The 122,027-nt window shown below is 47.1% G+C and overlaps 1 protein-coding gene across 1 annotated transcript; it reads right to left on the reverse strand.

Moving 5' to 3' along the window:
- Window positions 1-661: 661 nt before the first annotated feature.
- elovl5 (ELOVL fatty acid elongase 5) lies at window positions 662-108,789 on the reverse strand. The gene is made up of 8 exons (XM_078398920.1): window positions 108,655-108,789; window positions 57,456-57,522; window positions 22,263-22,450; window positions 20,230-20,307; window positions 13,811-13,982; window positions 8,865-8,989; window positions 4,729-4,863; window positions 662-3,480 (listed from the first exon to the last, which is right to left on the reverse strand). Exons 2-8 carry the CDS (start codon window positions 57,511-57,513, stop codon window positions 3,355-3,357), a joined length of 882 nt encoding a protein of 293 aa, XP_078255046.1. The 5' UTR covers window positions 57,514-57,522; window positions 108,655-108,789; the 3' UTR covers window positions 662-3,354.
- Window positions 108,790-122,027: the final 13,238 nt, after the last annotated feature.

A 122,027-nucleotide genomic window follows, 5' to 3' on the forward strand; every position in this document is an offset into this window, starting at 1 on the left:
CACAGCTGGATATTTGACTGGAAAGATCTGTCTAGTTTAGTCTAAACTAAAGACTGCATTTGAAAATCCCTGCACTCAGATCTTTCTGATCAAATATCCAGCTGTGATCAGATCCCTACTCCGGACCGGAATAGTCGGTCTACATTCATGTTCATATTCTAGATACAGTGCGGAAACAGGCCCTTTGGCCCACCGCACATTAACATTATCCTTTCCACACTAGGGACAATTTACCAAGCCAATTAACGGCTTTGGAGTGTGGGAGGAAACCGAAGATCTCGGAGAAATCCCACGCAGGTTACGGGGAGAACGTACAAACTCCGTACAGACAGCACCCGTAGTCGGGATCGAACCCAGGTCTCCGGCGCTGTATTCACTGTCAGGCAGCAACTCTACCGCTGTGCCACCGTGCCACCGTGCCACCCCTCGTTACCCCTTGACCATGAATGTCCATGTCTTTCCCGCAGAATCAAGTCATTGGAGGGGAAAAAAATCGGCTTCATTCACGTGCTGTTACTTCAACAGAAATTCTAACTCCTCTATACACACTAAATGCTGGAGTAACTCAGCGGGTCAAGCAGCATCTCTGGAGAGAAGGAATGGGTGATGTTTGGGGTCGGTTCTGAGGAAGGGTCTCGACCCGAAACGTCACCCATTCCTTCTCTCCAGAGATGCTGCCTGATCCGCTGAGTTACTCCAGCATTTTGTGTGCATTTTCACCTACAGATTGTGCCGACCACCACCAATACACCCACTTGAAGAAACCAGGAGTTCTTTTCTAAACTGCTGGGGAGAACATTGCATCAAATACAACACCATTTTATTGATAAAGTAAGAATAATGTGGCGTATTTTCACAGTACCTGTTAATGTGATCTTGAAGCAGCTTGAGATTAGCTATCTAAGGACATGCACTTTAAATACAGTGGCGAGAATCCAGGTCGACACCTTGCTGATGAATGCCGATTAAGAACTACACGTGGTGACTATTTCTGTGTACGGCGATCAACCGCCCTGCTGCAAGGTATTGGACCCTGCAATATTTTAGTTTTAAGGCATATGTGTAACTGCACGAACTACTCAATGAAAACACCGCTGCCGACCTCACAGAAGACTGTGCCACCTTCTCGCAATTTTGAAAAACAAGCCAAGCTGAAGGAAGGCCTGTGTGTTTTGTGCGTGTGCGACCTTCACACAGCAAATGTCACCAGTCCCTATTCACCAGTCCCTGTCTCCAAGCAGGTAACTCATTCATGAAATGGTTACCACCTACCCTTTCTTGGTTCCATTGTGCACTATAGGTAACCTACAGCCAACCCACGGCCAGCTCTTGTTTGGAGATCATTACCCGTCTTTAATTTACTTTTAGTTTAGAGGTACAGCGCGGAAACAGGCCCTTCGGCCCACCGAGTCCGTGCCGACCAGCGATCCCCACACACTAACACTATCCTGCACACTAGGGACAATTTACAATTTGACCGAAGCCAATTAACCTACAGACCCGCACGTCTTTGGAGTGAGGGAGGAAACCGGAGCACCCGGAGAAACCCTACGCAGTCACAGAGAGAACGTACAAACTCTGTACAGACAACACCCGTAGTCAGGATCGAACCGGGTCTCTGGCGCTGTCAGGCAGAAACTCTACCGCTGCACCACCATGCCGCCCGTCAATGGTATTAAGTTGCAGGTTAGTGAGCCATTGGAGCGTCTCAGATGCAGCGTGGATCGGGTATCTCTGTGGTGCAGAAAGCTCTTCATCTCTTTGCCGCTTTATGCTTGGGTTCAACTCCTGCACTGGAGCACATGGCAGCTAATAACATCAACCCCCGCACTAATGGGTGATATGGGCCACACTCCCTGCGGCTCGGCTCGGCTCTCTCACTCACATTGTTGAGGTACATACACAAAACTGCCCACAACAGCACCCACGCACGCACCAGTTATCAGCACTACAGAAGTCATGGGTTCATCACAGTGTGTACTCTTTGCATAACCAAGGGTACATCTAGCCACCACATTCACCCAAGACAGATAACCGAGTGTAACAGTTGAGTGAGTTAATCTCGTATTCTTTCTACCTCCCGCTGACCAAAAACCAACCACTTCAAAATGGGTGAACAATTAACTTAAAAGATCTCTTTAAAACAAAAAAAAACAGATTGCCGGGAATGTGAAATGGAAACAGCTGTCAAAGTCACCAAGCAAGGTCCACCTGTGATGGAAACAGGCCTCCCCCTTTGGTATGCTCATTGTGTTTCCACCTTTTACTGTTCACACCAATGACGGTGGCGTCCACCGTTTGGTGGAGACGGCCATGAAGCCGCAGCCTGGAGTCCGAGCTAACTGTGCAAAGCACCTCGACGCCTCAAACAGCAATCGCAGGTATTCCTGAGAAGAGGAGGTGGAGTTCTGGGCAAAGGCAAAAGTAGGTAAGGTGAAGAGGTGGTGTGGAACTAGTGCACAGGTAAAGGCGGCGAGAAAGATTCACGTGCACTTAATGGAGAACTATGGGGTTAAAGCAGAGATGAAGATTTACACAAAGAGTCAATGGGGAATTTTTATCAATGGGTTAAAGCGGAAATGAAGATTTACTCGAAGAGTTAATATGAAACCATGTCCACTGGTGAAAGAGAAATGAAGATTTACGTGATAACTCGACCAATCGACTCAGTCAAAGTGGACGCAATCGGTTAAAAAAAAAAGGGTGGGCATCCGAGCAAGTTTTGATTGTTTGGTGATCACTTGCATCATTGGGGGGATTGACTGTATAAACGCACCTAACACGCACTCAATCATTTCTGTGCCAACACATCCAAATCCCACTTTATTAAAACCGCCACATCTATTTACTGACGATGGGGTGTGGCATTCGTTAAATGGTTATAATCGAATAATTGTGTTGCATTGGTACTGTAGATCGAGCGAAGGCATATGGAATAACACCCTGTGCCAACTTACATTTAAATATGGTTTAAGATTAAGGTAAACACAAGACAATTCCTAACACACAAATAAGCAGTAAGGCAACAAGAGTATTGTAAACTAAAATCACGTTTTACCCGATTCACACTGGGATCGATTGCTCTAGTTCAGGAAGTAATCTACCACTTTTAAAATTATATAGAGCTGTTATGGATTTTTTTTCTCTATCTTTCTAAGACTTTTTGGACAAGGGGGTTTCTCTAAACTTATGTTCCCTATTAATCACAACAATATTCAGTTCCAAGTCCCTAGCCGCTACAGCTATGCAACGCAGGAGTGGATTTAGTTAACACATTGGTAACTTTTGAAATTGCCTTAGAACGTCACAAAAATCTTAAGAGTGCCACGGAAGCGGAGTGCGGGCCCTGGGGCCTTAATGAGTTTTCTTTGCTGGGTGGTGCTCCTTCAGTGGAGACGTGCCGTTTGCGTGCCCGTTCACGGCCAGCGCCGAGCCGTTTAGAAAGTCTTTGCTTTTGGACGCGTTCTTTTTCTTGTAGGTCTGGAAACGTGGAGACACAAAGAAAATGGGAGAAGGAATGAGGAGGACACGAGGAAGTGCGGGTGCCCGGATCTCGAGTGAAACACAAAGTGCCGGAGTAACTCAGAGGAAAGGGTCAGACAGCATTCGGTGCTCCTGATGTTGCCACCTTTACCACGGCTGCGATTGTAAAATGGCAACTCCTGCAGACAGACAGTGCGCTGTTCTGTACGTGCCGTAGTGACCAGGGGGGTTGTGCTCAGAAGTGATAGGAGTAGAATTAGGCCATTCGGCCCATCAAGTCTACTCCGCCATTCAATCATGGCTGATCTATCTCTCCCTCCTAACCCCATTCTCCTGCCTTCTCCCCATAACCTCTGGCACCCGTACTAATCAAGAATCTATCTATTCTGCCTTAAAAAATATCCACTGACTCGGCCTCCACAGCCTTCGGTGGCAAAGAATTCCACAGATTCACCACCCTCTGACAATGTAGGGTGATGGTCTTGTTGAAAGGCCTATTTCTACGCTGTATCGTTAATACCTAAAATCTAAAGCGCTTTTCACTGTACTTGATACATGTGACAATAATAAACTTATCTAAACTAATGACATGATAAAAACTTGAAAAGGTTGTGGAATAATTTCCCCTCAAATGTTATCGGGATGCATCATAACTCCATCCAAGTCCGCAAGAAATTGCAGAGGGTTGTGGACGCAACCCAGACCATCACACAAACCGACTTCCCTTCCATTGACTCCATTTATACCTCACGCTGCCTTGGCAAGGCCAGCAGCATAATCAAGGACGAGTCGCACCCTGGCCAATCCCTCTTCTCCCCTCTCCCATCAGGTAAAAGGTATAGGTGTGAAGACACACACATCCAGATTCAGGGACAGTTTCTTCCCAGCTGTTATCGAGCAACTTAATCATCCTACCACAACCAGAGAGCAGTGCTGAACAACTATCTATCTACCTCTTTGATGATCCTCAGACTATCCTTGATCGGACTTTGCTGGCTTTACCTTGCACTAAACGTTATTCCCTTATCATGTATCTGCACACTGTAAATGGATCGATTGTAACCATGTATTGTCTTTCCACTGACTGGTTAGCACACAACAAAAGCTCTTCACTGAACGCGTGACAAAATGCTGTGATTATGTTTCGAAATGTACACCAATGAAAGAATTTCCAGATTGAAATAAGCGAGACTATGAAGACACACGTAGGAATAATCTCAGCAATCACCCGATACGAGCACTTACTTGAATGTAGAAGTTTGTAAAGAGGATGATCAGAGATATCATGTAGCCAATCTGGAAATAGAGCCAGCCACTTGGAAATCCACAGGGCCAGATAACACCAAAACTAGTCTGAACTATCGTCAGAACAAACTGTAGCTGAAAACAACGGAAAACACAGAAATTGAATCTGATCCTCAAACTGAAGGCAAAGTAAACATATGGGATACAGAGCACCAACCTTGTACCAGTTAAACAGAAACATTAAAAAAAAACATACACAAGGAACTGCAGATGCTGGAATAGATACAAAAAGGTGGGAAGTAGTGTAGTCCAGGTAGCTATGGGAGTCAGTGGGTTTATAATAGATGGTGTATAATATCATATAATAGATGTTATATAATATAATAGATGTTGTATAATATAATATAATAGATGTTATATAATATAATATAATAAATGTTATATAATATAATAGATGTTATATAGTATAATAGAAGTTATATAATATAATATAATAGACGTTATATAATAGATGTTGCATCTCCCACTGACTCCCATAGCTATCTAGACTACGTCCTATAAAGATTCTATCCCCTACTCCCAATTCCTCCAACTTCACACTTCTTTTCCTTTTGCCTGATGAGGGAGGGGAGAAGAGGAAGTGAGGTGAGGTGTTCCATACCAGGTCATCGGAGATGTCCTCATTCTTTAGGGAATGAGGACATCTCCAATGTTCCCCTCTTCCATTATAGACGAGGCCCTTACTAGGGTCTCCTCAATATCCCACAGCTCTGCCCTTGCTCCCCCTCCCCCCATTTGTAACAGGGACACAGTCCCCCTTGTTCTCACCTTCCACCCCATCAGCCGTCAGCATACAGCACATAATCCTCCGACATTTTCGCCACCTCCAAAGGAATCTCACTACGAGCCACATCTTCCCATCTCCAACCCTTTCCGCCTTCCGCAGAGACCGTGCCCTCCACAACATTCCTGGACAACTCGTCACTTCCCACCCAAGCCACCCCCATCCCAGGTACCTTCCCCCTTGACTCCGTCCAAGGACCCCAACAGTCTTTTCAGGTGAGGCAGAGGTTCACTTGCATCTCCTCTAACCTCGTCTACTGTATCAGCTGTTCCAGGTATGGACTCCTGTATATCAGCGAGACCAAGCACAGGCTCGGCGATCGTTTCACTGAACACCTCTACTCAGTCCACCTAAACCTGCCTGATCTGCCGGTTGCTCAACACTTTAACCCCCCCTCCCATTCCCACACCGACCTTTCTGTCCTGAGCCTCCTCCATTGTCAGAGTGAGGCCCAGTGCAAATTGGAGGAACAGCACGTCATATTTCGCTTGGGCAGCTTACACCCCAGCGGTATGAACATTAATTTCTCTAACTTGAAGTAGGCCTTGCTTTCCCTCTCTCTCCATCTCCTCCCATTCCCAGTTCTCCGACCAGTCTTACTGTCTCCGACTACATTTTATCTCTGTTGGCTTTGTTGTTACCTTCTCCCAACTAACAATGATCTATTCTACATTTTCATTGTTCTCCATTCCATTTGTCCTGTTTTCACACCTTACACTTCCTTATCTATACACTTCCTTATCCATGTACCGCCCACTCCCCTGACATCAGTCTGAAGAAGGGTCTTGACCCGAAACGTCACCCATTCCTTCTCTCCAGAGATGCTGCCTGTCCCGTTGAGTTACGTCAGAATTTTGTGTTTATCTAAGAAGACTATGGTTTAGGTTCTGGTTTATTATTGTCAAGTGTACCAAGGGCAAGTGAAAAGCTTTGTTTTGCATGCTATCCAATCAGATCAGATACCACTATACATAAATTCAATCAATCCAAACTCAAGTGTCATAGGGAAAGATAAAGAGTACAGTATATACTTTAGTTTAGTTTAGAGACACAGCACAGAAACAGGCCCTTTGGCCCACCGATCAATGATCCCCGTACACCAATACTATCCTACACACACTAGGGACAATTTTATTTCTTACCGAAGTCAATTAACCTACAAACCTGTCCATCTTTGGGAGTGTGGGAGGAAACTGGAGCACTTGGAGAAAACCCACGTGGTCATGGGGAGAATGTACAAACTCCGTACAGGCAGCACCCATGGTCAGGATCGAACGCGGGTCTCTGGCGCTTTTAGGCAGCAACTCTAGCGCTGCGCTACCGTGCCGCCATTTATAGTTATATAGTTATATCATGCAACCTTAGTGCAAAATGCGTAGCTAAAGTTGGAAGCTAAGCAGGAAGTTTTTATGGAGCTGCAGACGACACCGCCATAACGTTGCCAGCTCATTTACACGTGTAAATAATTCCACCAGACATTTCCGGCAGTGAGCAATTAGTGAGGAAATAATGCTTGTCAATGCTATTGACAATTGTTTTCTCAGTTTCACACACCAACTGGCAAACCACAGTTTAATCTATTTGTGATGATCTAAATTAAGCCTGTTTTCCAGCTCCAGAAAGTAAAGTGCCCCTTCATCGCAGGTCTACATCTGCAATGATTCCCTATTAGAGAACGCAGATGAGATCTTACGCCTTGATGGAGCAAACAGTGCAGAGGTCTTCAAAGATAGCCCCGTATACCAACACTATACTACACACACTAGGGACAATTTACAACCTTTACCGAAGCCAACTAACTTACAAATCCACGCATCTTTATGGTGTGGGAGGAAACCGGAGCACCCGGAGAAAACCCGCACGGTCACAGGGAGAACGTGCAAACACCATTACAGACAGCACCCGTAGTCAGGATCAAACCCGGGTCTCTGGCACTGTAAGGCATCAACTCTACCGCTGTGCCACCTTGCTGCCCTAATCTATCCCATTTCTGTCTCATCTGGCAAGTATAATTTGGTCACCATCTGGTCGCTGCAAAAATCATACACAACCTTATTAGTCACTGACTGGAAACCATAGTGTGTGACATAGAGAGGAAATCAGTCACAAGGGACAGGATAGAAAGCTATATTTAAATAAGCTGCACAAATCAAAAACGACAAACGTTTCGAATCGGTGTGAAATCACAACTTCAGCATGTCTGCTCGAGTGATGCTTACACAAGGCAGACTCACGCACGCGACAAAATGGAGCGATATTGGATATCTGATCTGTGCTTTGAGTCATGGGGTCATAAAGCACCGAAACAGGCCCTTCGGCTAGACTTGGCCATGCTGACCAAGATGTACTGACCAAGCTCTTCCCGTTTGCCCATGCCTGGCCCATATCCCTCTAAACATTTCCTACCCATGTTGCTGTCTGAAGAAGGGTCTCAACCCTAAAGGGTCTCGACCCTATTCCTTCTCTGCAGAGATGCTGCCTGACCCGCTGAGTTATTCCAGCCTTTTGTGTCTACTTTCCATGTACCTGACCAAGTGGCGTTTAAATGTTGTTATTGTGCCTGCCTTAACAACCTCGACTGGCAACGCGTTCCATATACCTATCTCTGTCTGAAAACATCGCCCCTCAGGTTCCTATTAATTCTTTCCCCTCTCACCATGAACATGTGCCCTGTGGTCCTTGATTAGACGTTCTAGGAGCAGAATTAGGCTATTTGGCCCATCAAACCTACTCCGCCATTCAATCATGGCTGATCCACCTTTCCCTCTCAATCCCATTCTCCTGCCTTCTCCCCATAACCTCTGATACCCATACTGGTCAAGAATCTGTCAATCTCCGCCCAATCCATTGACGGCCTCCACAGCCGTCTGTGGCAATGAATTCCACAGATTCTCCACCCACTGACTAAATAAATTCCTTCTCATCTCCTTCCTAAAGGTGTGTCCTTTTATTCTGGTCCTAGACTCTCCCACTAGTGGAAACACCCTCTCCACATCCACTTTATCCAGGCCTTTCACTATTCGGTAAGTTTCAATGAGGTCCCCCCCTCATTCTTCTAAACCCCAGCGAGTACAGGCCCAGTGCCGTCAAATGCTCATCATGTGTTAACCCACGCATTCCTGGGATCATTGATGTAAACCTCCTCTGGACCCTCTCCAGAGCCAGCACAGCCTTCCTCAGGTATGGTGCCCAAAACTGCTCCCAGTTGATTGTCCAACCTTGGGGACAAAGCCTCGGTGCATCCACCCTGTCTTCTGACGGAGGTATGATTCAAGTGTCAGGCTGCACTCACCAATTGTCCTTGCGTGATGTACTTCTTCCACCACAGATACGGGCGCATGGCCGGGATGGCGGAAAGACCGTAATAGGAGTACATCAGCACATGGATGAAACTGTTCAGGGTCGCCCCAAAGAAAGCTGCAAGTAAACAAAAGACTCAGTTCAACATGGCAGAGACCTAGATAGCAAAACACATAGATGCAAATTAAAGGCAAGAGTGTTTTATTGTCATATGTCCCAGATAGAACAATGAAGCACAACAGAACAGAATGTAAACATAGTATTCTGGAAACAGTATATACGAGAAAATAAATGAGAAAAAAACAAGAGAAAAAAGAGAAAACAAGAAAAAAAAATAAACGAGAAAAAAAGTAGTATATATATATATATATAGTGTAAGAAAATAACTGCAGATGCTGGTACAAATCAAAGGTATTTATTCACAAAATGCTGGAGTAACTCAGCAGGTCAGGCAGCATCTCAGGAGAGAAGGAATGGGTGACATTTCGGGTCGAGACCCTTCTACAGACTAATGTCAGGGGGGCGGGACAAAGGAAAGATGTAGGTGGAGACAGGAAGATAGAGGGAGAACTGGGAAGGGGGAGGGGAAGAGAGGGACAGAGGAACTATCTAAAGTTGGAGAAGTCGATGTTCATACCGCTGGGCTGCAAGCTGCCCAAGCGGAATATGAGGTGCTGTTCCTCCAATTTCCGGTGGGCCTCACTATGGCACTGGAGGAGGCCCATGACAGAAAGGTCAAACTGGGAATGGGAGGGGGAGTTGAAGTGCTCGGCCACCGGGAGATCAGTTTGGTTAATGCGGACCTAGCGCAGGTGTTCAGCGAACTTTTTGCAGGGGACCGGGTGGGAAGAAGTGTAGTCCAGATAGCTGTGCGAGTCGGTGGGTTTATAGTAAATGTCCGTCACTAGTCTGTCTCCTGTGAAGGAGATGGTGAGGTCCAGAAATGGGAGGGAGATGTCAGAGATAGTCCAGGTATATTTAAGGGCAGGATGGAAATTGGAGGTGAAGTGTATGAAGTCAGTGAGTTCTGCATGGGTGCAAGAGGTAGCACCAATGCAGTCGTCGAAATAGCGGAGGTAGAGTTCGGGGATGGGGCCAGTGTTCTGGAACAGGGATTGTTCGACGTACCCAACAAAGAGGCAGGCGTAGCTAGGGCCCATGCGAGCGCCCATAGCTACGCCTCTGGTTTGGAGGAAGTGGGAGGAGTCAAAGGAGACCATGTTAGAAAGGAGACCATGACCATGATAGAAAGGTCAGACTGGGAGTGGGAGGGGGAGTTGAAGACACATACATATAGACACATACATACACACGCACGCCCGTGCACACACATCTACAGAACAAACAATACCAGTGTAAAGACAAAAACAATGCCCCCAAGGCTAAGTAGTTCAGAGCTTATTTGGAGGGTGTAGTGTTTAATAGCCTGAGGGCTGTCTGGACACGAGGCACAATTTTACAACTTACCAAAGACAATCAACCTACAAACCTGCACGTAGTTAGAGTGTGGGACAAAACCGAAGCACCCAGAAAAAACCCACGCGGTCACAGGGAAAATGTTAAAAACACCATACAGACAGCACCCACAGTCAGGATCGAACTGGGTCTCTAGCACTGTGAGGCAGCAACTCTACTGCTGTGCCACTGTGCCGCCCCTTCACCTACAGAGTCCCATTGCGTCTCTCTTTAAATAGGTTAGCAATTGATAAACTGACACCATGATTAAAAACAGGTACACAGCTACATCGACATCTATTACTGAATATAAATGTTATAAGATTGTACAGAAAGCAATAGACAATAGACAATAGGTGCAGGAGGAGGCTGCATCATGAAACCTGAATGTAGAATGTACTTTGGGTTCTTGAAGGTTTGGTCTTGGCTGAATGACAGGGGCCAGTCTCCAATGGATTTACCGGCACTGGATAGAAAGTTGGTTCAACTTGGATCATCTATGTGGCAACTGCATGAACTAGCAACTGTCAATTTAGTATACTTTAAGTTTAGACAAACAGCGTGGAAACAGGCCCATTGGCTCACCACGTCCCCAATAACAAGCGATCCCTGAACATTAACACTATCCTACACACATTAGGAACAATTTACAATTATACCAAGCCAATTAACCTACAAACCTGTACGTCTTTGGATGGAACCTGGGTCTCTGGCCGTGTAAGGCAGCAACTCCACCGCTGCGCCACCGTACGCCCTATTGGTTAGCAAGTGATTGGTCACAAGTGTCAGAAAAAAATTATTTGGCCAACAAGCTGCCAAGGATCTGACTGCGTCCGTCACACGTTCAGGACAAGCTGCAAATATCTCTTGATTAACAGAGAGCAAAGGACGGCAACAAGAGAGTAAATTTGACCTTTCATCCCAGGGGGTGGTGCAGGGTAGAGTTGCGGCCTTACAGTGTCAGAGACCCAGATACGATCCTGACTACGGGTGCTGTCTGTACGGAGTTTGCATGTTTTCCCTGCGACCGCGTGGGTTTTCTCCGGCTGCTCCAGTTTCCTTCCACACACCAAATACGTACAGGTTTGTAGGTTAATTGGCTTTGGTAAAGATTGTAAATCGTCCCTAGTGTGTGTGTAGTCCAGTAAATTGGCCTCCATTGCCTTTTGTGACAGAGAATTCCACAGATTCACAACTCTTTGGGTGAAAAAAGTTTTTCTCCATCTCAGTCCTAAATGGCCTGCCCCTTATTCTTAAACTGTGACCCCTGGTTCTGGACTCCCCCACCATGGGAAACATTTTTCCAGCATATAGCCTGTCCATTAAGAATTTTATGTCTCTATAAGATCCCCTATCATCCTTCTAAATTCCAGTGAATACAAGTCCAGTCGAACTATTCTTTCATCACATGTCAGTCCCGCCATTTCGGGAATTAACCTGGTGAACCTAGTCAATAGACAATAGGTGCAGGAGTAGGCCATTCGGCCCTTCAAGCCAGCACCGCCATTCAATGTGATCATGGCTGATCATTCTCAATCAGTACCCCGTTCCTGCCTTCTCCCCATACCCCCTGACTCCGCTATCCTTAAGAGCTCTACCTAGCTCTCTCTTGAATGCATTCAGAGAATTGGTCTCCACTGCCTTCTGAGGCACAGAATTCCACAGATTCACAACTCTCTGACTGAAAAGGTTTTTCCTCATCTCCGTTCTAAATGGCCTACCCCTTATTCTTAAACTGTGGCCCCTGGTTCTGGACTCCCCCAACATTGGGAATATGTTTCCTGCCTCTAATGTGTCCAACCCCTTAATAATCTTATACGTTTCAATAAGATCCCCTCTCATCCTTCTAAAAGTCCCAGTCAATCCATTCTTTACTTTTTGTTTCCATCAAGCCCCCCCCCTCCATCAGCAACACCCTTGACCCGAGTGGCTTCCATTTGCAGGGCAGTGTTAACAACCACACTTATCTCCTGGTGCTTTACAATACAAGTGGATGTTTAGCCCAGAGGCAATTTCCCCGCAAGAATTCGATGGGGTGGGCATATAGGAGGGGTTTGTTGTACAAGCAAGAATCACCGAAGAACCTCTGAGACAAGAAAAGGCACAAAGTGCTGGAGTAACTCAGCAAGTCAGGCAACATCCCTGGAGAACATGGATACGTGGCCTTGGTGGGGTTTGGAAGGAGCTGCCGGAGGAGGTAGTTGAGGTAGGGACTATCGCGACATTTGAGAAACATTTAGATGGGTACATGGATAAGACAAGTTTAGAGGGATATGGGCCAAGCACATGCAGGTGGGACTAGTGTAGATGGGACATGTTGGTCGGCGTGGGCTTGTTAGGCTGAATGGTCTGTTTCCACATCGTATGACTCCATGACTCTAACATGGACGGGTGATGTTTTGGGTCGGGATCCTTTTTCGCTCTGGCTTGCTCTCTGCCTTTGGTTGGAAGAATAATACCGACCCGAAACGTCACCTATCCATGTTCTCCAGGGATGCTGTCTGACTCGCTGAGTTACTCCAGCCCTTTGTGTCTTTCCTTGAAAAAAACAGCATCTGCAGTTCCTTGTTTATACACTCTGGTGACTGGAAGCTTGCTTCACTAGACAGTTGGGCTATCTGTGATCGGACTTTACTGGACTTGATCTTGCACTAAACGTTATTCTCATTATTTCCTTTATCATGTGTCTGGACACTGTGGACAGCTCGATTGTAATTGTGTTCTGTCTCTTCGCTGACGGGATAGCATGCGTCAAAAGTATTTCGCTGTACCTCTGTACATGTGACAATAAACTCAACTCAAACTGCCTGTACAAGAGGAGGTGGGAGTACTTCCGCTGGGTTGCGGTGGATGAAACTGGGTCTGAACTTTGGAACGGGGGTATCTACAACATGGGGTGGGCTGGGGCTTTGGCATGAGGTATGGACATTTGCCAGGAGTTATGGTAACGTGGGTATTCAGTGGCGATCAATGGGAGCAGACAGATGGTGGTCGGTTTACCCATGTTAATAAGTTTAAGGAACAGAATTCGCCCATTCAGTTTAGTTTAGCTTAGAAAATGAGCGCGGAAACAGGCCCTTCGGCCCACCGAGACCGGGCCGACCAGCAATCATCCCATACACACTATCCATACACCATCCCATACGCATTATCCTACACACTAGGAACAATTTACAATCTTTACCGAAGCCACTTAACCTACAAACCTGTACTTCTTTGGAGTGTGGGAGGAAACCGGAGCACCCTGGGAAAACCCATGTGGTCACGGGGAGAACGTACAAACTGCGTACAGACAGCACCAGTAATCAGTTTCAGACCCTAGTCTCTGGTGCTGTAAGGCAGCAGCTCTACCGTTATGCCACCGTGTCACCCGGAGGTGCTACATTAAGACTAGAAAATCCCTTTACACGGGTTTAGTTGCCCTGTGAAAGATAAAATAAATAAAAGCAGCTAAAAAGAGAAAAAGATAATAATCTGTCTTACAGTGTCCACAGGGCACCCAGTTCATGACAAACCACCAGATGTTGAACATGGTGGCGTGGTGATAGACATGCAGAATTGTGATCTGATGGTAGTTCTTTCGTAAAATGAAGAAAAATGTGTCCATGAACTCTATGACTTTGGAGAAGTAGTACCACCATAGGATACGGATAATCTGTGGAGAAAGAGGGGAGAATGCTCAAATGTTGATCAGCATAAACACCCATCTCTTTATAGCCCACACAAGTTCAATAAGCACACCGATCCATCAGCTATCCGAGCGCAGAACATTTGCCGAGGAAGGATGCAAAACCTCACGGGACGCTTAGCTAATCTTGCCACCACCTGGTAAAGTCCATGCTCCTAGTCCATTGCAACCACAAAATATATTCTGCCACTCCGCCAAACTACTTGGCTCATTTTGACAGTCATTGACATCTTGAGTTGAGATCAACCATAAAATCTCTGCACTGAATGACAAAACAAACCCCATCAAAATAAGAAAAACATCCTCAAAATTAAACAGAAAGCATAATCAAGGACGAGTCTCACCCCGGTCACTCCCTCTTCTCCTCTCCCATCAGGCAATAGATCTTACAGAAGTATGAAAACGCACACCTCCAGATTCAGGGACAGTTTCTTCACAGCTGTTATCAGGCAACTGAACCATCTTGTCACCATCCCGTCCTGAGCTACTATCTACCTCATCTTTAATCAGACTTTACTGGACTTAATCTTGCACATAATGTAATCCCCTTTATCCTGTATCTGTACACTGTGGATGGATGGCTTGATTGTAATCATATTTTGTTTTTTCGCTGACTGGATAGCAGACCATAAAAAAGCTTTTCACTGTACCTCAGTTCATGTGACAATAATAAACAATAATAAATGAAACTAAGCAAAAAATGTATTTCTAACCATTCCAATTCAGACCTTTCATATTCTTATGCAAAAGCTACCCAGTAGATGTGAGGGCGGCACAGTGGCTCAACAGTGCTGCCTCAAAGCTCCGGAGACCCACGTCCGAACCTGGACTATGGGCGCTGTCAGTATGGAGTTTGTAACTTCCTGTGACCTGCGTGGGTTTTGTCCGGGTGCTCCGGTAAATTGGCTCTGGTAAAATTGAAAATTGTCCCTATTGTATAGGATAGTGGCAGTATATAGGGTGATCGCTCGTTGGCGAGCACTCGGTGGGCCGAAGAGCCTGTTTCCGCGCTGCATCTCTAAACTAAACTAAACTAAGGCATACAATATCATATCATATATATGCAGCGCGGAAACAGGCCCTTTCGGCCCACCAAGTCCGCGCCGCCCAGCGATCCCCGCACATTAACACTATCCTACACACACTAGGGACAATTTTTTACATTTACCCAGTCAAATTAACCTACATACCCGTACGTCTTTGGAGTGTGGGAGGAAACCGAAGATCTCGGAGAAAACCCACGCAGGTCACGGGGAGAACGTACAAACTCCTTACAGTGCAGCACCCGTAGTCAGGATCGAACCTGAGTCTCCGGCGCTGCATTCGCTGTAAAGCAGCAACTCTACCACTGCGCCATACTAAATCCTCCCAGGATTGTCTCGTTCACAGCACCGGTAGGACAGTATTTCCAATGGTAATATTATGGCCACTGACCATGTGTTAAGGTGAGAGGGGCAGAGTACATGTGCAGCGCAGGATTTTTACATCGAGAGTGGTAAGCCCCTGCTAGTTTACTTTAATTTCCTTTACTTTATTCTAACTTAGCTTAGTTTAATTTTAGTTTAGTTTAGTTTAGTTTAGTTTAGTTTAGTTTAGTTTAGTTCATTGGCTTCAGTAAGAATTGTAAACTGCCCCTAGTGTGTAGGATAATGCTAGTGCACGGGATGATCGCTGGTCAGTGCGGACTTAGTGGGCCGAAGGTCCTGTTTCCACACTGTATCTCTAAAGTCTAAAGCTAGGCTCCTCTTTGGCATCTTGACCTTTCTTAGCTTAAAACTTGATGCCAATATCAAAGAATGGTGGTACAAGTAAAAGCAACATTTAAGCAGCCTGTAGACTAGGTGCTGAGCACTGCATCGACATTTACATGCATCTATAACTTCTGACACCCGTACTAATCACGAATCTATCTTTTGCATTAAAAATATCCATTGATGGCCTCCACAGTCTTCTGTGGCAATGAATTTGCTAGGTTAGATAACTACAACCCTCTTCCCTTTATTACCCCCCCACCACCCCTGTAAACCCCCCCCCCCCTTCCTCTAGCTTCACAATTTGCAATTCTTCAATCTTTTTGTCTCGCCTGCGTCATCTGTATCCACCTATTACTTCCCAGGCTTTGTGAAGTGATGGATCATCTCATCACTTCACAAAGTGTCTGCATGGCGTTTGTATGTTCTCCCTGTAACCTGCACGAGTTTTCGCTGGAATTCCAGGCTCTCACAATTTTAAATGAAAATCATGATGACTTTTCAGTATGTTATTTTCACACACTGATACGCCTCTATGTGAAAGAGCAAATTTGGTCTCTACCCAGAATAACCTAATTCTCCAAATTGAATTATCTGTCTGTTCAGATTAGCGTTGGATTACCCTTTATTTTATTCACTGCATAAATGATATTCTGAATCAAAAGAGATCACCATTAAATATGCTTAATATTCTTAATGGACAGTTTTAGTAACATTAACCTGTTGAATTTAATTAGGTTAAGAAGTAAATCAAAGAAATGTGACAAATGCAGAATATAAGTTCCACCAAGCCCTTCCTTGATTTTGACTTCCAAATAAAGAGAGAAATATCTTTTAAACAGATCAAGTCCTAGACCAGAGTCAGCGTATCATGAGGCCATCTGGTGCCTGATGCACAGAATTCTATGTGATAACATCTAGTTTAGAGATACAGTGCGGAAACCGGCTCTCCGGCCCACCAACTCCACACCAACCAAAGATCAGTCTTATCCTACACCAGCGTCATAGAGTCATAGAGTGATACAGTGTGGAAACAGGCCCTTCGGCCCAACTTGCCCACACCGGCCAACAATGTCCCAGCTACACTAGTCCCACTTGCCCACACCGGCCAACAATGTCCCAGCTACACTAGTCCCACTTGCCCACACCGGCCAACAATGTCCCAGCTACACTAGTCCCACTTGCCCACACCGGCCAACAATGTCCCAGCTACACTAGTCCCACTTGCCCACACCGGCCAACAATGTCCCAGCTACACTAGTCCCACTTGCCCACACCGGCCAACAATGTCCCAGCTACACTAGTCCCACTTGCCCACACCGGCCAACAATGTCCCAGCTACACTAGTCCCACTTGCCCACACCGGCCAACAATGTCCCAGCTACACTAGTCCCACTTGCCCACACCGGCCAACAATGTCCCAGCTACACTAGTCCCACTTGCCCACACCGGCCAACAATGTCCCAGCTACACTAGTCCCACTTGCCCACACCGGCCAACAATGTCCCAGCTACACTAGTCCCACTTGCCCACACCGGCCAACAATGTCCCAGCTACACTAGTCCCACTTGCCCACACCGGCCAACAATGTCCCAGCTACACTAGTCCCACTTGCCCACACCGGCCAACAATGTCCCAGCTACACTAGTCCCACTTGCCCACACCGGCCAACAATGTCCCAGCTACACTAGTCCCACTTGCCCACACCGGCCAACAATGTCCCAGCTACACTAGTCCCACTTGCCTGCACTTGGTCCATATCCCTGTGCCTGTCTAACTGTTTCTTAAACAATGGGATAGTCCCAGCCTCAACTACCTCTTCTGGCAGCATGCTCCATACACCCACCACCCTTTGTGTGAAAGAGTTATTCCTCGGATTCCTGTTAAATCTTTTCCCCTTCACCTTGAACCTATGTCCTCTGGTTCTTGATTTCCCTACTCTGGGCAAGAGACTCTGTGCATCTACCCGATCTATTCCTCCCATGATTTTGTACACCTCTATAAGATCACCCCTCATCCTCCTGCGCTCCATGGAGTAGAGACCCAGCCTACTCAAACTCTCCCTATAGCTCACACCCTCTAGTCCTGGCAACATCCTCGTAAATCTTTTCTAAACCCTTTCAAGCTTGACAATATGTTTCCTATAACATGGTGCCTCGAACTGAACACAATATTCTCAATGCGGTCTCACCAACGTCTTATACAACTGCAACATTTCCACTGAGTGGCGCCAGTAATGGCTGCTTCGCCAATTGTCTCTCCCTTCCTTCTTTGTTGTTTTATAGTCTGTGTTAAATGTATGTTTTTAGTGTTCTTTAGCTTGTTTTATGTGTGGGGTGGGATTGGGGGAACTTTTTTAAAAATCTCTTACCTCGACGGAGATGCGATTTTTTCCCGTATCGTATCTCCGTCCGCACTGTGGCCTAACATCGTGGAGCTGGCGGCCTCTGCTGGAGACCGACTTCAGGAGCTCCAACCGTGGGAGCCTGCAGGAAAACATCATGGAGCTCGAGATCCCTTTGCCAGGGATCGACCTCGGAGCTCCAACCGCGGGTGCCTGCGGACTTTAACATCGTGGAGCTCGCGGTCCCTGGTGGGAGACTGACTTCAGGAGCTCCAAGCCACAGGAGCTTCGACTACCTCGACCGCCTCGACGCGAGGGCTTTGATCGCCCCGACATGAGGGCTTCGATCGCCCCGACGCGGGGGCTTCGATCACCCCAATGCGGGGGCTTTGATCGCCCCGACTGCAGATGGTTCGACTGCCCCGACCGCGGGAGAATAAAGGGGGAAGGAGATTAGACTTTATTGCCTTCCATCACAGTGAGGAATGTGGGAAATCCGCTGTGGTGGATGTTTATGTCAACTTTTATGTAGTTGTGTATCTTGTTGCTTTTTTTAGTATGGCTGTATGGTAATTGGTACACGTGACAATAAAAGACCTTTGAAACCTTTGAACATGACCTCCCAACTTCTATACTCAGTACTCTGACTGAAGTGCCAAAAGCCTTTTTGACCACTTTATTCACCTGTGACTCGACCTTCAAGGAACCATGCACCTGTACTCCTAGATCCCTCTGCTCTGCAACGCTACCCAGAGGCCTGCCATTTACTGTGTAGGTCCTGCCCCTGTTCGACGTCCCAAAATGCAACACCTCACACTTCTCTGTATAAAATTCCATCAACCATTCTTCAGCCCACCTGGCCAATCGATCCAGATCCTGCTGCAATCTTTCACAACTATCTTCACTATCTGCAAAACCACCCACTTTTGTATCATCAGCAAACTTGCTAATCTTGCCCTGTATGTTCTCATCCAGATCATTGATGCAGATGGCAAACAGTAACGGGCCCAGCACCGAACCCTGCGGCACACCACTAGTCACAGGCCTCCAGTCCATGCAACCTTCCACCATCACCCTCTGCTTCCTTCCATTCAGCTATCTCCCCTTGGAACCCATGCGATCTAACCTTCCAGAGCAGCCTACAACGCGGAACCTTGTCAAATGCCTGACTGAAATCCATGTACACAACATCTACAGCTCTGCCCTCATCAACCTTTTTGGTCACGTCTTCGAAAAAATCAATCATATTTGTGAGACACGACCTTCCACATACAAAACCATGCTGACTATCCCTAATCAGCCCTTGCCCATCCAAATGCCTGTATAACCTATCCCTCAGAAGACTCTCTAGTAATTTTCGAACTACAGATGTTAAGCTCACTGGCCTATAGTCCCCAGCATTTTCCCTGCAGCCCTTCTTGAATAGAGGCACAACATTTGCCGCCCTTCAGTCTTCCGGCACCTCTCCTGTATTTAAGGATAGTTCGTAAATTTCATCAGGGCTCCCGCAATTTCCTCTCTAGTTTCTCGCAATGTCCTCGATTTATCAGTTACAGGAACAGAATTAGGCCATTCAGCCCACCAAGTCTACTCCACCATTCAATCATGGCTGATCTATCTTTCCCTCTCAACCCCATTCTCCTGCCTGCTCCCATGACCCCTGACACCCTTACTAATCAGGAATCTGTCAATTTCTGCCTTAAAAATATCCATTGATTGCTTCCATAGGCTTCTGTGCCAATGAATTCCACAGATTCATTGACCCGGACAAAACCCACTTGGTCACAGGGAGAACGTACAAACTCCGCACAAACAGCACCCGTAGTGAGGATCGAACCCGGGCCTCTGGCGCTGTAAGGCAGCAACTCTACCGCTGCGTCACCGTGCCGCACGAGTTTGTCTAGTTATATTACTGTACAACAGCAGGGGAATAAACACAAATATGCTTGGCTTCTTCCTTACAAACAATATTCAGAGAAGTTGTTTAAGATCATAAAGAGTAATTAAAAAGAAGCACCAGAAATGGCAGCAATCTTCGTATCAGCCTGTGGACCTACTGTGATGAGGTCACCATTCCTGAGATCGATTCCACTCACACAGAGCACAGATGTAAGTTTACCTTAAGGTCAGCATCACCAGCATTATGGGTGTCCTGACAGAAAATACTGTACCCACCGTCCCAAACACCTCGCACCAGCTGAGGGGACAAACAGACAGAGTTTGTGGTCACTGAAAGTTTAGCTCAAAGAATAACAAAGCTTTTCTTTAGTGTTTACAGATGCAGGATCTTCGGCCCACCGAGACCACGATCACCCATTCACTCTAGTTCTCTGTTATCCCACTTTTGCATCCGCTCCCTACACACTGGGGGCAATTTACAGAGGACCGATTAATCTTACAAACTTGCATGTCTTTGGAGTGTGATAGGGCAATAGACAATAGGTGCAGAAACCAGAGCACCCAGAGGAAGCCAACAAGATCACAGGGAGAACATGCAAACTCCGAAACAGACAGCACCCGTAGTCAGGATCGAACCCGGATCTCTTGTCTGGTCTTGGTGATAATGCACCAACCGCCGCTGTTAGGCTATAAACGTGCAGACCCTCATGCATGCAGTTGCAGATTTAAAATTTAGTGTGTGCAAGCAACTGTATAAAAGATGGGCAATGTTGGATGGAGCCAATGAGTGGGTTTCTTTGTGGACTGCAGTAAGCCTGGATATTATACCGCGTCTTTAGAGGGTGTCCCATTTGAGTTCATGAAGCATTTCTGTGACACTACTGGTCTTTCTATAGTCACCGGTTACAAACCTGACAGCTCTTCTCTGGACCTTCTCAAGGTTGTTAATGTGGGTCGCATGGTAGGAATCCCAAATGGCACTACAGTATTCCAGTCTTGGACGTACTAGCGTTTTGTAACCAATGTCCTTTGTGGATTTTGTACAGTTCCAGAAATTTCGTCACAGGAGACCAAGGATTTTGTTTGAGCTTGAGATAGCTGGAAATGCTGGAAACACTTGTCAGTGCCCCAGGCAGCCTCCGTGGAAAGAGAAGTGGAATTAACATTTCAGGTCAAAGACCTTTGCCTATTTAATAATATTAACTCTGCTTCTCTTTCCCGACATGTGGTCTGAACAGCATCTTCTGTTTTTACTTCAGAATTTCAGCATCAGCATTTTTTTAAGTTTAGTAATTTGTATTGCTGTTTGTAAAATGACTAATATATCTAAATATGCAATAACAAATATGCAATAACATTCAATGCTCTTCAGAGTGACTCATTGCATAAGCTTCAAGACACTACCCTGAGGCATGACACGCACTGTATAAACACAAGGGTTTTTTTATACACGTGGGACCAACTTTCCCTGCACAGTGGTGCAGCAGTAGAGCTGCTGCCAGACAGCGCTTCGATCCTGACTACGGGTGCTGTATGAACGGAGTTTGTACGTTCTCCCCGTAACCTGCGAGGGTTTTCTCCGAGATCTTTAGTTTTCTCCCACACTCCAAAGAAGTACAGGTTTGTAGGTTAATTGGCTTGGTAAATGTAACATTGTCCCTAGTGGGTGTAGGATAGTGTCAATATGCGGGAATCGCTGGGCGGCGCGGACCCGGTGGGCCGAAGGGCCTGTTTTTGCACTGCATCTCTAAACTAAAATAAACGGAAAAAAATGTCTCTTGGTATTCCTCTCTAAACTAAGTTTCAATCATCTAGAAGCCACATAATGATGGCCAGGTGTAAATATTAAATAGGCAGCACAGTGACCCTGCATGTGGAGTTGCTGCCTCACAGCACCAGAGACTCCCATCCGATCCTGATCTCAGGTGCTGTCTGTGTGGAGTTCCAACATTCTCCCACCCTGTGACTGCAAGGGCTTTCTCTGGGTGTCCGGTTTCCTCCCACATCACAAAGACGCACGGGTTTGTAGATTAATTAGCCCTCTGTAAATTGCCCCGAGTGTGTAGGGAGTGGATTTGTGAACAGGCGATCAATGGTCGGCGTGGTCTCAGTGGGCCGAAGGGCCTGTTTCCACGATGTATCTCTAAACTTCAACTGCACTAAATCGTGACAAGAAACTTCTCGGCGATACATTCAGTGGGGAAAGAAATAGAATCAATCATCAACACGGTCCAAAACGTTCCAACTTCTTACCTCACAGAACATGTATAAAGACAGGAGAGTTAATCCGATGTTATAGAACACGAGGATTCCCCTGGAGGTTAAGGGTGGCTTGTTCTGCATGTACTTGGGTCCGACCCAAACCACAAAGAGGTACAGGAGGCTGAGTAGAAATGTAGGGGGGTAGGTATCGAGCAGAAAAAAGCCCTCAACTCTGGGATCTGCAACAAGAGAAAAACAAAAGTGAGAACAGCTCTTAACACTTAAAGCAGAGTTTTCTGTAAATTCATTTTGTACTATTCTGTCAATTCACTTTGAGAGATTTGGTTTGATGGTAGCACCTTATAGACAATATACAATAGACAATAGGTGCAGGAGAAGGCCATTCGGCCCTTCGAGCCAGCACCGCCATTCAATGTGATCATGGCTGATCATTCTCAATCAGTACCCCGTTCCTGCCTTCTCCCCATACCCCCTGACTCCGCTATCCTTAAGAGCTCTATCTAGCTCTCTCTTGAATGCATTCAGAGAATTGGCCTCCACTGCCTTCTGAGGCAGAGAATTCCACAGATTCACAACTCTCTGACTGAAAACGTTTTTCCTCATCTACGTTCTAAATGGCCTACCCCTTATTCTTAAACTGTGGCCCCTGGTTCTGGACTCCCCCAGCATTGGGAACATGTTTCCTGCCTCTAACGTGTCCAACCCCTTAATAATCTTATACGTTTTGATAAGATCCCCTCTCATCCTAAATTCCAGTGTATACAAGCCTAGTCGCTCCAGTCTTTCAACATATGACAGTCCCGCCATTCCGGGAATTAACCTAGTAAACCTACGCTGCACGCCCTCAATAGCAAGAATATCCTTCCTCAAATTTGGAGACCAAAACTGCACACAGTACTCCAGGTGCGGTCTCGCTAGGGCCCTGTACAACTGCAGAAGGACCTCTTAGCTCCAATACTCAACTCCTCTTGTTATGAAGGCCAACATTCCATTGGCTTTCTTCACTGCCTGCTGTACCTGCATGCTTCCTTTCAGTGACTGATGCACTAGGATACTTAAATCTCGTTGTACGTCCCCTTTTCCTAACCTGACACCATTCAGATAATAATCTGCCTTCCTATTCTTACCACCAAAGTGGATAACCTCACACTTATCCACATTAAACTGCATCTGCCATGCATCCGCCCACTCACACAACCTGTGCAAGTCACCCTGCAACCTTGCACTGAAAAAGCTATTTCAAGCCGTTAGGAATTGAATGCTGTTTGCTGCACATATTTCAAAATGTACAAAAACACAATGAATTCAACAGGCGCATTCTAGGCATAGAGTTCAAACTTTTAGTTGCCTTTGAAACATCGCACGATGCAGTATACAGGCCTGATGCATCCGGACATATGGAAATAAGTTGCAATGCATTCAAGAATTGTGAGACCATGCGGAAAATATACAAATCGAGTAAATAAAGGGTTCAAAATAAACGCTGATTGCATCAGAATACGGTACATAATGAACAAAAGCATCTTGAATGAAATAACATTTCTGAAATTGCTTTTTGCATTATGTTCTTGATGGACTTAAAAATTGTCATTATCTAAGCTACACACTGAATAAGCTTTAATTCCCCGGCATTACGCAAACAGTCATGGTTGAATGCACTTCAAAGCACAGCTAGGCAACAGGTTATTCATGGACTACACAGAGGGCTCAAGAGGAAGGTTTGGGTTTGAGGGGGAGGGGGAGGGGGAGAGGGAGAGGGAGAGGGGGAAGGGGAGGGGGAGAGGGGGAGGGGGAGGGGGAGAGGGGGAGGGGGAGGGGGAAGTAAGGGGAGAGGAGAGAGAGAAAGAAAAAAGAGAAAAGAGAGTGGAGAAAGAGAGAGAAAGAGGAGAGGGAGAGAGAGTGGGGGGTGAGAAAGACAGGGAGGGAGAGAGGGGTGAGAGAGAGGGGAGAGGAGGAGAGAGGGAAGGTGGGGAGAGGAGAAAAGGAGAGAGAAAGAAAGAGAGGGGGAAGAGAGATGGGAGAGGAGGGAGGTGGGGAGAGGAGAAAAGGAAAGAGAGAGGGGGGGAGAGAGAGGGGGAGAGGGGAGGGAAGAGAGAGAGAGAGAGAGGGGGGTTGAGGGGGGTATGGAGAGAGAGAGTGGGGGGGAGAAGGAGGGAGAGGGGGAGAGTGAGGACAGAGAGAAAGAGAGAGGGGGAGAGATAGAACTCAATTTCAAACAGACACGAAAGCCAAGAAATCTAAAGAGTGATCAAAGTGTTTCGGAGAAAAACTAATTCACCAAAAGATTTAAAAGTGAACCCCATACTTCAGGTAAAACCATCCACACTGGGCATATTCTGCCTTCTTTTAGTTACGAGGAACTTCTTGTAGGCCCCATTCCATATTTGTGATGAAAGGGGTAGTTTCAATTGTTATTAAGTTCATTGAGCTGCCACCACACAGCGCCAGTGACATTGGGTTCGATCCTGAGCGTGGGTGCTATCTGTGTGGAGTTTGTATGTTCTCCCTGTGACCGCTTGTGTTTCCTCCGGGTGCTCCGGTTTCCCCCCGGTGCTCTGGTTTCCTCCCACATCCCAAAGACATGCGGGTTTGGATGTTAATTGGCCCCCTTAAAGTTTCCCCGAGTGTGTAGGGATTGGATGAGAAAGTTGGATAGCATTGAACTAGTGTGAACAAGTGATGGATGGTTGGCATGGACTTGATGGGCCAAAGGGCCTGTTTCCATTTCCAATGATTCAAAGTACTCACCGAATACGGAAAACAACAGAATGGACACTCTCTTTGCATGGACAGCCTCAGACCAGTCCAAATCAGTGAAATTGGCCAGCAATTTGCATCTTTGACTGGGTGTTACAATGCTTAAATGATTGGGCTGTGATTGAGATTTTCACACTTTCTTTGCCTGGTAGCAAACTATCACACTAAGTTTGCCATAAAAAGTACCAAATGAAGCAGAATAAAGATAAGGAGGATGTAAAATGCAAAACAAAAATAAATTATTTGCAAGACTAACTGTCTCTTTTCAGCTTATCCTCCACCTCTTTGAATCCTTATTTGTGGCCAAGTTGACTACTACCCATATGTTTAGTTTAGTTCAGAGGTACAGCATGGAAACAGGCCCTTTGGCCCACGCCCACCATCAATCATCTGTTCACACTAGTTCTATGTGATCCCACTTTCACATCCACTCCCGACACACGTTAGTGACAACAGGGGGGCAATTATCCTCCAAACCCGCACGTCTTTGGGATGTGAGAGGAAACTGGAGCACCCAGAGGAAACACATGCATTCCCAGGAAGAGCGTGCAAACTCCACACAGACAGTTCCTGTTCTCCTACCTTTCCTCTTTATTTCATTTTATTTTATTACGCCATAATGTTCCATTTTTTTCACCAATTACAACAACAACAGAAGCAACACGGTGGCTCAACGGTAGAGTTGCTGCCTTACAGTGCTTGCAGCACCAGAGACCCGGCCGGGTTGGATCGTGACTACAGGCGCTGTCTGCACGAAGTTTGTATGTTCTCCCTGTAACCATGTGGGTTCTCCCCGAGATCTTCTGTTTCGTCCCACACTCCAAACACGTACAGGTTGTAGGTTAATTGGCTTGGTATAAGTGTGAGACCACTAGGTCCTGTTAACCAACTGGCCACAAAGGCCCGTTGCAGCTGTCGCCTCCATTCCGGTCAGCTCATGAAGAGTTGTCCCTCTCCCCGTACGGCCCTTGTTACCCGCAGCCGATCTCGAGGGCGTGGAAGGTAAGGAACCACTGTTTCTTCTTATCGACCCTCTGTCCAGCATCCACCACCGCCTCCTCCGTGGCTTCCCACCCCGGGCGGGTTCCCAGTTCCGCGGTGAGCGAGCCAGGCCTGCCATCGGAATACAGACGCGGCTCTCCGGGATGCTACACGCTAACCTCAGACTGCTCTTGCACACCATTAGTGCATAATTGTTTTGTTTCATATGTTTAAGAGGGCGGCACGGTGGCGCAGCGGTAGAGTTGCTGCCTTACAGCAAATGCAGCGCCGGAGACTCAGGTTCGATCCTGACTACGGGCGCCGTCTGTACGGAGTTTGTACGTTCTCCCCGTGACCTGCGTGGGTTTTCTCCGAGATCTTCGGTTTCCTCCCACACTCCAAAGACGTACAGGCAGGTTAATTGGCTGGGCAAAATGATAATAAATAAATTGTCCCTAGTGTATGTAGGATAGTGTTGATGTGCGGGGATCGCTGGGCGGCGCGGACCCGGTGGGCCGATGGGCCTGTTTCCGCGCTGTATCTCTAAATCTAAAACTCTAAACCTCCATATTCAGGGACAGTTTCCTCCCAGCTGTTATCAGACAACTGAACCATCCCACCAACACCCAGAGAGTGGTCCTGAGCAACTATCCATCTCATCAGAGACCCTCGGACTATCTTTAATCGGACTTTCTCTTGCACTAAACGTTATTCCCCTTATCATGTATCTGTTCACGGCAAAAGGCTCGATTGTAATCATGTATTGGCTTTCCCGCTGACTGGTTAGCATGCAACAAAAGCTTTTCACTTTACCTCGGTACACGTGACAATAAATTAATCTTAAGTTCATAAGTTCGTAGGTTGAAGAAGCAGATTTAGGCCATTCAGCCCATCAAGTCTACTCTACCATTCAATCATGGCTGATCTATCTTTCGTTCTCAACTACATTCTCCTGCCTTTTCCCTGTAATCCCTGACACCCGTACTAATCAAGTACCTGTCAATCTCTGCTCTAAAAATATCCATTATCTTGGCCTCCACAGCCGTCTGTGGCAATGAATTCCACAGATTCACCTCCCTCTGACTAAAGAAATTCCTCCTCATCTCCTTTCTAGAGGTACATCCTTTTTTATGCTATGGCCCCTGATCCTAGACTTTCCCAGTGGTGGAAATGTCCTCCCCACATTCACGCTATCCAGGCCTTTCACTTTTCGGTAAGTTTCATTGAGGTCCCCCCTCATCCTTCTAAGTTCCAGCGAGTACAGGCCCAGTGCCGTCAAATGCTCATCGTATGTTAACCCAATCAATCCTGGTAAACCTCCTCTGAACCCTCCCCAGAGACAGCACATTCTTCCTCAGATACGGTGCCCAAAACTGCTCACAGTACTCTAAATACGGTGTGACCAGTGCCTTATGGAGCCTCAGCATTACATCCCTGTTTTTATATTCGAGTCCTCTTGAAATAAATGCTGGTATTGCATTTGCCTTCTTTAGTACCGATTCGACTTTTGTGAATCTTGCAACAGCGCTCTCAAGTCCCCTCCTTAAACTAATCTAAACTTGCAGTTTGTGTATGTTGGCCTTAGCGTATGTTGCTTGCATTTGAATGCTCCACCTGTGCATGACCTGCTGCCTTGCAAGCTCACAGGCACTGGTGAAATCACCATGGAGACTGTGTTATCTTATCATACCAATGAGTGGAGGTTGAATTTAGGAAGTCTATTTATTTGTTCTTCAAGCTTTCTGTGTGCTGATGTCTGCAAACACATCCCTTGCGAAGGGCAATCAACATTACAGTTAACACTTTACAGTTTAGTTAATTGTCACGTGTACCGAGGTACAGTGAAAAGCGTGTCGCGTGCTAACCAGTCAGCGCAAAGACAATACATGATTAAAATCGAGCAACTTACAGTGTCTTCTTACCTGATAAGTTTAGTGAATAACGTTTAGTGCAAGGTAAAGCCAGGCATCTGCCAAAGAGCAGAAACAATGATACAGCTTCACCACTGATTTCCCAGCACCCTTGGTTCCAGAGCCTTTCTGGATTGCCCGTTTTGCCGGGCCAACAGAGGTCACTGTCTCCGAGAGGAGTCCAACGGTACAGGAAGGGTCCACCTGGGCTGCCAAGGAGCCGAGATACCGGCTGCAATGTCGGCCATGGAAGTCGGCTATGGGAAAGGTTCTGCTAGCTCCGGCCAGGCCGGAGTTCCAGAGCCCCGGCTGCAGGGGGCAAATTCGACCCGCAGATCAGCCGAGGAAGTCCCGATGAGATCGAGATCGGCTGCCTCACCCAGCCTAGGCGCCACATTTTCCGGGGGGGGGGGGGGGGGTGGGAAGGGGAAGGGGATGATAAACCACCCCCTCAAAGCACCAGGGCTCTTTCCCACTCAGAGGACTCGTTCAAAGGGGCTTGCAGGTGGTTACAGGAACCAGGAATTTATCCTCCTGAAGATTACAAGGACTGCTGAGACTATAGAGTGGATTAAGGATACTTACTCCTTCCAACACAAGGTAGTTATCCTGTCTGGATGGAGTCATTGAGTCGTACAGCATGGAAACAGGCCCATCGGCCCAACTTGCCCACACCGACCAACATGACCCATCTACACTAGTCCCAGCTGCCTGCACTTGGCCCATAATTCTCTCAACCTGTCCTATCCTTGTACCTGTCTAAATGTTTCTTACCTTTAGCAGTAGTCCCTGCCTCAACTGTCTCCTCCAGCAGCTCGTTCCATTAAATTTTTCCCCCATAACCTTAAACTTATGTCCTCTGGTTCTCGATTCCCCTACTCTGGGCAAGAGACTCTGTGCATTTACCCTATCTATTCCTTTCATGATTTTATAGACCACTATAAGACCACCCCTCATCCTCCTGCGCTCCAAGGAATAAAGTCCTAGCCTGCTCCACCTCTCCCTATTGCTCAGGCCCTCGAGTCCTGGCAACATCCTCTACTAAACTCAGCACTGTCTTTGTCCTTACTGTTGTCCAACAGCCAAGCAGCAATTCCAGAGGGATGTTGAGATCTACTGGACCTTTGAGATAGAGATGGACAAATACTTGAAAGATCAGGTTATTGAGGCCTGTAGTCAACTAGAGAAGTTGTGGTCTGGGGCAGATCAGCCATGATCATATAGAATGGTGGGTTAGGTTTGAGGGGCCGAGTGGCCCATTCCTTCTCCTATTGTCTTGTGTTCTTATGTGAACAACATGTCATTTTCAAAGTAGGAGGAAACCAGAACACCCAGAGGAAACGTACAGAGTTACAGGAAGATCAGTGCAAACTCCACATGGGCAACCCCCGAGGTCAGGATCAAACCTGTGGATCATGAGAGGAATAGGTCGGGTAGAGATCATGAGAGGAGTAGATCAGGTAGACGCACAGAGTCTCTTGCCCAGAGTTGGGGAATCGAGAACCAGAGGAAATAGGTTTAAGATGAGGGGGGATAAAATTATTAGGAATTTGAATTATAATTTTTTCGCACAGAGGGTATGAAACATGCTGCCAGAGGAGGTAGTTGAGGCGGGGACTATGTGGATGTTTAAGGAACATTTAGACGCTTATGTGGATAGGATAGGTTTAGAGAGATATCTCTCTAAACCTATCCTATCCATGTACGCAGTTAGGTGGGACTAATGTAGATGGGACATGTTGGTGGGTGTGGGCAAGTTGGGCCAAAGAGCCTGTTTCTACACAGAATTACTCTATAACTATGACTTTGTCCCGTGTTCCCCAGGTAGCGGATGCAGTGTTTCCATGCTCCAGTGCTCTGCCCCTTCACGTTCTGTGTAACACGGTGCTTTCCACATACCCGTGCATTCAAGAGTTGCACGCCAGAGTCGAGGTGTCACCGAACAGTCCACATCGCCTTGTTTTGCTTTGTCACGTTAGCTCAAACACTGTGAACGTGCAGAGTACAAGGGCCCACCCTACAATCACACACCCTGCTGTCACATAGAATAAGGCCTACTTTCTTCACATTGCATCTCACAGTTGCAACGTATTGGGGCGTCACCCATCAGAAATCTTTCTTGATTTCACAAAATTTTACTCAGAATGTTGTTCTTCAGGAACATATTTCTGTGATCTCCAGGTTCAGGAACAGTTTCTTCCCAACCATGATTAGACTGTTTACTTTAGAGATACAGCGTGGACGCAGACCCTTGGGCTCACCGAGTCCACGCCGACCAATGATCACCCCATACACTAACACTATCCTATAATCGAAGGACAATTTACAATCTTTACCAAAGCCAATTAACCTACAAACCTGTACGTTTTGGAGTCTGGGATGAAACCGGAGCACCCGGAGAAAACCCACATGGTCACAGGGAGAACGTATAAACTCCGTACAGATGGTACTCTGTACGGGCTGCACGGTGGCACAGCGGTTGAGTTGCTGCCATACAGCGCTTGTAGCGCCAGAGACCCGTGTTCAAACCCGACTACGGGCGCTGTCTGTACGGAGTTTGTACGTTCTCCCCTTGACTGCAAGGGTTTTCTCCGAGATTTTGGTTTCCTCCCACACTCGAAAGACGTACAGGTATGTAGGTTGGCTTGGTGTATGTGTAAATTGCCCCTAGTGTGTGTAGGATAGTGTTAATGTGCGTGGATCGCTGTTCGGTGCAGACTCGGTGGGCTGAAGGGCCTGTTTCCGCGCTGTATCTCTAAAACTAAAACGAAAGTATTCGTAGTCAGGAAAGAAAAGCCAGAAGCTTTTGACTCTCTCCTCAGTCATCGTGCAGGTGACAGTTTCATTAATCCTCACCTTTCCCCTCCTGAAGCTGAAAAATAAACTCCCTCGTGTTACTAACGTTAAGAGCAAGATTGTTCTGGCACCATTCAATTAGATAATCATTCTTCTCCATACCAGTTCTTTCAAAAGGATCTGACGAGTTGATCAGTGCTTGTGGAAACCTGAACTGAAATTCACTTTAACCAAATTGAAAGGTTCCCCGTCCTTTGGCAAAAAAACAATGCTAGAGGAACTAGCGAGAAACAAAGAGGAACTGGCTTAGGGGGGCCGCTGAGAACAAAGTGGGACCATTGGGAACTACATTGAACACTTTGTAACTTTGTCAGCGCCTTATACTTAATTTAGTTTAGTTTAGAGATCCAACACGGAAACAGGCCCTTTGGCCCACCGAAGCCGACCAGCAATCCCTGCACACTAACACTATCCTACACACACTAGGGATAATTTACAAATTTACCAAGCCAATTAACCTACAAACCTGTACGTCTTTGGAGTGTGGGAGGAAACTGGAGAAAACCAATGCAAACCAAACCAAACTGGAGAAAACGAGGAGAACGTACAAACTCTGTACAGACAGTACCCGTAGTCAGGATCGAACCCGGGTCTCTGGCGCTGTGAGGCAGCAACTCTACCGCTGCACCATGTGGCGACTCTTTGCTTACTTTGTGTAAAACAAATGTCACATGTGATAATAAAGTTTTGTTCATTCATTCATGGAGGTGAAGGAATGATTGACATTTCCCCCTTCCCTGTCCCATGCACCATAGAAGGAGAGGTAAGTTATTTATATCATGGGCGAGGTTGTTCTCAGTTTGTAGTGTAGCTTGGGTGCTCTCTGCTTCTCATCAATGCTTGGCCAAAGAGTCACATTCAGCTGTAGTAGACTCGTCAATCACACCCACGAATTTACACGCACTGTGGGCAGAACTCAATCCGTGCGCTTACAGGACCCGCGTAAACCTGTGGCCCTGGGTACATCAAGAAGGAAGACTTTATTCTTAAACCACTTGCCTTACTTGCAAATTGCCATAGGTTATTTTCAGCAACTTCCTGCAAAACCAGATTTTTCGTGGCATGGACCCCAGTTCATATGTGATCGGAGCAGAATTAGGCCATTCGGTTCATCGAGTCTACTCCGCCATTCAATTATGGCTGATCTATCTTTCCCTCTCAACCCCATTCTCCTGCCTTCCACCCATAACCCCTGACACCTGCACCAACTTCTGCCTTAAAAATATCCAATGATTTCCACGCTCCCTTCCCACCTCACGCTGTCTCGGCAACGCCAGCAGCATAATCAAGGATGAGTCTCGCTCGCCCCAGTCACTCCCTATTCTTCCCTCTCCCACCAGGCCAGAGGCATAGAAGTGTTAAAACACACACCACCAGATTCAGGAACAGTTTCTTCCCAGCTGTTTTCAGGGAACTGAAGTTCCACAAACAACGAGAGAGCGGTCCTGAGCTACAATCACCTCATTGGGGACACTCAGACTATCTTTAATCAGACTGTACTGGACTCTAACTTTAGCCCTTGTGAGGGACTTTAACAATTGCTAGAATATTCACAGCCGCTGCTTAACCCATGGAGTATTTCCAGCACTTTCCGTTTTCGTTTCAGATTCCCTGCACTTAGAATCTTATTTGCTTCATGTTAATCAAATGCCTTTTGGAGGTCTGTGTAAATAAGCACCTCAGAGGTAAACTTGCAAACTATTTTATTTGTACATCATGAGATAGAGTCAGAAACCGGTAAAGGGAAAGATTTAATAGAAACCTGAGGGGTGACTTTTTCACGCAAAAGTTGGTGGGTGTATGGAACAATCTGCTGAAGGAGGTAGTTGAGGCAGATACGATCGCAACGTTTAAGAAACCTTTACAAAGGCCTGGAAAGAAAGTATGTGGAGAGGATGTTTCCACTAGCGGGAGAGTCTAGGACTAGAGGCCATTGCCTCAGAATAATCTACCTTTAGAATGGAGATGAGGAGGAATTTCTTCAGTCAGAGGTTGGTGAATCTGTGGAATTCATGGCCATTGATGGCTGTGGAGGCCAAGTCAATGGATATTTTTAAGGTGGAGATTGACAGATTCTTGATTCGTACGGGTGTCTGATTAAAGATAGTTTGAGGGTCCCTAATACAGGTTATGGGGTGAAGGCAGGAGAATGGGGTTGAGAGGGAACGATAGATCAGCCATGATTGAATGGCAGAGTAGACGATGGGCTGAATGGCCTAATTCTGCTCCTAGAACTTATGAAACAAGTAAATGGAGAGGACAGGTTGAGAGGGATATGGCCCAAATGCAGCAGATGGGACTAGAGTACAGGGAGCATGATGGCCAGTGTGGGCATGTTGGGCCAAAGGGCCTGTTTCCACGCTGTAAGAATCCAGGACTCCATGACTCTATGCTTGAGCAATATTACAGCAGATAAATTATTTATTTCAAATTGGTCATGATGAAAGAATGGCAAGCTGGCTTTTAAAAGCATGCATTAGATGAAGAATCTTCACCAATGCCAATCATTGACTTTGTCAAAGCCTCACCAGTTCCCTCTGACGAAATGTACTAATTGATACACCACAGTCTTTGCCTAATTTCAACTAACTCCTGCATTCCCTTTCCCCCCTCCCCCTCTGTCTCCTCCACTCCCCCACCCTAGCTATCCCACCAGTTCCACTGTTTGCATTCCTGTATCTCTTTGTTATCATATTTTCCCCAGCTCACAATGGTCCAATATGGACTCCACCCTTCCCGAGGTCATCTGTTGCCGGCCCCGATTTATGCTAGCCTTCTCTATCATTCAACCTAAAGAAGGGTTCTGACCCGAAACATCACCTATTCCTTTTCCCCACAGATGCTGCCTGGTCCACTGAGTTACTCCAGCTTTTTGTATCTATCTTCAGCCTAGAGGCTGGGTTAGAGATAAAAACACCCACACACATTGTCGTCTGTGCAGATCATGCCTCTTCTTGAAGTATTTTCCATTGAGGTCCCGCTCAATGGGAAATTGCACCATGCACTACCTGACACAATTCACACCAATGCAGGCATCATTTTCCCTGCCGCATTTCATGCGTGAGGATTTCATCACTGTGAACAGCCTGCATTCTGATTCATAGTCATACAGTCTTACTGCGTGAAAACAGGCCCTTCGGCCCATCTTGCCTACACCAACCACCATGTCCCATCTACAATAGTCCCACCTGCCTGTGATTGGCCCATATACCTCTAAACCTATCCCATCCATGTACCTGTCTAAATGATTCATGAACGTTGCGACAGTACCAGCCTCAACTACCTCGTTCCAAACACCCACCACCCTTTGTGTAGAATAGTTAGCCCTCAGGTTCCCATGAAATCTCCCCCCCACCCCCCACCTTAAAACTATATCCTCTGGTTCTCAATTCCTCTGGACAAAAAGATTCAGAGAGAGAAACTGAAGATAAAGGTTGTGAGCAAAGACCTTTGCTACTTACCTCACAGAAAGATAGCAGCCACACTTTGATTAAAGAACTCCTGGTAGGACATTTCCGTTTGCCAAGTAGGTCTGGAATTGCCTGTCGTGTCGACATTCATCCCGAGGAACTGCATAACGCAAGGCCCAATGCTGTACAGACTGTCCCCAGGGGCTCACTCTAAGATAAACATCAACTACTACGAGAAGCAGAAACAAGGAATGGCAGATGCCAGTTTACACAAAACGACACCGTGTCGGTTGATGCTTCACACTTCATTGCTTCACTAAGATGTTGAGGTGATGAATGTCACGGGGAAACTATCTGAGTTTAGTTTAGAGATACGGCACGGATACAGGCCCTTCGGCCCAGCAAGTTTGCGCCGACCAGTGATCCCTGCACACTAACACTATCCTACACAATTTACAATTTTTACCGAAGCCAATTAACTTTTCTTCAAGAGTTGGAGAACTCCTGCAAAGTAGTGAGTAGTGTAGGAAGGAACTGCAGACGCTGGTTTAAACCGAAGACAGACACGAAAAGCTGGAGCATCTCAGCAGGACAGGCAGCATCTCTGGAGAAAATGAATAGGTGACATTACGGGCCAAGAACCTTCTTCAGACTGAGAGATAGAGGAGAGGGAAACGAGAGATATCCTTTTGCTAGAAGATTGGTTAAACGTCACTTTGTTCTGCCTGACACTTGTTGGTCTTCCAGGGTGAGGAGACACCCTCCAGCGAACAGCCGCCATGTGCAGGGATATGTATGGGACGGGAGATGAAATGAAGCTCGGTGAGGCCACCACAAGGGTTCAGTGGGGGAGGACCATGGTCTACGGTCCTTCCGCTACCAGACATCAAAGGTTTGGGGCCTGTGTAACAACCTCTCAAACACTTGATCACGGCATTGTTTAAGAAGGAAGCACGGTTCAATGGTTCGATGGTGCTTTATTGTCACATGTACGAAGTGCAAACGCACAATTACATTTATTTCCTCACAAACAGTCCAGTAGAGTATCACCATCCTGCCCCAGATTAGCAAGTGTACAGACATAGTCTACTGAGACCGCGGGAAGAGGCGCCACGTTTTAGCACCGGTCCACGTTCCAGTTGATATTAGCATTGTTTAGTTTGGTTTGGTTTAGCGATAGTGTGGAAACAAACCCTTCGGGCCACCGAGTCCGCACCAACCAGCGACCCCCGCACACTTACACTATGCTACCCACACTAGGGACAATTTACATGTACACCAAGCCAATTAACCTGCTAACCTGTACGTCTTTGGAGTGTGGGAGGAAAATAGAGATCCCAGAGAAAGCCCACGCAGGTCACAGGAAGAACGTACAAACTGTGTGCGTGAGATCATCCGTACCATCCGTACAAAGTAACTGGATATAGTGGATGTGGGGAGGATGTTTCCACCAGTAAGAGAGTCTAGCTAGGATCAGAGACCATAGCCTCAGAATAAAAGGACGTACGTTTAGAAAGAAGATGAGGAGGAATTTCTATAGTCAAGAGGCTGGTGAATCTGTGGAATTCATTACCGCAGATGACTGTGGATGCCGTCAATAGATATTTTTACGGTAGAGATTGACAGATTCTTGATTGGTGCGGGTGTCAAGGGTTATGGGGAGAAGGCAGGAGAATGGGGTTGAGAGGAAAAGATAGATTATCCATGTTTGAATGGCAGAGTAGACTCAATGGACCAAATGGCCTAATTCTGCTCTTATGACTTACGTAACAGTGCCCACCATCTGAAGAAGAGTCCAACACAAAAGGTCACTTGTCCACTCCCCCCACAGATGTTGTGTGACCCGCTGAGTTCTCCAGCACTTTGTGCTTTCCTCAAGATTCCAGCATCTGCAGTTCCTTGTGCTCCCCCTCCCTGATCTTGTTGTATCGGACTTTATGGTGGAGTTTGACAGCTTCTTGATCAGTACGGACGTCAAAGGTTACAGGGCGAAGGCAGGAGATTGGGGTTGAGAAGGGAAGATAGATCAGCACTGATTGAATGGCAGAGCAGACTTGCTGGGCCGAATGGCCTAATTCTGCACCGATGACTTATTTACTGTGTGCTCTTCTTATTTCTGCATAACTTACCTCAAGTTTACTCCAAGGATACAAATAGTCCCAATTCCCTTTCCTGTTGTTTTTTTTGCACTGAATAAACACAAGGTGCTGACTGCGAGGGATTGGAAGTCCGATGTTCCTACGTTCATGTTCTAGGAGCAGAATTCGGCCATTCCGCCCATCACGTCTATTCCGCTATTTTCAATCGTGGCTGATCTATCTTTCTCTCTCAACCTCATTCTCCTGCCTTCTCCCCATAACCCCTGACACCCGTACTAATCAAGAATCTGTCAATCTCTGCCTTAAAAATATCCATTGACTTGGCCTCCACAGCCATCTGTGCCAATGAATTCCACAGATTCACCTCCCTCTGACTAAAGAAGTTCCTCCTCATCTCCTTTCTAAAGGTACTTCCTTTTATTCTGAGGCTGTGACCTCTAGTCCTAGACTCTCCCACTACTGGAAACATCCTCTCTGCATCCACTCTATCCAGGCCTTTCACTATTCGGTAAGTTTCAATGAGGTTCCCCCTCATCCTTCTAACCTCCAGCGAGTACAGGCCCAGTGCTGTCAATCACTCATCATTCGTTAACCCAGTCATCCCTGGGATCATTCTTCTGGACCCTCTGCAACACCAGCACATCCTTCCTCAGATATGGAGCCCAACAGGGACAACATCCTAGGCACTGCACTTTGCAACTTTGTACTTGGCCTTGACCCACAAAGCCTTGCATTGTTTTCCAGGTACATAACAGACCACTAGCTGAGCACAAACAGATAGAGGTTGTTTATTTCCAGTGTATAGCACTTGCTGTTGACTGTACAGAGCACAGGGGAACCAAGGGCTCCTGGTAGAGCATGACAAGTCAAGTCAAGTCAAGTCAAGTTTATTTGTCACATACATATACAAGATGTGCAGTGAAATGAATGTGGCAACGCCTGCGGATTGTGCAAAAACTACAAAACAGAATAGAAAAAACAATTTTAACACAAAAAATAAATTAATACAGTAAATTAAATTAGTTCCTGGTGATATGAGAGTTAACAGTCCTGATGGCCCGTGGGAAGAAACTCCATCTCATCCTCTCTGTTTTCACAGCGTGACAGCGGAGGCGTTTGCCTGACCGTAGCAGCTGGAACAGTCCGTTGCTGGGGTAGTAGGGGTCCCCCATAATGTTGCTGGCTCTAGATCTGCACCTCCTGATGTATAGATCCTGCAGGGGGGCAACACCAAACGCCGCCAACACAACACAAAGGGCACAACACCAAACGCCACCAGCTACTAGCACAGTCATGTTAGCATCCAGAGACACTGTGGGCTTGGCTCAGTGTGCAGAAGACCGTCACCGGTATAACAAGGACACAGAGTGCTGGAGTAACTCAGCGGGTCAGGCAGCATCCCTGGAGAACATGGATCCGTGAAGTTTCGAATCAGGACCCTTCTTCAGACTGATTGTAATGGTGGGGGTGTGGGATGGGGGAGGCGGGGATAAAGCTGGAAGAAAGGAGGAAGGAGGCAGGACTGCAGAATCTTCTCAAGGTATGGCGGGTCAGAACCCTTCAGAATGGCATGAGTGGGTTAACATATATGATGAGCGTTTGTCAGCACTGGGCCTGCACTTGCTGGAGTTTAAAAGAATGAGCGGGGACACATACAGAATAGTGAAAGGCTTGGATAAAGTGGGTGTGGGGAGGATGTTTCCAATCGTGGGAGAGTCTAGCACTAGAGGTCATTGCCTCAGAATTAAAGGACATTCTTTTACGAAGATGAGGAGAAATTTCTTTAGTCTGAGAGTGGTGAATCTGTGGAATTCTTTGCCACGGTGGGCTGTGGAGGCCATCGATGGATATTTTTAAGGCCTAGATAGATAGATTTTTGATTAGTACAGGTGTCAGAAGTTAGGGGGAGAAGGCAGGAGAATGGGGTTAGGAGGGAGAGACAGACCAGCCATGATTGAACGACAGAGTAGACTTGATGGGCCGAATAGCCTAATTCTACTCCTATCACTTATGACCTTGTGACCTTATGCAGGAGGTGAGGCAGTCTGAAGAAGGGTCCTGACCCAATCCCTGACCCGTTGAGTTACACCAGCATCTTGTGTCTTTCCTTGTCTCAGACATTCTTCGGTGATTCCTGCTTGTACAATAACCCCCCCACCCCTACCCACCCCCTTTATTCTCCACAGCGAATGATAGGTGGATACAGGTGAGAGGGTGTGGGTGGGGGGTGGGGGGGGGGGGTAATAGGCAGATGGTTGGACAAAGGACAGAGATGAGAAGACCACCATCTGAAAGGACCTACACAGTGAATGGTGGGGCTCTGGGGAGTGTTGTAGACCAGAGGGACCTAGGGGTGTGGGTACATAGATCCTTGAAGGTGACGTCACAGGTAGATACGGTGGTCAAAAAGATATTTGGCACATTGGCTGTCATCAGTCAGAGCATTGGTTATAGAAGTTGGGAGGTTATGTCGTACATCTATAAGACGTTGGTGAGCCCCATTTAGAGTATTGAGTAAGAGGAAAGATGTTGTCAAGCTGGAAAGGGTACAGATCAGATTTTAAAGGATGTTGCCAGGATTCAAGGGTCTGAGCTATAGGGAGAGGTTGAGAAGGGTGGGACTCTATTCCTTGGAGTGCAGGAGGATATGGGGTTATCTTATAGAGGTGTATCAAATCATGAGAGGAATTAATCGGGTATACGCACAATCTCTTGCCCAAAGTAGGGAAATCGTGAATCAGAGGACATATGTTTAAGGTGAAGGGGTAAACATCTAATAGGAATCCGAGGGGTAACTTTTACACACAAAGGGTGGTGGGTATATGCAACAAACTGCCAGAGGGGGTACTTGAGGCAGGTACTATCGAAACGTTTAAGAAACATTTAGACATGTACATGGATAGGATAGGTTTAGAGGGATATGGGCCAAACGCAGGCAGGTGGGACTATAGGTGGGACATGTTGGTCGGTGTGGGCAAGTTGGGCCGAAGGACCTGTTCCCACACTGTATGACTCTATGACGAAAAGTGTGAAGGGGTCCAAATTGTGAAGCCAGAGGAAGGAATATAGGTGGAAGGGGGAGCAAGGGGGAGGAGAGAAAAGGGTGCGAGTCCAGGTGGGGGGGAGGGCAAAAGAGTGGGAATACAAAAGGGAGAAGGGAGGGGGTGATTAACCTCAGCAATGAGTCTGAATGAACAGAGATAATAAATAAGCAGCTTTAATTAAAGACTAACAGGGGCAAAGAGAAGTGTAGGAAGGAACTGCAGGTGCTGGTTTACACCGAAGATAGACACAAAATGCTGGAGTAACTCAGCGGGTCAGGCAGCATCTCTGGAGAGAAGGAATGGGTGACCTTTCGGGTCAAGACCCTTTTTCAGTCTGAAGAAGGGTCTTGACCCGAAAGGTCACCCATTACTCCAGCATTTTGTGTCTGTCTTAGGGGCAAAGAGAATTTAAATCTCATTCCATCTCCATTCTGGATTCTTGCAGAAATACCCATGGACGGGGGAGTACGAGACAGGGCAACCCTCCTGTAAACCAAAATGTAACACTAGAGCAATGTTCCCATAAACGGAGATATTGGTATAAAGGAGGCAGTGTTTATGTGACAGAGGATTATTGTTACGTTACCATTTTCCTTTCGAGAAACTATTTTCCAATAGGGAAAATTGCTCTTGAAACTCTTAAGACTACTGTTTTGCAAAACCCTGCACAATAAAATCTTTCATTTTCCCCCCAAAGTTCTTCCATTTTATTACAAGAAAGCCCTTGGTATAATGTGTTTTGTCAAGATTAAGACACAGATAACTTCGAGGTCATTTGTTCTTGTGGGATATATATATACTGTTCTTATTCAACTCTTAAATCTGTGTGTTCAGCCAATTTACACAGCTGTAACACTCTGGTAACTAAACACAAATGTTTCTTTCTTTACATTTGCTCTGCAGTTTATATCCCCTTTTCAGCTTGTTCAGCAAATGCCTTCCAAACGAAACATTTGTAAAGAAAAACATACCCAAAGAATAAGCATTTTACAGAAAATGCCTACTCAATGAAAATATAATATTACAGGATTGCATCAATCCGATAAAAATCACAGTATCAGCACATATGATACTAAAATATGAACCAAAATATCTGGGTTCATAAATCACATTGTTGATCCTGAGGGGGAATAGTTTTTAAAAAAAGCAAGACACTTGGACAGGAAAGGTTTAGAGGGATATGGATCAAATGCAGGCAAATGGGGCTGGCGTAGATGGGACATCTTGGTCGGTACGGACGAGTTGGGCCGAAGGGCCATTTTCTGCACTGTCTGACTCTATGACTTGCATGCACATACTTATGTATGGTGAGATTGCTAGACAAGATTTTTAAGATTTTACAGAAAGATTTTAAATTCTGAAGAAGGGTCCTGATCTGAAACATCACCTATCCATTTTCTCCAAAGAGACTGCCTGCTTGCTGAGTTACTCCAGCACTTTGTGTCTATCTTTGGTATTAACCAGCATCTGCGGTTCATTTTTATTACATACAGTCACAGAATCATAGAGTCTAGAAACAGGCCCTTCTGTCCAACTTGCCCACACCGGCCAACATGTCCCATCTACACTAGTCCCACCCGCCAGCATTTGGCCCACATGCCTCCAAACCTGTCCTATCCATGTACCTGTCTGTTTCTGGCAGCTTGTTCCATGCACCCACCACCCTTTGTGAGAAAAAGTTATCCTTCAAATTCCTATTAAATCTTTTTCCCTTCACCTTAAACTTATGTCCACTGGTCCTCGATTCCCCTTCTCTGGGCAAGAGACTCTGTGCATCTATCCGACCTATACCTCTCATGATTTTATACACCTCTATAAGACCACCTCTCATCCTCCTGCCTACTCAACCTCTCCAGATAGCTTAGACCCTCATGTCCTGGCAACGTCCTCATAAATATTCCCTGTACCCTTTCCAGCTTGACAATATCTTTCTTATAACATGGTGCCCAGAACAGAACACAACAGAACTCTAAATACAACCTCACCAACGTTTAATATAACTGCAACATGATCTCCCAATTTCTATACTCAATACTCTGACTGATAAAGGCCAATGTGCCAAAAGTCTTTTTGACCACCCTATCTACCTTCAAGTATGTACCTGCACTCCCCGACCTCCCATGTACAAAACCATGTTGACTGTCCCTAACCAGCCCTTGTCCATCTAAATGCCTGTATATCCGTATATCCTATCCCTCAGAAAACTCTCTAGTAACTCCCCAACTACAGATGATAAGCTCACTGGCCTATAGTTGCCAGCATTTTCCCTGCAGCCCTTCTTGACTAGAGGCACATCCTCCAGTCTTCCAGCACTTCTGCATTTAAAGACGACTCGTAAATTTCAACCAGGGCTCCCGCAATTTCCTCTCTGGTTTCCCACAATGTCCTCGAATATATCTGATCAGGCCCTGGAGATTTGTCTACCTTCATACACGATAGAACCTTCAGCACCTCCTCAACCGTAACACTGACTGCTCTCAAAACACTTCCATTGACTGTCCCAAGCTCACTGGCCTATAGTTCCCAGCGTTTTCCCTGCAGCCCTCGAATGAATGGTGCCAGAACAACAATCTTGCTCTTAACGTTAGTAACACATGGGAGTTGATTGTTGGCTTCAGGAGGGGAAAGGTGAGGATTTATGAAACTGACTTCACCTACGGGAAGACCGAAGAGAGAGTCAAAAGCTTCTGGCTTTTCGTTCTTGACTAAGTGTACTTTAGTTTTAGTGATACAGTGCGGAAATAGGCCCTTCAGCCCACCGTCCGTGCCGACCAGCAATCCCCGTACACTAACACTATCCTACACACATTAGTGACAATTTATATTCATACCAAGCCAATTAACCAACAAACCTGTATGTCTTTGGAGTGTGGGAGGAAACCGAAGATCTCAGAGAAAACCCACGCGGTCACGGGGAGAACGTATAAACTCCGTATAGACAGCACCAGTAGTCGGGATCGAACCCATGTCCCTGGCTGTAAGGCAGCAACTCTACCGCTGCGCCACCGCGCACCCAGGTAGGCACGGTGCAATGTCCAGAGTGTTTTTTTGTCATATGCCCCAGACAGAACAATGACATTATCACTTGCAGCAGCACAACAAAATATGTAAACATATGTGGGAGGTTGCGCACAATGTGATTGAACTGTCACACAGTCTCTGGTTCAATTCTTCCTATTTCAGATTACTCAAGCTAGACTGCAGTATCAATGATATTTTATTGTCACATGCACCTAGCTACAGTGAAACACTTTGTCTGCCATACAACCCGATAAAATCACACAGCAGACCACATCTTGGCAGTGCACAAGTGGCACCACGTTTTGGTGTTGACAAAGTTACAAAAGTTGACCAAACAGTCCTATCTACTGCCTGCCGCCCGCATCTGGCAGCAGACGCCCCCCTGCCAGGTCCCCCTGCTTTCTTCGTGCCCCCACCCATCCCCAGCCAGGTGTCCCTCCCCCCCCCCCTTCGATCTCGACGGCCATCCTCGCTCTCCGATGGTCACATCAATCCCTTTAAAATTTCCCCCTCTCACTTTAAACCTCTGCCCTCTAGTACAAAGGGTGGTGGGTGTATGGAACGGGCAAAATTGTTGCTGTTCTCCCTGGACAGCTCGATCCTCCAATGTCTCTCAGATGAGAGTACAAGAGGGACCAGGACCTACGATCTCCTACGGGATGAGGTCCTGGAAGTTTCGGGGATGGGCGATGAGGGTCCATTTGCCCGATTAGGGAAGACCCTCCAGATGGAGGGAGAACCCCCAAGGGTTTTTGCGGCGCGACTGTGGTCAGTATACCAGAGCAGTTGCCCGCACGTCCCCGCGCGGGATGTCCTGGTCGGGAATGGGAGAGTCCAGTGGCTCCGATGTCTGGTATCAAACAGTCTGGCAGCCGTCAGGGAGCAGGCGAAAGCCTGGTTTGATCCCACAAATAGTACAGAGGAGGCGGTTTTGGACCATCTCACGGTAGGGTATAGGAACACCCGGAGTACGTCTACCCGACTAGTAACAGGGAAGGTGCACGTAGCAGAGGCTACTGCACCGGTCCAAAAGGAGTGGCGACAGGAGGGTAACCCTACCGCACAGTCCAAGTGTTTCAGGTGCGGTAAGGTGGGGCACTGGCAGAAGGATTGCAGGGCCCACATCAAGGAAGATAGGGTTGGCACCACCCTGTGCGCCGAGGTCCCAGTTAAGCCCGAGATTATTGAAACAATGATCGAGGTGATGCGGTCCCTCATGGCAGCACAGGGGAAGGTGGCAGTCGCTACCGGCTCCCCGGGTGCGGGGGGGGGGCACTGGACATTCCCCAATGACATCAGCCCGCGCAGCCCGCCTACCTGTGTCCTCTCCGCTACGATGCGTGGAAGAGGCTGCTTGTGAAGATGGTAGTGGAGAGGCAAAGGGGCAATTATCTGTTGGACACGGGGGTTCATGCACCGTGGTCCACACAGAGGAACCCTTTGACTCTCCCCTGTCCACAGGGGTCCCTTTCGCACTGGCGGGGTTCACGGGGAAGGAACAGGCTGGCGCGCGTTCCATCCCGCTGTCCATTTACTTGGGAGCACTCCATACCACATGGGAGTGTATCCTGATGAAGTGGACAGAAGGGGGTGGGAAGGGGATTAGGGGAAAAGAGGGGAAAGGGACTCTGTGCACCATGAAGCCGCCCGAGGGTTACGACCTCGAGCGCATGGTGGCGGAGGTCCCGGCCGAACTGCAAGAGTGTTTGGGGAACAACCTGATCGTGTTTGCGACCCACAAACACGATTGTGGTAGGGTAGGTAGTTATAAGCCTGGAGCACAGGGGTCAAGCACAGGGGCCAGCCCTGGGAGTGGGGACTCACAGCCAAGGATGAGGCAGGTCACGCAGACAGGCAAGGTTGCCTGCGTGAGGGGGGAGGACATTCTCCAGGAATGGAGAGTCTCGTGTTTTGGGTGGGATTCAGACGAGGAAGAGCCTGATCAGCTCGACCAGGGGCTGGATCCCATTACGGAGGAGGAGGAGTCGGAGGGGGACGACAGTAACGTCCCCGACTCAAGCACCAGGAAGGCGGGGGTAGCGGGCGGAGGCTCACCACCTGTAGGTACAGGCAGGGTGAGGCCGGATGCCGCGGGAAAACCCAGCACCAAGGGGGCAGAGCTGGATGAGGTGGGGCCAGGGTCGGCAGCTGCGGGGGGTACCCGAGCTGTGGCACGGCAGGAACCGGTCCTCAGCCAGGCTGTCCAGGGGGCAGTGCCTAAGGTGACCCTCCGTAGGTCTAGCAGGGAACCCCAACCTAGAAAGTTTTGGCCAGAGGTCAATCACGCCCCGAGGTACGGGAGCCAAGTGAGGAGGAGGGAGCTAACGTTTCAGAGGAGGTTTAGCCCCCGCCAGGCAGCGACAGGCTGCGGAGGATCAAAGGTGGGAGACAGCGTGGTGCAGCCGCAGGAGACGAACCGCTGCAGCCCTGACAGGGATTAGCTGAGCCGCCCGGGGAAGGCGGCGCTGTATTATATTTTAGTTTTAGATAAGGATAAGCAATTTAGATAAGGATAAGTATTTTAGATAAGTTTGTGGGGATAATTTTAGATAGAGTTGATGCGTCCAGGATGTGTGGGTGTGGGGTGCAGGCTGGGGGTCAAGAGACCCGCCCGCAGGGGCGTTAACAAAGCCAAGCGCTCCCCAAGAGGCTGGCTATACCATATTTCTTTATCTGTTTTTCTGGAGTGGAAGGAGGCACTCGTATGGTGGATCGTTGCCACGGCGATCGGATGTGGGTGGGCCTATCGGGGCCGCACCAAGGACATCATCATTTACGGCTGCTCCGGGGACACGGCTCCCATCGCGACCGATGGGACTGGAAGGAGAGAAGCGGAGGAGACCGCAGTTCACTTCCATGAAGGCCGGTGGCCGGGGTGGCTGGGATCGAACTCTTCAGAGTATTCCAGCGCCTCAGGCTTTGCTTATCGGGACACTTCGTTATTGTGCCCGAGAGTCAAGATCATCGCCCAAAGGGTAAGCGCCACCGTTGGCAAAAGGATCTGCCTGGTATGCACGGGGAAGGTCCCCGCGAGCAGGCGATGGTGGCTAAGGAAAACAAGCCGGACAATGGCCAACTCCACTGTTGAGTGGGAGAGACTTAACAACAACACTCACAGAACTATTTCTGGGACTAAAGAACAGTTGAGTGTGTGTTGGGACAAATGGTGGGAACCGGATGAGGGGATTTATATGTGTATGTGGGGTTCGAGGTATCGCTGTCCCACGGGCAACAGCATATTTTTCCAGAGACAGTGGCAGGATGACGGTAAGGGGATGAGGTGGGATGTTAGCTCGTGGGCTTGTGGGGTCCCCCTTTCCCCGATCCCGGTAAACGCCACTGAACTCATCACACGACCACGCATAACACCTCCCACAGTTCCGCTGGCAGTAGCACAGGAGGGTGAGTGCCCAAAAACCACTAAGGGGCCCGGGAATGGCCTGGTACTGATACCGACTGACCAGGTATTGTACCAGGGGGTGCACTACGCGGTAGCCTCGGTGATTTTAAACCTCACCGAGGTGCGGTTGCCGGAGTGGTGCCCCAGGGAAACTGAAAGATTAACCGGGTATATCAAGGAGAATGGAGAGACCGTTACGTGCGGGTGGGCGAGCAGGACCCAGCCTCAAACTGCTAGAAGGACGGGCCCCCTCCGCACCGAGTGAACTGTGTTTTGCATTGTCCTTTTTCAAAATAGTATAAAGAATGATTGTGTTGAAGGAATGTACAAAATGTATCGTTTTGCTGTTGTGTTGTTTTCATGTCCTACATTAAAGCTGACACCAGTAGGAGGATGGCGGAGGCATCGGCCTGGGACAAGGTGTAGGTGTATATGTCTGACATGAAAATGTAAATACTTGTAATATACTTTTGCCTGGGACACGGGCAGTAAAGGTCAGCCTAGAAGATGGGGACTGTACGTTCGTAATGCGGCACTAGTTAGTTAAAACCTCAGGGGTCTGGATGTGGAGAATCGGGAAAACATTGCTCAACCACATTATTTAATTGATTCGATAAGCTGGGGTTATGCAAATCAACAGGAGGGACTGTAAGATTTGAGAAGTTTTCCCTCATTCTGCAAGCAACACCAAACCAAAGAGCTGCAGTTTGGACATTTTAAACGGGAGACTGGGGCTGATAGCGGAGAAAGGCTGCGGTCAGTTTACTAAGGGATGTCACAATCTGTGGGTCCTAAGATGGCCGCTGGACCTCGTGACCAGCCACAAAAGCAAAAAAAACCTTACAGCCCAGTCTCTAGGTTTCTGCAAAGCCAAGGCTAGAACAAGGGATGGATATTGGCCATGCAGAAACCTGCGAAACCAGGTCGAAGTCCAGACACTGGGGCGCTGACATCAGCATACTCACAATGCCCCAAGCCGACCTACACAGTTAATCTCGTTAAGGGGGCACAATAGCCCATAGAAAACTACCTGGTAGGTGATGGGAAACCAGTTAAACCCATCACCTCGCAACGAAATACCAATTAACACCATCTGGCCATCCCCGGTACCCCCGGACATAACGCAGGACAAAGGGAAAACTCAATACATATCTTTTAAACAAAGAGATCCCGAGATCTGGCAGGAGATAGGACGGGCCAGAATTAGTATAACTGGCCACGACTTTTGGGTTTTAAACTCATGCAAGAAGAAACGACAAGGAACGCAAGCCAGGAGGAAGACGAAAAGACAGGCAAGAAAGGCACGCTCGCAGCAGGGACAGCAACGCTCGCAACGACTGGCCAGGAACGCTCGCAACAGGGACAGCAACGCTCGCAACGACTGGCCAGGAACGCAAGAAACGGAAGGAAGGAACTCACGGGACAAGCACGACCCTCACGGAAAGCAGCGGAGAAGCAGCACGAACAGCCAGTAACCCCAGTAATAGCCCCATGGTGAGCATGCACCCCGATCCTGCACATCCTGGACATAGTTTTAATGTAGAGGGGAGGGTGGTTTGAACAAACGTGGGTGTGTAAATGAATATGTGTTGGTCAAGTTTGCGATGTGTCGTACGTTCCCCATCTTACAGTCAAGAATATGTCTAATAGAACTGTGTCTAAGTATTCGTGTAGTTATGCATATGTCTTTTAGAACTGCGTCAAAAGTGTTCGTGTAAGTGTGCATACGTCTAATAGAACTGTGTCTAAGTATTCGTGTAGTTATGCATATGTCTTTTAGAACTGTGTCAAAGTATTCGTGTAGTTATGCATATGTCTTTTAGAACTGTGTAAAAGTATTCATGGACAATAGTCCCAAGTGCACAATAAAAGCCTTTTCCGTTTAAACCCTGGTCTTCAAATCTGGTCTGGTTGAATTTTTCTGCACTATAAACGCTCCTGCATCTAAGTCCAGTGTCTAGAACCGTAGGGGGTGAGTGGGTCGAACCACTCACGAGGGAACCAGTGTGCGAGGCCTGGTCGAGGGACCAGAGCAAGGCACAGGGACCTTAGGTCGGGCGAAAGCTCGGCGCAGAAACCCCTTACAGCATGAATGAGTTGGGCCAAAGGGCCTGTTCCCATGATGCAAGGATCTATGACTCAAGGGCAACCTGGATAGAGTGAATGTGGGGAGGATGTTTCCACTAGTGGCAGAATCTAGGACCAGAGGACGAATGGACTATTTCTGCTCTTATAATTTATGAACGTATTAACTTGTGGCTCGAGCTGACAGCAAACGTAAGCAGCAAGAGTTAGTTCCTTGCTGATGGATTCAGCACTGAAGGCAGTTTCATGGCCTCATCAGGTCAGGAAAGATGGACACAGTAGCAATAAGCCCAAGCGAACTCTGGCTTACTGAGACCAAACGTGAAGGCAGATCTTAAGTGGGCTTGTATCCCTATGGAGTCAGGTTACAGGTGGACTACCCCAGGATTCAGTGCCAGTCACTATCTATGTATTGTAAGAGTTAATGTTTAGTTTAGTTTAGTTCAGTTCCGTTTATTGTCACTCGTACCGAGGTACAGTGAAAAGCTTGCTAAGTTTAGTTTAGTTTAGAGATATAGTGTGGAAACAGGCCGTTCGGGCCATCGAGTCTGTGCTGACCAGCGATCACCCGTAAACTAGCACTATCCTACACACAAGGAACATTTTATCATTTTTCCGAAGCCATTTAACCTACAAATCAGCACGTCTTTGGAGTGTGGGAGGGAACCAGAGCACGCTGAGAAAACCCACGCAGGTCACGGGGAGAACGTACAATCTCCGTACAGACAGCACCCGTAGTCAAGATCGAAACCGAGTCTCTGGTGCTGTGAGACAGCAACTCTACCGCTGCACCACCGTGCCACTCACTTTTTCTTGCTGGTGCTATCCAGTCAACAGAAAGACAATACATGATTACAATCAAGCCGTCCACCGTGTACAGATACAGGATAAAGGGAAGAATGTTTAGTGCAAGATAAAGTGCAGTAAAGTCTGATTGCAGATAGTCCAAGGGGAGATGGGATGTCATGACCACTCTCTAGCTGTTGATAGCATGGTTCAGTTGCCTGATAACAGCTGGGAAGAAATTCAGCCTCACTGTAATTAACTCTGAATATTACACCAAGCCAACAACCATAATACAGGAGTGAATTAGGCTGTAGAGGCTTTTAGTTAGATTGGTGATGTGACATTTACCAAGGTCAATGAATGTCAGCGTGTACACACTTGGGTACTGATAACAGCAGCAGGCAAAGTAACAAATGGATGTTGATAAAATGGATGGTAAGCAAAAATAAATAAGAATAGAAGTGAATTGCTTCCCACTCAAGATCCAAGCTCATGAACTGTGGGCCCTTTGTTCCATTACAAAAATAATACTTTTAAAACCCGGTCAGTGACAATATCATGGGACACAGTAGCTTAAAATCTTTTTCCCTGGCTCAGAAAATATCCCGTCAGTCTTTGAAAAGAAAAGCAACAAGAGTGGACTGAGATCAATAAGCACAAAATTGAGACTTTGGATATTTGCCTGCATGAAAGTGTTGATGGGGTATGATAATAATTGGTACAATAGACAATAGACAATAGACAATAGGTACCGGAGTAGGCCATTCAGCCCTTCGAGCCAGCACCGCCATTCAATGCGATCATGGCTGATCACTCTCAATCAGTACCCCGTTCCTGCCTTCTCCCCATACCCCCTCACTCCGCTATCCTTAAGAGCTCTATCCAGCTCTCTCTTGAAAGCATCCAACGAACTGGCCTCCACTGCCTTTTGAGGCAGAGAATTCCACACCTTCACCACTCTCTGACTGAAAAAGTTCTTCCTCATCTCCGTTCTAAATGGCCTACCCCTTATTCTTAAACTGTGGCCCCTTGTTCTGGACTCCCCCAACATTGGGAACATGTTTCCTGCCTCTAATGTGTCCAATCCCCTAATTATCTTATATGTTTCAATAAGATCCCCCCTCATCCTTCTAAATTCCAGTGTATACAAGCCCAATCGCTCCAGCCTTTCAACATACGACAGTCCCGCCATTCCGGGAATTAACCTAGTGAACCTACGCTACACGCCCTCCATAGCAAGAATATCCTTCCTCAAATTTGGAGACCAAAACTGCACACAGTACTCCAGGTGCGGTCTCACCAGGGCCCGGTACAACTGTAGAAGGACCTCTTTGCTCCTATACTCAACTCCTCTTGTTACGAAGGCCAACATTCCATTGGCTTTCTTCACTGCCTGCTGTACCTGCATGCTTACTTTCATTGACTGATGCACTAGGACACCCAGATCTCGTTGAACTCCCCCTCCTCCTAACTTGACACCGTTCAGATAATAATCTGCCTTTCTATTCTTACTTCCAAAGTGAATAACCTCACACTTATCTACATTAAACTGCATCTGCCATGTATCCGCCCACTCACACAACCTGTCCAAGTCACCCTGCAGCCTTATTGCATCTTCCTCACAATTCACACTACCCCCCAGCTTAGTATCATCTGCAAATTTGCTAATGGTACTTTTAATCCCTTCGTCTAAGTCATTAATGTAGTAATGATGTCAAAAACAATTAAATCTAGTAGAGCCGCTGCCTCACAGCACCACACACTGGTGTTCGATCCTGACCTCAGGTGCTATCTGTACGGAGTTTGTACGTTCTCCCTGTGGCCCCATGGGTTTTCTCCAGGTGGCCACTGACTTTTCTAAATTGCCTCTAACGTGCAGGGAGTGGATGAGAAAGTGGAATAACACAGAACGAGTGTGAACGGGTGATCGATGGTCGGGTGGCGTGGATTCAGTGGGCCGAAGGGCCAGTTTCCATGCTGTATCTCTCTAACCTAAACCATTAAAAGTACGGAAAAAGGCAGAATCATTCATCTCCGAAGGTGTTTGTATTTTGGAAGAGGATTCAGCAGGAGATGATTGCTGATGGCCATTCAAGAAAATCTTCAATTATTATCCAGAACAAATGGGGCATTGAGTTTAGCTCCTGTGTTTAATGTACAACGTCTCCCACAGAGTGAAATACTGGATAAGGCAGATTGCAAGAAACAGGACTTTGGAGCCGGCGGATCTGTTCCCAAAGCCGACTTCCGAGGCCGACTTTGTGGGCCGGTATCTCGGCTCCTCGGCACATAGGCGGACCATTCCGGTAACATTGGACTCTTCTCAGAGACCGTGACCTCTGTTGGTCAAGGCAAAACCGATAATCCAGAAAGGCTCTGGAACCAAGGGTGCCGAAAAATCGGTGGTGGAGCGGAGCAGTCCTTTTGATTTTGTTTTAATATTCCACAGATGTATAATCAGTTTTGCATTGAACCTGGTGAGCTTAAAGGGAACTCAAGGAAAAGGGCCCTTGGTGTTTTTCAAGGGAATGTGGAAAATGGGGTCCAGCAAGTTTGAAGAGAGTACAGGAACTAGAGCCTTGGTGTGCTTCAGAAGTAGAACGAGAAAGCGAGCTCTGGCATGGTTATAGGGCGTGTGAGGAAACAGGACCCCGGTGTGTTTAGCAGGAGTGTGGGAAACACGGCCATGATGTGTTTAAAGGGAGTTCAGGAAATAGGGCCCCAGTGTATTTCAAGGGAATACGTAAAATGGGGCCCAGTAAGATTGAAGGGGCAATGGGAAGGCTGCGAACGCCAACAGAATCAACAAGCTCATCAGGGAGGCTGGCTCTGTCCTGGGAGTGGAGTTGGATTAATTGGAGGTGGTTCTTGGAGGGGAGGATGCTCCTCTAACTGCGGAGCATCCAGGATAATACAGCTCAACCCCTCCATGACATACTGGTCAATCTGTCATATGTTGAAAGACTGGAGCGACTAGGCTTGAATACACTGGAATTTAGAAGGATGAAAGGGGATCTTATCGAAACGTATAAGATTATTAAGGGGTTGGACACATTAGAGGCAGGAAACATGTTCCCAATGTTGGGGGAGTCCAGAACAAGGGGCCACAGTTTAAGAATAAGGGGTAGGCCATTTAGAACTGAGATGAGGAAAAACTTTTTCAGTCAGAAAGTTGTGAATCTGTGGAATTCTCTGCCTCAGAAGGCAGTGGAGGCCAATTCTCTGAATGCATTCAAGAGAGAGCTAGATAGAGCTCTTAAGGATAGCGGAGTCAGGGGGTATGGGGAGAAGGCAGGAACGGGGTACTGACTGAGAATGATCAGCCATGATCACATTGAATGGCGGTGCTGGCTCGATGGGACCAAATGGCCTCCTCCTGCACCTATTGTCTATTGTCTATTGTCTATCTGAGGAGCACCTTCAGCAACAGACTGGTTCCACCAAGATGCAGGACAGAACGCCACAGGAGATCCTTCTTCCTTGTGGCTATCAGACTGTGCAACTCCTCCCCCTTCTGTCCTGGGGTAGACTGAGATTGACTCCCCTCACCCCACCAATCTTTGCACATCCCCAATCTTGGACTTTCATGTTTCATGTATCCTGTGCTTTATGATTGTTGGCAGACCAATTTCCTTCCTGGGATAAATAAGGTTCCATCATATCGGATACCAGGCCCCAGAGAGTTAAGGCAAGCTTGGGGAAGAGGGTCCTGTTGAGGTCAAGGGAGCGATTGAAACGGCGACAGTTTAGTCAGGCGGTGAAACATGGGGATTGCCGAACAATTGGTTAGCAGATTAACTTGGACAGGGTCTAGGAGATTCAAAGGACCCGTCCAACATTCTTGCACAATTCACTGTGAAGGAACTGAATCTTCAGTTGGTGGAAATTTACCTTTGCCTGTGGGAATACAAGATATCCCACAACAGTCCCCTTGCGACTGTTTAAAATAACCAGAGCACCATGGGGTTACAGCAGCTGATCGATGCATGTGACACTTTTCCATTCAACAAAGATTGTAAATAACAAAGGTGCAAGGCACGTGACTGTCATCTAGAAAGACACACAAAGCTGGAGTAACTCAGCGGGTCAGGCAACATCTCTGGAGAGAAGGAATTGGTGATGTTTCTGGCCACGACCCTTCTTCAGACTGAGAGTCAGGGGAGAGGGAAAGGAGAGATATAGACGGTACAAAGGACAAATGAATGAAAGCTATGCAAAAAGCAATGACGATCAAGGAAAGGTGGAGCCCACAATGGTCCATTGTTGGCTGTATGGTAGGTGATAACAAGTTATACAGACGGTGAAATTCAGCAGGATGACCCTGAAACTAGAACGACGACTAGGGTTGGGGAGGGATGGAGAGAGAGGGGATGCAAGGGTTACGAAATTAGAAAAATCAATATTCATATTGCTGGATTTTAAGCTGCCCAAGCAAAATATGAGGTGCTGTTCCTCCAATTTGCATTTGGTCTCACTCTGACAGTGGAGGAGGCCCAAAACAGGAAGGTCAGTGTGGGAATGGGAGGAGGAGTTAAAGTGTTTTGTAACTGGGAGATCAGGTAGGCCTAGGTGGACTGAGCACAGGTGTTCAGCGAACATGTTCAGTGATCGCCCAGTCTGCGCTTGGTCTCGCCAATGCATTAGGAGTCCACGCCCCCATCTTCTCACTGTCATATAGATTCTCCACTATCATTCGACAAAGCTAGGGCGGCACAGTGACGCATCTGGTAGAGTCACCGCCTCACATCTCCAGCAACCCCGGTTCGATCCTGACCTCAGACTTTAAACTTGAGAGATACAGCGCAGAAACTGGCCCTTCAGCCGACCAAGTCCGTGCCATCCAGCGATCACCCCATACACGGACACTATCCTACACAGTAGGAATCATTTCACAATTTTACCGAAGCCAATTAACCTCCAAACCTGCACATCTTTAGAAAGTGACTGGAAACCAGAGCACCCGGAGAAAACCCCTGAGTCCACGCCAACCAACGATCACTTCACATTAGCTCTATGTTATCCCACTTTCTCATCCACTTCTAACACACTGGGGACAATTTACAGACCCGCACACCGTCGGAATATGAGAGGAAACCAGAGGAAACCAGAGCACCCAGAGTAAAAACATACTGTCACAGGGAGAACAAACAAACTCCGTACAGACGGCACCCATAGTCAGAGATCGAATCAGAGTCTCTGGTGCTGTAAGGCAGTAACTCTACCACCGTGCCACTGTCCCACTGACTTTCAGAGCTGTTTGTGTGGAGTTTGCATGTTCTCCCTGTGACCATGTGCGATTCCCCCCTTTGGTGCTCCAGTTTCCTCCCACAACCCAAACGGCTGCTAGGGGAATTGGTCACTGTACATTGGCCCTAGAGTGCAGGTCAGCGAAAGAGTCTGTGGGGACGTTGATGGAATTTGTGGGGGCAATAATACGGATTAGGGTAGAATTGGTCTAAGTGCTCGATAGTTAACAACAACCTGTAAAAAGGGCCAGTTTCCAAGTTGCATTTCTCAACAACACTACAACTCAGGAGCAGTTTCTTCCCTACAACCATCAGGCTATTAAACATCACAACCTCCAAATAGGCTCAGAATGTCATAGACTTGGGGGCATTGGTTTTCACTTTGCACAACTATTGTCTATTTATTTAACTGTTTTTTTAAATATATACCGAACTATTTTTTTTGTTGCTTATTATGTTGTTATTATGTTGTAATACGTCTAAATATCTGTCGTGCTGCTACAAGTAAAAATCCCATTTTCTCGTTTCGGGACTTATGACAATAAAATATTCTTGATGATAACTGTTACATTTCAACATACTTTTCTAAATTGCTTCAAATAAAATTGAAAAACTTTAAAAATATAACAACCATTTGAACCGCAGGACAATGGTGAGTAAGATGGTCCTAAAATTGTTGCGCTATCGTGAACCGTTTTGGATGTATTTCGGGCACGTACAAATATGCAATGAAATCTATATATTTACGTATATATATTCAAGATGAGAGTTTTAGTAATATAATAATATAGATTGTTCTTCATGCCTGAAATATAAAGGGCAATGACATCTAACACATCACAGCAAACACTATTCTTAGTCATGGATCATTTGACTTTTATTTTTATGTAAGATTGCCATACAACGTGGAAACGAGCTTTTCAGCCCAACTTGCCCACACCGGCCATCACGTGTCATCTACATTAGAGGGCCATATCCCTCCAAACCTTATCCATGTACCCGTGACCGTGCCGATCAGCCATCGCCCCGTCCAATAGCACCGTCCTACACACTGCAATTTTACAGAAGCCAATTAACCTACAACCCTGCATTTCTTTGGAGTGTGGGAGGAAACCGGAGCACCTGGAGAAAGCGCATGCAGTGCAAACTCTGTAAAGAAAGCATCCGTAGTCAGGATCGAACCCAGGTCTCTGGCGCTGTAGGGCAGAAGCTCTACTGCCGTGCCACCATATGCAGAACTCAATGATTCAGTAAAGATAAAAAGAGGCAGAAGCAAGAAATCCCTCGGCTTAATGGCTTCCGTTTCCCCCTTCACAATCCTAATCTCAGAGAGATCAAGAGTCATCAAGAGTGTTTTATTACCATATGCCAAGGGTGGCACAGTGGTGCAGCAGTAGAGTTGCTGCCTTACAGCGCCAGAGACCCGGGTTCAATCCTGACCATGGGTGCTGTCTGTAAGGAGTTTGTGACCGCATGGGTTTTCTCCAGGTGCTCTGGTTTCCTCCCACACTCCAAAGATGAAAAGGTTTGTTGGTTGATTGGCTTCGATAAAATTGTGGGCCAAAGGGCCTGTTTCAGCACTGTACCTCTGAAGCTAAACAAGAAACTCGGAGTGAAGAAAATGTTTGTTATTTTGATCCAATTTGGCTTTGTTGCTTCTCATTCACTTAGCTTGTCCACATAGAACACAAAGTGCTGAAGTAACTCAGCAAGTCAGGCAGCATTTTTGGAGGACATGGATTAGGCAATGTTTCAGATCAGGACCCTTCTTCAGACTGATTGTTGTAGGGGAGAGAAAGCTGAGAAACCAGGGAAACCTAGAAAACCCTACTATAATCAGTCTGAAGAAGGTCCCGACCCAAAACGTCACCTGTCCATGCTCTCCAGAGATGCTGCCCGACCCACTCACTCCTGCAATTTGTGCTCTACGCAACATTCCAGCATCTGTAGTCCCTGTGTCTAGAACTAGTCCTCATCCCTTGAAGTTTCAATGTTGCTTCATCACTACTCACATTCCCACTTTAGACTTTACAATACAATACAATACAATATAATACAATATATCTTTATTGTCATTGTACAGGGGTACAACGAGATTGGGAATGCGCCTCCCATATGATGCAATAAATTAATTAGCTAGTCAGTATTAATTTAAACAACCCAATGAAACAAATTGTAACAGTTTTAAAACAGAATAAAGTGCAAGTAGATCTGTGCCGGATCACTGTGCGATGTGACCATCCGGCTCAGCAGGACCGGTTCATAGCAGCTATGGCCCTGGGGATGAAGCTGTTCCTGAGTCTGGAGGTGCGGGCGTAGAAGGCCTTGTATCGTCTGCCCGATGGTAGAAGTTTGAACAGACTGTTGCAGGGGTGTGAAGAGTCTTTGTGGATGCTGGTGGCTTTTCTGAGGCATCGTGTGTCGTGGAGATGCCCTCCAAGGCTGGTAGCTGTGTTCCGATGGTCCTCTGAGCTCTATGGACTACCCACTGAAGAGCTTTCCTCTCTGCCTCCGTGCAGCTGACTTTAGAGATACAGCACAGAAGCAGGCCCTTCGGCCCACCAAGTCCACGCCGACCAGTGATCACCCTGTACACTGGCATTATTCTACACACTGGGGACAATTTACAATTTTACCGAATCTAATTAACCTACAAACCTGTACACCTTTGGGGTGTGGGAGGAAACCAGAGCAACCAGTGATAACTCATGCGGTCATAGGGAGAACGCACAAACTCCGTACAGACAGCACCCATAGTCAGGATCGAACCAGGGTCTCTGGTGTTGTAAGGCAGCAACTCTACCGCTGCGCCCCAGTGTCACTCTGAACGCACATGTTTGTAGGTTAATTGGCTTCGGAAAATTGTCACTAGTGTGTACGATGGTGCTCATGTACGGGGAGATCACTGTTCGGCATGGACTCAGTGGGCTGAAGGGTCTGTTTTCAAGCTGTATCTCTAAAGTCTAACGTCTAAAGTTATATATAATATATATTTTTATTTTATTTTTTAAAAGAGTATCCTGATGAGGGCACCCAATATGGTTTAATTTAGTTTTAGAGATACAGTGCGGAAGCAGGCCCTTCGGCCCACCGATTCCGCTCCGACCAGCAATCTGACCAGCAATCACTGCACATTAGCATTACCCTACACACACTGGGAACAATTTACAATTATACCGAGCAATTAACCTACAAACCTGTACGTCTTTGGAGTGTAGGAGGAAACCGGAGCACCCGGACAAAACTCACACAGGTCTCAGGGAGAACGCACAAACTCCATACAGTCAGGATCGAACCCGGGTCTCTGGCGTTGTAAGGCAGCAACTCTACCGCTGCGCCACCGTGCCGCCCACCGGTTCCCCATAATTATTTACACTTATCACTTGAGTTTTGCTTTACGGCTTTGGAATGGCTATTCCTCTTAAGATAAACCCATTAAAATAACTGCACCGAATAAGATGCACATTACTGTCAACGTTCATGCCAGCAGCTGAATTAATGCCCACATAATGAGTCTTTACAGAACTGTCCTTTACAGTACAATGTTAACTGTCAGCCTGTGAGAACCCTTGCATTGCATGACAAAGCAACGTTTACAAACAAACACAGCAAGTAAATTCCTACTTACCCCTCGGTCCAAACCATGAAACAAAATAGTAGTTTAGAGTCTTGTCCAGAGTTTCCATGTTTAGAATCTGTGGTGAATAAGTAAATAATGATGTAAACAGAATTCAAGAATTTTAGTTGATTGTCAACACAGTTCCTCTCTTTCTGGATCATACACTAATGCTTCTTTTTTTTCTGATCTTGGCTGGGATTTATTGCAAAACTTAATCCAGCTTTAGTGTCCTCCTACAAATGGGTAATAGTGATGCTTTGGAAAAGGTCCAGAGAAGGTCCATTTGACTCATTCCCAGCATAATGCGTAAATACATCGAGATTAGTCAAATATATCTCGATGTCTTACTAATCGAGACATGTGTAGAGGAAGGAACTGCAGATGCTGGTTTACACCGAGATAGAAACAAAGTGCGAGAGTGACTCAGCGGGACAGTCAGCACCTCTGGAGGAAAGGAATAGGTGACGTTTCGGGTCGAGACCGTTCATCAGACTGAGAGGCTAGGCTGCCTTGTCTTTCCGCTGACTGGTTAGCACGTAATAAAAGCTTTTCCCTGCATCTCAGTGCATGTGACAAAAACTAAACTCAACTAGCTGCTGTCTGATGGAGGCAACAGCAGCTCATTGATCTCCTTCCATCTGTTTTTGCTGGATGTGGCCAACATCGCCACTTACAAGGGGAAGGTTCTCCAAAACCAGAGTGATCTCCAGGGACCAGTCGCTATTAAGTAGAAGGCAATGGATTGGAATTTTCCTAACATTTCCGCTCCCTCCTCCAACTGAACTGAGGTATTACCTGTCAATTCTCCCCCAGAATGTCACAAGTCACCAGGAAGCATGCAGCTAACACATCGATGCATGGGGCATGCAGTTAACACATCGATGCACAGGGCATCACAATTGTGTGAAACCTCGTCATCATTTGTAACCTCTCGTCACAATCACAGCTTCTTATCTTAGAATGTGAACTCTGACCCTGGTCATAGTTGTTTAGTTTAGAGATACAGCGCGGAAACAGGCCCATCGGCCCACCGAGTCCGTGCCGACCAGCAATCACCCGCACACTAGTTCTATCCTACACACACTAGGGAGCAATTTACAGACGCCATTACCCTACAAACCTGCACGTCTTCAGGATGTGGGAGGAAACCGGAGCACCCGGTGGAAACCCACGCGGTCACGGGAAGAACGTGCAAAGTCCACACACAGACAGTACCCCTGGTCAGGATTGAACCCGGGTCTCTAGCGCTGTGAGGCAGCAAATCTACTGCTTTGCCACCATGCCGCCCACATAGAGTTCCCTCCCTCACCATCCATAGAACCCAGCGGACCACATCATATCAGTGCAGTGTGATAAAGCCCAGGTCTGGACATACCAAGAATTAAGGGCCTGTCCCACTTAGGCGATTTTAAGGCGACTGCCTGCAATTAGGCTGTCGCCGACAGGTCGCCGGGGTGTCGCGGGAATGATCGTGAGGAGTCTTCAAAGAATCATAGGGGATCTCGGCGTGTCGCTGAGAAATTAACCGGATTTAAATTTCTCAGCGACAGCTGGCTTGTCACCAGGTATCGTTGCTTATTGCGGGCGCTGTCGCATGCTGTTCCCAGGTTTGCTAGGTTGTTGCAGATGCATTTAGAAGCACGTAATATTAAATTAAGTAAAGTCATTTGAAGATACCATAAAATACTTGTGTTTAACCAATTTATTTACCGTCAGGACATTTGACAGGTAGATTGGAGGCGACAGTTTGACGGTCAGGTAAGCGTGGGAAATTTTGGGATGTTTATGGCCATCAGCAATTGCATTTAAAGTAGGCTCTAAACCCTGATATGCAACCCAGAAACCAGATATGCATCTCCCGTACATTTTCATAGAATGCCCACACTCGCACAAAAATCCATTTAACCACGTTTAAAATTAAATTTCTTAATACTGCTATTAGTAAACTGGAAGTCAATCTAGTTTATGCCTTCTTACCGTGAAGCTTGGTTTTCAAGTAACCCGGACAAGATGTTATATTTCAAAACTCTCAAGTAATTACAGACTTGTCAGTGATTTCAGCGAAAATTAGGACGCTGGAGAAGCATTGATAAGCGTGGGAATTTCGTGATGTTTCCGAAGACGGTGTAATCTCTTTGCCAGGTGCTAGTTTCACAAAAAAAGTAACTTGTATCGATCTGACTCGGCATTGCCGTGGTCATTGTCGTAGGGCAGACTTGTCCAAAGTGCGGCCCGGGGGCCAATCGCGGCACGAGGTCAGATTTTATACGGCCCGCAGCTTCCGTCTTAAAATGTATTATTTATGGCCCGCCAGCACTGTCTAACAGAATGAAGGTAGGGGGAGGGGAGAGGGGAGGGGAGAGGCAACTACACCTCCCGGCGTTCAGCGCTGCCCGATCCGCGGATTGTCAGACGCGAGGTCCGGGGGGGGGAGCGCATTAGTTAAAGGGGCCATTGGCCCTTGGGTATTTTCACATTATCAAATCTGGCCCTCTTTAAAAAAAGTTTGGACACCACTGTCGTAGGGTAAAAGAAAACTTCGGCGATCTGCTACGATTTGACAGTTGGTGGCAGTCGCCTAAAAAATCACCTAAGTGGGACAGGCCCTTTAAGAGTGCTTCATTGTCATATGCATTGGCAACAGAACAATTAAATTCAGTCTGCAGCTTTACAGGCACATTAAATGCAACGCAAGTAAACATACCAAAGATGGAGACACAAAGTGTTGGAGTAATTCTGCGGGTCAGGCAGCATCTCTGGAGAAAAGGAATAGGTGAGGTTTCGGGTCGAGACCCTTCGTTAGACTGAGAATCCGAGGAGAGGGAAACTAGAGGTACTCCAGCATTTTGTGTCTATCTTAGGTGTAAACTGGCATCTGCAGTTCCTTTCTATGCAAATAAATATACAATCAATTATCAGTTATACTGGGCAAACCAGACCATAACGGTGTCAACTAAAGTACACAGTGAACCCTTATACAAAGTCCATAGTAATTTGGTGCTGAGGTAGGGTTAGGGTTGTGCAGGGTGGTTCAAGAGCATGATGGTTGAAGAGAAGCTGTTCTCAAACCCGGAGGTTATATTCTCAGGCCTCTGTACCTCCTTCCCGATGGTAGCAGCAAGAATAGTGCATGCCAAGGATGGTTTGGGTCTTTGATGATATTAGCTGCCTTCTTGAGACAGTAGTTAGTTTATAGTTTAGTTTAACTTAGTTTAGAGATACAACGCTGAAACAGGCCAATTGGCCCACTGAGTCCATACCGACCAGAGATCACCCCGTGCACTAGCACTATCCTCACACTAGGGACAATTTACAATTTTGACAAAAGCCAATTACTCCACAAACCTGCACGTCTTGGGAGAATGGGAGGAAACCGAAGCACCCGGAGAAAACCCTGGTGGTCACGGGGAGAATGTACAAACTCCGTATAGACAGCACCCATAATCAGGATCAAACCTGGGTCTCTGGTAAGGCAATAACTCTACGCCACTGTGCCACCTGTAGGTTCCTACGATGGTGGGGAGGTCAGTACTCTTGATGGACCGGGCAGTGTTCATCTTTTATCTTCTCCCAAAGTACCCCTCCCACATTTTTATTAAGATAACACATCACTATCATGTGAAGGCAGATGAAGCTAGATTGGAAAGCTAAGTCATTCATGATGAACCAACAGCGCCTTAATATATATATATATCTCTTGTGTACCTCTTGTACCCATGCAGAACTCAGACTTCATAAATTTCACCACTAATTTTCATCCTGCTCTTAAATATACTTGGACCATCTCCGACATCTCCCTACCTTTTCTGGATCTCACCATCTACTACAATCCTACTGACTCCCACAGCTATCTTGACTACACTTCTTCCCACCCTGTCTCCTGTAAAAAGTTTATCTCCTACTCCCAATTCCTCCATCTACGCCGCATCTGGGCCCAGGATGAGGTGTTTCGCACTAGGGCATCAGAGATGGCCTCATTCTTTAGGAAACGGGGCTTCCCCTCTTCCATTATAGATGAAGCTCTCACCAGGGCCTCCTCAATATCCCATAGCTCCACTCTTGCTCCCCCTCTCCCCATTCGTAACAAGGATAGAGTCCTTGTCCACATCTTCCACCTCATCAGCCTTCCACCTCAACAGTCTTTCCAGGTGAGGCAGAGGTTCCCGTGCACATCCTCCAACCTCATCTATTGTATTCACTGTTCCAGATGTCAACTTCTCTACATCGGCAAGACCAAACGCAGGCTCGGCGATCGTTTCACTCAACACCTTCGCTCAGTCTGCCTTAACCAATCTGATCTCCCGGTGGCTCAGCACTTCAACTCCCCCTCCCACTCCCGATCTGACCTTTCTGTCATGGGCCTCCTCCATTGTCATAGTGAGGCCCACCGCAAATTGGAGGAACAGCACCTCATATTTCACTTGGGCAGCTTACACCCCAGCGGTAGGAACATTGATTTCTCTAACTTTAGATAGTTCCTCTGTCTCTCTCTTTCTCCTCCCCCTACCCAGTTCTCCCACTTTCTTCCTGTCTCCAACTACATCCTATCTTTGTCCCGCCCCCTCCCGTGACATCAGTCGGAAGAAGGGTCTCTACCCAAAACATCACCCATTCCTTCTCTCCTGAGATGCTGCCTGACCCACTGAATTACTCCAGCATTTTGTGATACCTTCGATTTGTACCAGCATCTGCAGTTATTTTCCTACACAACATCGCCTTAACCTGCCTGCTCACTATATGGCTTGAGTTCCCGGTGAGGATCAGCCATGCTGTTCAACCACCCTGGCCCACAGTGTGAAAACAGGCCCTTCGGCCCAACTTGCCCATGCCCACCAACATGTTCCACCTACACTTTTCCCACCTGCCTGCATTTGCCCCATATTCCTCTCAACCTGTCCTATCCATGTACCTGTCTAAATGTTGCTTAAATGTCGTGATAGTCCCTGCCTCAACTACCTCCTCCGGCAACTCATTCCATACACCCACCACCTTTTGCGTGAAAACGTTACCTCTCAGGCTCCCATTAAATCTTTCCCCCTCACCTTCACCCCATGCTGGCACAGGGTGTCTGCCAGTGAGCGACTCGCATCGGTCCAAAGGAACGAGTGGAGAAGAAGTCCTGGAAGCTCTCAGGACACAGGTTGAAGAGACGGTGGGAAGAGCTTTGATGTCATGGTGCTGAAGGGTTGGTTCTCCGCCCTGTGAAGAGTGGACCTCTTCAATTGGCTGCCTGCCCTCTCGTGACCATCGGGTTAGCGGTGCAGAGCGCCACCTCCTCAACAGCACCAGGTATGTGGCTGGAACCATCGGTAGAGGTTAACGTGCAGACGACAGCACGCGAGCAGAGGGTGCGACCAACCGAGAGAGTGCATAGAGGAACTGCAGAAGCTGGTTTATAAATTCTGCATGGGTGCAGCAGGTAGTTCCGATGCAGTTGTCAATGTAGCGGTGATCAGAGTGTGGGGACAGGGTCGGGGTACGCCTGGAACAGGGATTGTACGACGTAACCAAGACTGGGGCCCAAAGGGGTCTGAGGGAGTCTGGGGTCTGAGGAAGGGCCCCGACCCAAAACAACCTCCCCATGTTCTCCAGAGATGCTGCCTGACCCGCTGAGTTACTCCAGCACTTTGAACCTATCCATGTTCTCCAGAGATGCTGCCTGACCCGCTGAGTTACTCCAGCACTTTGAACCTATCCATGTTCTCCAGAGATTCTGCCTGACCCGCTGAGTTACTCCAGCACTTTGAACCTATCCATGTTCTCCAGAGATGCTGCCTGACCCGCTGAGTTACTCCAGCACTTTGAACCTATCCATGTTCTCCAGAGATGCTGCCTGACCCGCTGAGTTACTCCAGCACTTTGTACCTATCCATAGCCAAGCGCAGACAATTTTCAGAGGGAGGAGATGGCCGGGGACGTCTATTAACTCAATGGCAAAAACCTTGAGTTTTACACGTGAACAACAGTGGGAGGAGAGGATGGGGAAATAGTTGTTTAAGGAAAATTTGTTTTCCTTGTATTGTGGTGTTGGGTTTGTTTTGAATCATTCTGTATTGTAAATAGTGGTGTAAATACTTGAATAAATCTATTTTGGGGTTTTAAAAAAAGTGGGAGGAGATTGACCTTGAGATCAATGCAAGGTGCATTGATAGTGTTGTATGAAGCTTATTGATAACCTTTGGGTGTTTAAGCTCAGTGAGTCAAACGTCAAATAAGTTCATCATTCATACGAGCAGAATTATGCCATTCGGCCCATCAAGTCTACCCCGCCATTCAATCATGGCTGATCTATCTTTCCCTCTCAACACCATTCTACTGCCTTCTCCCCATAACCCTTGACACCCGTATTAATCAAGATAAAAATACCACTTCCATATACCGCTCAGTAGTCCATGTCCCCATTACTCACACACCAGCACATGCACCAAACGGAATTTGAGCCCAACCTACAAATCCCCTGTCACACACCATCACGCAATATCATATTTGTTTCGTTTTGTTTAGAGATACAGCGTGGAAACAGGTCCTTCGGCCCACTGATTCCGCCCCGACCAACACTAGTTCTATCCGACACACTAGGGTGAATTTAGGATTTACAGAAGCCAATTAACCTACACAACCAATTAACTGCACGTCTCTGGAGTGTGGGAGGAAACAGGAGCACCTGGAGAAAACCCACACGGTCACGGGGAGAACATACAAACTCCGCACAGACAGCACCCGTAGTCAAGATCGACCCCGGGTCTCTGGCGTTGTGAGGCAGCAACTCTACGCTGCACCACCGTGCCACAATGTCAATGCCATCATGGTTGGCCACCCGCCCTGCTTTTCAATCTCGACACCAAACACGGGGCACAGTGATCACTGACAAACTTGGTTGCCAGCTCCAGGGTGGGCACTGGGCATGCTGGCAACCAATGCAAGCCTCCCCACCCAGAGGGCAGGACATTGGCAGCAACTGGCACCATTGCTTCCCGAGATCAGGCAGACGTAGGTCAAGTACAGTGAAGTCGTCACCATGCTCCAACCTAATCCTTCTTTCTCCCATTTCTTCCCCACATGGTCCCCACATGGTCCAACCTCATCTTCCCGTGCCAACCTGCCGATGGAGTAGACACCCACTCCGTCCTTCCTTGTCCTTAATCGGGATGCATCACAGCATGGTTTGGGAACAGCTCCATCCAAGACCACAACAAATTGCAGAGAATTGTGGACGCAGCCTAAACCATCACACAAACCGACCTCCCTTCCATTGACTCCATTTATACTTCACGCTGTCTCGGCAAGGCCATCATCATAATCAAGGACCAGTCTCACCCGGCCACTCCCTCTTCTGCCCTCTTCCATAGGGCAAAAGGTGTCAAAACACACACCTCCAGATTCAGGAACAGTTTCTTCCCAGCTGTTTTTAGGTAACTGAACAATCCTATCACCAGCTAGAGTGTGGTCCTGAGCTACTATCTACCTCATTGGACTATCTTCAATTGGACTTTATTGGCTTTAACTTGTACTAAACGTTATTCACGATATTCCCTTTACCTTGTATCTGTACATTGTGGATGGCTCAAATGTAATCATGTATTGTCTTTCTGCTGACTGGTTAGCACACAACAAAAGCTTTTCACTGTACCTTGGTACACGTGACAATTAACTAAACTAAACTCAACTCCTCTCCTTGTGGCCAAAGTGCTGCAATCTCCCATGGGATGGGTAGGAAGGAACTGCAGATGCAGGTTTACACCGAGGATAGACACAAAATGCTGGAGTAACTCAGGGGTCTGGCAGCGTCTTTGGAGAAAAGGAACAGGTGATGTTTCAGGTCAAGACCCTCCTTCAGACCTCAGGTCAAGACCCTCCTTCAGACTGAGAGTCAGGGGAGGGAGAATCTATAGTTATAAAAAGGTACATTCAGAAAACCCAAGATGTCTGCTTGCAGTAATCAAATGACAGCAGCGGGAAGAATGTATCGTTACAAGATCATTTAGTTTGCTTTAGAGATACAGCGCAGAAACAGGCCCTTCGGCCCACCGAGTCCACACCGACCAGCGATCCCTGCACACTAACTCTATCCTACATACCTTTGCAATTTTACCGAAGCCAATTAACCTACAAACCTGAATGTCTTTGGAGTGTGGGGGGAAACCAGAGCAATAGATAATAGACAATAGGTGCAGGAGTAGGCCATTCGGCCCTTCGAGCCAGCACCGCCATTCAATGTGATCATGGCTGATCATTCTCAATCAGTACCCCATTCCTGCCTTCTCCCCATACCCCCTGACTCCGCTATCCTTAAGAGCTCCATCTCGCTCTCTCTTGAATGCATTCAGAGAATTGGCCTCCACTGCCTGAGGCAGAGAATTCCACAGATTTACAACTCTCTGACTGAAAAAGTTTTTCCTCATCTCCGTTCTAAATGGCCTAACCCTTATTCTTAAACTGTGGCCCCTAGTTCTGGACTCCCCCAACATTGGGAACATGTTTCCTGCCTCTAACGTGTCCAACCCCTTAATAATCCTATATGTTTTGATAAGCACCCGGAGAAAACCCACAAGGTCACAGGGAGAAAGTACAAACCCCATGCAGCCAGTACCGTTAGTCAGGATTGAACCTGGGTTTCTGGCACTGTGAGGTAACAACTCTTCCGTTGCACCGTCCCTGTCGTACCGCCCGTCTAAATATAGTTTTCCCAGAATTGTAATAAAAACAAATAATATGCAAACAGGAAGAAACAGAAAATAAAACAGTAACGACAAAGGAAAGTTATAAAGTCAGTCATACAGCACGGAAATAGGCCCTTCGGCCCACCATGTCCAAGCCGAAAATTTGACTTATCTACACTAAAGGTCCACCGCCAATTCTCCGGCACCCTTGGTTGGTTCCAGAGCCTTGCCGGATTATCCGTTTTGCCGGACCAACAGAGGTCACGTAACAATAATTCAACAATATACCTCTGACCCACTGATTATACTCCTCCGCCCGTGTCTCTAAAGCACCATGGCCTGCTGGAAAGTTAAAGAATTAATGAAGGAGTAAACAATTTACTCTTTCAGGGCGGAGGAACACGTCCGTGGAGGGCATGGACCGCTGCCGTCATGTTGTCCGGATTACAGGAGGGGTCGGACCATCGGTTGCCGGGTAACCAACCGCTGGTGGCCCTGGACCTTTGGCCCGGCCCGGCCTGTTTGTGCCCTGGAAGCGGGGGCCTGGCTGGGAATTTCGGCGGGGTCCAGAGTGTATCTTCTGAGCAACGCTAACTGAACCTGCTTGAAGGGTGATTTTCCTCTTCACAACATGGGCAGCATGTGGAATGAGGGCTGGTCTGGCCTGGCCGCAGCCAACCGCAAGACCCGGAGCGGAGCAGAGTGGAGCGGAGAGCGGTCGACAGTACACCCGACAATGAACTAAACTAAACCAAGCTAAGATTTAAAGCTCATTTTAAATTGCAGAGAAGTGGGGAGTGGAACTGATAGGGAAAGGAAATAAATATACCCTCAATATTGTGAGAAGCATAATTGTTACAGAATGCCAAAGACAGATAAGTCAGTGTGGGAGTGGGATTGAGAACCTTTGGAAAGGAGATAAGGAGGAATCTTCACCAGTCAGAGGGTGGTGAATCTATGGAATTCTTTGCCACAGATGGCTGTGGAGGTCAAGTCAATGGATATTTTTAAGGCGAAGATTGACAGATTCTTGATTAGTAAGGGTGTTAGGGGTTATGGGGAGAAGGTAGGAGAATGGGGTTGAAAGGGAAAGATAGATCAGCCATGATTGAATGGTGGAGTAGACTTGATAGGCTGAATGGTCTAAATCTGCTCCTAGAACATACGAGTTATGAACTGCAGATGCTGGAATCTTGCCTAAAACACAAAAGTGCTGGAGGAACATAGCGGGTCAGGCAGCATCTATGGAGGGAATGGACGGGTACCTTTTGGGGGCCAGTTCCCTTCTTCTGAAGTAAAGAGGCAGGTTACGGAAATACAGGGTCAGACCTACAGTCTGAACAAAGACATTGTGGCCTTCCATCACAGTGAGGAGAGGACTGGAGGAGACTCACTGTGATGGATGTTTCTTTGATGGATGTTTCTTTTTTTTGTGTGTTTTTGGGGTTAGGTGGTTTGAGTGCCTGTTTGATGCTTTTATTGTTGGACTGTGTTTTTGGGGGTTTTGGGGTTGTGTAATTTGAATGCCTGTTTAGCGCTTTTATTGTTGGACTGTGTTTTGGGGGGTTTTGGGGTTGTGTGATTTGAATGCCTATTTAATGCTTTTATTGTTGGACTGTGTTTTGGGGGTTTTTGGGGTTGGGTAATTTGGGTGCCTGTTTAGTGCTTTTATTGTTGGACTGTGTTTTTGGGGGTGTAATTTTGATGCTTATTTAATGCTTTGTTGTTGGACTGTGGGTGATTGAATTAACATTTTGTTCAAGATGGCCGCGCCGTTGTGTTTGGCTGCCTGCCACTGTATGTTTCTTTTTTTTTCCTAGTCAGATGTGCAGCACTTTGGTCAACGTGGGTTGTTTTTAAATGTGCTATACAAATAAATTGACTTGACTCCTCAAAGCAGTCATCAAGCCAGCGTGAAGTGTTCCCAACGTTGTAGAGACCACGGCTTTTCCAGCACGTTACTCTTTTTATTTCACATTTCCAGCGTGTGCAGTTTATTAAATATTCAATAACACTGCATTCTGTGCAAAAATATGTTAGGGAGAAAAATGAACAGCTTTGGTAAAATAGATATTAATGGATTCAGTTCTCCACCAGAGGTTTATAGGTCAGCGACCACTTTATAAATGAGAGAAAATAATTTATAAAAATGACCAGAATAAATTAATCCAGTAGTTATCCCTTACTGCTTTATATTCTATTCTATTCTCTTCTGCTGCCCAATTTTTTTTAAATTGTTGCATTATAAAAAATATTAAATAAAAATTGTATATTATATAAAATTGTATAATTATATAATATAATATTTAAAGTATAATGTATATAATATACCATATCATTATATTAATCCAATAAAATATAATATATTATATTATTGTAGTAATTAATAATAATTATGATATGATTGATATAATCATTCTATATTGATATAAAAATTGATTATAATCATAATAATTATATGATATATTATATGATTATATAATATAACAATTGTATGATATATAATTATAAAATAAAATATATATACAATATATAATATTCTTTTATATTATTATAATTGTATAATAATGATTATAATTATAGAAAAATTGGTGCATTACTGCATTATAAAAAAATTATTAAAATGAACAGGAAAAAAAATTAATCTGCCAGTTATTCCTTTCTGCATTATGTTCTATTTTGGTTCTTTTGCAGCCCAATTGAAAAATGTCATTGAATTACCGCTGTAAATGTCAATTGCCAAAACAATCAAATGAGCATTTGGAATTAGTAAAGGCTCTTTTTATTGATTTTCAAATATCTTGGTTAAGGTTCAAATAATAAATCTCTCAATCTGTTGAGTGGGAGAATGTGACGTTACAAATTCTCGGGTTATGAGCGTAGCTGAAAACAGATCACCTTGCCTTGAGCTGCAAGTGGCAATGTGGACCTTTCCGTGTGAAGGCATCTTACTTCAGGCTCAACTGAGCACACCTAATCACCAAATAGGTTCCCAATATCCCACTGCACACTCTCGGGGCCCAACACTTCATCAAACCTTCGTCTTTATTCCTCGGTCCTACATTGGCGAGACGAGGCAACCGTTTCGCCGAACACTTACGCTTGCTCCGCCAAGGCATATTGCATCTCCCGGTTGCACTCCCCGTTCCAACACTTTTTGTCCTGGGCCTCTTCCACTGCCAGGGCGATGCGCATTACAAACTGGAGGAACAGCACCTCATATTCCACTTAAGTAGCGTTCAACCCAACGGTATGAACACTGAATTCTCCAATTTTAAGTAATACTCTGCTAACCCCTCCCCCCTTTTCTATTTCCCCCACCAGTGTGCAATCATTTCACCCACCATCACTCCGTTCAATTCCCCTCCTCCCTGCGCTCATCCTCCTCATCTCCCATCTCAGAGTCCCATTTGTCTTTAAACCCTCCTCATTCCCTATCCCCCCACATCTCCTTTCATCTATTTCCCTCCCTCCGGCTTTATATTTCACTCCTCATCTTCCTTCCCTATCTGATACCTTTTAGCCTCCTTTGCCACTACCTCCACTGCCAGCTCTCCCACCCACCTCACTCGTATCCACCTGTCACTTGCCATTCTTTCCCCCACCCCTACCTCTCCCTTTCCAGCTTTCTCTCCACCATCAGTCTGAAGAAGGGTCCATACCTGCAACGTCATCTGCATATTTCCCTCCACGGATACTGCCTGACCCACTGAGTCTCTCCAGCACTTTGTTGTTTTGCTGCAGTCCCTTGTGTCCTTGCTCTACACGCTCTAGTCATCCCTCCCTCTAGGAATTGACGCAACCTTGTTGAAAACTAATCAGCCACAACTTGTGCAGAGCATCCGCCGACCTGTTTGATGTTCCTTATTAAATGGGGTGTCAGGGGTTATGGGGAGAAGGCAAGAGAATGGGGTTGAAAGGGAAAGATAGGTCAGCCATGATTGAATGGTGGAGTAGACTTGATGGGCTGAATGGCCTAATTCTGCACCAGAGACCCAGGTTCAATCCTGATTACAGGAGCTTGTCTGTACAGGGTTGGTACGTTCTCCCCATGAACAGCATGGGTTTTCTCCGGGTGCTTCGGTTTCCTCTCACACTCCAAAGATGTACAGGTTTGTAAGCTAATTGAAGATTGTAAGTTGTAATTGTCCCTAGTGTGTACAGTAGTGCTAGTGTATTGGTGATGGCTGGTGGGTGCAGACTCGGGGAGGGGGTGCGGAATGTCTGTTTCCACGTTGTATCTCTAAACTAAACTAAACTTCAGTGCCCAAGAAGCATGTCGACAATATTTGTGCAGTACCAGCGTCAGTGACCTCCCATGGTAATCCAGGTCACCATATGGATGGGTGTGATCTATTCACGTTCTCTCCTGATTTCCAATTAGACAATTATTATTTTTGTACAATTCTGTTTCTGTCATTGTGCCTTGCATAGCAACAGCACCAAGACACACAGTCAAAGAGGACCAACAACCAATAAGACATCTTTGATTTCTTTAATTTCAAGTAACCCTTGCATTACCTCTCTCTCCATTCCTTCCCCATCCTAGACGTTTGCTAATGTCATCTTTAGTATTCCTTCATTATCACCTTTTCCACAGCCAACAATGGACCATGATGGGCTGCACATTTCAGAGTTATCAGTGCTGGCTCTGATTTGTTCTGTACCTTTCCATACCTCTAGTTTCCCTCTCCCCTGCCTCTCAGTTCGAAGAAGGGTTTTGACCCGAAATGTCACCTATTCCTTCTCTCCAGAGATGTTGCCTGCCCAGCTGAGTGACTTCAGTATTTTGTGTCTATCTTTGGTGTAACACAGCATCTGCAGTTCCTCCCTACGCAAGAGATCTTTGCACTATGTACAGTTTAATTTAGTTTAGGGGTACAGCACAAAAAAAAGGCCCTTTGGCCCACCAAGCGCATGCCAACCAGCAATCCCCATAGACTAACACTATCCAACACACACACACAGCAATTTACAATTATACCAAAGCTAATTAACCTAGAAACCTGTACATCTTAGGAGTGTGGGAGGAAACCGGAGCACCCAGAGAAAACCCATGCGATCACAGGGAAAATGTACAAACTCCGTACAGACAGTACCCGTAGTCAGGATCGAACCCAGGACTCTGGTGCTGTAAGGCAGCAACTCTACTGCTGTGTCTCCGTGCTGCCCTAAGCTGGAAAGCAAAACTGTGACAATAACAAATTCAGGTACAAGATCATAACAGTTAGACACCTGAGACTAGATTACGCTGATCAACAGGCTAAAACAAAACAACAACGACTATGCCGAGATAGAAGGGCAGAGCACAAGACACGCCTAATTGATCTATGACACAATCATGTTGAGTGCTTAGGGCAATCAGTCTCGGAGCACCAAGAAAGACATTACATAAGGGATTCGAGGAGCTGCAAACAATTCATTATTGCAGCTGATATGTGTGCTGCAGCTCAGAGGTGTAGCTAGGCAACTAAGTGGAAGGGAAGCCTGCACTAATGGTGCCCACATCACCTGGAACATTCATTAACACAAGGCACGTGGCACTACTGATGGCGTGTCTGCGTCTGTGAGTTTATCTATCTGTATGTGTCTGTGTGAGTTTGTGACTGTGAGGCTGTGTCTGTGTGGCTGTGTCTGAGTGTGTGTCTGTGTCAGTCTGTGTGTGTGTAGCTGTATGTCTATGTGTCTGTGCATCTGTGTTTATACATGTGTGTGTATTCAAGATTCAAGATTCAAGATAGCTTTATTGTCATCCAAATTGGACGAAATTCAGTCACCCACAGTCCAACAACAAAAGCATCAAAATAGGCATTAAAATTACACAACCCCCAAAACACACAAAAGAAACATCCATCAAGAAAGCATCCATCACAGTGAGTCTCCTCCAGTCCTCTCCTCACTGTGATGGAAGGCCACAATGTATTTCCCTTCTCCTGCTGTCCTCTCCCGCGGTCAGGTTGTTGTGGTTGCAGGCCGCGCCGGACGGTCCGCAGCGGGCCGAGCCTAAGGCGAGTCGCAGCCGCTCCCGCAGCCTCCGAAGACGGCCGGCTCCGCCGATGATAAGTCCGATCCGGGGCGGGTGAACACGCTGCTGCTGCCGCTGTTGCTGCACGTCGGGGCGGTCGTGGCTCCCGACATTGAAGCCCCCGCCCAGCAGAGAAATATCCCGCGGCCTATCTTAGGCCGCGCCGGACGGTGAAATGTCCGCGACCCAAGCCCCATGATCCGGGGCGGGCGAACACGCTGCCGCTGCCGGAGCTCCTGATGTCGGCATCCACGCGGCCCGAGCCTAAGGCGAGTCGCAGCCGCTCCCGCAGCCTCCGAGTACGGCCGGCTCCGGTGATGGTAAGTCCGATCTGCGGGCTCTGCGAACCGGAGCCCTGGAGGCCGACAGCTCCAGGAGTTGGGCCGATGGTAGGCCGCAGCAGGAACGGAGACAACACCCAGAAAACAAAGGTCGGGTCTCCGTTCGGAAGGGACACCTATTTACAATTTTACAGTTCCCCCCACATACACACATAGTACACAAACACAAAAACACGACATCACAACTACAATTAAGACAAAAAAACAACAAAAACACAAAGACAAATGGACCGCAGGTAAGCCGCAGCTGCTATGGCAGCGCCGCCATTTTGTTGCTCTGTGCGTGCGTGCGTGCGTGTGTGTGCCCTGCCTTCTCTCCATAACCACCTCACCTGTACTGATCAAGAATCTGTCAATCTCCATCTTAAAATCACTCAATGACTTGGCCTCCACAGCCGTCTGTGGCAATGAATTCCACAGATTCACCACCCTCTGATTAAAGAGATTCCTCCCCTTCTTTCTAAAGGTTCGTCCTTTTATTCTGAGGCTATAGCCTCTGGTCCTAGACTCACCCACTGGTGGAAACATCCTCTCCACATCCACTGTGTCCAGGCGAGATTGTGATCAGCAAATGGAAAATAGGAACACAAGGAACTGAAGATGCTGCCCTTACAAAAAAAAGACACAAAGTGTTGGAATGACTCAGCGTGTCAGGCAGCATCTCTGGGGAAGATGAAGAAGGATCCCGACCTGAAATGCCTCCAAAGAAGCTGCGAGATTCGCTGAGTTACTCCAGCACTTTGTGTCTTTTTTTAAAGTGGAAAGTAGGCCCTGCAAATGAGGAAAGTGTCCCACCACAGCTCAGGGTGATTCCAACGTCGTGGGAGGAAGTCCCTTGGGAATGTGTGGAATCTCCATGAGGTGCTTTATTTGGAAAGGTCCATAACAAGCGCCACATTTCCAGAACAAGAAGGTGCCACTTAATGAATGCGCTCTGCTGCAAGCATTCATTGAGAGGCACCACAAATGGAAAGGTGCTGATGTTCAAAGTAATGATCTCATTCCTTTACACTTCTAATATTTCCCATTCTAGGCTGTGGAGGGCAGACAGCCGGAAGTGATAAAATCAGAAATGGTCTGCAAAATAATGGCCTGGTGATCATGGTCAAAGGATATATAAGAAAATAACTGCAGATGCTGGTACAAATCGAAAATATTTATTCACAAAATGCTGGAGTAACTCAGCGGGTCAGGCAGCATCTCAGAAGAGAAGGAATGGGTGACGTTTCGGGTCGAGACCCTTCTTCAGTCTGAAACGTCGCCCATTCCTTCTCTCCCAAGATGCTGCCTGACCTGCTGAATTACTCCAGCATTTTGTGAATGGTCCAAGGATAGGTAGGAGGAGGTGTCCGAGACCTGGCGCCTGGCCTCAGTACGGTATTGATCGGCTCGCCAGACTACCACGGCACCTCCCTTGTCGGCGGGTTTGATGATAATGTCAGGGTTGCTGCAGAGTGAGTGGAGGGCTGTACGTTCAGAGGGGGTGAGGTTAAAGTAGGTGAGGGGGGTGGAAAAGTTGAGACGGTTGATGTCATGCCAGCTGTTAGAAACGAAGAGGTCTAAAGAGGGTAGAAGGCCATCCGGGAGAGTCCAAGAGGAGGACCACGGTGGAGACGAGATACAATACATAGGACACGACAGCACAGGAACAGCCTCTACGGCCCACCATGTCTGTGCCAGATAAGATGCCACGTTAAACTAATCTCGTCAACTCACCTGTAATCCACATCCTTGCCCCCCACCAATTCCCTGCGTGAACATGTGCCTGTCCAAATGCCTCTTAAATGCTCCTCTCATATCTCCCTCCACACTGCCTCTGGCAGCATGTTCCAGGCCCCGGCCACCTTCTGTGTAAAAAAGAATTGCACCACAATCTCCTTTCATCTTCTCCCTTCCGATCTTAAAGCTGTGCCTTCTGGTGTTTGACATCTCCACCCTGGTTGAACAGGTCTTGACTGTCTGCCCTATCCACGACTGTGATGATATAAAAATACTTTTATATCATTTTAATTCACTGTACCTCGGTACACGTGACAAAAAACAAAACATGCTGATCCTGCTTCAGTGGAACAGCAGGAGTGAACACAGGGTCAAAGCAACGCAGGCAGGATGACAGCAACACAACTTGTCTAGCCTATCCACGCCTGTCATGATGTTTACATAGACAGAAAATCCTGGAGTAACTCAACGGGACAGGCAGCATCTCTGGAGAGAAGCAACGGGTGATGTTTCAGGTTGAGACCCTTCTTCAGACTGAAGGATCTTCTTCTTCTTGAGTCTGAAAAAGGGTCTCGACCCGAAACGTCACTCATTCCTTCTCTCCACAGATGTTGCCTGTCCCGCTGAGTTACTCCAGCATTTTGTGTCTATCTTCGATTTAAACCAGCATTTGCAGTTCCTTCCTTCAAATAATGTTTACATATTTCTATCAAGTCCTCTGTCAGTGTGCGAAAATGCAGGTGGAAAACATAAGTCCGATGAATCAGTTTCCCACTCCCACCTCATAGCAGCTTCGAGGGACTTTCATAAAGGGAGGAAACTTTCCTGGCTGTGTGCTACAATGCCATCGACTGCAGAGCATGCAGGATTATATCTTCCCCTTTGCTCTATCTTTTGTACTTGAGTTTGGCTTGACTGTATTCATGTACGGTGTTATCCGATTTGTTTGGAGAGCAGGCTAAACAAAGCACACCGAATATTGACAGGCCTGGATAGAATGTATGCGAAGAGGATGTTTCCACTAGTGGGAGAGTCCAGGACCAGAGGGCACAGCCTCAGAATAAAAGGTCGTACTTTTCGGAAGGAGATGAGGAGGTATTTCTTTAGCCATAGGATGGTGAATCTGTGGAATTCATTGCCACAGACGGCTGTGGAGGCCAAGCCAAGGGATATTTTTAAGGGCGGCATGGTGGCGGCATGGTGGCGCCAGAGACCCGGGTTCGATCCTGACTATGGGTGCTGTCTGTACGGAGTTTCAACATTCTCCCCGTGACCTGCGTGGGTTTTTCCGGGTCCTCCAGTTTCCTTCTAACACTCCAAAGATGTACAGTTTTGTCGGTTAATTGGCTTGGTATAATTACAAATTGTCCCGTGTATATAGGATGGTGGTAGTATGCGGGGATCACTGGTCAGTGTGGACTCGGTGGGGCCAAGAGCCTGTTTTCATGCTGCATCTCTAAACTGAACTAAACTAAGGCGGGGATTGACAGATTTTTGACTAGTACGGGTGTCAGGGGTTATGGGGAGAAGGCAGGAGAATGGGGTTGAGAGGGAAAGATAAATCAGCCATGATTGAATGGCGAAGTAGACTCAATGGGCCAAATGTCCTAATTCTGCTCCTATAACTTGGGAACATGAACTTTTCACTGTGCCTCGGCACACTCAACAATAACTAACCTAAACCTCCTTCTACCTTGCAAGGAAATAAAGAGGGAGCAGGGAGCTGTTCCCCTCCCAGGTTACCTGACTACAATGCAGCCCCAGCTTCCTGCAGGCATCTGCAAGGTCATCGCGGCTCAGAAACGGTGCGTCCATTGGCAATTTGTATTCTGCATAACGTGTGAGTGGGGATATCACGGTGCCGTCGATAAATGGGTGGAGGTATCTGCAGGTGCAGGCATGGTGACACAAGCACAATTAATGACACTTGGTGTTCAAGGAGATGACAAATGTTCAGGCTAGGTCTGTATTTGGCACTGTGAAGCACAGCTTCACTCTGTCTCACTTCATGGATGAACGGCTGTCTGCCTAATGTACTATTTCTGATCTCCGCAGACAGATGGAAGATTTAATCTTACTGCAAACTAGGGCAGGGACGGTTCCAGCAAACCGGGCTCAAACGTGACCGCGGGTGCTGTCTGTACGGAGTTTGCACGCTCTCCCGGTGACCACGTGAATTTCCCCCGGTTGTTCCGGTTTCCTCCCACACTCCAAAGACGTGCAGAGCAATAGAAGGTTGAACAGTGCAGCACAGGAACGGGCTCTTCGGCCCAAAAGATTAATGCCAAACATAACAGTCTGAAGAAGGGCCTCGACCCGAAACGTCACCCATTCCTTCTCTCCTGAGATGCTGCCTGACCTGCTGAGTTACTCCAGCATTTTGTGAATAAATACCTTCGATTTGTACCAGCATCTGCAGTTATTTTCTTACACTAAATTAAACTGATCTCTTCTGCCTACAGGTCAAGTCAAGTCAATTTTATTTGTATGGCGCATTTAAAAACAACCCACGTTGACCAAAGTGCTGTACATCAGTTCAGGTACTAAGAAACGAACATACAATGGCACACAAACATAACAGCACATACATAAACAGTTCACAGCGCCCCCTCAGAGGGCCTCAAACGTTAGGGAGTGGAAATAGGTTTTGAGCCTGGACTTGAAGGAGTCGATGGAGGGGGCAGTTCTGATGGGGAGAGGGATGCTGTTCCACAGTCTAGGAGCTGCAACCGCAAAAGCGCGGTCACCCCTGAGCTTAAGCCTAGTCCGCGGGATAGCGAGTAGCCCCATATCCCTCCATTCCCTGCATATCCATTGGCCTATCCAAAAGCCTCTTAAACGCCACGATTGCATCTTCCTCCATTCCAGGCACCCACCACCCTCTGTGTGAAACATCTTGCCCAGCAAATTTCCTTTAAACTTTCCCCCTTTGACCTTAAAGAGACGTCCTGTAGTTTTTGACATTCACCCCCTGGGAAAATGGTTCCGATCTATCCTAACTATGTCTCTCATAGTTTTATAACCTTCCATCAGATCTCCGCAGAGCCAAATCTCCTCGTGGTAAATACCTCCGATTCAGGCAGCACTCTGGTAAACATCTGTAAATTGCCCTTAAGGTGTAGGTGAGTAATTTATACACAAGCTTTATTTAGTACCAGAGCAACAGAAGAAACAAAACAAAGAAGGATCCCGACCTAAAACATCACCTATCCATGTTCTCCAGAGATGCTGCCTGAACTGCTGAGTTACTCCAGCGCTCTGTAAAACGTCACCTATCCATGTTCTCCAGAGATGCCGCCTGACCCGCTGAATTACTCCAGCACTTTCCTTCATTTTTTGTAAACCAGCACCAGCAGTTCCTTGTTACTAAACAAAGGTCTTCCCCTGAAGCAGTGGCTTTGTGTGTTTTTTCTTTGCTTCAATGTCAAGCTCATGCTAACCAGACACACTGCAAACATTCTCTGAATGACAACAGTTAATGAACATCGATAAGTGATGAAGCAAAAGCAGGGAAAAGAGTTCCCTCTGGTAGTGCTTGTGGAGTAGCACAAAATTTCAGAGTGGGAACATTTGCTGATCCCTATAACTCACTACAATCTCCGTGTTCATGATCGTATTCGGCATCTGAAGGGCTAGATTGTCCTTAACTGCATATCCGTTTAATAATTTTACAAAAAAGGTGGCCTCTTTAACCTAAAATATAATTTCAAGCCTTACGGCAGTCAAAAAGACATTATCATTCTCTGTCGTGTAGCAGCCTTCGACTTCTTGGAGTGGGCCAAACCATTCACAATTAAAGTGAAGCAGATGCGGCTCCACAAGGAAGACTTTGAAATCCTGAAAGTTATTGGCAGAGGTGCATTTGGCGAGGTAAGCATTCTCCAGCTTGGTATCATCAACAGAATGTGTGTATTCTGGAAATTCACACATGGTTGCATGGAAAACCGCTTGAGTGCACTCATTGACATGTGCTGCTCAACTTGCACCTGACTTCAATTTGGTTGTTCCTGGATGATTTGGAGCAGTTGTGTGGTTCTCTCTGTATTTCAATTAGATTCAGGAGTAGTGGCTATGAAGATGCTTGGTATTTAATTGCCAAATCCAGTTAACGAAGAGAGATCAGTTCGTCAAGGTTCTGTATTAATGCAGCATGTATTTATTGCAAAATCAACCTAGAGGTTTTTGAAAAGTTGCTTATATCATAAATATTACAAGTCACGCACATGGAAATGTGAGCCTTTTTATTGACCCCCACAAAAGTTATGAATTCACAAGCAAAACTCTCAAACCTGTCTCACACATTCTCTTCCTATTCCTAGCCTTTGTTACAACCATCTACTTGTCAAACCCCCCCCCCCCCCGCTGCCCAGGTTGACCTATTGAGTGCCACACGTTGTCGTGCCTGTCGCCGTTTCCAACTTTCTTCTCTCCCCTCCTACAATCGGTGGTGGGGAAGATGCTGGAGTCAATTATTAAAGAGGTAATAACGGCACATTTGGATAGCAGTAAAAGATTGGTCCAAGTCAGCATGGATTTATGAAGGGGAAATCCTGCTTGACTAATCTTCTGGAATTTTTTGAGGATGTGACAAGTAAAATGGATGAAGGAGAGCCAGTGGATGTAGTGTATCTGGACCTTCAGAAAGCCTTTGATAAGGTCCCACACGGGAGATTGGTGAGCAAAATTGGAGCACATGGTATTGGGGGTAGGGTATTGACATGGATAAAGAATTGGTTGGCAGACGGGAAGCAAAGAGTAGGAATAAACTGGTCCTTTTCAGAATGGCAGGCAGTGGCGAGTGGAGTGCCGCAAGGCTCGGTGCTGGAGCCGTAACTATTCACAATATATATTAATAATTTGGATGATGGAATTAGAAGTAACACTGGCAAGTTTGCAGATGACAGAAAGCTGAGTGGCAGGGTGACTTGGACAGGTTGAGTGAGTGGTCAGATGCATGACAGATGCAGTATAATGTAGATAAATGTGAGGTTATCCACTTTGGCGGCAAAAACAAGGAGGCATATTATTATCTCAGTGGGGTCAGATTAGGTAAAGGGGAGGTGCAATGAGACCTGGGTGTCCTTATGTACCAGTCACTGAAGGTAAGCGTGCAGGTACAGCAGGCAGTGAAGAAAGCTAATGGCATGTCGGCCTTCATAATAAGAGGATTTGAGTAAAAGAGCAAAGAGGTCCTTCTGCTATTGTATAGGGCCTTGGTGAGATCACATCTGGAGTATTGTGTGCAGTTTGGGCTCTTAGTTTGAGAAAGGACGTCCTTGCTATTGAGGCAGTGCAATGTTGGTTCACGAGGTTAATCCCTGGGATGGTGGGACTGTCATATGAGGGAAGATTGGAAAGACTGGGCATGTATTCACTGGAGTTTACAAGGATGAGAGGGGATCTTATAGAGACTTATAAAATTATAAAAGAACTGGATAAGCTAGATGCAGTGAAAAAGTTTCTTCTCACCTCAGTTTTAAATGACCTCCCCTTTATTCTTAGACTGTGGCCCCTGGTTCTGGACTCCCCCAACATTGGGGGAAAAAATCCTGCATCTCGCTTGTCCAGTCCTTTTATAATTTTATAAGTCTCTATAAGATCCCCTCTCATCCTTTTAAACTCCAGTGAATACAAGCCCAGTCTTTCCAATCTTTCCTCATATGACAGTTTTTGAGGCTTCACGTGCGCCATGCAGATGGCTGTGCTGATGAGAGCTCCGAGTCAACTCAGCAAACTTGTGTGGATTTACTTTTTACTACTTTTTCTACAAAATGCTGGAGTAACTCAGCAGGTCAGGCAGCATCTCAGGAGAGAAGGAATGGGTGACGTTTTGGGTCGAGACCCTTCTTCAGACTGATGTCAGGGGGGCGGGACAAAGGAAGGATATAGGTGGAGACAGGAAGATAGATGGAGATCTGGGAAGGAGGAGGGGAAGAGAGGGACAGAGGAACTATCTAAAGTTGGAGAAGTCGATGTTCATACCGCTGGGCTGCAAGCTGCCCAGGCGAAATATGAGGTGCTGTTCCTCCAATTTCCGGTGGGCCTCACTATGGCTCTGGAGGAGGCCCATGACAGAAAGATCAGACTGGGAATGGGAGGGGGAGTTGAAGTGCTCGGCCACCGGGAGATCAGGTTGGTCAATGCGGGCCGAGCGCAGGTGTTGAGCGAAACGATCACCGAGCTCAACACCTGCACTCGGTCCGCATTGACCAACCTGATCTCCCGGTGGCCGAGCACTTCAACTCCCCCTCCCATTCCCATTATAGACCTTTCTACCTCCCCAGAGAGTTCAGTTCAGTCCTCCTTACTGCTGCTTACATCCCCCCATAGGCTGAGAAATCTCTAGCCCTGGACGAACTGTATGGGATTGTAAATGAGCTGGAGAACTCCCATCCTGAGGCTGCGTTCATTGTTCTGGGAGACTTCAACAGAACCAATATGGAGAAGGTTCTCCCAAAATACTTCCAATACATCACTTTTCCCACTAGGGGAGAGCAATAGACAATAGACAATAGGTGCAGGAGGAGGCCATTCGGCCCTTCGAGCCAGCACCACCATTCAATGTGATCATGACTGATCATTCTCAATCAGTACCCCGTTCCTGCCTTCTCCCCAATTGGACCATTGTTACACCCCATTCAGAGACTGTTATAAGCCCTCCCTCGCCCTGCTTTTGGTAAGGCAGATCACTGTTCCATTCTACTGCTGCCTGCATACAGGCAGAAACTAAAACGGGAAAAAACGGTTTCAAGGGTTATATATAAATGGAACAATGAGGTTGATGAGGTCTTACAGGACTGCTTTGACACAACTGACTGACAGACGTTTGAAGACGCAGCAGAAGGCAATATCAACGAATACACAGACTCTGTCTTAGGCTACCTAAGTAAGTGCATCGGTGATGTGGTTCCAAAAGCCACCATCTGCACTTACCCAAATCAGAAACCCTGGGTCGGACGGGAAATCCGTGCTAAACTTAAAGCACGGACTACTGCCTTTAACTCAGGTGACCTCAACGCCTACAAGGTAGCCAGATATGATCTCCGGAAGCCCATCAGGAAAGCCAAGAGAGACTACAGAAACAAAGTGGAATCTAACTACTACAGCTCGGACTCCAGACACATGTGGAGTGGACTACGCTGCGTCACAGACTACAACGGAAAAAACAGGAGCACTGTTCAGCCTATCGCATCGCTTTCGGACGAGCTTAACACCTTTACGCCCGGTTCGATGCAGACAACACAGCGCCCACCATGAGTCCACAGGTGTGCAGGGGGACTACCACACTGTCCTTACAAACGGCAGACGTGAGGCGGTCCTTCAAAAAGGTCAACGACCGCAAAGCTCCAGGGCCGGATGGTATTCCAGGGCGGGCCCTCAGAGCTTGTGCTGATCAACTGGCAGAGGTGTTCACCAACATCTTCAACCTCTCTCTGAGTCAGTCTGTGGTTCCCACCTCGTTCAAAGCATCCATCATCGTTCCTGTTCCAAAGAAACCAGTAACCTCCTGTTTAAATGACTACCGTCCTGTCGCACTGACATCAGTCATCATGAAGTGCTTCAAGCGACTAGTCAAAACCCACATCTGCTCCTCTCTCCCTGACACATTGGACCCTCTTCAGTTTGCATATAGACCAAATCCCCACGCCAGCATCCTCACAAACATCTACAGATGCACCATCGAGAGCCTGCTGACGGGCTGCATTACAGTCTGGTACGGGAACTGTTCTGCCCACAGCCACAAATCACTACAGAGAGTGAAGATGGCACAGCACATCACTGGCAACTGTCTCCAGGCCATTCAGGACATTTTCTACCGGCGGTGCCTGCGGAAGGCACGCAGCATCATCAAGGACCACAGCCACCCAGCACGCAGGCTGTTCTCCTTGTTACCGTCAGGCAGACGATACAGGAGTATGGCTGTACGTACCACCAGACTTAAGAACAGTTTCTACCATCAGGCCATCAGGCTTCTGAACTCATAAACACATTTCACATCATATATGTTGTTTATTTTAATATTGTCTTTTTACCTTACTAATGTCATTTTTAACTTATTTATCCTTGGAATATTACTGCTGAGGTGACCCGTTGTCTTGTCAAATACATTTCATTGTATCGTTGACCCTGTGCCAACCTACATATGACAAATAAATTATTATTATTGCTTTTCTACACAATAAAGCTTTATCAGATCCTAACTCCCTGCAAATTGCCACATTATTATATTTAGTCCCACTCTATCAGAGATATTCCCTTTGTTTTTACCCATCCTTCCCCATCCATCTCTGCTACCAAGATCTAATTTGTTTTTTCTTTATCAGTTCTGATGAGGGGTCCCAGAGCCAAGTCATTGACTGTTTCTCTTTCTGCAGATGCTGCCCAAACCATTGAGTGTTTCCAGCATTTTCTACTTTTGTGTCTCAAAGAAATCTTGGAAGAGAGTGCAGGACACTTGCATAAGGGAACCAGGTAATTCTTCCTAGAATAAAGGAGGTCATAGAACCATAAGCGATGCAGCATGGAAACCGGAGCACCTGGAGAAAACCCATGCAATCTCAGGGAGAACGTACAAACTCTGTACTGACAGCACCCGTAGTCAGGATCAAACCCAGGTCTCTGGCGCTGTGAGGCAGCAACTCTACCGCTGCGCCACCGTGCCGCCCCTGAATTGCAGTCTTGCCAGTGAAGTTCAACACAGTCAGTGGAACCTTTGGTCTACCCCCAGCATCAACCACCTATTTACACCAATCCTACATTAAACTTGTTTTTTCTGTTACCCGCACATTCTCACCAGCTGCCCCCAGATTATACAACCAGCTTTTTAGTTTAGCTTAGTTTATTATTGTCACGCGTACCGAAGTACACCGAAAAGCTATTGTTGCGTACTAACCAGTCAGCAGAAACAATATACATGGTTACAATCAAGCTGTCCACAGTGTACAGATACAGGATAAAGGGAACAATGTTAATAATTAAATTAAATGATTCAATTCAATTCAATGATTCAATTATACTTTATTGTCACATGTACCTGGGTACAGTGAAATGCTTTGTGCAAGATAAAGCCATTCGGCCCATCGAGTCCACTCCGCCATTCCATCATGGCTGACCTATTTTTCCCTCTCAACCCCATTCTCCTGCCTTCTCCCCATGATCCTTGACACCCTTACAAATCAAGAACCTGTCAATCTCCGCTTTAAAAATACCCAAAGACGACCTCCACAGCAGTCTGTGGCAATGAATTCCACAGATTCACCATCCTCTGACTAAATAAATTCTTCCTCGTCGCCATTCTTAAGGCACGTCTTTTTATTCTGAGGCTGTGCCCTCTGGTCCTAGACTCTCCACTAGTGGCAACATCCTCTTCACATCCACTCTATCCAGGTCGACTGGTGCGAAACCTGCTGCCTGATGAGGTAATGTAATCAGATTTGATAGCAGCCATCAAAAGGAAATTAGATCAATCCTGGAAAGGGATTAAGTTATAAGAGCAAAGGACAGGAGTGGCATTAACTGGAAAGGCCTTCCTCTTTGCTGCACTATTCGTGAGCCAAATGTTTTAGTTTAATTGGCATTAAAATCCAAGGCTGGCCACAGCCCTCGGTCTCCCATCAAGGAATAGCGTAGGCGGCAGAACGAGGTTTAACATTTGATAAGATAAAAGGGTTTTATCCACCTTATTGCTGGAAACATTCAATGCCGGCGGTGAGAGGCCACAGATGTCATCCTCTCATGTAAATATCCTCCAAGGTGTAAGAGCAGATTTGAATTCTTTAGGCAGACACAAAATGCTGGAGTAACTCAGCGGCTCAGGCAGCATCTCTGGAGAGAAGGAATGGGTGACATTTCGGGTCAAGACCCTTCTTCTTTATGTCACTTACATGTTAAAAGTGACCAGGGAGAAAATCAGCAGGTCAGATAGCTGCCAACCGCAAATGCTTCACAAAGAAATTCAGTTCTGGGCACCGTGTTACAGGAAAGATGTTGTCAAATATGAAAGGGTGCAGAGAAGATTTACCAGATGCTGCGTGGATTCGTGGACCTGAGCTATAGGGAGAGGTTGAGCACTCTATTCCTTGGAGGGCAGGAGGATGTGGGGTGATCTTATAGAGGTGTATAAAATCACGAGAGCAATCGATCGGGTAGATGCAGAGTCCCTTGCCCAGAGTGGGGGAATCGAGAACCAGAGGACATAGGTTTAAGGTGAGGGGGGAAGATTTAATGGGAACCTGAGGGGTAACTTTTTGTACACAAAGGGTGGTGGGTGTATGGAACGAGCTGCCGGAGGAGGTAGTTGAGACAGGTGCTATCACAAAGTTTAAGGAGCATTTAGACAGGTACATGGATAGGACAAGTTTAGAGGGATATGGCCAAACACAGGCAGGTGAGACTAGTATAGATGGGACATGTTGGTCAGTGTGGGCAAGTTGGGGCAAAAGGTCTGTTTCCATGCTGTATGACTCTATGGTTCTCTGTGACTAAGAAGGTGTGGTCCCTGTGCATTCAAACTACCCACAAACTCACATTTCAACATTCATCTTACACATTGCTAATATCACTTTGCAGCCGAAAACTATTTCCTGAATCTAAACAATTACTTGGATGTACTCTACATAATCAGCTTTTATGACAATACCAAGTTCAGCACAAATATTTGAAGAGGATATTTATAGCACGTGAAAAGCACAATGACTGCAGATGCTGGAAATCCTAAATAAAACTAGAACTTGTTCAACCGATCAGGCAGCATCTGTGGAGAGGTGAAACGGGTAATGTTTCAGGGCTGAGTCACTTTGTCAGAACAGACAAAGGATATTTCATAACTTTGTGTTATAGGAGCAGAATTAGGCCATTCGGCCCATAGTCTACTCCTGTTGGCTGATCTATCTTTCCCTCTCAATCCCATTCTCCTGCCTTCTCCCCATAACGCCTGACACTCTTACTAATCAAGAATCAATCTCCACCTTAAAAATATCCATTGACTTGGCCTCCACAGCTGTCTGTGACAATGATTTCCACAGATTCACCACCCTCCAACTGAAGAAATTCCTCCTCATCCCCTTTCTAAATGTACGTCTTTTTATTCTGTGGCTGTGGCCTCTGGTCCTAGACTCTCCCACTAGTGGAAACATCCTCTCCACATCCACTCTATCCAGGCCTTTCACTATTCGGTAAGTTTCAATGAGGTCCTCCCTCATCCTTCTAAACCCCAGCGAGTACAGGCCCAGTGCCGACAAATGCTCATCATAAGTTAACCCAGTCATCCCTGGGATAATTCTAGTAAACCTCCTCTGGACATTCTCCAACGCCAGCACATCCTTCCTCAGATATAGGGCCCATAAACCGCTCACAACACTCCAAACGCAGTCTGGCCAGCGCCTTATAGAGCCTCAGCATTACATCCCTGTTTTCATATTCTGCTCCTCTCAAAAGAAATGGTAGCGTTGCATTCAGAAGCTGCAGCAGCTGTTATCTACCCCTAGGCCACACAGCTCGAGAGACAGAGTTGTCTCCAGTGGGAACTCGAGATGGTCTCCAGGCTGGAACCCTCCACGGTTGCCATAGAGACAGCAAGGGGGAGAGTTCAAATCAATCGTCAGGGTTCACACACTTGGGGTAAACTGCTATCTTACACTCACTCGCCCTAAATACACTGCCGCAAAGGTTTCTCTGTGACGAGGTGACACCAGATCATAAGCAGCCACAGTAGCACATATTGAAAGTGACTTGTTAATGGGAAGCAAGGAGCTTAACAATTTTGGCTGAAAAGGTTTGATAAATATAGCAGGCAATCCACGTGACTGCATATATCACTTCAGTCTTGCTCTGCACTCGATGCACTACTGATCGGAGTGGCTGTCGACGATGTAAGAAGGGACAACATGCTGCTGTATTCAACAACCGATCATCGCCTCTGGTAGTTTGACGCCACTGGGCCTGTACTCGCTGGAGTTTAGAAGGATGTGGGGGATCCTCATTGAAACCTACCGAATAATGAAAGGCCCGGATAGAGTGGATGTGGAGAGGGTGTTTAAACTAGTGGGAGAATCTAGGACCAGAGGACGGCCTCAAGATAAAAGAACGAACCTTTAGACAGGAGATGAGGAGGAATTTCCTTACTCAGAGGATGGTGAATCTGTGGAATTCATTGCCACAGACAGCAGCGGAGGCCAAGTCAATGGATATTTTTAAGGCAGAGATAGGTCAATTCTTGTGTAGGAACGAACTACAGATGCTGGTTTAAACCGAAGATAGACACAAAAAGCTGGAGTAACTCAGCGGGACAGGCAGCATCTCTGGAGAGAAGGAATGGGTGACGTTTCGGGTCAAGACCCTGCGTCAGATTCTTGATGAGTACGGCTGTCAGGAATTATGGGGAGTGGACAGGAGAATGGGGTTGAGAGGGAAAGATAGATCAGCCATGATTGAATGGCGGAGTGGACTTGATGGGCTGAATGGCCTAATTCCGCTCCTATGACTTATGAAATGCTAGGCACCACTGTGCTGCCCTAAATCTGTGGGGAGATGATGAGAACTGTGGGGCGAATAAAGTAAACTGAGTGATTGTTGGCAATGTGTATTCCGAGCCAATGCTACAATCCTGTTTCCATATAGTATTATTCGATGATTCCCTTACTTTACTTTGATCTAGTCGTTTGATCAATAATGACTTAACCAATACAGCTATCAAACTGTGAAAAAAAGACACAAATGCTGGAATAACCCAGAGAATCAGCCAGCATCCATGGGGAACACAGGGAGGCACAGTGGCACAGCGGTAGAGTTGCTGCCTTACAGCGCCGGAGACCCGGGTTCGATCCCGACTACGGGTGCTGTCTGTACGGAGTTTGTACGTGCTGTACGTGACCACGTGGGTTTTCTCCGGGTGCTCTGATTTCCTCCCACACTCCAACAACATGCAGGTTTGTAGGTTAATTGGCTATTGTAAATTGTTTCCAGTGTGGAGCATAGTGCTAGTGTACGGGGTTAAAGCAGGTCGGCGTGGACCTGGTGGGCCAAAGGGCCTTTTTCCACGCTGCATCTCTTAAGTCTAAAGGTGACATTTTCAGGTCAGGTCTCTTCTTCAGACCCTTCATTATAGCTGTCAAACTGTGCTGGTGTAGCGACCATGGAGAATGGTCTAGGTCGTCGAACCCTCGGATTGGCCAGCGAGGTCACGTGGGAACGCGACCATGGGGATTGGTCCAGGGAAGGACATCGCTGATTGGTCAGCGATGTCATGGGTGCGTTTGGCGCCCGATTTAGTTAGTTCGTCTGAGTCTTCAAGGAAGACAGTAAGTTTATATTGGTTGTCCTGCGACTTGTTGTTTTGATTCTGTATTCGTGTATTGCGGTTGCAATAAACTTCATCTACAACTACAAGTCTCGGACTCGCCATATTGGTGACCCCGAACGTGATCTGGACGATCACCGACTGAGAAAAACCCGACGCCTCGTTGACGATGACTGAGCAGGGCACACCGGAGTCAAGCGCGGCGGACGTTCATCTTCCGTTATTTTGGACGTACGCACCGCAAGCTTGGTTTATCCACGCCGAGGCCCAATTCCATATAAAGAAGGTGTCGGATGATTCCACGAAGTACTTCTACCTCGTCAGCGCGCTATCGCCGGACACAACCAAGCGCGTGATGCGGTTCATAATAAATTCACCTGCGGAAGACAAGTATGAAACCATGAAGAAGGTATTACTGCGGACCTTCGGGTTAAAAAAGCATGGTGGTGCGGCAAAACTTCTGCACCTACCGGAGCTTGGAGACAAACTGCCTTCCGTCCTCATGGCCGAAATGATGGTGCTAGCCGGTGAGCATACGGATTGCCCGATGTTTGAGCAGGCATTCCGCGAAAAACTCCCCGAGGATGTCCGATTGCTGCTTACGGATTGTTCTTTTAAGGACCCCGAAGCATATGCAGCGAAAGCGGACGCGCTCATAGCGGGAAAAAACAAGGCAGGGGATTCCATCAACAAAGTCTCGACATCGGTGACCACGCCACAGCGACGGCAAGATGGCGCCACGTCTCCCGCCAATTCTCCGAAAGCCCGCCAAAAAGATCCGCACAAGCGCGGCTGGTGCTATTATCACCTACGATGGGGTAACGAATCCCGCAACTGCCGCTTGCCTTGTACCTTCGCGGGAAATGCCTCGGCCGATCGTACATAGGGGCAGTTACGATTGGCCAGAACCGGCGCCTCTATGTCCATGATCGATTCACGGACACAGAATTTTTGGTAGACACGGGAGCCATCGTCAGCATAGTGCCGCCGACCGACCTCGAAACCAGATCGGGTAAGACAGGTCCCACCCTCATCGCGGTGAACGGCAGCCCAATTCGCACTTTCGGTACACGGAAAATGTCCCTGGGTTTAGGCCTCCGCACGTACGAATGGCCATTCATCATAGCCGACGTCAAACAAGCGATCCTGGGCGCAGATTTTCTCTGGGCTTTTTCACTGGTTCCTGATGTCCGCAGTAACGACCTCCGACCTTCAGCCGAAGTCGAGCACGTCGCTCCGACAATCGCCTCCTCGCTCAGCCCTACTGTCCAGGCCGTCGTCGCGGCCCCCGACTCGTATGCTGCGATTCTGGCCGAGTTCCCAGAGCTGCTCGTTCAACGTTTCGACGCACCTTCGGCTAAACACGGTGTGGTCCATCACATCCGCACCGAAGGCCCTCCCGTTTTCGCTCGGGCCAGGAGACTGCCGCCAGACAAACTGGTGGTGGCAAAGGAGGAGTTCAGGAAGATGGAGGAAATGGGAATTGTCCGTCAGTCTGACAGCCCGTGGGCCTCGCCGTTACACATGGTCTCCAAGGCATCTGGGGGGTGGAGGCCATGTGGCGATTATCGGCGTCTCAATGCTGTCACCACGGCTGATCGCTACCCCATACCGCACCTACAGGACTTTTCATCTGGGCTGGAAGGTGCGGTAGTGTTTTCCAAAATCGATTTGGTGCGAGGATATCATCAGATTCCAGTGCGACCGGAGGACATACAAAAAACTGCAACTATAACTCCGTTCGGGTTGTTTGAATGGTTGCGTATGCCTTTCGGTTTAAAGAACGCGGCACAGGCTTTCCAGCGACTGATGGACCGCGTGGGCCGGGGTTTACCCTTTTTGTTTATCTATCTAGACGACATCCTGGTAGCCAGCCCCTCCGTGCTGGAACACCAGGCCCATTTGAGGACCGTGTTCCAGCGGCTCCAAGACCACGGGCTCATTATCCAACCCTCCAAATGTCAATTCGGCCTGCCTGCCCTTGATTTTCTAGGGCACAGAATTACTCCTGCCGGTGCCGCCCCTTTACCCGAGAAGGTGGAAGCTATCCGGGCTTTTCCCAGGCCCACCACTGTAAAAGGGCTGCAGGAGTTCGTCGGTATGGTTAATTTCTACCATAGATTCGTTCCGGCAGCGGCGCGAGTCCTGCGCCCGCTTTTCCAATGCCTTGCAGGGAACCCGGTAGAGTTGTTGTGGTCCCCGGCCGCAGAGTCGGCTTTTACGGCAGCTAAGGCAGCCCTGGCAGACGCCACCATGTTGGTCCATCCGAGCCCCTCCGCCCCCACGGCCCTGACGGTTGACGCCTCTGACGTGGCGGTGGGTGGGGTTCTGGAGCAGCAGGTTGGTGGCCATTGGCAGCCTTTAGCCTTTTTCAGCCGGCAACTAAATTCGGCCGAGCTGAAATATAGTGCATTTGACCGAGAGCTTCTAGCTCTCTATTTAGCTGTCCGTCATTTTAGGTATTTCCTCGAGGGCCACCCATTTGTGGCATTTACGGACCACAAGCCATTAACATTTGCGTTTTTGAAATTGTCTGACCCATGGTCGGCCCGCCAGCAGCGGCACCTGACTGCTATCTCCGAATTTACAACAGATGTCCGTCATATCGCGGGTAAGCTTAATGCCGTTGCTGACGCCCTGTCTAGACCTGCTTTTCCCCCTATTTCGGCGGTGGACTGCGAGGTGGATCCCCAGGAGCTCGCAGAGGCGCAGCTTCTGGCGGATACCGTTTCGGCTTACCGGTCCACCACTTCGGGATTAAAGTTGGCCCAGGTGGCTTGTGGGTCGGAGGGCACGAAAGTCTCGTGCGATATTTCTCTTCCTCGTCCCAGGCCGGTAGTGCCGCCTTCCCTTCAGCGCCGAGTTTTCGATGCCATTCATGGGTTGGCGCACCCGTCCATCCGCTCCACCTCTGCCTTGGTAGCAGCGAGGTTTGTCTGGCATGGCCTGAGAAAACAGGTAGCGGGGTGGGCACGTTCCTGCGTGCCCTGTCAGACCGCTAAAGTCCAGCGCCACGTCCAGCCCCCCGTACAGGATTTCGAGGTCCCGCCCTTTCGTTTTTTTCACATCCACGTAGATTTGGTCGGACCTTTGCCTTCCTCCCGGGGCTACACCCACCTCCTCACGGTGGTGGATCGGTTCACCCGGTGGCCAGAGGCTTTCCCATTGTTTGATATCTCGTCAGCGTCTTGTGCTAGGACTTTGGCCCTCCATTGGGTAGCTCGTTTTGGGGTCCCGGCAGTTATTACCACTGACAGAGGGCCACAGTTCACTTCGTCCCTCTGGGCCGCGCTGGCGGAACTGTACGGGTCCAAGTTACAACCCACAACTGCATATCACCCCCAGGCAAATGGACTCGTAGAAAGGTTCCACCGCCAACTTAAGGCGTCTCTCAGTGCAAGGCTTGAAGGCCCGGACTGGGTGGACCAACTCCCTTGGGTTCTTTTGGGCATCCGGACTGCTCCTAAGCCAGATCTCGGTGCGTCGTCTGCAGAGCTAGTATATGGTTCGACACTTCGAGTACCCGGAGACCTTTTTTCGGACCCTTCAGCCCTGCTCCCTTCGGTCCCATCAGCGTTAGCATCTCTCCGGGAACGGGTGGGCTCCCTGGCTCCAGTGCCGACTTCACGCCATGGGTGTTCCATGGTGCATGAACCGGCTGCCCTGAAAGACTGTGATTTTGTTTTTCTGCGTAAGGATGCCCATCGCGCCCCGTTGCAGAGGGTCTATCAAGGGCCGTTCCGGGTGTTACGTAAGGGAACGGCTACTTTCACCTTAGACATGGGCGGCAAGAGCGAACTCGTCTCGGTGTCCCGGCTCAAACCTGCCCATTTGGACCCGGATCAACCAGTTTTGGTCGGTCAAACCCCTCGGAGAGGCCGACCTCCGTTAGTTCCGCCCAGTCCAGAAACCCCCGTTCTAACAGTTCCTTCAGGACCTCCCGTTTCGGCAGTTCCTCCAGAGCCCCCCGTGCCGGTAGTTCCTCCAGAACCTCTCGTTCCGGCTGTTCCACCAAGTCCGGAACCTCCGGCTCCTGTGGTTCAGGCTGTCCCTCTCCGTACTCGTTGTGGTCGCGAAATCAGGCTCCCAGCTAGGTTCCGCACCTCGGGTTCTGGGGGGGGTCATGTAGCGACCATGGAGAATGGTCTAGGTCGTCGAACCCTCGGATTGGCCAGCGAGGTCACGTGGGAACGCGACCATGGGGATTGGTCCAGGGAAGGACATCGCTGATTGGTCAGCGATGTCATGGGTGCGTTTGGCGCCCGATTTAGTTAGTTCGTCTGAGTCTTCAAGGAAGACAGTAAGTTTATATTGGTTGTCCTGCGACTTGTTGTTTTGATTCTGTATTCGTGTATTGCGGTTGCAATAAACTTCATCTACAACTACAAGTCTCGGACTCGCCATACTGGTCCTCAAGGCAGTGACATACAGCCGGGTTCACGACTAAACGGTCTGCACTGTGATGCTGGAACCATTTTAATTCATTGTTCCATACGGGGGGACTGAGCAGGGTGAGACATAGATACCCATTAGGCCCCAAACTAAACCCGGCAGCTTGCATTCCCGACGGTAAAAATAGCCAGCAGCAGAGAGCGTGTGAGTGGGTGGTCAAAGGTGATGGAGAGGTCAGAGGTGAGGGAGAGGTTAGAGGGCACCCTCCATCTTGCAGCGGGACCCTGTCGTGGTGAGCAATACTGGGAAACCTTCTGTCGGCTCTGAACAGCCCCAAGGCAAGGTTTTAGTTTAGTTTAGTTTAGTTTAGTTTAGAGATACAGGTTGGGAACAGACCCTTCAGCCCGAGTCATCGCCAACCAGTGATCCCCGTACACTAGCTCTATCTTACACACGAGGGACAATTTACACATTTTTACCAAAGCCAATTAACGTCCAAACCTGCAGGTCTTTGTAGTGTGGGAGGAAGCTGGAGCACCCGGAGAAAATCGGTGTGGTCACAGGGAGAACGTACAAACTCCATACAGATAGACAGCACCCTTAGCCAGGATCAAACCCGGGTCTCTGGTGCTGTGAGGCAGCAAGTCTACCTCTGCACCACCGTGCTACTCTGCATATCCATGTGCCTGTGAAATGCCACAATAGCATCTGCCTCCACCAACACCCCTAGTAGTACATTCCAGGCACCCACCACCCTCTGTGTGAAAAAAACATGCCCCACACATCTCATTTAAACTTTGCCCCTCTGACCGTAAACCTACAGTATTTGATATTTCTACCCTGGAATGAAGATACTGACCATCTAACCAGTCTCTCACAATTTTATAAACTTCTATCAGGTCTCCCATCCATCTCCAATACTATAGAAAAAAAAATCAATTTGCTCAAACTCTCCCTGTAACTAATACTCTCTAATCGAGCCAGTGTCATGGCAAATCTCCGGCACTCTCTCCAAAGCTTCCACATTCTTCCTGCAATGGTGCATGCAATACTCCAAATGTGGCCTTAGCAACATGGCTTCCTGACTCTTACACTCAATGTTCCAACGGGTAACGGCAAGCATAACGTATCCTTCCTTTACCAGTCTGTCTACTTGTGTTGCCACTTTCAAAATACAGTGAACTCTCATTGTAACGGTCCATAAGGGGATGCAACTGTGTCCATTATTGCCAATTGTCCACTTTCACCGAGTAAGGGATTATCATTGATTAAGTGGTAAAAATAAACAACTGCAGATGCTGGTTAATACGCAAAAGGACACAAAGTGCTCGAGTTACTCAGCAGGTCGGGCAGCACCTCTGCAGAACATGCATAGGTGACTTTTAGTGGCAACATATATGCACACGTACACACACACATTATATATTCTGAAGACAATGAAGGGAAGGTGCCCATTGTAATGTGAGGAATGATAAGGTGCGTGGAGGATGGGGTAGCAATGTAGCTGAATGACACACTCCTCCTACGCCCCATATATTCAGGGTTGGTACTTAGGCACAGACAGCAGTTAAAATGGAGATACAAGGAATTGCAGATGCAGTTGAAAAACAGGTTAGGTGATGTTTCAGGTCAGGACTCTTCCATGTTCTCCAGAGATGCTGCCTGACCCACGGAGCTACTCCAGGGCTTTGTGTCTTTACAGACAGCAGTTCGCTGACACCTCTTCCCCATTGCAGACATTGGACTTTGTCTCTGGAACTGATGCACTACAGTCCTGGAAACTATATTCTGCGCTCTGTATCTTCCCCTTTGCTCTACCTATTGTACTTGAGTTTGACTTGATTGTATTTTTGTATAGTTATCTTATCCATTTGGTGACAATAATAAATTGATTATTGTCGCGTAATACAAGTGAGATGAATGAGTGGTTGATCTTCTTTTGGTTTTTAATTGACTGAAAGGTACATCATGGAAACAGGCCCTTCGGCCCACCGAGTCCATGCCGACCATTGATCACCCGTTCACACTAGGTCTATGTTATCTCACTTTCCCACTGCCTACACACTAGGGGGCAATTACCAATGGCCAATTAACCTGCAAACCCGAGGGATGTGGGAGAAAACCAGAGCACTGGCAGAAAACCCACGCGGTCACAGGGAGGACGTACAAACTCCTTACCGACAGCACCCGAGGACGGGATCGAACCCGGGTCTCTGGCGCTGTGAAGCAGCAACGCTACCGCTGCGACGCTGTTGAAAGACAAACGAGAGGCTGGGCTTTGGTCCGATCAGGGTGGATGTCGAGGCGGGGAGCAGCACCTCTGACGAGGCAGCAGTCCCCTGGAGCCACACTGAGATGGGCCTGGAATCAGTGGGCTCCACCCCAACCACCCACACCAGCCCCCTCCCCGATCCCCCCCCCACCCCCCCCTCACCAGCCCCAAGTGAAGCTTGAGGAGAGCACAGAATGATTCCGCAACACAAGCACTATCCACTGAAGGGAAGTAACCCACAAGCACAGAGCTGGTTTCAAGAGCAGCCGGAAACAAGCCGTGCGTTAGACCGAGGTGACTACTTAGCAACTCTTCCTGTCTGTCGGAGTTGAACAGTTTGCTTTGCATGGGCAAGCTGGGCACTAGCTACTGTCTGCTCTGCTGTGGCCACAGACACTACTGACACATCAGAACACCAGACATTTCCTCTGCCAAATTAGAGTATTGTGCTCAGCTTTGGTCAAGTTTGTACGTTCTCCCTGTGACCGCGTGGGTTTTCACTGGGTGCTCTGGTTTCCTCCCACACTCCAAAGAGGTACAGATTTGTAGGGTAATTGTCTTTAGAATCAGGTCTAGGTGTCATGTTTTTGGGGAGATTTCCGGGGGGGATTTCAAGTGAACTCTCGTAATTTTGTCCAGATTAAAGGAGATGCCAGAACACCAGTTTCCCAAAAATCGGCGGGGGACATATAAATGGATAAGTTTGTAGGTCATAGGTGACCTACAAACTGAATTAGGCCATTCAGCCCATCAAGTCTACTCTACCATTCAATCATGGCTGATCTATCTTTCCCTCTCAATAATAGGATATATCAGGTGATGTAACTCCAATTATCCGTCACCTTTATGGTTTGGGCTGGAATAGCAGCTTCTCCGGATTATCGGATGTTATTCCCATTAATTCCCACACACAGTGTTTTTTCCACATGTCACACAGCACTATAATAAAGGTCCAGATGGGGCCGCTGAGCTTCAAAAGGGAGTGGGAATTAAACAAGGACTCCAGACCCCATTTCGGGGCCTCAGATTCACCCATGTCCCTGACTCCTGATGTCTGGACCCCAACCCCAGGTCTGGCACCACACCAGCCCCACAGCCCCGACCAGCTCTCTTCCCAGTTGTTAGCAGGCAACCTATCACCAACATCCTATCACCAACAAGAGAGCAGTCCTGACCTCCCATCTATCTCACCAGAGACCCTCGGACTATCTTTAATTGAACTTTACCTTGCACTACACGTTATTCCCTTATCATGTATCTGTACACTGTGGACGTTTGATTGTAATCATGTCTTGCCTTTCCACTGACAGGTTAGCATGCGACAAAAAACTTTTCACTGTACCTTGATGCATGTGACAAAAAACTAAACTAAACCTCTGACTTACACACAAGACTAATGACAGCCTTTTGCTGGACAATGAGGATTTCTGCACAAAACAATACTGGATTATCAGTTTAGTTTGGTTTAGAGATACAGCATGGAAACAGGCACTTCGACCCACTGAGTCCGAGCCGACCATCGATCAACCGTTTACACTAGTTTGCATTAGTTTTGTTTATTACTATTTATTTCACACCTTAAATTCTTTATCTCTGTGTCTCCCTCTCCCCTGACTCAGTCTGAAGAAGGGACCTTGACTGAAGTCTGAAGTAACAAATAGATCAGCCATGATTGAATGTCGGAGTAGATGATGGGCTGAATGGCCTAAGTCTACTTCTATCACTTATGACCTTATAACCCAAAACGTCTCTCTCCAAAGATGCTGCCTGACTCGCTGAGTTACTCCGGCATTTTGTGTCTATCTTCTAGCGATTTCTGGACTCTTTTATTCTTGGCTCCGAACCGTCTCGTTCCTAAAAAAACATTTGGAGGATCGATACTTCTAACGTTCTAACCCCAGGATCAGCATGTATCAACGGGAAACGCAGATCACAAGAACCCGCTTCTTCGAAGGATTAAAGGCAAATACTCCTCAGTCTTTCACATAGAAACAGCTAAATCAGATGCCGGTAGGATGCGCCCTGACAGAAAAGGAAATATATTTGTGTAGGAAGGAACTCCAAATGCTAATTTACACCAAAATGCTGGAGTAATTCAGTGGGTCTGGCAGCATCTCTGGAGAGAAGGAATGGATGACGTTTCGGGTTGTGAACCTTCTTTAGGGAAAATATATTTGCTTTGCAGAAAAGGTGAAATAAAGATAATGGTTTTTAGTTTAGTTTAGTGATACAGCACGGAAGCAGGCCGTGCCGGCCACTGAGTCCACGCTTACAGCAATCCCTGTACACTAGCACTATCCTACACACACTAGAGACAATTTACAATTTTACAGAAGCCAATTAACCTACAAACCCATACGTCTTGAGTGTGGGAAGAAACAGGAGTACTCGGACAAAACCCACGCAGGTTAGGGGGAATGTACAAAGTCCATACAGACAGCACCCACAGTCAGGATTGAACCCGGGTCTCTGGCGCTGTGAGTCAGCAACTCTACCGCTGCGCCACTGTGTCGCCCAGTTGTAGCACATTGAGATTAACCCACAACTTGGCATCCAACTCAGCTTTTAAGTTGCTCATACAAACTACACAGGGAGAGAGACAGTACCAGCACTTCTAACAGCCTTTCTGTAGCCTCTCTCCCTACCCACTTAAATCCTTGGCACACATTCATTGCTTCAAACCTAAACTCAGATATAACAAGCCAACACTCAAATAGGGCAGTGCAGGTCCGATCCTGACTATGGGTGCTGTCTGTACAGAGTTTTTGTACTTTCTCCCTGTGACCTGCGTGGGGTTTTCTCCAGGATCTCCAATTTCCTCCCACACTCCAAAGACGTGCAGGTTTGTAGGCTAATTGACTTAAATAAAAATTGTGCTTAGTGTGTAGTGTGTGCTTGTGTGCAGGGATCACTGGTCAGCACAGACTCAGCGGGCCAAAGAGCATATTTCCGCTCTGTATCTCTAAACTATACCAAACACAATCAATGTGCATGTTGCAGGGCTGTATGTTATTCATTATCATCGCACGATTCAGTACCTGATATGTCCACCATTGTTCTTTATCAAGTCTGACACAATTTGGCATGAAATCGACCAGATTTAGACTTTAGAGATACAAGAATATCTAAATGATACATTCTATTTGTTGACTCATTAGTGTAGCATTTCTGTGGTGATGAATTAAAAATAGTAGATGTCATAGCTGAACAGGTTGTAATATGATTAGTGGATCTGACAGGGATGTGACCAATCCAGCAGTGGGACATTGGTTGCTATATCGACTGGAAGAGGGCTGTGCAAAATTGGGCACCTTGAGTTACTGTTACACACCAGGGGGCTTGTCAGTTTTTAAATTCCAGAGAGTTGTGGACGCAGCCCAGACCATCACACAAACCAACCTCCCTTCCATAGACTCCATCTACATTTCACACTGCCTCGGCAAGGCCCTCCCATCGGGCAAGAGGTACCGAAGTGTGAAAACACACACCTCCAGATTCAGGGACAGTTTCTTCCCAGCTGTTATCAGGCAACTGAACCGTCCTATTACCAAATAGAGAGCGGTCCTAACCTACCATCCACCTCATTGGAGACCCTCGGACTATCTTTGATCAGACTTTACTGGCTTTATCTTGCACTAAATGTTATTCTCTTCATCACGTAACTGTACAGTGCGGATGGCTCGATTATAATCATGTATTGTCTTACCGCTGACTGGTTTGTACACATCAAAAGTTTTTCACTATACCTCGATACACGTGACAGTAAACTAAACTGAATTAAATAAAGTCATTGACAGATTTTGGGCATCATACCTCCCGTCACCAGGCTGTTCACAGCGATGGACACTGAGACAAACTGCGATGGCCGCTCGATAGTCAGGCAAATATACAAAACCTACAAAGCCGACATCGCCAGATTGAAGGACTGCTTGTTCACCCCTGTTATCAACAGATAATGTACGGGTGCAGTCCTGATCTTTCAACCTACCTCGTTGCTGTCCTTGTACTTAAAAAAAATTGCACTTTCTCTGTAACTGTTATATTATATTATGCATTCTTGTTTGTTTTCTCTTTGCTCTACCTGTTCATAAATTCATAAGTTCTGAGCAGAATGAGGCCATTCTCTCATCCCATCGAGTCTACTCTGCCATTCAATCATGGCTGATCTATCTTTCCCTCTCAACCCCATTCTCCTGCCTTCTCCTCACAACCCCTGACACCCCCGTACTAATCAAGAAACTGTCAATCTCCACCTTAAAAATATCCATGGACTTGGCCTCCACAGCTGTCAGTGGCAATGAATTCCACAGATTCACCACCCTCTGACTAAAGAAATTCCTCCCCACCTCCTTTCTAAAGATACGTCCTTTTAATTTTTTTAGGTGTGTTTGGTTTGATTGCACTCTTGTGTGGCATGGTGTGATTTGTTTGCATAGCAGGCAAACAAAGATATTCACAGTATCTGACACTCCACATGACCTATACCAACTGAGTGTTATTAACAATAAGATCCCTCGGGATGGGGAGGAAGATAAACTTCTGGAGATGTGCTCCTGATCAACAGTGGTGCTGACTCTAAGCTAAGAGCCAAAGGGCAGCACACAGGGGTGCAGCGGTAGAGTTGCTGCCTCACAGCACCCGAGGCCCGGGTTTGATCCTGACTATGGGTGCTGTCTGCATGGAGTTTGTACGTTCTTCCTGTGACCGCGTGGGTTTCTCCGGGCGCTCGGGTTTCCTCCCATGCGGGTTTGTAGCTTAACTGGTCTCTGCAAATTGTCCCTGGAGTATAGGGGTGGATGAGAAATTTGGGGTAACATAGAACGAGTGTGAACGGGTGATTGCTGGTCGGTGAGGACCCAATGGGTTGAAGGGCCTGTTTCCGCGCTGTATCTCTAAACTGAACTAAAAAGCAGACGTTGGGCTGGACAGGTACTGGGTGTGGAGAGTGGAACTGTCTCACTGCCCTGAGTCCATCTCTTTGCATTACCGATGGACACAAAAAGCTGGAGCAACTCAGTGGGTCAGGCAGCATCTCTGGAGAAAAGAAATTGGTGATGTTTCGAGTCGAGACCCTTCCTTATATCCTTGCAATAGGGATCTGCCGTAAAGTACAGATGCAAGGAAATGCAGTCGATGATCTGAAGAAGGGTCCCGATCTGAAACATCACCTATTCCTTCTCTCCAGAGATGCTACCTGACCCGCTGAGTTACTCCAGCATTTTGTGTCTATCTTCGGTCTAAACAAGCATCTGCAGATCCCTCCTACACACATGCATTGAAGCAAGCTGCTTTTCTCACCAAATTGGTGACTATCGAGCGGCCATCGCAGTTTGTCTCAGTGTCCATCGCTGTGAACAGCATGGTGACGGGAGATATGATGCCCAAAATCTGTCAATTACTTTATTTAATTCAGTTTAGTTTATTGTCTCGTATATCGAGGTATAGTGAAAAACTTTTGATGTGTAGGAATTAGCGGGTGGGAAAGATTCCCTGATTATGTTGGTTGATTCACGAGTCCGTTTGGTGCAACTGGGGTAGGGGGTTAGTTGCTGGATTGTGCGATGGACTGGGCTGTATCCACAATCTCCGCAAATTCTTGCGCCCTTGAGAAGGGCTGTTGGCCAATCCGGGAAGTAGGAGCAAGGAACTGCGCGCACTGGTTTACACATAAGGACACAAAGTGCTAGAGTAACACAGCGGATTTAGTTTAGTTAGAGATAAAGTGCGGAAACAGGCAATTCGACCCACCGAGTTCACGCCGACCAGCAATCCCCGCACATTAACATTACTCTACACGCACTAGGGACAATTTTACATTTACACCAAGCCAATGGACCTACAAACCTGTACATCTTTGGAGTTAGGGAGGAAACTGAAGATCTTGGAGAAAACCCATGCAGCTCACAGGAAGAATGTACAAACTCATAGTCAATATTGAACCCAGGTCTCTGGCGCTGTAAGGCAGCAACTCTATTGCTCGAGGGACTGAGCTTAAGGGAGGGGTTGAGCAGGCGAGGACTCTGTTCCTTGGAGCGCAGGAGGATGTATTTTTATAGAGGTGTACAAAATCATGAGAGGATTAGATTGGGTAGAGTTGGGGAATTAAGAATCAAAACTCACAGATTTGATGTGAGAGAGGAATCTGAAGGGTAACTTTTTTTTTACACAAATGGAACGAGCTGCCAGATGAGGTAGATGAGGCTGGGGCGATAACAACATTTATGATGGTAACTATGACTTCATGACTCCAAATCCAAACCACGTTTAGTTTAGTTTAGATATACAGAGCAGAAACAGGTCCTTCTGCCCACTGAGTCCATGCCGACCAGTGATCCCTGTACACTAGCACTATCCTATGCACACGAGGGACAATTTTATAATTTTACTGAAGCCGATTGACATAAAAACCTGCACGTCTTTGGAGTGTGGGAGGAAACCCGGAAAAAACCCTCGCGGTCACAGGGAGAACGTACAAACTCAGTACAGACAGCACCCGTAGTCAGGATCGAACCCGGGTCTCTGGCGCTGTGAAGCAGCAACTCTGCCACTGCGCCACAGTGCCGCCCTATCTCTTAATGAAACAACTTGCAGATTAATAATAGAGGTGTTGGTGCAGTGAAGGATGGAGAGGTTGGGAAAGGCCACTAGAACAGTGCACTGCGTACTCAGGCAAAGGTAGGAGTGAGATGAGGCACGGGGGAAGTTGATGAAGCAGAGGCCTTGAGGAACGTTGGCAGGGACAGCGGTCTGGGAAGCTGAGGAGCTTTGTTACATTCTGCAGAGTAATCACTCATGGTTCCATGTCCCAGGGCAGCCAAACGTTATCAAGCATGAGAAAGCAGCAACAAGCAGACTCCCACTGATGGGTGAAATCAGTACGCAGTGACCTCGGCCCTGGCAAATACATCCTAAAAGTGGCTACTGTTACACACAATGTTGCACAGCTCCTTAATGTAACGTTGGAACCGAAACACCATATCCAGTTTCAAACCTTTCGACATAATGAATAACAAACACTCTTACATTTGAACAGGATGTGAAGGGGGAAAGATTTTATAGGAGACATTGGTGAGACCGCATTTAGAGTATTGTGTGCAGTTCTGGGCACCGTTAAGGAAATATGTTATCTTTGTCCGGGGGTCGGGTGAAGGTGGGAGAAGGGGTCTTCACCGTGTCCAGTCTGAATAAGGGTCTCGGCCCGAAACGTCACCTATTCTTTTTCTCCAAACGAGATTCTGCCTGACCCGCAGAGTTTCTCCAACACCTTGTGTCTATCTACAGCGTGGAAACATGCCCTTTGGCCCAACTTGCCCACAACAACCAACATGTCCCATCTACACCAGTCCCATCTACCCGTGTTTGCCCCATATCCTTGGCATGTGGGAGGAACCTGGATCACCCGTTATTAGGAAACAGAAGAAAATGTATTCAATTGTATTACTGTACGTTTCGTACCTCAACAATACACACTGTGCAAACAATTAGTACATTCCCAGCAAAAATCTCCAGATATCTCTCTATTTATAGAAACGATCTGAAACTTTGAACGGTAGTGGCAAAATTAACATTACACTACAACAATTACCAAAACCACCAGCTATTAGATGAAAATCAACTAAATTCTATTTTAGAGACACTAGAAACAGGGCAGCATGGTGGCGCAGCGGTAGAGTTGTTGTCTTACAGCGCCAGAGACCTGGGTTCGATCCTGACTACAGGTGCTGTCTGTACGGAGTATGTATGTTCTCCCTGTGACTGTGGATTTTCTCGGAGTGCTCCAGTTTCCTCCCAAACTCCAAAGATGTACAGGTTTGTAGGTTAATTTGGCTTCAGTAAAATTATAAATTGTTCCTAGTGTACAGGAAAGAACTGCAGGTGCTGGTTTAAATTGAAGGTAGACACAAAATGCTGGAGTAACTCAGCGGGCCAGGCAGCATCTCTGGAAAGAAGGAATGGGTGACATTTCGGGTCGAGAACTTGTTCCTAGTATGTAGGATAGTGCTAGTGTGCAGTAATCACTGGTCGTCGCGGACTCGGTGGGCCGAAGGGCCTGTTTCCACGCTGTATCTCTAAACCTAACTAAACTAAAGGAATTGCAAATGCTGGAATCTTGAGCAAAACACAAAGTGCTGGAGGAACTCAGCAGATCAGGCAGCATTTGGGGAGGGAATGTACAGACGATATTTTAGGCCAGGACCCATCCCTAAATCTATATAAGAGCAGGTTTGCTGAGCAGATTGGTATAGACACACAATAGGCGACTTATGTAAACCCGCACTTACACAAACAATTCTGTGCTCAGTCCCAAGGGCAATCAAGGTAGTCTGTAATTTCCACAACACTCTACGATCACACAGGTTTACATCAGAAACGAGCCAGCAATGGCGGCATTGCTTACCCACAAGGCCGCGGGCTGCAGAAAGTGCCCTGGACGCAGCTGGAGGCCGCTGAGACAGTTAATCCACTCAGTCTGAAGAAGGGTCTTGACCTGAAACGTCACGCATTCCTTCTCTCTAGAGATGCTGCCTGTCCCGCTGAGTTACTCCAGCATTTTGTGTCTACCTTTGATCTACCATCTGCAGTTCTTTCCTACACAATCCTCTGAGTGAGTTAGCTAGGGCAGGGGATAGGAATGGTGGATCTGACTTGTCTAAAATCTGACTTCGATAATGGTTCACGAAACGTAACCCTTGTCATAAGTTCATAAGTGATAGGAGTAGAATTCGGCCATTCGGCCCATCAAGTCTACTAATTCACAATTCAATCATGGCTGATCTATCTCTCCCTCCTAACCCCATTCCCCTGCCTTCTCGCCATAACCTCTGACACCGGTACTAATCAAGAATCTATCTATGCCTTAAAAATATCCACTGACTTGGCCTCCACAGTCGTCTGTAGCAAAGAATTCCACAGATTCACCACCCTCTGACTAAAGAAATTCCTCATCTTCCTAAAATAAATTCCTTTAATTCTGACTCTCCCACTAGTGGAAACATCCTCTCCACATCCACTGTATCCAAGCCTTTCACTATCCTGTACGTTTCAATGAGGTCCCGCCTCATTCTTCAGTGAGTGCAGGCCGTGCTGACAAATGCTCATCATAGTCATCATATATCATTTTGTGTAAGTCTGGGAGGGCCTGTACAGTTCACTGAAGACCAGTGAGAACGGGACGCTGCGAGCGTACGCGTTGGAGAGGGTCCAGAGCAGGTTTACGAGAATGATCCCAGGATTGATTAGGTTAACACATGATGAGCATTTGACGGCACTGGGCCTGTACTTGCTGGAGTTTAGAAGAATGAGGGGGGAACCTCATTGAAACTTATCGAATAGTGAAAGGCCTGGATAGAGTGAATGTGGAGAGAATGTCTCCACTAGTGGGAAAGTCTAAGACCAGAGGGCACAGCCTCAGAATAAAAGAATGTACCTTTAAAAAGGAGATGAGGAGGAATTTCTTTAGTCAGTGGTGAATCTGTGGAATTCATTGCCACAGCTGTGGAGTCAATGGGTATTTTTAAGGTGGAGATTGACAGATTCTTGATTAGGAAGGGTGTCAGGGGTTAAGGGAAGAAGGCACGAGAATGGGGTTGAGAGGGAAAAATAGATCAGCCATGATTGAATGGCGGAGTAGACTTGATGGGGCAAGTAGCTTAATTCTGCTCCTACAACTTATGAACATGAATACAGAACCTTTGAATGTCTTCAGTCTGCTACAAGCCCAATGCAAGATCCCTTGTGCCACGGAGCTCGGACTAAGAAGCATTCCTTCTCATACAAGGGAAAAGACTGTGACACAAGTTCACAAGTTATAGGAGTAGAATTAGGCCATTTGGATCATCTACTCTACTCCGTCATTCAATCTGATCACTGCCCCCTAATCCTATTTTCCTGACTTCTCACCATAACCCTTGACACCCATTCTAATCAAGAATCTGTCTATATCTGCTTTAAAAATATCAACTGACTCAGCCTCCACACTCTTCCAATGAGTTCCACAGATTAACTACCCTCTGACTAAAGAAGTTCCTCCTCAAGGTTAGTTTATTGTCACGTGTACCAATTAAGGTACAGTGAAATTCGAATTATCATACGGCCACACTAAAAAAAAGCAACAAGACACACAACTACATAAAAGCTAACATAAACATCCACCACACGTTCCTCACTGTGATGTAAGGCAAGGTCCAATCTCCTTCCTCTTTTTTCCTCCCGCGGTTGGGGCAGACAAACCATTCACTGTCAGGGCTATTGAAGCACACGCAGCTAGTGGTCGAAACTGCCGCGTCGGGGTGGTCGAAGCTCCCGCGTCGGGGCGGTCGAACCTCCTGTGGCTTGGAGTCCCCGATGTCGGTCTCTAACCAGAGACCTCGGGCTCCACGATGTTAAAGTGCCGCATGCTCCCACGAGTGGAGCCCCAAAGACGACCCCCGTCAGGGATCGCGGGCTCCGTGACCTTGTCCGCAGGCTCCTACGATGAGCTCCCGGTCGATCTCCAGCAAAGGCCGCCAACTCCACGATGTTAGGCCGCAGTGCAGACGGAGATACGATACAGAAAAAAATCTTTTTTTTCCAGAATCGCTGTCTGACCCGATGAGTTACTTCAGCATTTTACTTTACTTTAGAAATACAGCGCAGAAACTGGCCCTTCGGCCCACCGGGTCTGCAACGACCAGCGATCCCCCCGTACACTAACACTATCCCACACACACTAGGGACAAATTGCAATTATGCCAAAGCCAATTAACCTACGAACCTGTACATCTTTGGCTTGTGGGAGGAAACCCTAAATCACACAGAGTCGCTTGCCCAGAGTAGGGGAATTGAGAACCAGAGGTCATAGGTTTAAGGGGGGAAGATTTTATAAGAATCCAAGGGGTAACTTTTTTTACACAAAGGGTGGTGGGTGTATAGAACGAGCAGCCAGAGGAGGTAATTGAGGCAGGGACTATTGCAACATTTACGAAACAATTAGACTGGTGCATGAATAATAAGACCGGTGTAGAGGGATATGGGCCAAATGCAGGCGGGTGGGATTAGTGTAGATGGGGCATGCTGGTCGGCATGGGAAAGTTGGGCCGAAGAGCCTGTTTCCATGCTATATGACAATGACTCTATGACCAAGGAAGGTTGGAGTCCATAATGGCTATTGTTGGCTGGGAAAACGGTGATAACAAAGGTATACAAGGATGCGAACATTGGAACTAGTAGGACGACTAGAGTGGGGAGGAGGAAAAGTGGAATGCAAGGGTTTTCCTGGGGATGTATTTCAGTAATTTCACAGCAAGTCCCGCCAAGCCGATACTGAACCGACATTGTACTACTTCCCTGGACAATATTTTTTTTCCGAGGATCCATAACCAAAATGCAATGCAGTGCCTCAGATTGCACAATCTATATTCAGGACACAGTGCAAAGTTTCACAATTCCCAGCCAGATTCGCAAATTACTTTTAGGATTAGGAATAAAAGACAAAGAACACTGTCTTGTCCAATGGTAAGAATACCATTGATCAGAACTGAGTTAAAAGTTTAATAGAAAGGAACTGCAGATGCTGGTTTATATCTTGGATAGACGCAAAGTGCTGGAATAATTCAGCGGGTCAGGCAGCATGCCTGGAGAATGTGGAGAGGTGGCGTTTCGGGTCATAACCCTAAAATCAGTCTGAAGAAGTATCCCGACCCGAAGCGTCACCCCTCATTTTTCTCCAGAGATGCTGCCTGAGTTGCTCCAGCACTAACATCAAGGTCTACCTCACTCATCCCAAAAACTAGAGGAGAAACCAGATGCGCCTTGAGCAACTTTAAAAGGTCCTGTGTAAAAATATGTATTAATTATGCTGGAATCCTGATGAAAGAGTCAAACAAAAGCTAGATACACAATTGAGGGAATCCAATTCAAGATGATCTTTTTTGGGGGGTGGACGTGGGAAAGAACAAGAAAAAAATGAAATAAACTATTGGAGAGGGTGGGAGGGAACCGGAGCTCCCGGAGAAAACCCACGCGGTCACGGAGAAAACGTACAAGCTCCGTACAGACAGCACCGGTCATCAGGATCAAACCCAGGTCTCTAGCGCTGTAAGGCAGCAAATCTACTGCTGCACCACCCTTTGTTATATCTACATTTAGAAAGTTATCTTGGCAATGTACTTGGATAGATATTAGCGGAAGTACTGTCAGTTCCAGCAGTAACCTTGATTTGAGGCAAGTTGAAAGTTTGCTACCATCAGTCTTACATATAAATCTCAAGCTGATACAAACTTTGCTATTTTTCTTAAACATCCTAACAGCCATTCTTCTGCTTTTTTTTACTAATACAAATCACGAATAGTTAAAATGCGTAGGAATGTCTTAAGAAGGATCTCAACCCAAAAGGTCACCTATTCCTTCTCTCCAGAGATGCTGCCTGACCCGCTGAATTACTTGAGGTTTTTTTGTGCCAATCTTCACGAATAGTTAAGATGTGTAAGAAGGAACTGCAGATGTTGGTTTACACCAAAGAAAGGCACAAAATGCTGGAGTAATCTGGAGAGATGCTGCCTGTCCTGCTGAGTTACTCCAGCTTTCTGTGACCTTCTTTTTGATATTCAATAATTCTATTCACCAAGTCGCCAGAAATGAAACTTCCCCCACTCCGGCAGCCCGCTGCTTTACAGAGTCAGGGACCCGGTTCAATCCTGACTACGGGTGCTGTCTGTACGGAATTTGTGTGTTCTCCCCGTGACCGCGTGGGTTTTCCTCCCACACTCCAAAGACGTACAGGTTTGTAGGTTAATTGGCTTCGGTAAAGATTGTAAATTGTCCCTTGTGTGTGTAGGATATTGTTGGTGTGTGGGGATCACTTGTCAGCATGGACTTGGTAGGCCGAAGGGCCTGTTTCCGCGCTGTATCTCTAAACCAAAACTAAACCAGGATATGTGCAGCAGAACTCTAAAAGTCCCTTCAATGCCTTGCACCATGATTCACACTAGTTTCATACTTCTTATGTTGAAGCCAATATTGACTTTATAAAAATGAAATGCTCCTGTGCCAAAACATAGTTTAGCACTGACTCAGGCTAACCCTGGCACGGAATGTTACACCTACATACAGAAGTTATCTTAACAATGTGCTTGGGTGGAAAATGCTTGTCTAGTTCTAGCAGTAGCCTTAACTTGAAGACAGACACAAAGTGCTGGAGTAACTCAGCGGGTCAGGCAGCGTCTCTGGGGAAAAAGGAATGAGTGACGTTTCGGGTCGAGACCCTTCTTCAGACTGAGAGTCAGGGGAAAGGGGGGGAAAAGGAGATGTAGACGGTGAAATAGAGAGATAGAGTACAAATGAATGAAAGATATGGAAAAAGTAACGTTGATCAAGGAAAGGTAGAGTCCACAATGGTCCATTGTTGGCTGTGGGGTAGGAGATAATGAGTTATACAGACAGTGAAACTCAACAGGACCACAGTGAAACTTGACGTGGGGGGAGTTGAAAGTTTGCTACCATCAGTCTTACATTAAAAATCTCAACCTGATATACACATTGCTATTTATTTTTAAACAAACTAGCAGCCATTCATTCTTCTGTCTTTGTTTTACTAATCGGTATCGCAAATAGCTAAAATGTGGAGGAATGTCTGAAGAAGGGTCTCGACCCCAAACGCCACATTTTCCTTTCCTCCAGAGATGCTGCCTGACCCGTTGAGTTACTCCAGCTTTGTGTATCTATCTTCAGAATAGTTAAGAAGTGTAGGAAGGAACTACAGATGCTGGTTTATACCGAAGACAGGCGCAAAATGCTGGGGTAACTTTGTACTTTTTTGTATCTCTGGTCTCCCCTGACTTTCAGTCTGAAGAAGGGTCTCGACCCGAAACGTCACCTATTCCTTGTCTCCAGAGATGCTGCCTGACCCGCTGTTACTCCAGGACTTTGAGTGTCTCTCTCTCTCTTCGTGAATAGTTAAACTCCCGGAGTCGCAGAGCTGCGAATTGGAGCTCTCTCGCCACCAACATATCAAAGCGCCGCAGAAAGTGGCAATTCATCAGGAAGACTAAATGGATCGCATTAACACAAGGCTGGATGGGACGGGTACACACCCTTAAAGGAAGAAAAGGTGCCAAAGAATTGCTTACCTCGGCCGCAGCAACAAAGAGAATGTATCTTGCAGAAAGACTGGCGTTTTGGCAATCAATGCAAAGTAGACTTTTCTGTTCTGTTTTTGAAAGCCTCGCTTGACATTTGCCGGAAACCAAAGCGCAAAATGCAAATGTCTTAATAAAAGCTATTCTTGTTCTTATTCTTGTTCTTGTTTGAAAATGTAAAATATAAAATATATATAATATATATATATATATACATTGCACGCTTCCCCGGGACCATTTCACACACAGTCCGGGATTGCGTTACATTTCACTCCCACTCAACTGCCTTCTTGTGGAACAAGAGTCAAATAACATTTTATGCACAGACAAATATCATAAATATATATATATAGAGAGAGTTGGTTAAAGCAGCTGAACTAAGACGGACCTTAGAATGTGAGAAAGGCTGGCTCACTTGCTCACTCCAGGTAAATAAAGACCCGACTGCACAAGTGGGAAGGAAGAGAGCAAAGTGTTCCTTTCTGGGGAAGCAGCGGCGTGCAGACAGACTCTGGTCTTCAGCTCCCTCTCACCGCCCAGGCACACTCTGCACACACGCAGATGACAGGACCAGGGCACTGGCAAACCAGCAACATGTGATTGAGTTTCTGCGTTATCATCCACGCAACGTCACATCGCACCGCTCGCAACTAGCCAGCAAACTCCCAGCTCCTCTCTCCCCTCCCTGCACCTCCCTCCCTCCCCTCCCTGCACCTCCCTGCACCTCCCTCCCTCCCCTCCCTGCACCTCCCTGCACCACCCTCCCTCCCCTCCCTGCACCTCCCTCCCTCCAAGCCTCGTCCACATCACTCCCCTCCCCTGCCCTCCCTCGAACCCTCGTCCACATCACTCCTGTCCCCTGCCCTCCCTCCCTCCCTCCCTCTAACCCTCGTCCACATTACTCCCATCCCCTGCCCTCCCTCCAACCCTCATCACTCCCCTCCCCTGCCCTCCCTCCCACCCTTGTCCACATCACTCCCTCCCCTGCCCTCCCTCCCTTCTACCCTCTCCACTCCCCTGCCCTCCCTCCCACCCTCTCCCCTGACCCTTCCTCCCCATTCCCCTCACCCTCACATTACCACTTTCCCCTGCACCCTCTGCCCGCTCCTTCCTCCATCTGCCTCCTCTCTCCCCTCCCTTCACCTTGGTATTCTCTCCCCGTAACTTCTCTCCCCTTTCTCTAACTCCCCTCCCCCGTTTCTTTCCTTCCCATTTATCACCATTCCTTTTTCACCCCGTACCTCTCCCAACCTCTCCTTTCCCATTCTCTCTTTCTCCCCACACTCCTCTCCATCGTTTTCTCTCCCATTCATTCTCTCCCCAGCCTCCCCTCGCACCTTTGATTTTCCTCCCCATCGCTCTCTCCATGTTCTCTCCCCCACATTCCCCTTTTTGTCCCCCCCCTCACTCTCTCGCCCCTCTGTTCCATTCTCACGCTCCTCCATTGCCCCCCTCTCTTTCAACCCCTCGCTGTTCAAATATGGGCATCTCCCCCATTTTCTCCCCTCTCTTCCCCTCCCCCACTGCCCCTCTTTCCTCCCACTGCGCCTTTTTTCTCCCTCCTGCACTTCCCCCTCCCCTCCATTCCCCCTCCCCTCCATCCCCCCTCCCCTCCATCCCCCCTCCCCTCCATCCCCCTCCCCTCCATTCCCCCTCCCCTCCATTCCCCCTCCATTCCCCCTCCATTCCCCCTCCCCTCCATTCCCCCTCCCCTCCATTTCCCCCTCCATTCCCCCTCCCCTCCATTCCCCCTCCCCTCTTCATTCCCCCTCCCCTCTTCATTCCCCCTCCCCACCATTCCCCCTCCCCTCCATTCCCCCTCCATTCCCCCTCCCCTCCATTCCCCCTCCCCTCCATTCCCCCTCCCCTCCATTCCCCCTCCATTCCCCCTCCCCTCCATTCCCCCTCCATTCCCCCTCCCCTCCATTCCCCCTCCATTCCCCCTCCCCTCTTCATTCCCCCTCCCCTCTTCATTCCCCCTCCCCTCCATTCCCCCTCCCCTCCATTCCCCCTCCCCTCTCCATTCCCCCTCTCCTCCATTCCCCCTCCCCTCCATTCCTCCTCCCCTCTTCATTCCCCCTCCCCTTCATTCCCCCTCCCCTCCATTCCCCCTCCCCTCCATTCCCCCTCCCCTCTTCATTCCCCCTCCCCTCTTCATTCCCCCTCCCTCTCCTCTCTCCCTCCCCCAATTTGCCCCACCATCTGCGCTCAGACTTTGTTGCTGTCTCCAGCCGCTCCAGCGCAGCAGCAATGTCATCCTAAAAGTGCTTGGATCAGAGCCGGGGGTCCTCCCCGCCGCCCAGACCCTTGTAAGGGAGCAGAGCAACCCAGGGTTAAAGACAAACCTCCGACGAGTTAATCTTCCTGATAGAACAAGTGTCAAATGCAACATCTGAAAGCAGCGCGGCGCATGGTTGGTGTTATCCCAGCAGCCCCCCTCTGCGCTGCAATTACAACTCAAATGTTACCCTGGAAACAATCTTTTCGTGTTGCAAAACAACTTGCATGTAGACACGGCTGGACTGCATGGTCGTGTGTTAATTGTTTAATGCTGGCTTTATATCCCTGCCTGTGTATGTCTGTATATATGTGTGTGTGCGTCTGCGTGTACATATTAGTGCCTGTGCGTGTGTGTATATTTGTGTGTGTGTATATTTGTGTGTATATATGTGCGTGTATGTATGTGTGCGTATATATAGATGTGTGTGTATATTTGTGTGTGAATGTAGTTTTTTGAGTGTGTATTTGTGTGTATATTTGTGTCGCCGTGTGTGTATATTTGTGTCTACTGTGTGTATATATATATATAAATGTATATATGTATATATATATATGTGTGTGTGTAGGAAAAACTGCAGATGCTGGTTAAAATCGAAGGTAGACACAAAATGCTAGAGTAACTCAGCAGGACGGCAGCATCTCTGGAGAGAAGGAATGGGTGACGTTTCGGATCGAGACCCTTCAGACTATATGTGTGTGTGTATATTTATGGTGTGTGTGTGTGTGTATATATATATATATATATATATATATGTGTGTGTGTATTTGTGTGTGTATATATATATATGTGTATTTGTGGTGTGTGTGTATATGTATATGTGTGTGTGTGTGTGTGTGTGTGTGTGTGTGTGTGTGTGTGTGTGTGGCTGTGTGTATTTGTGTGTGTATATATATGTGTATTTGTGGTGTGTGTGTGTGTGTGTGTGTGTGTATATATATATGTGTGTGTGTGTGTGTGTATGTCTGTGTGTATTTGTGCGTGTATATATATGTGTATTTGTGGTGTGTGTGTATATATATAAATGTGGGTCTGTGTGTATATATGTGTATTTGTGTGTGCGTGTATGCGGAGATATATCTATATATATATGTGTCTGTGTGTGTCTGTCTGTGCATATATGTATATAAGTGTGTGTATAGGCAGAGATGGCCAGCTATTGCTGCCCTGAGAGCTACCCCTGCTGCTTGGTGCCAGTGACACCACCCTCCTCTCCCTTCCCCCCGGCTCCCTCTGGAGCTCAGCCCTCCTCACGCCACTCATCTGGCGGCTCCAGGCACCAATCATGTCCCGGCAAACGCGCTCCAGTGGGAGGGAGGGAGGAGCGTTGAGGTGAACGGGAGGAGCGGTGGGAGGGCAGGCGATCTGCTGCAAAGAGCATCTAGTCTTATTCCACCTCCAGGCACTTGCAATTAAATTACAAAATGCACTCGCAAAATAATAATTTGTTCAGTTTTTATTTATTTTCCCTTCACACCCTCCTATTTATAGTTTTGGCAACAAAATTATTTGTTAAGCAAATGTTAAATTGCTCGCAGAGTTAATAGAATTATGGCCAAACCGCTCGCATTAAATTTCAATTAGAATGATTAATTTCTCTGAGGAAATTTCTGCACTATTGTTTGGATATCTATCAATATTGTTAGATTGTTAGATAGATTGATAGATTGTTAGATAGATTGATAGATTGTTAGATAGATTGATAGATTGTTAGATAGATAGATAGATAGATAGATAGATAGATAGATAGATAGATAGATAGATAGATAGATAGATAGATAGATAGATAGATAGATAGATAGATAGATAGATAGATAGATAGATAGATAGATAGATAGATAGATAGATAGATAGATAATTATATACACTGAACTTTTTTTGTTTATATTGTTTATAAAGTACTTTTAGTTCAGTTTAGAGATACAGCGCGGGAACAGTCCCTTCAGCCCATCGAATGCACACCGACCAGTGATCCCCACGCATTAACACTATCCCACTCACCAGGGACAATTTACAATTATACCAAGCCAATTAACCTGTTCATCTTTGGAATGTGAGAGGAAACTGGAGCACCAGGAGAAAACCCACGCAGGTCACAGGGAGAACGTACAAACTCTGTACAGTCAGCACCCATTGTCAGGATGGGTCTCAGGTGCTGTGAGGCAGCAACTCTACCGCTGTGCCACCGTGCTGCTGGTGGGTGGTGTTGGAGACACGATCGTCCAAGCAATGGGAAAGTATTCTGTCACACTCCTGACTGGTGCCGTGTACATGGTAGAAGGACTTGTGGGGTGAGGAGGGTGAATCACCCACTACATGATACGCAGCCACATCAGGATGTTCAGACACGATAGTGGCGTTTAACAGGCTTTTAGATAGGCACATGGAGATGCAGGGAAGACAGTGATATGGATCACGTACAGGCAGATGCGATCAGCTTAACCTGGCATCATGTTCAGCACTAACATTGATTTGATTGATAGATTAATTAATTGATTGATACTGTATTGTCAGGTGTACTTTGTACAGTGAGATCCTTTGTTTGCGTACAGTACAAGAATACAAGAGTAAAGGGCACCAACAAAGTTGCAAAGGTGTTCAATATGGTCCTTTTTCTGCTCTCCCCCCCCCCCCCCCCCAGGTCCTCCTTGTTTGCTGCGGCCGGCCGGCAGCAAGCACACGGGTGACGTCCCTCTGGCGGCCCTTGCCCAGTCCTGGTGGGCTCAGCGCCTGGACCGCCCCAGCACAGCCTGTGGGCGCTCGCTGGGAACTCCCTTGTGGGCCGAAGGGCCCGTTCCTGTGCTGTGCTGCTCTATCTTCTATATTTGTGATTTATCAGGACGCAGTGTAACTAGTGTGTGTCAGAAGGAACTGAAGATACTGGTCTGAAGCAGAGATAGAAACAAAATGCTGGAGTATCTCAGCGAGAGAGGCAGCATCTCTGGAGCCAAGGAATGGGTGACATTTTGGGTCGAGACCCTTCTTCAGATCTTCTTCAGTGAGACCTTCTTCAGTGAAACTAGTATGACCACAAGGGTGGGGGGGAGGGACGATGCAAGGGTTACTAGTTTATATTACATGATTGTATTCATGTACAGTCCAATTCTTTGCCTGGTTAGCACGCAAACAAAAGCTTTTCACTGTACCTCGGTAAAGTGGTGCAACGGTCGAGTTGCTGCCTCGTAGCGCCAGAGACCCGGGTTCGATCCTGACTACGGGTGCTGTCTACGGAGTTTGTACGTTCTCCCCGTGACCTGTGTGGGTTTTCTCCGGTATCTTTGGTTTCCTCCTACACTCCAAAGACGTACAGGTTTGTCGGTTAATTGGCTTGGTAAAAATTGTAAATTGTCCCTAGTGTGTGTAGGATAGTGTAAGTGTGCGGGGATCGGTGGTCGGTGCAGACACGGGGGGTCGAAGGGCCTGTTTCCACGCTACATCTCTAAATTAAACTAAACTAAACGAGGCAACGGTATTGTAAATTGGACTAAATTAAGCGTTTCGTGCCATTAGTAAGTCCAGGTTTTGTCACTATCGACACTATGGTGGGCAATCAGCATTGACCATTAAAAACTGGACCAAAAACATGGATAAACATGTTGTGTAAGGAAATAACTGCAGATGCTGGTACAAATCGAAGGTGTTTATTTCACAAAATGCTGGAGTAACTCAGCAGGTCAGGCAGCATCTCAGGTGAGAAGGAATGGGTGACGTTTCGGGTCGAGACCCTTCTTCAGACTGATTAAATATGTTGATATTTAAAATATTTAAATGATATTTAAACGACTGATAAACATGTTGATTAATTCAGGTCATGGGTTGGGTACCCTGTGGTAACTTTTGATGTTCCAAAGTTTTTCTGCCATCTATAAGGCACTTGTTAGGATTGTGCTGGAATTCTCTCCACTTTCATGAATGTGTCTAGCTCCAACAACTCTCATAGAAACATAGAAAATAGGTGCAGGAGTAGGCCATTTGGCCCTTCGAGCCAGCACCACCATTCAATATGATCATGGCTGATCATCCTAAATCAGAACCCCGTCCCTGCTTTCTCTCCATATCCCTTGATTTGGGTTAGCCCGAAGAGCTAAATCGAACTATCTCTTGAAAACATCCAGTGAATTGGCATCCACTGCCTTCTGTGGCAGAGAATTCCACAGATTCACAACACTTTAGGTGAAAAAGTTTTTCCTCATCTGTCCTAAATCGCCTACCCCTTATTCTTAATCTTAAATGGCCTACCCCTTATTCTTCAAAGCCACTACTGCTTATTCTTCTAAGAAGCAACTACCCACAACAATGTACCCCAGCCCATCAAACACACTACCCTCTTTCTCATCAATTCCAGCCACATTTCACGCTGACTGTGGAAAGCAACCAACATAACCAAATTAGGGGTGGCACGGTGGCACAGCGGGTAGTGCTGCTGCCTTACAGCACCAGAGACCAGGTTTCGATCCTGACAACAGATGCTGTCTGTGCGGAGTTTGTACGTACGGTGGGTTTTTTCCAGGTGCTCCGGTTTCCTCCCTCATTACAAAGACGTACAGGTTTATAGGTTAAATAGCTTCTGTAAAATTGTAAATTGTCTTTAGCGTGTAGGATAGTGTTAGTATACGGGGATCGCTGGTCAGCACGGACTCGGTGGGCCGAAAGGCCTGTTTCCGCGCTGTATCTCTAAAATAAACTAAACAGTTTGTTTTTGCACAAGATTCCAGAATCTGCAGTTGTGTGTATCTCAGTGATATATGAACACTTTGTATTATATTTTTGTAAATAAACTAATATCTTTGAAATAAAAACATTAACCGTCAGCAACATACATGTTTTTCAAAGGGTGCAAATTAAGATATTTCAGCCAAGACCAGGCACTGCTAGTAAATTCTAGATTGTTACAATATCCTAATGAATATCAGCGATAAAGATTCATTGTAAACTAAATGGTTCACTGACCAGTGAAAGAGGCAATCAGCAATGAAACTCACCTTGCTTCACCAAGTATTGATTACAGTCACTGATCAGAGGACCATTCAATGACATGTCTTTGTTGCTGCTATTTTTTCCTTCTCAAATTCTGAATCATGCACATCAATGTTTCCACAGCAGAAGGGATTGGAATTAGTAAGTGTTTGAGATCAACTGGAAGTTGGCGGCACAGTGGCGCAGCGGTAGAGTTGCTGCCTTACAGCGCCAGAGACCCAGGTTCGATCTTGACTTCAGGTGCTGTCTGTACGGAGTTTGTATGTTTAGTATAGTTTAGTTTAGAGATACAGTGCGGAAACAGGCCCTTCGGCCCACCAGGTCCGTGCCAACCAGCAATCCCCGTACATTAACACTATCCTACACATACTCGGGACAATTCTTTCATTTACCAAGCCAATTAACCTACAAACTGTACGTCTTTCGAGTGTGGGAGGAAACCGAAGATCTCAGAGAAAACCCACGCAGGTCACGGGGAGAACGTACAAACTCCGTACAGACAGCACCCGTAGTCGGGATCGAACCCGGGTCTCCGGCGCTGCAAGCGCTGTGATGGAGCAACTCCACTGCTGCGCACTGTGGCCCCCCGTGACCGCGTGGGTTTTCTCCGGTTTCCTCCCACACTCCAAAGACTTAGGTTAATTAGCATGGTACAATTGTAAATTATACCTAGTGTATGGAATAGTGGTGTACGAAAATAACTGCAGATGCTGGTACAAATCAAAGGTACTAGGGATCGCTGGATGGCATGGGCCTGAAGGGCCTGTTTCCATGCTGTATCTCTAAACTCAACTAAACTAAGCACTTTGTGACTTTCTTTATGAAGCATTGTTTCTCCTTCCACAGATGCTGCCTGACCTGTTGAGTATTTCCATCACTCTGATTCAGGTATATTTCTATGTAATCATGTAAATATGCAGGTGAGCTAATGACATAAACTTACCCATGATATAAGTACATAGTTATAGTTGCCAGGCTTCAATGGAGTCATTGGATAGAAAATTCCACCCAACCTATCTGTGCTGTGTAGACGGATGTGGGCCAAATGCGTGCAGGTGAGAATGACGTAGAAGGAGCACCTTAGTCAACATGGGCAAGCTGGGCTGAAGGGTATGTTTCCGTGTGGTACAACTCTATGACCAAGTTGCCTCATCTCTGCTAGTCCCATTTGCCAATGCATGACCCATAACCCTCTCGATCTTTCTTTAGTTTAGTTTATTGTCAACTGTACTGAGGTGCAGTAAAAAGCTTTTTGTCGCATGCTAACCAGTCAGCGGAAAACCTATACATGATTACAATCGAGCCATCCACAGCGTACAGATACAAGACAAACAAAATAACATTTAACGCAAGATAAAGTCCAGTAAAGTCCAATTAAAGATAATCTGAGGGTCTCCATTGAGGTAGATAGTAGCCCAGGACTGCTCTCTGGCTGGTGATAGGATGGTTCAGTTGCCTGATAACAGTGGGGAAGAAACTGTTGCTGAATCTGGAACCTGTCCATATAGGTCCAAATGTCTTTTAAATGTTATTGTCACCAACGTACATATTTGATAAAGGTTAGTTTAGTTTAGAGATACAGCATGGATACAGACCCTTTGGCCCACCAAGTTCACGCCAACCAGCGATCACCCCGTAAACTAGTACTATCCTACACACACTAGGGACAATTTACAATTTTACCGGAGTCAATTAACCTACAAACCTGCACGTCATTGGAGTGTGAGAGGCACCCGGAGCATCCGGAGAAAACTCACGCGGTCACAGGGAGAACGTACAAACTCCGTACAAACAGCTCCCGTAGTCAGGATCGAACCCGGGTCTTTGGTGCTGTAAGGCAGCAACTCTACCGCTGCGCCAAAGTGCTTAAGATATTATTTCAGCTAATTCAGGCTGTGCTAATAATTTCTAGATTGTTACAATTTCTTAGAGGATAGCAGATATTTGAAGCTGCTTACGTGTCTTTGCATTAGTTAACTTGGACTCGCCAGCCCTGCTGAAACACCATGCTGCGTTTAAGCGCCAGACCCACGAGCTAATCTTCATCTCTTTCCGCCTGAGATGCATTTCCGAAGCCATATTACAGGGGCATGAGGCCTTTGTTTGAATCACAGCTAAATTACGGAGTAAATGACAGGGTGGTATTGGAAGATTTTCTGCCTACCCCTCCCCACCACCCCCTGATAGGGGACCATAATAAAGATAAAGTGGTGATTACAGATTGTGGCCAGCCAATTTGAGTGATACAGACGGAGGCAGATGGCAAACTAGACAGACCTGGATTAAGGTGTGTGTGACCTTCATCTGTCTCTGGAAGGGGAGACAACAAGCTACCTGCCTGCCACTCCTGACGGCAGACCAAAGCTTTATGAACAGCTGACAGCTACGGGTGATGCTGTAGTCTTTCTAATCTGAAGCGACTACATCTGTTTGCATTGATGTAGCGCCTTTAAACTAGCAAAAAAAACCCTCAGCTCCGCAAAGGGATTTTTGGCCCAGGAGGGAAAGCATTAGGTGGCGAAGAGGTGGGTTTTAAAGGAGGAACGAGCAGGGGGAAGGTGGGGAGGCTCGGGGAGGGAACTCCATAGTTTGTGGCACAGGCACAGCTGATAATGAAGGGGAAACTCCTGAGAACAGAAATGGATGAGATAGATCGTTCCGAGAGAAAATGAAAAGTCAAACCATGGGGAAGTTATCTCACCAATGTGTACAAAGTCATGAGAGGCATAGATCGGGCGGGCAGACGCACAGAGTCTCTTGCCCAGAATAGGGGAATCGAGAACCAGAGGACATAAATTTAAGGTGAGGGGGAAAAAATTTAATAAGAACCTGAGAGGTAGTTTTTTTACACAAAGGGTGGTGGGTGTATGGAACGAGCTGTTGGAGGAGGTAGTAGAGGTAGGTACTATTGCAACGTTTAAGAAACATTTGGACAGGTATATGGATAGGACAGGTTTAGAGGGATATGGGCCAAATGCAGGTAGATGGGGCAAGTTGGGCCGAAGGGCCTGTTTCCATGCTGTATCATTCTATGACTCTATGACTCTATGCTGGGGAGTAGAGTCAGTATGGAAGCGTGATCACAAAGAGACGTTGGACAAAGTTGAACAGAGTTAGGATGTGGGCACCACAGTTCTGAATGAAGGACCATTTTGTAACCGTGTAATTGCTTTGGGGCACATTCACATAAAAGAACATCCAGAAAAAGTTATCCTTCTGAGGATGTTTAAAGTTGGCCTATAAACATCTCCTTTAAACATTCCATCTCTCACCTTAAAGCTAAACTTTCTTGTCTTTGACATTTGTACCCTAGGAACGAGAGAGACTCTGACCAACTTTCCTATCTACGCCTCTCATATAAACTTCTATCAGGTCTCCCATCAGCCTTTGATGCTCCAGAAAAAACAATCCAGGTTTGTCTGATCAATAGACAATAGACAATAGGTGCAGGAGGAGGCCATTTGGCCCTTCGAGCCAGCATTCAATGTGATCATGGCTAATCATTCTCAATCAGTACCCCGTTCCTGCCTTCTCCCCATACCCCCTGACTCCGCTATCCTTAAGAGCTCTATCTAGCTCTCTCTTGAATGCATTCAGAGAATTGGCCTCCACTGCCTTCTGAGGCAGAGAATTCCACAGATTCACAACTTTCTGACTGAAAAAGTTTTTCCTCATCTCAGTTCTAAATGGCCTACCCCTTATTCTTAAACTGTGGCCCCTTGTTCTGGACTCCCCCAACATTAGGAACATGTTTCCTGCCTCTAATGTGACCAACCCCTTAATAATCTTATACGTTTCGATAAGATCTCCTTTCATCCTTCTAAATTCCAGTGTATACAAGCCTAGTCGCTCCAGTCTTTCAACATATGATAGTCCCGCCATTCTGGGAATTAACCTAGTAAATCTACGCTGCACGCCCTCAATAGCAAGAATATCTTTCCTCAAATTTGGAGACCAAAACTGCACACAGTACTCCAGGTGCAGTCTCACTAGGGCCCTGTACAACTGCAGAAGGACCTCTTTGCTCCTATACTCAACTCCTCTTGTTATGAAGGCCAACATTCCATTGGCTTTCTTCATTGCCTGCTGTACCTGCATGCTTCCTTTCAGTGACTGATGCACTAGGACACCCAGACCTCGTTGTACGTCCCCTGTTCCTAACTTGACACCATTCAGATAATACTCTGCCTTCCTAGTCTTACCACCAAAGTGGATAACCTCACACTTATCCACATTAAACTGCCATGCATCTGCCCACTCACACAAACCTGTCCAAGTCACCCTGCAACCTCATAGCATCTTCCTCGCAGTTCACACTACCACCCAGCTATGTATCATCTGCAAATTTGCTAATGGTACTTTTAATGCATTCATCAAACAGCTAATAATCTCTTAGGTATTTATTCACAAAATGCTGGAGTAACTCAACGGGTCAGGCAGCATCTCAGGAGAGAAGGAATGGGTGACGTTTCGGGTCGAGACCCTTTCTCCTGAGATGCTGTCTGACCCGCTGAGTTACTCCAGCATTTTGTGAATAAATACCTTCGATTTGTACCAGCATCTGCAGTTATTTTCTTGCATCTAATAATCTCTAATCAGGCAGTTTCCTGGTAAACCTCTTCTACACAGTCCACAACCCTCCTTCCATAATGAGGAGAGAGGAACTGAACACAATATTTCAAATGATGCCTAACCAAAGGGGCGGCACAGTGGTGCAGCAGTAGAGTTACTGCATTACAGCACCGGAAACCCAGGTTCAATCCTGACTACAGGTGCTGTCTGTAAGGAGTTTGCACGTTCTCCCTGTGACTGCGTGGGTTTTCTCCGGGAGCTCCAGTTTCGTCACACATTCCAAAGACATACAGGTTTGTAGGTTAATTGGCTTGGTTCAATTGTAAATTGTCCTTAGTGTGTATAGGATAGTGTTAATGTGCGGGGATCGTTGGTCGGTGTGGACTCGGTGGGCCGAAGGGCCTGTGTCCACACTGTATCTCTAAACTAAACTAAACAAAGTTTTATAAAGCTGAAACCAGACTTCCTGACTCTCATGCTATGACTGATGAAGGTATGTATGCCACACGCTCTATCTCCTTGCATGGCCACTTAACTGACCCATATCCTGCTGTATCCTTTGACTGCCTTCTTCACTGCATGCTACCCCACCAAATTGTGGGTCATCTACAAACTCGCTAGCCAACCCATCACCATTTACGTCAAGTCAGTTTGAGAAAAGGAGATAAAGTGTGTTGCTCACCCATGGGTCATTTGATCCCTTATGTCCACACATGTTGAGAAAGGGTTAGTTAGGATAATCCCACTTCCTTGCTCTTGGTCCAGAGCCTTGTGGGTTATGGTGCGATCTATAGAACAATACCATTTACCTCATTGGAGACTTGAACTATCTTTAACTGGACTTTATTGGAGTTTATGCTGCACTAAATGTTATACCCTTTATCCTGTATCTGTACACTGTAGGCGGCTTGTTTGTAATCATATATAGTCTTTTCTCTCACTGGATAACATGCAAACAAAAGCTTTTCACTCTTCCTTGGATCACGTGACAATAATAAACTAAACTTGGTTGTCAAAAATTGCAGCAGGATCTTGATCGGTTGGCCAATGAGGAATGGTTGATGGAATTTAATACAGAGAAATGTGAGGTGTTGCATTTTGGGAAGCATAACATGGGCAGGACCAGCATAGTGAATGGTAGGGCTCTGGGGAGTATGGTAGAGCAGAGGGATCTAAGAGTGCAGGTACACATTTCATTGAAAAGGGCATCACGGGTAGATAGGGTGGTTAAGAAGGCTTTTGACACATTGGCTTTCATCAGTCAGAGTATTGAGCATAGAAATTGGGAGATCATGTTGTAGGTATATAAGATGCTGGTGAGGCCGCATTTAGAGTATTGCGTTCAGTTTTGGGCACCATGTTATAGTGAAGATGGTGTCAAGCTGGAAAGGGTGCAGAGAAGATTTACGAGGATGATGTCAGGACTCGAGGGCCTGAGCTATAGGGAGAGGCTGAGCAGGCTAGGACTCTATTCCTTGGAGTGCAGGAGGATGAGGGGTGATCTTATGAAGCTGTACAAAATCATGAGAGGAATTGATCGGGTAGATGCACAGAGTCTCTTGCCTAGAGTAGGGGAATCAAGTACCCGAGGACATAGGTTTAAGGGGCGGCACGGTAGCGCAGCGGTAGAGTTGCTGCTTTACAGCGAATGCAGCGCCGGAGACTCAGGTTCGATCCTGACTACGGGTGCTGCACTGTAAGGAGTTTGTACGTTCTCCCCGTGACCTGCGTGGGTTTTCTCCGAGATCTTCGGTTTCCTCCCACACTCCAAAGACGTACAGGTATGTAGGTTAATTGGCTGGGTAAATGTAAAAATTGTCCCTAGTGGGTGTAGGATAGTGTTAATGTGCGGGGATCGCTGGGCGGCACGGACCTGGAGGGCCGAAAAGGCCTGTTTCCGGCTGTATATATATGATATGATATGATAGGTGAGG

The sequence above is a fragment of the Rhinoraja longicauda genome, chromosome 5 (genome assembly GCF_053455715.1).
Source record: "Rhinoraja longicauda isolate Sanriku21f chromosome 5, sRhiLon1.1, whole genome shotgun sequence".
Taxonomy (NCBI): Eukaryota; Metazoa; Chordata; class Chondrichthyes; order Rajiformes; family Arhynchobatidae; genus Rhinoraja; species Rhinoraja longicauda.

What these genes read in the sequence shown, in the direction of transcription:
- elovl5 (XM_078398920.1), bottom strand. Translation starts at nt 57,513, where the DNA reads ATGGAAACTCTGGACAAGACTCTAAACTACTATTTTGTTTCATGGTTT. An exon ending in TTCATGGTTTGGACCGAGGG is followed by an intron (nt 22,451 to 57,455) that starts GTAAGTAGGAAT and finishes CTCTTGTTGCAG; the next exon opens with ATCCCAGAGTTGAGGGCTTT. An exon ending in CTTTATACATGTTCTGTGAG is followed by an intron (nt 20,308 to 22,262) that starts GTAAGAAGTTGG and finishes TTGTCCCCTCAG; the next exon opens with CTGGTGCGAGGTGTTTGGGA.